Below are 131107 nucleotides of genomic sequence, written 5' to 3' on the forward strand. Positions count from 1 at the left end.
CATCTACTTTGTGCATGACACAAGTAACTTTTCCAACAATTGTTTACAGACAGATTATTTCACTGTATCACAATTCCAGTGGGTCAGAAGTTTACACACACTAAGTTGACTGTGCCTTTAAACAGCTTGTCATGGCTGTTTGAAATAATGTCATGGCTTTATAAGCTTCTGATAGGCTAATTGACATCATTTGAGTCAATTGGAGGTGTACCTGTGGATGTATTTCAAGGCCTACCTTCAAACTCAGTGCCTCTTTGCTTGACATCATGGGAAAATCAAAAGAAATCAGCCAAGACCTCAGAAAGAAATTGTAGACCTCCACAAGTCTGGTTCATCCTTAGGAGCAATTTCCAAACGCCTGAAGGTACCATGTTCCTCTGTACAAACAATAGTACGCAAGTATAAACACCATGGGACCACGCAGCCGTCATACAGCTCAGGAAGGAGACGCATTCTGTCTCCTAGAGATGAACATACTTTGGTGCGAAAAGTGCAAATCAATCCCGGAACAACAGCAAAGGACCTTGTGAAGATGCTGGAGGAATCAGGTACAAAAGTATCTATATCCACAGTAAAACGAGTCCTATATCGACATAACCTGACAGGCCGCTCAGCAAGGAAGAAGCCACTGCTCCAAAACTGGCAACAAAAAGCCAGACTACAGTTTGCAACTGCGCATGGGGACAAAGAATGTACTTTTTGGAGAAATGTCCTCTGGTCTGATGAAACAAAAATATAACTGTTTGACCATAATGCCCATTGTTATGTTTTGAGGAAAAAGGGGGAGGCTTGCAAGCCGAAGAACACCATCCCAACCGTGAAGCACAGGGGTGGCAGCATCATGTTGTGGGGGTGCTTTGCTGCAGGAGGGACTGGTGCATTTCACAAAATAGATGGCATCATGAGGTAGGAAAATTTGGTGGATATATTGAAGCAACATCTCATTACTTCAGTCAAGAAGTTAAAGCTTGGTTGCAAATGGGTCTTCCAAATGGACAATGACCCCAAGCATACTTCCAAAGTTGTGGCAAAATGGCTTAAGAACAACAAAGTCAAGGTATCGGAGTGGCCATCACAAAGCCCTGACCTCAATCCCGGAGGAAATCTGTGGGCAGAACTGAAAAAGCGTGTGCGAGCAAGGAGGCCTACAAACCTGACTCAGTTACACCAGCTCTGTCAGGGGGCATGGGCCAAAATACACCCAACTTATTGTGGGAAGCTTGTGGAAGGCTACCCGGAACGTTTGACCCAAGTTAAACAATTTAAAGGCAATGCTACCAAATACTAATTGAGTGTATGTAAACTTCTGACCCACTGGGAATGTGATGAAAGAAACAAAAGCTGAAATAAATTATTCTATCTACTATTATTCTGACATTTCACATTCTTAATATAAAGTGGTGATCCTAACTGACCTAAGACAGGGAATTTTTACTAGGATTAAATGTCAGGAATTGTGAAAAACTGAGTTTAAATGTATTTGGCTAAGGTGTATGTAAATTCCCGACTTCAACTGTAGTATTTTTCCACACTCAGTGATATCACCATTCCTCCAGTATTCAGTATAGACCAGCATTAGTAACACTCTGTGCACTGGAGGTGCTCCTATGAAATTACACTTCCCAGGGTAAAACTTTGAGGGACAAATGCATTAACGGTAATCTGTCATTGACAAAGAATATGAGAAGTGTATTTAACTGCACACATTGCTGTGGCAAAATTATTTTAGAACCCAGACCCCGTGTCCCAGAACCTATTCTAATCCAACTCTGGCGAACCCCATTCCCGAGCCTACCATTGTCACATCCCAAGTATTATCTCCATACCACGGCAGGTAGCCTAGTGGTTAGAGCATTTGGCCAGTAACCGAAAGGTTGCTTGATCGAATCCCCGAGCTGACAAGGTAAAAATGTGTCATTCTGCCCCTGAACAAGGCAGTTAACCCACTGTTCCTAGGCTGTCATTGTAAATAAGAATTTGTTCTTAACTGACTTGCCAAGTTAAATAAAGGTAAAATACCACAATTCAATTAATCCTATCTGGGAATGTCAACATGTTAATTAAAGTGTCTTCCCAATAGGATATAACTGGATAAAACAAACATGCATTCCTATTAAACTGAATGTAGGGTACACCACTATTCACAGAAACACACTCGCTCTCCACATCAATATGGCTCAGCCACGTTTACCAATCATTTATTGGATCTGTGGTGATAAGGCATATCTTTATTTACCAACAAATTGGACTGGGTGCTGTGTTTTTGCTAAACTAAATATCTCAATTGTTGTAATGCATAATACCAACTCCTCCATTCTAAGCAGATTAAGACGGGTTAGAAGAAGCATTTCACAATTGAATGATGTTCCAGTTGAGTCAAGACGATCCTCGAAACTTGACCAGTTTTGGCGCGGGTTAATTCCTTGGTATGGGGCATCGGAAAATGCCCATGACTTAGATTGATTAGGATAGAATTTACGATTAGAATCCGTTTGGATGGGTTCAGTCATTGTTTGGTGTTATGGGAGCTACAATATTTCATTGGTTGATTTATGGCTAATTTATCTTGTTTGTAATAATGTTTATTATAACTTGTGTTAAGAAATTGTACAGCAAAACCATTGACACTATTCTCACCATGCCATTACTGACCCCTGAAGGAGATGACCCAGAACCCTATTTACACTATTTATTTCCTATGCCTGATTACATGTCTGATGAAGACGATAATAATCCATAACACCAAGGTAAAAACATTGAGTTAATGGTGCAGTATGTCCATAGGCCATGCCCACAAAGCGGGTCATGTAAATGGTGCTCCCATGGAAATGTAGACAGTGTCAACAAAGTGATTGCCATGTGTGTGGAGATGAAGCGTGTACAGATGTTTAATTCATATGTTCCTTTTCACCATTCTGAGAATGAATTGCACTATGTGACAACGGAGGTCAATGACAATGGAGGTTACTTACAATTGTAATGTTCTAAGTGTAAGAAAGTATTTCCTTTTCCCTCTTTCCAAATCATGTTAATGTTTGATAAAAATTCTTGTAAGTAATTTTCCAGTAGGTTGAGACTTAGTCTTAAAAGGGAGGAAATGTGGAGGGGAATTACAAAATGAGTCATGTTATCCCGTGTTTTACTACTGAGAGAATTGTCTCTTGTTAGATACTAGTGTTTTTTTCTAACTGCATACACACTTGTCTTTGTGTGACTTAGTCATAAAACTGGGCGTATAGCTAAGATCCGTTTGGGTGTGACCGCAGCATGTGACACATCCCGTGGTTTTACTATCTGTAGGAAGTCAGCTGTATGGAAACTTGCAGGAAGGAGCACATTAGAGTGTGAACTGTGGCAAATGCAGTTGGATGGTTGCGACCTTGTGCTATCAACCTCTGGTTTTCTTAATCTGCACAGACAAACCAATCACCTTTTATACACTATGTTCGCCCCTGTTTTCACCTATCTGCTAAAATTCAACGAAGACAAGGAGGTTGTAGTTCCTATAAAAGACGAGAGCCAACTCCATTCATTGGGCTTTTAACTCTGCACTGTTCAGTGGATTGTTGACTGCACCCTTTTTGCAAATCTTATAATAAAATTGCTGTTTGAGGAATCTACAGTCTCTCTCTCTTCCTTTTTGTTAGAATTTCCGCCATGAGTCAAAAATCTAAATTTTTGGATGACATGGGTCCCATTATACCTGGCGAAAACCAAACACTGCATTCCACACTAATAACCTCATACCAACGGTCAAGCATTGTAGTGGTAGTGTGATGGTTTGGGGAAGCTTTGCTGCCTCAGGACCTATACGACTTCCCTTAATAGAAGGAACCATGAATTCTGCTCTGTATCAGAATGTCAGGCCATCCATCTGTGAGCTGAAGCTTAGCTGGGTCATGCAGCAAGACAATGATCCAAAACACACAATCAAGGCTGCATGAAAACACTAAAAAGCAAAACATTTTAAGTTTTGGAATGGTCTAGTCAAAGTCCAGGCCTAATCCCAATTGAGATGTTGTGGCAGGACTTGAAACGAGCAGTTCATGCTTGAAAACCCACAAATGTCGCTGAGTTAAAGCAGTTCTGCATGGAAGAGTGGGCCAACATTCCTCCACAGCGACGTGAGAGACTTAACAACTACAGGAAGTGTTTGGTTGGAGTCATTGCAGCTAAAAGTGACACAACCAGTTATTTTATTATTTTTTTTCATTTATTTTATTTCACCTTTATTTAACCAGGTAGGCTAGTTGAGAACAAGTTCTCATTTACAACTGCGACCTGGCCAAGATAAAGCAAGCAGTGTGACACATACAACAACACAGAGTTACACATGGAGTAAACAATAAACAAGCCAATAACACAATAAACAAGTCAATGACACAGTAGAAAAAAAAAGAAAGTCTATATACAGTGTGTGCAAAAGGCATGAGGAGGTAGGCAATAAATAGGCCATAGGAGCGAATAATTACAATTTAGTAGATTAACACTGGAGTGATAAATGAGTATATGATGATGTGCAAGTAGAAATACTGGTGTGCAAAAGAGCAGAAAAGTAAATAAAATAAAAACAGTATGGGGATGAGGTAGGTAGATTGGGTGTTGTCATGGCTGTTGTCGGTGAATGAGGACCAAAACGCAGCAGGTACGTGAATGCTCATCTTGATTTTTAATTATCTTCAAAATGAACGTACAAAATAACAAAACACGAACGATCAACAAAAACAGTCTGGTAAGGCACAAGGCGAAACACAGAACAATCACCCACAAATCACACATACAAACACACCCTAATATATGGGACTCTCAATCAAAGGCAGATAGACAACACCTGCCTTCAACTGAGAGTCCCAACCCCAATCAACCAAACATAGAAACACACAACCTAGACTAACCATAGAATTAACTAAACATAAACCAAAACCCGGAAATACTAAATCAAACACCCTTTACACAAACACACCACCCCGAACCACATAAAACAAATACCCCCTGCCACGCCCTGACCAAACTACAAAACAATTAACCTTATATACTGGCCAGGACGTGACAGTACCCCCCCCTTAAAGGTGCTACCCCAGAAGCACCTTAACAAAAAATAACACCAAGCAACACCAACAAAAAGTCCCCTTTTCTAAAGGGAGGGAAGGGAGGGTGGCTGCCGTCAACGACGGCACTGTGCTACACCCCCGCTCCCCAACCCACCTATTTCTGGAGGTGGCTCTGGTTCCGGCCGTTCCAGGCTGTCGGGCCACTCTGGCATCGCCGAGGGGCAGTCGGGCCAGTCTGGCATCGCCGGGGGGCAGTCGGGGCAGTCTGGCAATTCGGGACAGTCTGGGCAGTCTGGCAATTCGGGAGAGTCTGGGCAGTCTGGCAATTCGGGAGAGTCTGGGCAGTCTGGCAATTCGGGACAGTCTGGGCAGTCTGGCAATTCGGGACAGTCTGGGCAGTCTGGCAATTCGGGACAGTCTGGGCAGTCTGGCAATTCGGGACAGTCTGGGCAGTCTGGCAATTCGGGACAGTCTGGGCAGTCTGACCACTCCGGCAGTTCAGCGCAGTCTGGCCACTCCGGCAGTTCAGCGCAGTCTGGCCACTCCGGCAGTTCAGCGCAGTCTGGCCACTCCGGCAGTTCAGCGCAGTCTGGCCACTCCGGCAGTTCAGCGCAGTCTGACCACTCCGGCAGTTCAGCGCAGTCTGACCACTCCGGCAGTTCAGCGCAGTCTGACCACTCCGGCAGTTCAGCGCAGTCTGACCTCTCTGGCGACTGTTGACTGGCGGGCAGCTCTGACGATGACTGTTGACTGGCGGGCAGCTCTGACGATGACTGTTGACTGGCGGGCAGCTCTGACGATGACTGTTGACTGGCGGGCAGCTCTGACGATGACTGTTGACTGGCGGGCAGCTCTGACGATGACTGTTGACTGGCGGGCAGCTCTGACGATGACTGTTGACTGGCGGGCAGCTCTGACGATGACTGTTGACTGGCGGGCAGCTCTGACGATGACTGTTGACTGGCGGGCAGATCTGATGAAGACTGTTGACTGGCGAGGCTGGGTTGACGCACTTGTAGCCTGGTGCGTGGTGCTGGTACTGGGCTTACCAGATTATGTACACGCACCTCCAGGCTAGTGCGGGGAGCGGGAACAGGACGAGTCGGACTGGGTTGACGCACTTCCGGGTCCGCACGAGAGACAGGAGCTGGAAACCCAGGGCTATGGAGGCGCACAGTCGGTCTCGATCTTACCTCCTGCACAACCCGTCTTGGCTGGATGGAACTAGTAGCCCTGTACAAGCGGGGTGCCCGTACAGGGCAGACTGGGCTGTGCAGGGGCCTGATGGTAGCCGTGCGTAGAGCGGGAGTTGGGTAGCCTGGTCCTCGGAGGCGTACCGGCGACCAGATGCGCTGCGCAGGCATCCTCCTACCAGGCTGGATGCCCGCTCTAGCACGGCACCTGCGAGGGGCTGGAATAACGCGCACCGGACTGTGCGTGCGTATGGGTGAGATAGTGCGCTCCTCAGCGAAACATAGCGCTCTCCACCCCATACGCTCCTCCATATAACCACGAGTAGCTGGCTTCCGGCTCTTCTTACGCCTAGCCAAACTACCCGTGTGCCCCCCCCAAAAATTTTCTTGGGGGTGCCTCTCGTGCTTCTCCTTCAGCGCGTACTTGGCCTCGTACCACCGCCTCTCTGCCTTGGCTGCCTCAATTTCCCACTGCGGGCGTCGATAATCCCCAGCCTGGTGCCAAGGTCCGGCCCCGTCCAGAACTTCATCCCAAGTCCACTTCTCCCGCCAGTCCAACTCGAACTCCGTCTGCTCCTTCCTCTGCTGCTTGGTCCTTTGGTGGTGGGTGATTCTGTCATGGCTGTTGTCGGTGAATGAGGACCAAAACGCAGCAGGTACGTGAATGCTCATCTTGATTTTTAATTATCTTCAAAATGAACGTACAAAATAACAAAACACGAACGATCAACAAAAACAGTCTGGTAAGGCACAAGGCGAAACACAGAACAATCACCCACAAATCACACATACAAACACACCCTAATATATGGGACTCTCAATCAAAGGCAGATAGACAACACCTGCCTTCAACTGAGAGTCCCAACCCCAATCAACCAAACATAGAAACACACAACCTAGACTAACCATAGAATTAACTAAACATAAACCAAAACCCGGAAATACTAAATCAAACACCCTTTACACAAACACACCACCCCGAACCACATAAAACAAATACCCCCTGCCACGCCCTGACCAAACTACAAAACAATTAACCTTATATACTGGTCAGGACGTGACAGGTGTGCAATTTACAGATGGACTATGTACAGCTGCAGCGATCGGTTAGCAGCTCAGGTAGCTGATGTTTAAAGTTGGTGAGGGAAATAAAAGTCTCCAACTTCAGCGATTTTTGCAATTCGTTCCAGTCACTGGCAGCAGAGAACTGGAAGGAAAGGTGGCCAAATGAGGTGTTGGATTTGGGGATGATCAGTGAGATATACCAGCTGGAACGTGTGCTACGGGTGGGTGTTGTTATCGTGACCAGTGAACTGAGATAAGGCGGAGCTTTACCTAGCATAGACTTATAGATGACCTGGAGCCAGTGTGTCTGGCGACGAATATGTAGGGCCAGCCGACTAGAGCATACAGGTTGCAGTGGTGGGTGGTATAAGATGATTTGGTAACAAAACGGATGGCACTGTGATAGACTGCATCCAGTTTGCTGAGTAGAGTAATGGAAGCTATTTTGTAGATGAAATCGCCGCAGTCGAGGATCGGTAGGATAGTCAGTTTTACTAGGGTAAGTTTGGCGGCGTGAGTGAAGGAGGCTTTGTTGCTAAATAGAAAGCCGATTCTAGATTTGATTTTGGATTGGAGATGTTTAATATTAGTCTGGAAGGAGAGTTTACAGTCTAACCATACACCTAGCTATTTTCTAGGTCAGAACCATCCAGGGTGGTGATGCTACCCGGGCGGGCAGGTGTGGGCAGCGAACGGTTGAAAAACATGCATTTGGTTTTACTAGCGTTTAAAGAGCAGTTGGAGGCCACGGAAGGAGTGTTGTATGGCCTTGAAGCTTGTTTGGAGGTTTGTTAGCACAGTGTCCAAGGAAGGGCCAGAAGTATACAGAATGGTGTCGTCTGCGTAGATGTGGATCAGGGAATCGCCCGCAGTAAGTGCGACATCATTGATATAAACAGAGAAAAGCGTCAGCCCGAGAATTGAACCCTGTGGTACCCCCATAGAGACTGCCAGAGGTCCGGACAAAATGCCCTCCGATTTGACACACTGAACTCTGTCTGCAAAGTAGTTGGTGAACGAGGCGAGGCAGTCATTAGAAAAACCAAGGCTATTGAGCCTGCCGATAAGAATACTGTGATTGACAGAGTCGATAGCCTTGGCCAGGTCAATGAAGACGGCTGCACAGTCTTTTATCGATGGCAGTTATGATATCGTTTAGAACCTTGAGCGTGGCTGAGGTGCACCCGTGACCGGCTCGGAAACCGGATTGCACAGCGGAGAAGGTACGGTGGGATTCGAAATGGTCAGTGATCTGTTTATTAACTTGGCTTTCGAAGACTTTAGATAGGCAGGGCAGGATGGAAATAGGTCTGTAACAGTTTGGGTCTAGGGTGTCACCCCCTTTGAAGAGGGGGATGACCGCGGCAGCTTTCCAATCTTTAGGGATCTCGGACGATACGAAAGAGAGGTTGAACAGGCTGGTAATAGGGGTTGCAATAATGGCGGTGGATAGTTTTAGAAAGAGAGGGTCCAGATTGTCTAGCCCAGCTGATTTGTACGGGTCCAGGATTTTCAGCTCTTTCAGAACATCTGTTATCTGGATTTGGGTGAAGGAGAAGCTGGGGAGGCTTGGGCGGGTAGCTGTGGGGGGGAGGGGTGGTGGAGCTGTTGGTCAGGGTTGGAGTAGCAGGAGGAAGGTATGGCCAGCCATTGAGAAATGCTTATTGAAATTTGATTATCATGGATTTATCGGTGGTGACCATGTTACCTAGCCTCAGTGCAGTGGGCAGCTGGGAGGAGGTGCTCTTGTTCTCCATGGACTTTACAGTGTCCCAAAACTTTTTGGAGTTAGAGCTACAGGATGCAAATTTCTGCTTGAAAAAGCTAGCCTTTGTTTTCCTGACTGACTGTGTGTATTGGTTCCTGACTTCCCTGAACAGTTGCATATCGCGGGGACTTTTCGATGCTATTGCAGTCCGCCACAGGATGTTTTTGCGCTGGTCAAGGGCAGTCAGGTCTGGAGTGAACCAAGGGCTATATCTGTTCTTAGTTCTGCATTTTTTTGAACGGGGCATGCTTATCTAAGATGGTGAGGAAATTACTTTTAAAGAATGACCACGCACCCTCGATTGACGGGATGAGGTCAATATCCTTCAAGGATACCTGGGCCAGGTCGATTAGAAAGGCCTGCTCGCAGAAGTGTTTTAGGGAGCGTTTGACAGTGATGAGGGGTGGTCGTTTGACCGCAGACCCATTGCGGATACAGGCAATGAGGCAGTGATCGCTGAGATACTGATTGAAAACAGCAGAGGTGTATTTGGAGGGCAAGTTGGTCAGGATAATGTCTATGAGGGTGCCCATGTTTATGGATTTAGGGTTGTACCTGGTGGGTTCCTTGATGATTTGTGTGAGATTGAGGGCATCTAGCTTAGATTGTAGGACTGCCGGGGTGTTAAGCATATCCCAGTTTAGGTCACCTAACAGAACGAACGGAGGCTAGATGGGGGGCGATCAATTCACAAATGGTGTCCAGGGCACAGCTGGGAGCGGAGGGGGGTCGATAGCAGGCGGCAACAGTGAGAGACTTATTTTTGGAGAGATTCATTTTTAAAATTAGAAGTTCGAACTGTTTGGGTATAGACCTGGAAAGTATGACAGAACTTTGCAGGCTATCTCTGCAGTAGATTGCAACTCCTCCCCCTTTGGCAGTTCTATCTTGATGGAAAAAGTTGTAGTTGGGGATGGAAATCTCAGAATTTTTGGTGGCCTTCCAAAGCCAGGATTCAGACACGGCAAGAACATCAGGGTTGGCCGAGTGTGCTAAAGCAGTGAGTAAAACAAGCTAAGGGAGGAGGCTTCTGATGTTGACATGCATGAAACCAAGGCTTTTTCGATCACAGAAGTCAACAAATGAGGGTGCCTGGGGACACGCAGGGCCTGGATTTACCTCCACATCACCAGAGGAACAGAGGAGGAGTAGGATGAGGGTACGGCTAAAGACTATCAAAACTGGTCGCCTAGAGCGTTGGGGACAAAGAATAAAAGGAGCAGATTCTGGGCGTGGTAGAATAGATTCAGGGCATAATGTGCAGACAGGGGTATGGTGGGGTGCAGGTACAGCGGAGGTAAGCCCAGGCACTGAGTGATGATAAGAGAGGTTGTATCTCTGGACATGCTGGTTATAATGGGTGAGGTCACCCATGTGTGGGAGGTGGGACAAAGGAGGTATCAGAGGTATGATGAGTGGAACTAGGGGCTCCATTGTAAACTAAAACAATGATAACTAACCTAAACAACAGTATACAAGGCATATTGACATTTGAGAGAGACATACAGCGAGGCATAAAGTAATCACAGGTGAAAATTGGGAGAGCTAGCTAGACAACAATGGGTGAGACAACAACAGCTGATCAGCTAAAACAACAACAACAGGTAAAATGGCGATGACAGGACAGAGAGGGTCGGTTAACTACACACAGAGCCTGAGTTCGCGGCTGGGGCCAACAGATAAACAAAAAATAAACAGAATGGAGTACCGTGATTAATGGACAGTCCAGCAGGCATCAGCTATGTAGCCAAGATATCATAGGGTACAGGGGGCAGCAATAGATGGAACAGGGAAGCCGCGGAGTAGTCGCTACTACGCTAGCACGCGTGCGACACAGTGTTTAAAGTTAGTAGCCCGAGGCTAGTAGAAGCGTCTGCTCCGACGTCTGACGGAGGCCGGTTGAAGGCACAGCGGATGGAGTATTCGTCGGCAGACCAGTCGTGGTGGCGCGGCAGGGCACCGTGTCGACAAAGGATTCAAGTCAGATGGCGAAAGAGGTATTGTAGTTGTAGTAATTTAGTTTGCTAGCCGGGAGATGCGCCTGGCTCACGGCTAACTGGTGCTAGCTTCGGGGTAGGGGCATTAGCCACTATAGCCACTCGGTAGCAGCGGTGATCCGGTGCCAAGGTCCAGAGCTTACGGCGAGGATCCGGTGGAGTAGTGGGTTCTAGCCGTGTTTGGGTGGAGTCCGGGTGAACAACTGAGTAGGCCGGGAGGTGGGCCTCAGGGATAGCTTTGGTACTAGGTAACTCGGTGGGTGCTAGCTAGCTGTGAAGATCAGGAGTAATGGTCCTGAGATTACGGCAGGAATCCGGCATTGTAGTGGAGAGTCTGATACTGGTAGGCTGGCGAGTATTATCCAGGCTAAAAAAAGGGCTGGTATCTGTGCAGAAGGTAAAAGGCCGGTAAAGGCCGCTAGCAGTGGCTAACAATGACTAAATAGCTTGTAGCTAATTAGCTGGTTAGCTTCTGATGGCTAGGTGGTTCTTGCTATAAGGTCTAAATATTAAAAATAATAGCGGTTCCGTATCACATTGGGTGAGGCAGGTTACCCGGAAGGAATAATTGAGTTAAAATGGAAAAGAGATATAAATAAAATTGAAATATATACAAAAAAATAAGAAAAATACAAAAGTACACGAGAGGACAAACAAAACACGTCTGCACTGCTATGCTATCTTGGGACATTGAGTGTAAGGGGGCAGTTACTTTTTCACACAGGGGCATTGGGTGTTGCATAACTTTGTTTATGAAATAAATGAAATAAGTATGTAATTATTGTGTTATTTATTCACTCAAGTTCCCTTTATCTAATATTTGGTTTTGGTTGAAGATCTGATAACATTCAGTATCAAAAATATGCAAAAGTGGAAAAAAATTGAAAAGGGGCAACTACTTTTTCACAGCACTGTATATCATCCAAGTACAGGAGGACAGGCTGTAGGCTCTGATCGCCAAAGATGCGCTCCATGAGGCGCTGAAACATTCCTGGGGCATAACACAGCCCAAATGGCATACGATTGAACTCAAAGAGCCCAAATGTGGTGCAGAAGGCGGTCTTTGCCTTGTCCTTTTCTGCCATAGGGACTTGGTGATAGCGAATAGCTAAGTCTATGGTGGAAAAACATTGTGCACCTGTGAGGGCATCAAGAAATTCCTCGATGTGGAGTAAGCAGTACACATTCTTCCTAGTTTTCGAGTTCAGGTGCAGGTAATTCTTTTTCTTTTTAACTATGATGATTGACGAGGCATAGGGCTTACTACTCTCCCGGATAACCTGGTTGTTTAACATAGTGAGAGGGGGGCGCCTATAGCTTTGTCTTACTGGGACTTCGTCAAATGAAGGGATCTCATGTGACAATACAGCAGTACAACCCAAATCCCCCACCCCTTGGGCAAAGACATGATTATACTTCAGTTGCAAAGTTTGTGCCGCTTGTTCTTTGATTGGTGTAAGGCCTGGCAAGGGTAGTTTCAACAGTTCATTAGCAATGGGGCTGGGGTCCGTTGTGTCCTATTTCCCCATCCTCTTCTCGGAACTCCTTCCTGTTCTCCCACTCAACTTCCTGTTCTCCCACTACTTCAACTGGATGAAATGTTCTCAAGACTTACATAGGCTGAAGAGGTGCTCTCTTGGTTCCCACATTGACTATAGGGACCTGTGCTTTCCCATCCTTAACCCTTACCAATGTTGAGGACATCCGGAGGCCTTGGGCGAGTGCATATGATCCTGGCTAGAGTAGTGCGTTCCTAGCCGCGGCACAAGCATCTTGAGGGCTACTGACAGTGACAAATGTCATACTACATGCAGGGATGTAGATGCTTGACTTCTGGTGCACCCTGACCTTCCTCTCTGTGATGCTGGTATGAGTTTCCATGCTGTTGCAGAATGGTATTGTAGGCTTCTCGCCTGAGTAGGATTCCTGTGTAGGAGTGAACAATAACTCCCCTTTCTGGTCAAACAGTTCGTGTTAACACTCACTGATCTGGTCTTGGCTGTGTGCTGGTGCGTGGAGGGTCTCAGATTACCAATACTACACGTCTGGGGGTGTTTTGTTTAAACACCTGAAAATCCAACTCGAGATAGCCAACATAGGGGATAACAAGACTGTTAGTCGCTTTGAGTGTTAACCACACACAATCATGAAGTGTGTGCAAACCCCAGGGCTTTAAATGTTGGTCAAAGAAGGATTCTGTTACTGTGCTAACCATAGAGCCAGTATCTATCAAACAAGGGACAAACACTACCCCCATCGAAATGTCCATGACCAGACACTTGCCACATATCTGTTTGACTATGTTAGGAAAGGCTGCATCAATGGTAGTATTGGCATTAATAGTAGTCTCAATAGAGTTACTGGCAGTGGTTAAAGGATTTGTGTCAGTACCTGCTCTCCTTGCACTTCTTTCCGATTGTAGGCTGTCCGATCTTGGGCGGTGGCCTTGGTAGCAATCTCAGATTATTTGGCCTTGTTTTCTTGCACTTCAGACAGATTGGGACACCATTCTCTGTGAGTTGAAGGTTAGCCATAGAGGAACGGGGAGCAGGCTCACGTTGGGGGCCCCCTCATCCAATCTTTTACATATCATGTCTATTTAGTTTTGTTTCCAAAAAATTATATCAATGCATTCAAATCAAAAGGTTTTGGGGTTGTGACAGCATTACAGTTGCCCAAAGCTCTTTGCCATACATGCCATAGCAGTTACGTTCTGAGAATACACTACTGTTCAAAAGTAAGGGGTCACTTAAAAATGTCCATGTTTTTGAAAGAAAAGCAAATTTTTTGTTCATTAAAATAACATAAAATTGATCAGAAATACAGTGTAGACATTGTTAATGTTGTAAATGACTATTGTAGCTGGAAACGGCAGATTTTTAAAGGAATATCTACATAGGCGTACAGACGCCCATTATCAGCAACTGTCACTCCTGTGTTCCAATGGCACGTTGTGTTAGCTAATCCAAGTTTATAATTTTAAAAGGCTAATTGATCATTAGGAAACCCTTTTGCAATTATGTTAGCACAGCTGAAAACTGTTGTTCTGATTAAAGAAGCAATAAAACTGGCCTTCTTTAGACTAGTTGAGTATCTGGAGCATCAGCATTTGTGGGTGCGATATCAGGTTCAAAATATGCCAGAAACAAAGACCTTTCTTCTGAAACTTGTAAGTCTATTCTTGTTCTGAGAAATGAAGGCTATTCCATGCGAGAAATTGCCAAGAAACTGAAGATCTTGTACAACGCTGTGTGCTACTCTCTTCACAGAACAACGCAAACTGGTTCTAACCAGAATAGAAAGAGGAGTGGGAGGCCCCGGTGCACAACTGAGCAAAACGACAAGTACATTAGAGTGTCTAGTTTGAAAAACAGACGCCTCACAAGTCCTCAACTGGCAGCTTCATTAAGTAGTACCCGCAAAACACCAGCCTCAAGGTCAACCGTGAAGAGGCTGGCCTTCTAGGCAGAGTTCCTCTGTCAAGTGTCTGTGTTCTTTTGCCCATCTTAATCTTTTCTTTTTATTGGCCAGTCTGAGATATGGCTTTTTCTTTGCAACTCTGCCTAGAAGGCCAGCATCTCAGAGTCGCCTCTTCACTGTTGACATGAAAGTGGTGTTTTGCGGGTACTAATGAAGCTGCCAGTTGAGGACTTCTGAGGCGCCTGTTTTTAATCCATACAAAGCTGTTCATTTCAGTCTATTCAAACAGACCCCATTTCAAAGGAAACAAGCACTCATTAAGATCAGGTATGGCCAATTAGTAGGCGAGGCTAACACACCTGAACACACTTAACAATATAGAGGATAGAGAGAGTTTTGTTGATGTTGAGAACGGAATGTATATGTTTTTATATGACATTCTTAGAATGTTCTCTGAACATTACAAACATTTTCTTGTGGTTTTTATGTCAAGTTTTCTTAACGTTCTCAGAAAAATTTGAGAACGTGACTTTAAATAGAACCATAAGGAAACCTGTAGGAAACTTTATGCAGAAGTACTGAAATTCCCACAGAAGAAAAATAAAAACATTTCCAATGTCAAACCAGTTGGAGAACGTTCCCAAAATTGAAATGAAATTGAAATGAAACGTTCGGTTAAATTAATGAAATACCAAGAAAATAATGTTTTTTTTTGTCAATTCCCTTAAATGTGCTGAGAATGTTCCAAAGCCAAGCAACTATCCTGCACAATTCCCAGAAAGTTGTGGGACGGTTGTATGCAAAATAACTCACCAAGCACTAAGAAACATATGGTTCTCAAAATGTTATGTGCTAGTTGCGATTCTACTACAGGTCACATTCTACTACAGTCACATTCTACTACAGTCACATTCTAGAATGTAGTCAGATAGAATAAGGGATGCAGAACAAGTCCCCATTCTCTCACCACAGGACCTCCATCTCTCTGAGCCAAGGCCAGAGACCCCTAAAGCCTTATCTGAGTGAGCCAGGCAGGGCATTCCTCTGGGCTGGGGGAGGGGGCAGCTGGGGGGGACAGGGCAGGGGTGCATATGGTCAGAAGGGCAGAGGGTGCGGGAGAGTGGTTGAAGGTGAGACCATGCCTGATGCTTGATGGTGGCACATAGCTGCCAAGTGTATTTGTCAAGGTTATTATAGATTTGTGTTTTTATATTAGATTTAATGGGGGTTTTTGTATTTGAAATTCTGTTAAATTTCAGTTCGTTTTCAGATCCACTTTCCTCGTTTTTATTAGGTTGAAGTTTTATAAAAACATTTCTATTTTGTTTTTATATTATTTAGTTTTAGTTTTTGTTTTAGTGTTAGGGACAGAAAGAAGCCTATGCGTGGGAGGCCAGGAGCCAGTTTTTGTGTTTTTTGGAATGTCACTTCTTGCCACTGTGGGGCAGTAATACATAAGGTGATGGGTCAGGTCATAGGTTAGGTTTAAAGGTAGACTCAGCGATATGACGTAGATGCACGAAACAAACAGTAGCAGTGGGTCAATTTCCGCAACAACCAGGAGTGTTGAATTGCGAGGCTTAACTTCTCCCCTGTTTTTATCCCGTGGCTACCATGTTGTAGCAGGATAAAGTGCACCTGTGCGCACATGCTCTGTGTGAGAGTAAAGTCTTGCATCTTGCTCATCTCAATGGGCGCGTTCAAGCGGATCACTTTTGTCAAGTCAGTGATCATCGTTGGTCACCACCTTTTAAAGTGTGTTGTATTCTGGGGAAAAAATTTAAGTAAACCTCAATGTAAACCGCCAGATTCAGAAACTTCAAAATCCCATTAGGAAAAAAAGCTTGAAAACCCCATTTGATTTTTGCCGGACAAAAAACAAAAACATTTTATTTTATTTTAGCTTGTTTTGGAGTCATAGATAATAGTTTCAGTATAGTTTTAGTTGTACAAATGGGTTTGTTAATAATTTTATTTCAGTTTACTAATTCGTTTTTTCATTATTAGTTTAAAAAAAATTATAATAACCTCTCGTGTGTGTGTGTGTGTGTGTGTGTGTGTGTGTGTGTGTGTGTGTGTGTGTGTGTGTGTGTGTGTGTGTGTGTGTGTGTGTGTGTGTGTGTGTGTGTGTGTGTTAAAGCCGCAATTCATGCCACACTGCCTCCAAACTCTCCGTCACCTAGACCAGTTGGCAACCTCTGCTAAGTGGGAAATATGGTTTGTATTTAGGGAGAGCTCACCCTTCTCCCTCGCCCAGACAAAGCTCTGGGGTTTACACAGAGAAAGGAACTCCGAGACAGTTTGCTACAGTATGAAACTAATCCTGCAGGAAATGAGGATTATAATTAAAACACATTTTTGTATGGGTTGATACATTTTCGTTAGGGCAAATCAAGTCTGAAATTTAAAAATGGAAATGACAAACTTTAGAAGCCTTTTAAATCTCAAATACACTACAAGTTTGCATTTCCTGCCTTGCAGGAGAATTCTCGGCAACAAAAGAGTGATAAAATGAAGACCCTAAATCTGTAGTTATTAGTCTATACGTCACACCCTGATCTGTTTCACCTGTCTTTGTGCTTGTCTCCACCCCCCTCCAGGTGTCGCCCATCTTCCTCATTATCCCCGGTGTATGTATACCTGTGTTCTCTGTTTGTCTGTAGCCAGTTCGTCTTGCCTTGTCAGGTCTTACCAGCGTGTTTTCCCGTCTCCCTGCTTTCTCAAGTTCTGTTTCCTAGTTTCCCCCAGTTCTGACTATTCTGCCTGCCCTGATCCTGAGTCTGCCTGCCGTTCTGTACCTTCCTAACTCTAACCCGTTTACGAACCTCTGCCAGTCCTGACCTCGAGCCTGCCTGCTGTTCTGTACCTTATTGACTTTCTCCTGGATTACAGACCTCTGCCTGCCTTTGACCTGTCTTTTGCCTGCTCCCTGTTTGGGTCAATAAACATCTGTGACTCTAGCTGTCTGCATCTGGGTCTTATCCTGAGTTCTGATACTATAATCTGTCTTTCAGTGTTCACCTCCTGCTCTCATGTGGGACATTTGATTTATGGTTCTGTGTCATTTGAAAATGGTGTCACATATGAGATAAGCCCCTGACATTCTCACCTAACAACGTCCAGCTGGAGGAAGGCTGTCACTCGCTTATGTAAAAATGGATGTGTGACCTCGCCAGTTGATTCATACACAAATGTGCGTGTGCACACACATTCGCACGCACACATACACACATTCCGCTACACTCACAATAACATCTGCTAACCATGTGTATGTAACCAATAAAATTTGATTTGACACATGTATACATACATACACACACACAAACACCAGGGATGGGTGAGGAGGATATCTCCCACAGTACTCAGCTTAGGGTCTCTGTGGTTAATGGCTCCTGTGGGAGAGAGAGGGAATGAGGGTGCAAGGGAGAGAAAGAGGGGGAGAACATAGAGAGAGAAACACATTAATGGTATGTTGCTCTTATCAAATACACAGCAATAATAAAGTCTACCTCAAAAGCAGCACTCCCCCAACTTACCTCTGGGGAATTACAGTGTGTGTGCGTGTGTGTTGATTTTAGCAAGGAGTAAAATGTTTGTTTAGGAACTGTTACTGCATTGCTGCTAGCTGTATGTACGTGTAGGCCACTCAGCAAACTCAGCCAGTCATACCCATACCCCAGAGACAGAGAGGGGAAGAGAGAGAGAGGGGGAGAGAGAGAGGGGAGAGAAAGAGGGAGAGAGAGAGTATAAGAGAGACTCTGTGAGAGAACCTTCCTTGCCTTCTTAAATACACCTGCAGTGCAGACTGACTGACTATGCAAGCTCAGTCAGAGATGGAAAAACACAACATTTCACTAAGCAAAGGAGATAATGTGTGTGTGTGTGTGTGCGTGTGTGTGACCCAGCTGCTGTGTCAAGCTGCCCCTGCACTCCCCATGGAAATCTGAGGAGAGACATAGTTCAATTCCATCCATTTCATTTCAAGTCTATTCAGAGAAATTAGGCTACTGAAATTCAATTAGTGAAGTAAATGCTTTTCATAGAAAATGTACTGTATTTCTATTCGTTCCATAAAGCAATAATATACATTTTAACATTACATTTTTGTCATTTAGCAGACGCTCTTATCCAGAGCGACTTACAGTAGTGAATGCATACATTTCATTTCATGCATTTTTTTGTACTGGCCCCCCGTGGGAATCGAACCCACAACCCTGGCGTTGCACACACCATGCTGGCGCTGCAAACACCATGCTCTACCAACTGTCACTGTTAAAACGAGAAACCCACGCAGACTATATTGAATGAGCTGCATGTCCTTTTTACTCCTTACTTGCCACTACTCATCAGTCTCTCCATTTATCCTATCATAGGCAGGTCTCACCATCTAGTGGTGAAACTGAACAGTAACGCAGTACACGAAGGTGTTATAATTGCAAAAGAATGCAATGCCAAAACAAGTCAATGGCGAATGGTAAGTAATCCTAATAAAACACTGCTTTAGCAATATGTCTGAAACTCAAAACAATTGACAGTACAGAGTAGAAAACACCATTTACCCAAAAATGTTATTAACGGCTACCAGCACATTGCCTACCGTCGTGCCTAAGAGCCAATTTAAGCTTGATCCTAAAATGTTGTTGGAGGTTCCGTATGGAGGGTGTGACCCATTTGCGAAGCCTCCTGAGCACTGGCGATTTTAGCATGGACATTTTGGTGGGGCAAAAAAAATAAAAGGTTGAATGCATGCCAGCAAAGCCAGTACACAACATGACACTATACAATACATGAATTGCACTATAACGGTGACAAATGGTACCCACAAACTGTTAGGGCCTACGTCAAGCTATCCCAACAGCAGTCCCAACATCTTACCACTTCTACACCTGGTTATCAGTGGAGCCTTGTCTGGCAGCGAAACAGTTCATTCAGCCTCATTTAATGCCTTTTAAAAAAACATAGCTGATATGGCTGAATTGCTTGACAATTGAGATGTACAAACTATGGCATAAGGGATTAGAGGCAATCCGTAATTTCGATTAAGACATTAATGAGCAAGCTACTATTTGTTTAGCACTTTTGAAATGTACAGCGACAGAATTCAGAACATGGGCCGTTCTTACAGTGTTCTCCCTGTACAGCAAGTCAGACCGTAGGATAAATAAAGAGGGCATATAAGCAGACGATGAAAGCCCTTACAATATTCAATGATTACATTTCTCTAAAACAGGTTATAGGCTACATGTGCACCACCAAGTCAGAAGATTAGGCAAAATTAAGAGGGGTAAATAGACCAAATTATTAGAGTAAGGCACATGTGCTACTAACAGCTTAATACACTACATACACTTAGTATTACTTTCTTAGTTACAGTATACTTATCTCCCTGGCATATAACATAATTTATGCAGCAGCATACAAGTCATTTTTGGACTCACTTTGTGCTGTGCTCACTTGAACAGGAAGGTGGCAAGGCGGTCCTTTGTGGGCAAATTTTGTCATCGAAGTCTGGCACTCTCTGGATTTATGGTGCTTTCAAAACAACTGGGAACTCGGAAAAAAACAAGGTCAAATCATGATGACGTCATTGATCTTCAGGTCGTAGCTCTAGAAAGAGGCCGGATTTACAATTCCGAGTTGGATGACCGTTCAAAACGTATTTTCCTAGTCGGAGTTTATTTATTCCCGACTTCCCAGTTGTCTTGAACTCAAGTTTTCGCAGTTCCGAGTTAACAGTTGTTTTGAGTGCGGCACAAATCATGCTTCATTGACAGCATGGCCAATGTTGAATTTTATCATTTTAAACTTGGAAAATAGACCCTTTATCCCAGATTTGGGACCACACAGCCACTGTCATTGATTCCTTCCAAACCACTCATTGTTGAATTTGCGATTTCTAACTTGTGTAATGTTAATGTCCAATGACCGATGAGCACCGATATGTTTTATCTATCATTTCTCTTCATCATTTCCCTTCATGTGGCAAGGATTGAAAAGGATTTGCCAGTAGATTGTTGACTTGATTCATGATGACTGCTAGCTAAGATTTTGAAAGTATGATGTTGACATGATCAGTCCAATCAAAGCTAATGTACATATAACGTGATTTGACGTCATTTTATCTGTGGCCAATGACCTTGAGCCTTCATGGATGGGCATTTCTAATGTAACTCTATGGCAGCATCCAAAGGGCTAGAATTTTCTAGGTCTACCCTTAGACGTGGCGGGGACGTAGTGTCCACATGAGTGACAGAACACTGAGCCAATCACGGCGCAACGCTCCGTATTTTCTGCTGGCTTGTCCCACCACCACATAAAGCACTGAGCTAGGCTGAAACACCTTCCTTTTGGAGCTGCCTTACTCAAGAAAACAAAAAAAAGAGACCATATTTGTATGCGGCTTTATTAACTCAATGTTATATATTTTTTTACATTGTTTGCAAACTAATATGTGACACATATTAATGCCAAAATAACATTTAACTTTCTCACTCATCATTAACCATGATTCATTCTTGATTTTTCTTAATCATGGCATTATACAGATTGATTTTGAAATTTTCAGAAGCATCTTGTCTATTCACTTAGAAATAAAATTACTCCAGTCATCATTCACCATTCAGTTCCTATTGGGCAAAATAACCCAAAATACATCCAAAACAAATTGCAAATACATCCAGTGAGTTTTTAAGAGTCACACGCTTGATGTAGTCATTGTGTGCTTGGAACCTGGGACCAAGTACTAAACTTTTGACTACTTCGGTACACTATAACTATAAATGAAATTTGTCCAAATACGTATTACATCTTCAAATGAGGGGACTATCTCTATGAAGTGCTTTAATTTCTAAATGGTAAATCAGATATGTATGAAAAAAATTATCCACAAGAATATGAGGTCCAAAAAAGCTGTGGAAAAAAAACACAAATTCACATCAGTGCTTTTGTTTGGAGTCTCCTATTTATCTTGCTATGGAAAAGCTGAAGCACACTTAAAACACACAAAAAAATAGGACAAATCAGACAAATGATTTCTTGCCTATAACAATCTATAACATAGTTTCTGTAAATAGCTCACTTAATGTTCACACTTCTATTATCAGCCATTATAAAGATGAATGTATTCATTTAATTTCCATCCTCAGCGTGCAGTGAACTGAATCCTGTAAATTCCATTCTATGCAGCATATTTCTATGTGCAACGTTCTATACGTTGCGCCCTACTGTCCCGCCTGAAGTTATAGTTGAACCAATGGGAATGACAATAAATCTTCAAGGTGACCAATTACATTGCAGATTTTCCACGATGGTCCTTCCTTGACATATGGCCTGCATTTTGCACAACCATGTAGCGTTTCAATGTCCCTGCTGAGGACTTAAATATATTAGTATTTGCACCAGCAAATTTGGTGCTCGTCATTTGATTAGATTTGGAAAGAAAATAAGAGCTGGTTACTTACTAGGTTCTACAGGACATTGCAGCACAGTGGTGGTCGCGAGGCTGAGACAGTACGGATACTAGGGAGAGGCCGTGAGGACGAAATTAAGGAAGGGAGTGGGAGGTCTTGTCCCTGGCTCATACTAAACAGCAACCAAGCAGTGTACTGTGGACAGCATTGGACTGAAACTCCAACCCGAGGTTCCTAAACACTATCTGGCTGCTAAAGTGCAGCTTGCCCGTGATAAGGCCAGGGACCAGCCGTGGTGGAAGTGGCAGACGCTGGCATTGGGCTTTTGCGACACCGGTATGCTTTATGATGTGGTGTGAGCGAGCCACATTCACATGCTCTCCAAAAATGGAGACAATACAAGTCATTATAATATTGTGCATCTTAACTAGCTAGCCACCAACTCAGTTAATGCACCGTTTTGGGGCAGATTACTGATAGAAGCAACAGCCCATATTCGTGTCAAGGTAACGTAGTTATGTTTACTGTCTGAAGGATTTGTCATAAGAAGGCTCCTTATCGAGAACGAGCATGGAGGGGCGTTGTGGATTTAGCCAACTTTGCTAGCTAGCTCAGTGCAATACTTCTCCATTTAACTAGATTTGAATTTGTTTTAACTAAACGCATACATGTTAACATTTTAACTGGGAGGTTGATTTGTGGGGGTTTACAGAGTTGTGTTTTCAAGGTTTACTTGATTAATGTTGTCACAGGCTGTAGCAATCCAGCTAGCTAACGTTAGCTAAGTAACCCGGGTCAAACTCGTGCACCCTAATGAAGGAGTACAAAGTGGTTGTGCTGGGAAGCGGCGGCGTCGGCAAGTCCGCGCTGACTGTCCAGTTTGTCACGGGCACATTCATCGAGAAATATGACCCAACAATTGAGGACTTCTATCGGAAAGAGATCGAAGTGGACTCTTCGCCTTCGGTGCTGGAGATCCTTGACACGGCAGGGACAGAACAGTTCGCCTCCATGAGGGACCTGTATATCAAGAACGGCCAGGGTTTCATACTTGTCTACAGTCTCGTCAATCAACAGTCATTTCAGGTAAAGGGCCTTTATCTGGTGTTACCTGCCAACATGTCAAGGAGCCTGAAACCTCTTGATAGAGTTGTAGCCATGTTTTAAATGGGCCTACTGAGCAATGCCTATTGTATTCATATTCTGAGTGCATCATTCCTAAAACCATTGTTGACAGCCTAATCTCTACAATATAAATCCATAAACCTCTCTTCTACCCCATTCCCATGAGTCGGTCCTCTACACAATGAAAGTTTGTTAAGCTCAACAGGTTAGAAGAATGGCCAAAGGGCTGCTACTTAACCCATTGATATACATGGAAGAGCTAGGCAGCAATAATTGTTGCGCAAACATTTCCTCACAATTCCTGAGAATATCCTTATATCCATCCCTAAATTCTTCCCCCCTTTACTCCCCAGGACATCAGACCGATGCGAGACCAGATAGTGCGGGTGAAGCGCTTTGAGAAGGTGCCACTGATCCTGGTGGGGAACAAGGTGGACCTGGAGTCTGAGAGAGAGGTGGCGGGTGCAGACGGTCGGGCCCTGGCCCAGGAGTGGGGCTGCCCCTTCATCGAGACCTCAGCCAAGAGCAAGACCATGGTGGACGAGCTGTTTGCTGAGATCGTCCGTCAGATGAACTATGCCACGCTGCCAGAGAAACAGGAGCAGTGCTGCACGGCCTGTGTGGTGCAGTGAGGGAGTAGGGGACACTGTCCCCTCTACACCTCTCCCCCAGGTAAGAGACTGAAGCACTACACTTCACCCTCCACACACACATAGTAGGACAAAGAAGTGTAAATGCACAATAGGCTTGTCACTGACAACGGGCAAGAATTCACAGGTTGTGAAAAGATGTATGGTCATGGATAGCAGGAGTGTAGAGTTCATAATGCGTGTCCAAACAAATTACATGCGGAGGAAGGGAGGTGAGAGGATCAGGGGTGGAACAAAATTACAGCTGTTAGAAAAAGCAGACAGGGAAGGGGGTTTTCTGCACAGATTGTTAAAACCATTGGTTTAGCCTGTTATCATTAGATCAGACGAAGAATGTGGCGTGAAGAACCCAACTGTCTGAGCAGTGAGCACAAGGGCAGAAGAGTAAGAGAATAGGCTGGCAGTGTAAAGGCAGAGAAACTAGACTTATGAACCACGGAGAGGGTAGGTCCCAGACAAAGGAAAACGCAGCATCCTGAATATAAATTGATGTTTCAAAACAGGAAGCAGATTTTCTGCACGTGTGAGAACTACCCCCTCTCCCCCCCCCCCGTCGTTTTAACTGTGTTTCACAGTTTACATATTGATGAAATGCTAATTTCCTTAACTGTGTAAAGGTCTTATTTACTCAAATATGAATATCTTCATACAGTTTCAACACCTAGTGGTGTCTTCAGTCTTTCCTTTACTCTGTCAGTAAGTAAAATAGTACTTTTTTTGTTCTCCATTGTCATTATTTGGCAGGATCTCTCCCAACTGGTTCCTGCTCTGATGACCCAGGAACCACTTCAGCTCGATCACACCTTTTGACCTCTCCAGTTGGCAGTGTTACCTACAGTACCAGAGAGCAGAATCTTGTCTGTCCATAATCCAATTCAAGGGAGTCTCGAGCCTGCCCAGCCTTTGATATCTTGACTGTGGAACACATTCACCTGCAGACTCACTGGCCTTCATGGTGTCCCGGCCCAGGGAAGACCCACTTTTCAATGTGTAGAGCATAACCTTATGGGAATGAGGATGAAGGATTGTCTATGGATTTCTATTTTCTCATTTGGGGTTGGGGAGTGCTGGGGCAATGAGCAGTGATCTGTTCAGGACCACAGCAACCCTTTCTGAAGCTGCTCCGTCATTAATTCCCCTGGTTTTACTTTTTACTTGTATCGTTTTATTAAATCTGGTGTCTAATTTTAAAGTGATAACAGACATGCAGGTTGAGGACTCGGGTCCGAATTGAATCAAACTGTGGTAAATGTATGATTGCTGTGGTTTATAGGGCCTAAAACCAACTGTATGGTGGTTATAAAGCAGACCAGCCTTCAACTTTCTATTTTTCGATGGGCATGGTTGAGCCAGGTCTCCAAGCATGAGACGTTCACGTTGAGCATAGAGCGCTATGCGTGTTTGTTTTCTGCTTACCGCTGTGTGGTTTGCTTTAAATACAGGAGATACAGGTTCCTCTTAGTCATGCAAGTGACTAATATGTTACAGCATGGTTTGATCAAATTCTGACCCTAAACAATCTAACACGCCCTAAACCACATGTCAAACACGATCTACGGAGGGCAGTGTCTGCGGGTTTTTATGCCACCCTTGTACTTGATTGATGAATTAAGGTCAATGATTATTAAGGAACTCCACTCAACTGGTTGTCTAGGTCTTAATTGAAAGGAAAAACCTGCAGACACTAAGCCCTCCATGGAATGAGTTTGACACCCCTGCCCTAAATGATCTAACTTACATTATTTACTTTTTTTAAATTAAGTTTGCTTTTCTCATAACCTATTTATTAAAATATCTAATTGCTTTGTTAGCCAATTATCAATGTTTTTTTTTTTTATATACTTGCTTTTGGTTTTGCTTTTGTGACTTTACAATGTGTTTTTGAAGATGAGAATTAACAGAGCCTTAAATGATTTCAGTCTTACATTGGTTTCTGTGTGGTTATTCAGTCTCTTCCAACTCTTCAATGTTATTACTGCCATCATGTAGTACAAATCTGATACCAAGATTGAAGAACACTGGCCAGAGGAGTATCCTAAGAAGCAAGCTAGATCTACTCAGGGTTTTCTAAAGCTAACCAGCTTCAGTAAGCCTCACACTCCAGCTTCGTCTGTACTCTCACATTCCAGCTTCATCTGTACTAAGACAGTGGATATAACTAGCAGGCTTGTAACTGCATGTCGCACGTGGTTAATCGAACGCCAAACTCTTCATTGAGGCAATGCTGAAACCTCAATGGATTGGGAAGTCTGACACATTTTCATTTGTGCTGAAATCAAAATGAAGAAAAAGTTATCTTGCAAATTCGGCAGGCATATATGGAGATGACGCGATCTTTGCGTCATCTCCTCTTAGTTCTGAAGGATTTGTTGCCGTAGAAATTTACCTGACTAAGGTACATTTGAATGACTGGTTACCACGCTGAAGGATACCTCTGATCATGTGGTCACACGTTTGGTGTCCTGAATCACCATTGGTAAGGAAATGCTCTTACATTTCTGGTTTAGACTGTTACATTATTACAGCTGATGTGATATACTGTACCAGTCAAAAGGTTGCACACTTACTCATTCAAGGGTTTTTCTTTATTTTTTACTATTTTATACATTGTAGAATAATAGTGAAGACATCAACTGTGAAATTACACATGGAATCATGTAGTAATCAAAAAAGTGTTAAACAAATCAAAAAAAGATTTGAGATATTCAACGTTGCCACCCTTTGCCTTGACAGCTTTGCACACGGTTGGCATTCTCTCAACCAGCTTCACCTGGAATGCTTTTCCAACATTCTTGAAGGACCACATACGCTGAGCACTTGTTGGCTGCTTTTCCTTCACTCTGCGGTCCAAATCATCCCAAACCATCTCAGTTGGGTTGAGGTCAGGTGATTGTGGAGGCCAGGTCATCTGATGCAGCATTCCATCACTCTCCTTCTTGGTCAAATAGCCCTTACACAGCCTGGAGGTGTGTTGGGTCATTGTTCTGTTGAAAAACAAATGATAGTCCCACTGAGCGCAAACCAGATGGTATGGCGTACCGCTGCGGTAGCAATTCTTGTTAATTGTGCCTTGAATTCTAAATAAATCACAGACAGTATCACCATCACACCGCCTCGTCTATGCTTCACGGCGGGAACCACATATGCGGAGATCATCCTTTCACCTACTCTGCATCTCAAAGACACGGCGGTTGGAACCGAAAATCTCAAATTTGCACTCAGACCTATTCGTGCCATAATATAGACTTGGTATTTTACCAAATTGGGTTATCTTCTGTATACCAGCCCTACATTGTCACAACACAAGTGATTGGCTCAAACGCATTAAAAAGGAAAGACATTTCACAAATTAACTTTTAACAAGGCACACCTGTTAATTGAAATGCATTCCAGGTGACTACTTCATGAAGCTGGTTGAGAGAATGCCAATAGTGTGCAAAGCTGTCATCAAGGCAAAGGGTGGCTACTTTGAAGAATCTCAAATATAAAATATATTTTGATTTGTTTAGCACTTTTTGGTTACAAGGTAATTCCATTGTGTTATTTCATAGTTTTGATGTCTTCACTATTATTCTACAATGTAGAAAATAGTACAAATAAAGAAACCCCCTTGAATGAGTAGGTGTGTCCAAACATTTGACTGGTACTGTACAGGGGTTTCAACTGGCACAAGGCTACCTTCAGAAGAGTCTTGTGAGGCTGGTGAGTGTCCTAGAGTAAGTAAGCCGAACTTTTCGGGCGCTACAGGCAATTTCGTAAGAAGACCGAATTTTAGGATGTCTCACTGTCTTAAAAACGCTGCTTAAACATACTAATTTTATTTGGGATTTCTGTATTATGCTAATTCGATTTTGGCGGGGGCGTGGACATCGACTCTAGGGGGATATTTACCATACCTCCATTATCCCTGCACATTGTAAATATGGCACTGGAACTGACTGAACCTTTATATAGTATTGTAATGAAGCAGGCCTCGAACCCTCGACATTCTAGCCCGAAGTCCAGCGCGCCATCGCCTATGTCCCAAAAGCATGCTCAAGCAGCAGAGTCGATATCCGCGCTTATAAACCAAGGGTCGTTACGGTATGTTATGCTTGCTTACAGTACTTTCTCATGTTCTCCTTATTTGTATTTATTGTGTTTTTGTTATACGTTATGCTATTTTTAGTATTACATTGTTATTGATTACTACTACATCGTTGGGTTTAGAGCTTTCAAGAAAGGCATTTCACTGTACTTGTGCACGTGACATTAAAATGTGAAACTTTGTTTAATATTCAGATTAACCAACTCAAGTGGCCTTAAGGTTGGGCCATTTTGGCTGAGACAAGGCTACTTACTTTTACTTTGCTCAATATTCGGATAGAATATGGTGTAGGACAGTTATGATTTTCTATCATGTAGAAAGAATAGTCAGCTCTCAATAATATACTGTATTTCTATCTGCAACGTTATGTGTGTTACACACAGTAAGGCCAAGTACTGTCACACAATCAGCCACGAGGGGGCAGCATTATCTTATTTGAAAACAGATGTTCATCATAGTAGGTTCTTCAGCATTTGAGGTGTCTAACCGATTTAAGTATTTTCACATCAGTTGTGTAGTTTTCTAAATTGTCAGAGGGATACTACCACTGTTTCTACAGTATTTCAATAATACCACACTTCTTATTCGGCGGAGAAAATGTCGAGTCTGCAGGTAAATCTCCAAATCTCCTTTAGGTGGCAGTGTGAGGTATTATTTTGTGTCAATTAAAAATACGAACGTGACGTCAGGCTACTGACAGACGTAAACAAACAAACAATCGATATATTTTGGTACAAGTACTGTAACATTTTATGACATTAGTTACATGCGTAACCATGAAGAGCGTATTTGTTACTGTAGGAACAACGAGCTTTGATGACCTAATTGAACGTGTTACTTCCCCTGAAGCTGTTCAAGTGAGTATGATCTGTGAAAATGGCTACATAAGAAAGCCGGTTCAAATAGACGGTAAATGTTATTTAAGCAATAAGGCCCGAGGTGGTGTGGTATATGGCCGATATACTCCAGCTAAGTGCTTCTCTATTACGACGCAACGTGGAGTGCCAGGATACAGCCCTTAACCGTGTTATATATGGACCATATATCACAAACCCCTGAGGCGCCTTATTGCTATTATAAACTGGTTACAAAAGTAATTAGAGCAGTAAAAATACATGTTTTGTCATACCCGTGCTATATGGTTTGATATACCACGGCCAAGTTACCCAATTGTCATAAATGAGTAAAAGTAAAGATACCTTTATAGCAAAGGCGGCGTGTGAAAACAGCCAGATGCAAGTAAGTGTATCTTTTGTATTTTAAAAATCATTTCATGCTTATATGAAAGTTAAGTTCCAAAGGTTTGCAAAACTGTATCGCAAATTAGGAGTATTTCTGTTTAGACAGAGCTTTGGGATTAAACATAGCATCGGGTTTGTAGTTCACTTGGGAGCCAGCTGTGATCAGTAACATCAGCTGAGAACCCAAGGGAGGGCCGGCTGTAAACTAGGTATACCCAACTTGGGTTCATGAGCTCTAGCTAGCCAGCTGGCCTCAAAAACTAGACAAGGATAAATTGTGTAGATGTGCCATACCCTTTCATTGTTCTATTTATAGTCATGTTTCCTTATCTTTCTTGAAGGTGTTGAAAGGCCGCGGCTATCAACATTTGGTCCTGCAGGTCAGACGAAGCTTCATTTTCCCAGATTCAGACGGCTGTCATAATCTCACGTTAGAGGCCTTTAAATTCAAGGATTCCACCGCTGAAGATGTCAAACGTGCCGACCTGGTTATCACCCATGCTAGTGTGTACAATGTCCGAAGAAATAAAAAAGCTAAACTACCAAACCATTTTGCTGGTCTTTAATGTTGATAATTTATAATAATGAAATGCCTCTTCTTGTATTCTCAGGGGCAGGTAGTTGTCTGGAGACCCTTGGTGCAGGCAAGCCACTGTTAGTGGTGTTCAATGACAAACTTATGGACATTCACCAGCTAGAGCTGGCCAAACAGCTACACCAAGACTCATACCTACTGTACTTCACTGCCAGGTCAGTGTAAATCCTCATGTGCAACTTAATCATGAGGACTCACACTTTGTCAATCTAACATATTGTACATTTCTGCTAATGAAGTCCCAGAGTTGTCAAACTGATTGAAATTCATTGGGCCAACTTATAAATCTCATTTTGTCTCAAATTTCACAGCAATCTCACTGAGACCTTGAGGACGATGGACCTTTCGGTTCTCTCACCCTTCTTACCTAGACAACCAAATAATATTGCCAATTTCCTGGACAAGGCCCTTGGTGTTCAATGATTCCAGCGCAGGGCAATATCTGAGGTCGACTCTTGTGTTCTTTTATGGTCTCTGGAGATGTTTGCACTCTGAAACTCTCCTCATCTTTGAGATGAACTGGTGGTGGGGTTGGACAGAGGGAAGTCTGGGCCCCATGTGCCCGGCTTCTAGGTTCTCCTATCAGCATGCAGAGAAAACGCCAGAATGCGACGTCAGGCTAGGCAAGACTTTAAGATTAAGAGTCTGTTGAAAGGTCTGGCCATGTTCTATTTCATCTAGTTGAAGACAGGCTGATTAGGCATTAGATGCTGACTTTTTAATGGTGGAAGGGGTATGTTTTCAACTTGAAATGATAGGAAAGACACTCACGGATGTCGATACAGTATATTGTAACTCTCATTCCTATGATTTGTTATGAACAGAACAACTTAAAAATATGTATAATTTGATGTGTTTGTTTGGTGTGCTGTTCATATATGCTGTTGTCTCGATTGTACTGTTGTTGTTTTCTGGAAGTGTAATTAAGGTTCTTCACTCCTCGTGATACTGGTCAGCACACTGTAATCAGGCTGGCATAGACAGCAGTGGGGTTGCACTCCTATGAAATCACAATTCATATTATGACTTCATAACCATGTATCCAATGATTCCAATCCATGGAATGTTTCTCAAAAAGCTTTCATGACTTTAGGCTTCTCATTATCGCAAGGGACTTCAGTTCCTCAGCTTCCTGAGTGATGTTCATCTGTGTTAAACATGGAGGTAAGACCAAAGTCATAAAATGCATTCCACTAGTGTCACATTTGATGTTTGCAATGTTTGGAACTGTATTTCACACAATTTCTTTATTCTCATCCTATCTCCTCGCAGACAATGAGCAGTTTCTGGCCAACACCAACTGCCCTGTGGTTCTCCTGCTGCAGTACATGAGAGCTAAGATGGGCCTGCCGGAGACAGGTGGGAGTTCGGGGGGGGGGGGGGGGGTCTTAATGATGATGACAGCTTCCTGATTGAAATGCTGCTGTGCCGATCGTCTCTTACAGACTAGGGGGGGTCTTGAGTCTATCATAAGTTTAGTGTCACTGCTGTAACTAAAAGCAGGGAATGTGGATGGAGAGCGCTGATGTGAGAGTCAGGGATTTGGTTGGGGGGGGGGGGGGGGGCAGAGGCATGTGAGTGGGGGTTCACCGGTTGTTGTTAAATATTTCACACTGCTCAACTCGAAGGGTGTCTGCTTACACCTGCTGTGTCCTGCCACACTTACCACTGTGTTGCCGCTAAGCCCAGAGCAAGCCTCCTGCACTAATGAAGCTATCTATCATTACCACTCTCATTAGCACTGAGATTAATGGGGCTTGCTGATGAGTGGGTTTGACTACCGCAAGGCTATCAGTAGTAAATCCTGCACTCTGGCCCTGCCCCTCATCAGCCATCTTTATGTTATGATATATATTCAATCAGTTTTGGCTCTTTACATACGGATAGATTTGTCTTAAGTGTGTGTGTGTGTGTGTGTGTGTGTGTGTGTGTGTGTGTGGTGTTTCAGAGCTGGTGGATCTGTGTGATGACCGTGGGGCTCTGAAGCTTCTCTTTCTGTCCCAGCAGCCTCAGGAGTGTGCCAGCCGACTACTTCCTCCCCGCTGCTCCCTCACATTCTGCATTGTTAATCGTGAGTTCTATACGTAATAGAAGTAGAGCCAATGGAGTGGACAAGGCCTCTATGAAACTATTCCTATTTACCAAAAAGGAGTTTCTATACATGGCTCTTCTTTGTTTTGAAGTTTATGTTTATCTTATCAGGAAACCTAAAGGATGGTGCCTATATTTCCATCACCCCCTTAGTGGCCAACCCAGACCCTGTACTTCTGGGTAACAATAAACTCTGCTTGTTAATTATGTGTGTGCATTCACATAAAGTATTTCATGTGTGTCTTCTGGAGAATTGATTTGTTTACCCATTGTCTACCCATATGTTGTTCCTGTTTGTATGTGTATCAGAGACCCTGCAGACTCAGACTGACAGCCTGGAGAGGGCTCGTCTCAGACAGCTCCGCTCTCAGGAGGACCGCAGAGCCACGGAGGCGCCCTCTCAGACCCAACCCACACAAACCGTGAGTGTGTGTGTGTGTGTGTGTGTGTGTGTGTGTGTGTGTGTGTGTGTGTGTGTGTGTGTGTGTGTGTGTGCACTCCACCAGTTATTTGGACAAATAGAAGTATTAGAAGATTGCCAACTTTTGTACTGTGTCCCACAGGCTAAGGGCCGGGGCCGTGCGGTACATATGGACACCCCTGATGATGAACCCTCCAATCGCCGGACTGGAGGCAGGAGGAGCAGGAACTGAAAGAACCTATCAATTTTACAATAATTGATGTGCATATAAATGTTGAAATGTAAGAAAGTGGACACTGAGTCTATCTAAGTCTACGCTTGCCAATGGTCATTAGTGTTGAATAATACGGTAGATCAAATTAGAAATATGACTAGAAATCTAAATAGAAATCTGTTATACAATTGTTATGCTCCAATGTCTAGTACGCTTTATGTTCTGAAAGGAAGAGAGTTTTAACATGGTCCCTTGAAGTTAAGCGATAGATGATGTCACCTGCTTCTGTGATTGGTGGGTATGAATACCTGTTCGTTACCAAGCTTTACCAGTTGGAAAAATTGGATGGAAATGACTGAATTGGGATAAATATATTTAGAAAGGGTGTGAAATCGTGACTGAAGCTCTAACATCAGTGTTTATTTTCCAAGAGTAAGAGTTATGTTATGTGTCTTTTAATCTTGCTTTGCTCAACAGGTGTTGAGGTGTTGTTGCAATAATTATGTGTCTTGCAATATGTTCAACATGCACAATTTACTTTTGAAGGCTTTATCAGAATTTCATTTATCTTGAAATTCATTTCCCTTGACCAGTGAGTGATCTTAAATTAGGGGTGGTATGTTGGGGCTATCTGCCTGAGGGAATGAATGAGGACTGTGACAGTGTGCCATTCTCTTTTCTGAAGGTTTATTTAGCCACCTCTGGGGGGTGGCCTGGCACTTTGAAACAGGAAGTTGTGGGTTAAATGCCAGCAGGTGGTTCCTCCCAGTGTTTGTGGTGTACCATCTTCTAAATTATGTACAGGCCTGGGTCAGATGGTTTTAATAACAGATAACTTCCCTTCCTAGAATCACTGGATTCTTTTCTTAATGTATGTCTGTGGAAGGCCTAATAACGTTTGAGGAACAAAGGCCTTCGGGATTTTGTGATGAAGTTCCATTTAAAGTTTAGTTTTCATTTCATTCAACTGGTTGTTACCCAAACTGAAACAAGTACTGTACTTCTTTGGTCCTTTCCAAAGTAATTACCTCAAGAAAAGGAAGAAGGAGGCATGTTATAAGTATTTGAATAGGGCCACTGTGTCAGGCCATACAGCTGTGTCTTGCAGATGGCCTAACCACTTGCTAAATACTGTGAAAAATAGGGAAGAAAGAGAAACAGCTGAGCTGTTCTTGTAAAAGGTTACATTGAGAATCTAGACATCATTTAGAAAGAGAATCTAGACATCATTTAGAAAGTGGAATGCAACATAAAAAAACAATTGTCCATGCCATTATCTGATTTGGAATGCTTGCTGTGTGATTCTTCTCTTTGAGAATTGATTTACCCAATCTCTAGAATATCTACACTGTATATAAAAGAACGAGCAGTATACACTGAGTGTAAAAAAAACATTGGTAACACCTTCCTAATATTGAGCACCCCCTTCTGCCCTCAGAACAGCCTCAATTCATCGCGGCATGGACTCTACAAGATGTTGAAAGTGTTCCACAGGGATGGTGGCCCATGTTGACTCCAATGCTTCCCACAGTTGTGTCAAGTTAGCATGCTGTCCTTTTGGTGGTGGACCATTCTTGATACACACTGGAAACTGTTGACTGTGAAAAACCCAGCCTCTTTGCAGTTCTTGACACACTCAAACCGGTGCGCCTGGCACCTACTACCATATCCCATTCAAAGGCACTATATATTTTGTCTTGCCCATTCACCATCTGAATAGCACACATACACAATCCATATCTCAAGGCTTAAACATCCTTATTTAACCTGTCTTCTCCCCTTCATCTACACAGATTTTAAGTGGATTTAATAAGTGACATCAATAAGGGATCATAGGTTTCACCTGGATTCACCTGGTCAGTCTGTCATGGAAGAGCAGGTGTTCTTAATGTTTTGTACACTCAGTGTATACGCTATTTCACTTTTTATCCAGCAAATATCCATTCAATATTTCCATTAGGCTACTTTCTTGCTATAGTAAATCAGAACATTGTGTATGAAATCATGATTTAGCATGCCATGTAATAGTTACATCACTTCATGAATTTAGGAAATGAGATAATGGGGTTATTAACTATTCCAAGTTTTATAAGTCTTTGCCCTTTGCTGCAAAACAGCTTGATCAGGTTCCTATCAGATTTGTTGAGACCACATGACAACTTTATGCAGCCCTTTCACATCACAATAATTTAATATTTAGACTTGACCAATCATGGAATGTTCTAACATGAAAAAAAAAAAAATGAAATTGCCCCTCCAGTTCAATTGTGGAAAGGTTGTGCTTTATTCTGATTATTTAGATTAGCGTTATCTGGATCAGACTGGTCTTGCATGTCTGCCAAAATGGCTATCACATTATGTTTTTATGGACATAACTGTGTGTTGATCTAATATGTATTCAGGAGTTAGATTCTAGCAGCTCAGCTTTTCTCCGCTCTAGTTTCTCCAACAATTACAACTATTACATCTAGCACATTCAAAGGGTATTCAAACTTTTAAAAGTAAAGTCATATAAAATATGTCATGGTATTTACATGTGCGAGGTGAAATAAATATTTCAGGCTGGTGCAATTTCAGTAACCAGCAGACCATAGCTCTAAGGGGTGTGCTGACAAGGCTGACTTGTCATTGCTCTGAGCTTGTTTTGTGTGCCTGGATGTGTTTTTACCAGCTGTAGAATGAGAATGCTTGTATACCAGTCCCCTCTCCCAGTGGAACTGGGGCCACAATGACTGTAAGCTGTCATCATTAATGGGGGTGAATATTGGGTACCATCTCCCTCGCCATTCACTGGCAGTTGATTGACTCCCTGAACAGATGACTCAGTCCATGGCAATAACTCCTAATACTATATAAGGCCCAAGATCTTAATCAACTCCTTGTTCTAGAAAAACAGGCGGACGCTGATGGTATTGATATCGGTTCCCTTATGGGAGAATTAATATAGGCCTTAATGTAACAGCTAATGAACAAATTACAGTTAAACAGAGGTCCAGTGAAATGCGGTAGCCTCACCCTTCCAGAACATAAACCAAACAAAGGGCTAACTACCATTTCTAATGACTGTTTGTTGCAGTGACATACCTGGAAAATATTCAGACCTTGGATGTTCCCTTGGAAGTAAACAGTTGCCTTTCACACTCACACTCCCTGTAGGTCTCTCACCTCACCTCTCTACCTCAGCCTTGTTGCTTATGACTTATTGCTCCTGAGGGAGGCCAAGAGTGTGAGAAGCTACTTTTGGCAATAAAACAAACCACATATAAAATCTTTAGATGGAATTACATTTACCTAAATCAGAGTTTATTCCTTTTATGCACAGGATACAGCGGGTGTAAAAGGCACAATAAAATGCTACAATGACATCCTTGCAAGCTCTCCTTTCAACATTGCAGTAACAGAAAACAAAAACTCAATTGTAGTCTTTTTTGTGTCTCAAAGGCCTACCTTTTTCTTTAAGACTGTGGAAATCTAATAGGAAGAGTATTTTATCAACAGCAAATGTTACAGAAGGTAGTGCATTAGGAGGGCATGTACATTTTAGCAGGACATTGTACATTCAGGACATGAATGTACAATGTTTAGCAAAAACATTGTACATTTTAGCAGGACATAATTGAATGATGGCCAGATTACTGTTTTAGGACAAAAGCACTATTCATTCAAGACCTGTGTGTGAACTGAGTTAGTCCAAGCAGAAAGCAACAAGGGGGCAGAAGGTCAATAAAATAATAATTAAATCAGAACACAATAGTCATTAGTTGATATCACATGTTTAGGGAGAAAGCAATGATACTTGTTTATTTCCAGACATCAACAGCAGGGAACCATGGAATGGCTGTGATTTAACCTGGCATTTACAGATGGGCCTCTCCCACTTCTTGGCCAAGTTGAAGAGGCAGGGGAAAAGTGTTCTAAGTCTGTGTTAGCTATGTGGCTCTGATGACATATGCCAGAATCTTGGTCCACTCTCTCTCAAATGTGTTAACTTGAACAGGAAATATACATAGATTTTTTTACACAACAACCACTTTATACTAGGCCTCACATTCAGTTAAATGGATTGAGGACCTTGCTGCTGTAGAATCTTGATCTAGTTTGACAAAGATTGGCTCTTTTTAAGGGACTGATATAATTTATTGTCCAACCAAAATAGTATAATCCCAGTGGTGCTCTGAGATATTGGTTTTCTCCAGGTTGGAGAGCCCGTCAGGCTCTGAGACAAACTTATTAAATACAGACAGGAAAGAGCACTCCTTGGCTTGAGTCCCCCCTGGGGCCCTGCTGACAGTGCTATGAAATGGCGAGATTTTATGTAATAATTTCATATCAAGAAATAAATTGATTACCCTGTCTATTGTTTTCTCAGCCTGTTTTGCTTCTCCAGGCCTCTCCTGGGGGTTTGAATTATGCCAGTCATTATGGAGTTCTGGGCAAGAGTGAACCATTTCATGTTTCAGCTTCTGTACATTGTATACTGTATATGTTTCCTCAGATGAAGGCTTTCTACTGTCAGTTAGATGGTTTGTTATTTTTCTACATCGCAAATATATGAAATTATGTAGGAGGATAAATGATGATCTTCTTGGCGAGCATTTGTATTGAGTCAGTGTGTATGAGGCAACTTCTACAGACAATATTAGTCTATGAGATTTCCAGCCAAGCAAAAGGGGTTTGGTATCAGATTCCTCACAAGAGTAACATTGTTCCCTGGTCCTTTGCCCAAATAAAATATCACCAATTAACTTATTAGAAGTTGAAGCATCAGAATCTTGTAGTTTTCAAGTTACTGTATATCATATTGTCACAAGTGCAATCTCAGATGTGTTTCATTACTGCTTTTTAACAGTACCTACACAAATAGCTAGCTAGAACAAAGTGTTAATAAGATAAAAATTCATTAAAATGATTTAAAAGCAATACAGATAAGTTGTCCAGTCTGTTTTTGTGATGTTAAGCATTATCTGTATATGATGAATTAGTTACCTCTCTAGATGGCTGGGCAGTCAAACATATATAGCTCAGTGGGTCAAACATGCCTGGACATGCCCTTAAAGACTTGACTTGTGTAGCACACTTGTTTTACCAAAGTGAAACAAGTCCCAAGCCAAACATGTGAGGATAAAGATGTGAATAACCATACAGGTGAAATATATATATATATTGCTTACACTTCTCTAAGCCCATTCAATTTGAATTGAGTAATAATAGCACAAACTGGTTGAATCAACGTTGTTTCAACATAATTTGTCAATGTATTGTGACGTGGATTCTACGTGGAAAATAGTTTTGATTTGAAAAAAGTAAACTGTTGTTTTAAGGGTGATATTTCAACCACGGGATTATGTCAGCATGGTAACCACATTTCAGACAAACCTTGTATAAAATATAAAAAATGTGTACCTTTGAAACAATGTCAGATCTTCACAGTTATATACATCGGGGTAAAAATAGTCTAGGCAGCACCTCCTACTGGAGAGTTTATTTATCTACAGCTACCCTTTGGTCTCCCTTCAGGGTTTTAACCAAGCCCAGCTTTGATATTTGTCACTGACTATTACCAATGTGCTATCGTGAGAATGATTGTTGAGAGCTCTCCACTTAAAAACCAAATATACACTGTTGCTATCAAAGTCATTTCAAAAGGGTAGGTTTAACAGAGCAAATGAAATGTGACCATACTTTTTTTTATTTAACATATCATTAATGCTAGTCAGGCCTATATAGCATTTGCAACTTAAGATAGGCAATACTATAGGCCTACGGTTTCAAGCTCTGGATGTATCACGTTTCAAGTATGACCCAGATGCAGACAGAGTCGAAGAAACAAACGTTTATTTCTAAAACAGGGGCAGGCAAACAACAGGTCAAAGGCAAGCAGGGATCAATAATCCAGAGAAGGTGTAAAGGGCCCAGAACGGCAGGCAGTCGGGTCAATAATCCAGTTAGGTGGGGGTAAGGTACAAAAACAGTAGGCAGGCAGAAGGTTCAAACCCACAAAGGATTAGAAACAGGAACAAGAACCATGCAGGGGAACAACATGCTGGTAGGTTTCAAAAACAAAACAAACTGGCAACAGACAAACAGAGAACTCGGGTATAAATACACAGGGGATAATAGGAAAGATGGGTGACACATGGCGGGGGGTGGATACAAGCACAAAGACAGGTGAAACAGATCAGGGTGTGACAGGATGATTTCAAATGTAGTGATATTGAATTGTGTTTGATTGTCAACACAACCAAATATCAACATTTGAAGGAGATGTATCTTATGCTTGAATAGTTCCATATTAATTTGTAGAAAAACTGGAATTAAAACCAGACTTAGGCAAGTTAACATGTTACAGATGCAGTGGAGAGCTTGTGTTTATAACTTGGTGATTATAACTTGTTTGCTTTCCTTTTCCTCAGAAGAGACAGGGAATCGTTCCTTATGACATTATCTGATGCATGCATATGTTCCTTTTTTAGTACAATCTTCTGTTCCTCTATTTCGTTTCCTACAGACAGTTTTTTCTGATGAATTACTAGTAATCAAGTATCAGGATGGACATTTTTCAATTAAGGTATCTTTACTTTTACTCAAGTATGACCATTGGGTACTTTTTTACCACTGCACCCACCGACAAACACACCTGCTGATGTCAAGCTTGGGTAAGAATATACATCACTTGCGTTTCTTTTTTTTTAGGGCCCTATTTGAGAAAAATGTATTTTGGACCCAGTAGGTACTGGAGTAAGCCCTGTGAGGTAATTTTGTTGTATGGCTTTCCTCTCTGTGGACTGTGGAAAAATAAAGAAAAGCACACTGCAAATTCATCTCAACGTTGAATGGATCAAATGTTGTTGTTTTTCTCCACCAGACCGTAGCTAGCAGTAATTGACTTTCATATCTGCCTTTCAGTGAAAGAGTTGAAGCCTTAAATGCCATCTCTGTAAGTTGATTGGTCTTTAGCATTTGCACGGACCCTATTCTTTACTCCGCCCCTTTGTGCTTTGATTGGGCGCACTGTTACTGGAGCTGTCAGTGCACTGCGAGTTTTTTCACCTCTGGCTAAATGCCCAGACTTGTAGTGGCTCCGCTTTGTCAGCTGGGTAGGTGGACATCAGGAGAGACAGAGCCGTATCCATGCACTAATTAGTTGGAAAATGATCATCTTTATGAAAGAAATGGATTACCCTCTCAGAAACCAATGTCAGCGCGTCCAGAACCAGGTATTTGTCTTGACTTAACTACTAAAAAGCCAGTCAACATTCCAATTTATGATTAACGTTAGCTGGCTACTAATAAAGTTCCATCGACTGTGTCGTTCATTCATTTTGTCCTGAAAAACTTGTGGCAGGTTTTGTCTCTCACGAAATTGTTAGCCAATGTTAGCTCCAGAACTAACGTTAACTACTTATACTTACATCCCTTGATAATGGTGGATTTTTTTTTTTTGGTCTCGAGATTTGCTTTTGCTTTAGCTAGCTAACTAATTTAATGTCCGAGCTAGTTTGTCGACATAAAATGGCTAGGTAGCTAACTGCCTTGGTAACTCACTCAGACTTGATAACTAGCTAGCTAACGTTAGATGACAGTTGACAAGGGGCAGGTGAGCAGCTACATTATCTACGTTAACTAACAGGTGGCTATTAAGTTAGCTAACAAGTTAGCTAGTTTACTAGCCAAGGCAAGTACGTTAGCTAGCTAACTAACGGTTCTTCTGAGCCAACTGGCCAAAGAAATGGCCAGCTGGCTAACTTGTTTGTCACCTCTGAAATAGCTAGGTAAATCACGTTAACTAGCCAAAGTACCAACAATGCAATGCCAATGGTCATCATCGATTGTCATTTAATTTATATAGCTATGGGGCTTATTGAAGGACCGGTAACAAGCTGTCAAGAATTTTGATTTGTCAGTCAGTCAGTCAATGAATGAACATTTGCTGTTGAAAAATGGTTGAGACATCTATTCAACTAAACTAACGGTGTTGAATGGGAACCTAGTCCTAGAATGTTGCCATAATGGATTGACAACTAGCTAACGTTAACTGGATAGTAAAAACGAATATGTTAATCTGCAAACTAGGCTATACTTTTCTTCGTGATGTATTTGCATTATGATTGGAGCTATATTTACAGCCTGGGTTTGATGGCCATCAGCCGCCTACTCTTTTCTCTTTTTGTGGGAGAAGGCAATAATGACATCATCTCTAGAGATTTGCTCGTACAGAAAAAGTGTCTGCTAACGCTATGTCATTCCATCATTTTGGCAGTCTGTTAGTATGTTCTGACCAGCTGCAAAGAATCTAGTTGGCTTGCTAACGAACAAAGACCGTCGTTGACAGAGTTCAAGGAGCAGTTTTTCTGTTCTGTTTCAATCGGCCTAATGCATTGGCCTCTGTCATAATGTCAAACGTTTGTTAAAGATATTTGTTTTGTGTGTATTTTTTCACTAATATTTAGACCTTGTGTGCAGTGATGCTGGGTGCACTGCCAATCAAAGTTGTTTTTCTCATTTCTGTGCTGTTTTTCCATGTACAGCCGAGAGGGGGCAGTGCGGATAGGATAACTTGTTTACTGCGATTCAACATTCAGAAGTAGCTAGAACAATAGAGGAATGTGCTCCGTGACATGCATTCCTTAATATTTGATGTAAAATGATATTTGACCTGCACTTGCATATAGCCTAGGTCTAAACCCCTATCTTCAATGCTATGTATATGTCAGATGTGTCACATTTATCTCCTGCACCAAACCTGTCATACATAAAAATGTGATGAATAGCCATACTTATGAGATTTGCACCAGGCGTTTGCCGATTTGACTAGGCAGAAGCATGGGATGTATATTTTTAATTTGAATAAACAAGATCCTTTCTGAGGTTTAGAGTTTTGGACATTTGTTGCAGCTCTGGTTAGAAAACAACAGACATATTGTTGCATCATGCTTTTGGGTGTTCTTTGTGCAGAACCCAAAGTAGGGCCCCTCCTAGACTATTGCTCCCTTACCACTGTATATCTTGTCAATAAAAGTCCCACAGATATAAATGTCAGGTGTTTAAAAACTGTATTATCTGCTGGCATTGATATGAATTGGCGTGGTGTGTGTGAGCGTTGCAAAATAAATGTACACACGTGTTTCAATAATTTCACCAGCACCGCTCGATCGCGTCTGCGTAGGAAAGCGCTAAAATAGAACTTGGTTCTATTTGATACACGCGACGCACTGCAAGTCCCCTCCTGTTGTATTCGGCGCATGTGACAAATAAAGTTTGATTTGATTATTGGATATCAGGAAGATACAAACCCTGGATGCTTGAAAGACAGAGGAGGAGAGATTAAAGACATAAAATTAAAGCTAGTTAGATTTTAGATCTGTGGATTAATTGTCAGAGTAGAGAAACATACGATTTTGTATGACTGTGTCAAAATTCTGCGAAGAACCAACTAACAAGAGGACCGGGTGCATGATGGGTAAAATAACAACCCAATGTTTATCTCCCAAGACCAGCTAGCTATCTGAATGTCCATGAATGTTTCATTTGTGTTTCGACCTGCCCCCAAATTATTAAAGTTGGTTCACAGTTGGTTTTGATATTTTAACCTGCGTGTCATGGTCGGGACTGGTGTGGGTGGACAAAATCAACATGTGTGCAATCACCGCGATGGCGCATGTCTGTGGCTGGTGTAGTCAGCATATTAGGCGTACTTCTAGTTTGAAAAAGAGGCAGAGAGAAGGTTGAAAAGGGGGTATTATGAATGTAACTAACCAGGTTACAAAAGATGACTAGATCAAGCAAATAAAGTAACCTGAATTCTGACACATTTTGTGTGCATTAGCACTTGTTTCTTGTCTATGCTCAGCTGTCTGATATAATCTGGTTCTACCTGCTTGTCATGTTTTTTTGTTTGTGCATGTTTGCATGTCTCTCCATATGTAGCATGGTGTGTTTGTGTGGGTCGTCTATGGCTGCTGTCCTGCCCAGCTCCCCCCACCCCCCCACCCCTCCTGTGGCCTGCAGCTGGTTGTTTAGCACACCTCCCTTGCAGGGCCAAAAACAGAGCTCGCTGTTTGTGTTTCCGGTGAAGACGAGTGTGTTAAAGGCACGCAGCCGGTACTCGACACTAGCAGAGCAGCTAATGACAAGGACAGACCCCTTCAGGCTCACTTGGAATGCAGATAGAATATCCCTCCATCTCCTCCTTCATCTGCAGCTAACCCCCTGCACTACTTTATCCTCTCGCTTCCCTCCCTGTCACATTTACCCTTTGAACCACTACTTGCATCATTTTTCTAGTCTTTCTTCTCCTTTGCTTGGTCATCTCTGCATACTTCCCATTTCTTATTTCATACTCCACAATTTATAGGCCATTGTCTATTTAAGCAATAAGGCACCTCAGAGGTTTGTGGTGTATTGCCAATATACCACAGCTAAGGGCTGTTCTTACACACGATGTAACGCAGTGTGCCTGGATACAGCCCTTAGCAGTGGAATATTGGCCATATACCACAAACCCCCGAGGTGCCTTACTGCTATTATAAACTGGTTACCAATGTAATTGGAGCAGTAAAAATACATTTGTTTGTCATACCCGTGGTACATGGTCTGATATACCATGGCTGTCAGCCAATCAGCATTCAGGGCTCGAACCACCCAGTTTATAATCGCCTGTTTCCCATCCCCTTTTCCCATCTGTTTGTTTCTTCTACCCCTCAACACAGCCACTATCCTTTGCATCTCGTTTTTACCTTGTGATGTTCTCGGATCAATAAACAAATGAGTTTCCCTGTGCAGCAGAGAGGCAGGGACCAGGGTCAGGGTGGATGATGTGGTAAATCAATGGTGCTTTTGCATTTCAAATCATGTTAACCTCTGCAGAGACCCAGGGAGTTACAGGCCTTAGTCAGGATAATACTTTATTGAAAGGCTTTCAGCTGATTTACAGCCTCTCAACCTTCCTCACTTAATACAATACAGCAGTCTGCTCTTGGAAACACTCAGTAATCACTGTGCATGTTATTAGTCTCAGCCTTTACACTTTGATATTATATTCTGTTGTAATCAGTATGGCATGTCTCTATATAGGCCTACAGTTGAAGTCGGAAGTTTACATACACCTTAGCCAAATACATTTAAACTCAGTTTTTCACAATTCCTGACATTTAATCCTAGTAAAAATGTCCTGTCTTCGGTCAGTTAGGATCACCACTTTATTTTAAGAATGTGAAATGTCAGAATAGTAGTAGAGAATTATTTATTTCAGCTTTTATTTCTTTCATCACATTCCCAGTGGGTCAGAAGTTTACATGCACTCAATTAGTATTTGGGAGCATTGCCTTTAAATTGTTTAACTTGGGTCCAACGTTTCAGGTAGCCTTCCACAAGCTTCCCACAATAAGTTGGGTGAATTTGGCCCATTCCTCTCGACAGAGCTGGTGTAACTGAGTCAGGTTTGTAGGCCTCCTTGCTCGCACACGCTTTTTGAGTTCTGCCCACAGATTTTCAATAGGTTTGAGGTCAGGGCTTTGTGTGTGCCACTCCTTAAGCCATTTTGCCACAACTTTGGAAGTATGCTTGGGGTCATTGTCCATTTGGAAGACCCATTTGCGACCAAGCTTCAACTTCCTGACTGATGTCTTGATGTTTCAATCTATCCACATACTTTTCCTCCCTCATGATGCCATCTATTTTGTGAAGTGCACCAGTCCCTCCTGCAGCAAAGCACTCCCACAACATGATACTGCCACCCCTGTGCTTCACGGTTGGGATGGTGTTCTTTGGCTTGCAAGCTTCCCCCTTTTTCCTCAAAACATAACAATGGTCATTATGGTCAAACAGTTATATTTTTGTTTCATCAGACCAGAGGACATTTCTCCAAAAAGTACGATATTTGTCCCCATGTGCAGTTGCAAACCGAAGTCTGGCTTTATTATGGCAGTTTTGGAGCAGTGGCTTCTTCCTTGCCCTTTCAGGTTATGTCGATATAGGACTTGTTTTACTGTGGATATAGATACTTTTGTACCTGTTTGCTCCAGCATCTTCACAAGGTCCTTTGCTCTTGTTCTGGGATGGATTTGCACTTTTCGCAGCAAAGTACGTTCATCTGTAGGAGACTTCCTGAGCGGTATGACGGCTACGTGGTCCCATGGTGTTTATACTTGCGTACTATTGTTTTTACAGATAAACGTGGTACCTTTAGGCGTTTGGAAATTGCTCCCAAGGATGAACCAGACTTGTGGAGGTCTACAATTTTTTTTCTGAGGTCTTGGCTGATTTTCTTTTGATTTTCCCATGATGTCAAGCAAAGAGGCACTGAGTTTGAAGGTATGGCCTTGAAATGCATCCATAGGTACACCTCCAATTGACTCAAATGATGTCAATTAGGCTATCAGAAGCTTCTAACACTATGACATAATTTTCTTGAATTTTCCAAACTGTTTAGAGGCACAGTCAACTTAGTGTATGCAAACTTCGGACCCACTGGAATTGTGATACAGTGAAATAATCTGTCTGTAAACAATTGTTGGAAAAATGACTTGTCATGCACAAAGTAGATGTCCTAACCGACTTGCCAAAACTATAGTTTGTTAACAAGAAATTTGTGGTGTGGTTGAAACACTCAGGTTAGAGTCATTAAAACTTGTTTATGTAAACTTCCGACTTCAACTGTATGTGTTAATTCCCTTGATTAGCCTATAGCAGTTGACTTGTGCCTAGAGGCCCTTTCAGTTGATTTCATTAGTTGTTACTCATTTATACTGAACAAAAATATAACCGCAACATGCAACAATTTCAAAGATTTTGCAGAGTTACAGTTCATATAAGGAAATCAGTTGATTGGAATAAATTGATTAGGCTATTCTATGGATTTCACATGACTGGGCAGGGTGGGTCTGGGAGGGAATAGGTCCACTCACTTGGGAGCCAGGCCCACACACTGGGAAGCCAGGCCCAGCTAATCAGAATGAGTTTTTCCCAACAAAAAGGCTTTATTACAGACATTTTTTCCACCACCCCAATCTGACGATCCCGCAGGTAAAGAAGCTAGATGTAGAGCTCCTGGGCTGCTGTGGTTACACGTGGTCTGCGGTTGTGAGGCCGGTTGGACGTACTGCCAAATTCTCTAAAACGACGTTGGAGGCGGCTTATGGTAGATTCATTAACATTCAATTCTCTGGCAACTGCTCTGGTGGACATTTCTGCAGTCAGCATGCCAATTGCACTCTTCCTCAACTCGAGACATCTGTGGCATTGTGGTGTGTGTGACAAAACGGCACATTTTAGAGTGACCTTTTATTGTTCTCCAGCACAAGGTGCACCTGTGTAATGAGCATTCCGTTTTAATCAACTTCTTAGCATGCCACACCCCTCTGGTGGCTGGATTATCTTGACAAAAGATAAAATGCTCACTAACAGGGATGTAAACAAATTTGTGCACAAAATGAGAGAGATAAGCTTTGTGCGTATGGAACATTTCTGGGATTTTTTATTTAAACTCATGAAATACGGGACCAGCACTTTACATGTTGCGTTTATGTTCTTTTTCTATTGTAGTTTGTATGTTAGCTACGTATTTTTATTTTGTGCCACTTGTTAGTTGGGCTATACGTATACAAATGTGTTAAGAGTCAGCAGAATTGATGTGCGACTGTGTCATTTCCTGCCTGAGACTGATGAAAGGATGTTGTTTCCTGTTTTAGTTTGACTAGACTACTTCTTATAATGCAACATGTTGGAGATTAACTTCCCTATTTGAGCATGTCAAGATGTCTGGGGAGACTAATTGTACCGTATAGAAAATGTATGCCGTTGTGATAGTTTAAAGTGTCTGACTTTTTCTTGTCTGGTTTGAATTATTAGTGAACAATTGCAAAATTCCAACAACGGTGAACAGAATGACTAGTTCCATGTCTTCTGAAGCAGGTCACTCACCCTACCTGTACGCGTGCCAGTGATGCCTTCCATACAGGTTCTCTCATACTGTAACTTAAAGGGATACTTATGGATTTTGGCAACGAGGCCCTTTATCTTCTTCCCCAGAGTCAGATTAAGTTGTGGATACCATGTTTGTCTCTGTCTAGTATGAAGGAAGTTAAAGGTAGTTTTGCAAGCCAATGTTAACTAGCGTTAGCACAATGACTGGAGGTCTATGGTATCTGCTAGCATGCTTGATTCTGTTGCCCTACAGCGCTATCAGGTAAATGGTGACTGGCCTGTTGAGAGGTGCTGAACACATTTGTCTTTTACTGCCATTGTGAGCCTGTTTCTTATCGGGCCCTGATGAACTGTGATATATTTACAGGGTGAGTGGGACATGGCCTCTGAGGCTCGTAGCATCCTGGTTGGGAATAGGGTTCCATCTGGCTGACTGGTCTGGAGCGTTGGCATTCCAGCTTTAACGCATCGGTCTGACACGTTAATAACACACACTAATGATGTGGTGTCATGGCCACAGCAGGATGTTTATGATACAGCCTTTAAAGCCTGACCGAGCCCTGACTGAAATTTAAACTCGTGTTTAATTCGCTTGTATGGAACTTGATTGGCAGAAAGTACCTCAGAATACCCATGGAGACTTGGTTAGACCGAGTTCCTGGAGAGTGGGACTTTGATTGCTCTGAGGCTTGTTTGTTGGAGCCTGTTGAAGCCAGACGGAACACCAACATGGAAAATGTGGGGCCACAAATCAGCAGGCACAGAGTTGTGGGGGCATACGTGTAGGGTTGTGTGAGTGACGTACGCCAGTGTCAAAGACCCTGATGCTAGGCCAGCGAGGCCCGTGTCGTAGAGTTGAGCTCCCGTGTTCCTTGAAAGTAGGCAAGTGGGTCAGGATCCAAGTCTGCATGTAAAGAGCTTTCTCTCCTGTTTGCTGCGGTCTCTATCACTGAACCACTTACATTTTTTTTTCTCTCTTCAAAGGCCACACACCTGACCATGCATTCTCTATATAGGACTACCATGAGATTGACACATTGCAGTCAATAGCTGTTGCATGGGGATTTAATGAGGACTCGTGTATTGGAAGGCCATAGAAATAAAATGTCGCATTTAATCATTGAGGCAATGAATGCCATGGGCTGTCAGCTGAGTGGTTATACCCCCTAGGCCTATCCTTTTCCACTTCTTGACATCCACCAAAATGTTGGAGATGTGTTCATTTTAATATTGGAAAGTCTTTGTACCTAATGTTGGAGGAAGGACAGTGCCACCTGCTGGGTAAGGTGTGAAGTGAAGCGTTTTTATGAGCCACAGAGAAGCCAGTGAGGTATGCTAACATGGGGCTAAATGCCACGGAGCTATTACGTGAGGTGTTAGAGCTACATAACGACCATCGCAAATCACCATCGCTGCCACAGACCCGCTGATATACCTTTGATATGAGGGGAGCCTTAACTAGTGGCTGTGGCGGTCATGAAATTGTCAGCCGGTGATTGTCAAACAAATAACTGTCGGTCTCACGGTAATTGACCAAAATACATGCAGGATCTCCTGGCTTCCACATATAGCCTACAAGCCATATTTATTTTAGACAGGTCTAAAGAAGCATGATATGAAGAAAATGTAGTCTGTTTCAGAAGAAAAGAATAGCGTACTCTTGAGTTGTCCCTATGCCAAATGGCTGTGGTCTACACTAGTTCATTTAGCAGACAAGATTTGCTTATAATTCTGTGGCATTATTTTATAGTATGAAGAATACAATTTGAACAAGGCTGAATAAAATATAAATATTGTCTCCAAACGATTTGAGGGAGTGTGCACATGCGGCTATTCTGTTTTGAGCGGTTAACAAAGAAATGGGTACTCCTATATGCTTAATTAAGAGTTAATGTAACTTTAATTGTTATGCAAAAGTTGGTCTATGTGTATATTTTTTTATACATTGTAAGGCTGCATGATTAGATTATGAAGTCATGAGCTCTGCTTTTGTACACACTCCAATAGTCTCTCATTCACAATTTGACAAGCACTTGATAATGCCTCGAATTTCACCCTTTGTGGCCATAATGCACCCTAAAAGAAATCCATGCCTTTTGCGGCCTGGAGTGCTGCGTTGTGCCCTTCTCCCAGAGTGTGCTGTGCAATTGGAAGCCCTCTCACTCACACGGCTCTCCGTCCTTATCCAATTCCGAGGTGCATGTTGGAAGAAACGTTCACATTTACTTTTCGTCAGCCAACAAGATGAGTAGGCCTAACGAACAGCAAAAACACTAGCCTATGTCAATCTACTATCCCCCATAGTACATTAGTCGACCTATTCTGTGCGAGAAATAAATATTCCAAAAATAGTCTAGAACAGTTGTGGGATGTGATAGATCCCAGATTAATACAACAACTAGCATCAAAACATATTCTTTATGCAATGTGGCTGATGCAACAAATCAGAATGTTTAGCTTAAAATGGCTATTTCTTCACATTATAAGCGCAGCAATGCGTACATGGTAGTAGACTATAAGCGCAAATGTTAAATTAGTGGAAAACACCATTATCTAAAGTGACCGCAAATGCGATTACGCATGTAATGCTTTTATTATAAAGGGGCATTTTTTTTATGGTGAAAATGATCTTCCCCGAACTCGAAAGTCACGCACTGCTTATATATGCCAGTTAGGCGGATTAATGGAATTCATTTTAAGAAGTTATTTGGCCACTTTAGTTGTAATACAAACCTTATCAAAACATTTAGGCCTATGTGCCACATTTAGGCCAAAAAGTCGCATCGTTTCTTATGCTGGGCATTATTCACAAGTGATGATGTATAATTCACAAGTGATAAGCTAATATGGTCACCCATCACACTTTTCTTGATTTAATCTTGTATTTACATATACTAAATAATGTGTGACATTTTTTTTGTTTTAGAATGGACCATTATCATGCACCTGTATCAAAAACGGGGGAAGGGGAAAAAATACATGTCATCTATGTACTTAAATAGCGAATGGAGGACGCTTTTCCCTGTGGTTTATTTTCATGCCAGCCAGGTAGGCTATACCCCTGTTGTAAATATAAGCAATGTGCTTAATATTAGGAAAGTTGAGAAATAAATATAGTAGGCCGAGCCTATAGAAAGCTGATGGGATCCTTATATTTTTAATAGAGGCCATCAATCTGTTTTCTCTCCCTGCATTTGCATAGCCTATAGAAATGTTGCGCAACATGGGCTCTCGTGAAGTGTTTGATTAGATTTTCGAATAAATCTGCATTGATATCAGAATGATTAGAGGGACAATAGAGTGCTGAGTACCAGGCAGTTAGCAAGTTTAGTAGGCTACTAATGACCACCAGCAGCATCAGAGCTTGGAGAAGCCTAATTACCTCGACTTAAATGGTCATGTGGAATTTGACTGCCTTCATCACTCGTGACCGCCGGTGTGGCGGTAATAAGTTCACTGCAACAGCCCTTGCCATAACTGAGAACACCAGGCTCTGCCAGCAGAGACTGCTTAGCCACTTGGACCCTAGGTAAGCTGCCCAGGCCTCTCACATTTCACACACTGGGGAACCGAGTCAAGACCAGCTCTCTCCTGCCTGGTGCCAACACCTTTTCCTAGAAGCTGTTGTATGAGAGTGAGAGAGGTAATAAATCCCTTTAGCCTTTAAGACCAGTCTCTCTCTGAGTCCATGTTTCTCTTGGCCTGTGACTCTCCTCCCCAGCCAGCCTCTCCCTGTTGGTTTGGACTTTCCTCCTTCTTTACTGTGGTTCTTCCCTCCAATGAGGCCTCATTCAGTTCCAGCCTCACAATCCCCCATACACCCAAGTTCCTCTACATGTATCTGCTCTACTCATTATATCATAGTAAAGTGGAGGACTTTGAGCAGTTAATTCAGGGTAGTCTCGTTGCATCCTCCTATGACTATTGATCTGTTTTTGTCTTCTGGTTGATCCTCTCTGGGACTGTGAATTGTGTGGGATGCTGAGCTCTTTTCTCTACCAGCAAGTCTCTCTGCCTGAAAAGTGTGCAGAGCGGCCTTGTTTGTGTTTTGCAGGGGAATATTGTGAGGAATGTGTAGTGGTACAATATCTCTGCTGCGGCTATAAGAAGGCTCCTGTCGACGGTTGGTTCAAAACCCACAGTCCTGACCTGCCTGCAATTCACATACTGATCTCACTGTAGGCTGACACCACAGGGACCATCAGAACGATCGGTCAGCATGCCAGCCACCATAAGCAATCCTCATTAAATAAGGCTTGTGGAAAAACTGCCATTTCATTTATTCCCCATTCTGTTATAAAACACAGATTTTCACCTGGGATGAATCATTGCATAGACCTAGTTGGCAGTTGCTGTGTGCATTGTCAGTGACATACTGTCTCTGCCACCTGTCTCACCCTCCTCTTCCTCTGGTCCTGTCCAGGTGACGAAGGTGAACGCTGAGAAGGAGCGGGTGTCGCTGCGGTGCATGAAGGCTCTGGCCAGCAGGGGGGGTGTGGACGCCGTGTCCCAGCAGATGGCCTCTCACCCCCAGTACCTGGAGAGCTTCCTCCGCACCCAGCACTACATCCTCCACATGGACGGCCCCCTGCCCCTGGAGTACCGCCACTACATCGCCATTATGGTGAGGCCACTGGACACACGCTGCACATTCGCACTGCATGATGCACAGAAACGAGTCTTGTATTTGCGCACAGCACAGTTGCATACACTTGCACCGACCCCACTTTCATGTACGGAAACATTTACACGGACACAAACTCGCCACAACCCACCCACGCACATTGACACAAACGTGGTCAACATCCTGGAGTCAAGCCTACTTGTATTGAAGTGTGTGTCTGTCCCTCCCTCCATCTCTCCCAGGCTGCAGCGCAGCATCACTGTGGCTACCTGGTGTCTCTGCACTCGGCCCAGTTCCTCAGGGTGGGGGGGGACCCGCTGTGGCTACAGGGGCTGGAGGCCGTCCCCCCTCGCCTGCAACACCTTGACCAACTCAACAAGGTTCTGGCCCACCAACCCTGGCTCACCGCCCGCTCACACATACAGGTACCACAAGAACCAGCTCCTTGAAAAAGCTATGGGCTCTTATAAAAATATCTAATGTGCCAAAAAATAATGTTTTGACGTCTAAATTTGGATTTTGATTGATTCTTATCGTTGCGGTTTAGAACAGTGGTTCCCCCTTTTTGTAAGGAACTCAGTCCGGATTTCAGCTGACTCTTGAAAGTTGAAATGGTAGAATTGCACAAGGTGCAATTTTGAAATTGGGTAGTGCATCATCAGTTTTCCTCTTGTCATTTCAGACCTTAGAGAGCTATTTATAATTTGCTGACGTTGCAGATCAACTAGCCCATGTCAGCTAACGTTTTTCAGCCCATAGATGTTGAAGTAACATGAATACACATTAGATATGGCCAAACGTATAGAATTGCAAGAAAATGAGCTTTAAAACGGCAACATTGTCTCTGCACCCCATGACAAAATGTGTATAATTGCAGGAAATGTACTTTAAACCTGCAAAATGTTCTCTCCACCAACAAAAGGGGGTGTTAACAGTTTGTTTGATGAACCGTGCTTGTGCCCATAGAAATAGACGTGGGGGGGGGGGGGGGGGCAGGCAATGTTGGGAGGGGGACCTGAGTGAAAAAAGTTTGGGAACCGCTGGTTTAGAGGGTCATATCCCTGATCAGTAGAGTTCTCCACCCCTGTCTAATCTCCACCATGAGGCCTACTCTCTGCTGTGTCCTTCCCCCACCAGGCGTTGCTGAAGACGGGGGAGCAGTGCTGGTCTCTGGCTGAGCTGGTTCAGGCTGTGGTGCTGCTGGCCCACTGCCACTCCCTCTCTAGCTTTGTGTTTGGCTCTGGCACCGACGCTGACCCCGTCCCCCCCCACATAGCCCCCAACGGCACCCCCCCGGGCTACTGCCTCTGTGACGCTGCCAACGGCAATGTCAGCGCGCCTCCGCCTCTCGCCACACCCTCAGAGCACACCACACGACGACGGGTAAGGGCTGTGTGCTGTGTCACACTGAATAGGACATCTGTGCTATTCCACAACCGAATGGTTCATGTTGTTCAACTTCACGTCTTCTATCATTTCATCTGTCTTGGCAGTCTCTGGACTCCAGTTGTGAGATGGTGTGTCTGAAAGAGAGGATCCAGAAATCCCAGGAGGAGAAAGAGAGAAGAGGGGAGTGCGTCCTACACAACCAGACACTCCAGCACACAGGTACACACACACACACACACACACACACACACACACACACACACACAGCTGTCCCCGCTCACTTTCACATTCACACCTGACATTGTGAAGCGGCGAGGGCTAAACTTATCCTCATGTGTGAACCAGTGGAGGCTGGTGGGAGGAGCTATAGGAGGACAGGCCCTTTGTAAAGGCTGGAATGAAATCAATGGAACGGTATCAAACATATGTAAACCCCATGTTTGACTCCGTTCCGTTGATTCCATTCCAGCCTTTACAATGAGCCCGTCCTCCTATAGCTGCTCCCACCAGCCTCCACTGGCGTGAACGTTGAGTGACGGATCGACTATATTAATTTATCCTCTCTCGCTGTTTCCTCTCAGATGTGGAAGATGAGGAGGAGATGATCTACTCGGCAGACCCCTCTCGTTTCATAACAGACCCCGCGTTCGGCTACCAGGAGTTTGCCCGGAGGGAGGAAGACCACTTCCAAGTATTCCGGGTGCAGGTAAGGACATGGTTTCCATTCATGTTGGAATAAGAGGCGACCGGCGTCCATGTCAGTAAAGTAATAAATCAGCGTTTGTAGAATGTTCGCAGCAGATGCTGCATCGTATGTCTGTGGGCATATAGTTAGCTGTTACAGCTGTTACAGGAACCATGCGAGTATTTCAGGTTTGTTTGTGCGGTCTGTCTGGGCAGGACTACTCCTGGGAGGACCACGGCTTCTCCCTGGTGAACCGGCTGTACTCGGACATCGGGCACCTGCTGGACGACCGTTTCCGCAGCGTCACGGCGCTCCCCTCATCCCACGGGCCTGACCTGAAGAGAGCCATCTGGAACTACATCCACTGCATGTTGGGAATTAGGTGAGGTCCTTCTATTGGTCTGCACACAAACACACACACACACGTATACAAACACAGGAACCAGCGCAAGTCGTATGAACACTGGGTACATAATTTGAGTTCTTGTAAAGTGAGATGCTATCGTGATCACATGCATTGCAGCCAGGTTAGTCCTATGATTCAACGCTTGGGATTTGCTGCAAAGGCCCCCCGCTTGGATAGCGTTCATGTTTGCATGACATGTGACACTTGTGGTGTGGGTCTGCAGGTACGACGATTATGACTACGGGGAGGTAAACCAGTTGCTGGAGAGGGAGATTAAGCTTTATATCAAGTCTGTGGCCTGCTACCCTGACGCCACCAAGACCCCGCTGTGTCCCCTGCCCTGGGCACCACTCAAACCTTCTGAGAGGGTACGCACCCCACCTCATACCAATACACACTGCATCCATATAAAGCTGAACTATATACTGGAACTAAATCTACTGGAGAATAATAGTTTTGTACCAAGTAATGTGGTGAAATGGGATGCAAAGTGGTCATTTGTGTTCCGTTTCCCCCCTCAACCCCATTCCATCTCTTGCTCCCTCTTATGATATCCTCTTTTTTCTCGCTCTTCTCTTAGATCCATGTGAACTTGCTTATAATGGAGGCTCGGTTACAGGCTGAGCTTCTGTATGCTCTGAGAGCCATCACCCAGTACATGATAGCTTAGGTCGGTTGGCGCGAGGGAGAGGCACAACGTTCATCACCAACGCTACAGAAAGACCAAGCTAGAAGGCTGCAGGGTGGGAACCCCCTTACAGCAGGCAGGGATATGGGGAAGAGACCGGCAATTATGAGGAAGAAGCGTTGTGCAACTATCTGTCCTATTTCTCAGTTAAAAAATGGGACAAAAAATATAATGCAATCATTTAAGATCTAGTGGAATGTTGTTTTCCAAAGTCAAAACGCGCAACGCAATTCCTCTCTTCCCCTCGCTCTGCCTGCTCATTTTCCACTGTGCAAGGGTGGTCTGTCCACTTCTCATTTAATGTATTTTCCTCTTACAAAATGTCTCTGCTCTTGATGGTTAATGTGCAATTATATTACTATTATTACAATAGATATTAATTATTTTCATTTTTATTCATGTTTGTCTCAATTCTGTGATGAAAGCAGACGGTTGGTTCTGCAGTGTAGCAAAGAGATGCGTACCCATGGCCAACACAATAACCCGTTTCTTGGTTTGTGATTAGTCTTTTCAACTTAAAATCTGTTCTATACCAATTGTTTATCCTTAGTGGATGTTTTGGAGATATTGCCATAATTTGTCTTGTTACAGTCCCTGCCAGTGTAGGTAGTTGGTGAGGGTGATGGACAGTTGTTCATTGTAGCTCTAACATTTTGCGTTAGTACTGAAAGGTCAAGAACAAAACCAAGACACTGCAAGACGATATCACACAACTGTAGTTTATTTTAAAAGCATATATAGTGAAATAAAACAAGGTAGCTCAGTGGCAGAGATGGAGGCCAAAGTTGGTCTGAGTCTTTCCTTTCCGCTGTATGGCGTCTGATAGAAAGGATCCTTCTTGGGTCCCTCTGTAGTTAGATCAGCTGCTCTCCATTCCTACAGTCACTACATAGCCCCAGAGCGTTCTTGTGTAGGTGGAGTAATGCAGGGCTACACAGGGTCCTAACAGAGGCCATGGCCACAGACCTGAAGGAGATCACAACTCACTTCAGTATCTTAGATAAATCTGAAATCGCTATGACTATTTAAAACCACATTTTAACTTTAATACACACAGGGGTGGACAAAGTAATGTTTTGTAGAGTGACGCTCAGCCGTATGACTGTCAGTTGTTATATTGATGTGCTCTGGCATAGATCAAATGAAGGAATCTCCATTTCAAGGAATCCTCAACCATCCCTAAAACTGCATTGGTCAGCAGCACTCTGAACTGGAATATTGCAACAAAGAAGACCCCAAAAGTGACCTGCACTGGGTTTTGAATTGCTGTTAAACATACTCTACTATGCTATAGAAGATGTAGACTACGGATCAAATGTCATCAGTGGTCTGTGTATGATCTTGTGCATGTGAAAAGTAGGTTTGTTTTTCAATTATTTATTTGGTGAGCTTTATGACCTAAAATAAAGATGCCGATGCATGGTACAATTTGCAGAGCAGAACAATGTGGGTACTGCAAACTACATTTTTACCTTATTGAATTATCTTCTTTTTTTTTTTTTACACTTTTTGTAAACTTTGCATCACAGTACTATGATTGTTGAGCCCTTTGTTCAGTTGCTGGGTTCGCTGCTATATCCTGCCTGTTGTGCTGCAATATTTCAGCGGCAGTGAGGTTGACGACTCTGTTAATGGGCTCGACCGTTTTAAATGACAGGAGAGGGTAATTAAGAAAGAAGGAAGTGCATATCAATAGATGCAAAAGAAGCGCTTTTTAGTGCAGGTGCCTTTAGGCCAAACTGGACTGGTGCTTGAGTGAACAGGCTAGTCTACTCTGGGTTGAGTGTGGGCCTCATTCGAGCAGACTGCCACGCTGGCTCCTCTGGAACAGTGTTCTGTGGCCCATATAGAACTCCCTGTGCCATCACCGCTGGACACATGGACACGGTTACTCTACTTTGAGTACTACAGTTCTCATTGGTTCCTTGTCAACACCTCCATGACATCGTTATGGCTCCAAATGCAGCAGCGAAAGCGTTTTGTGTTCCTGTCTGTCTGAAGCTTCTGACCACCTGGCCAAGGAACTAAACGATAGAGCCACTGACACAAAGTTGGATGTTAGTTGTTCAATATTTACCACGTAAATGAATGGACAATATAATAAATACAAAAAAATGTCAAACATAAGTGAAAAAAGCAAAAAAAAATGTTTTTTGAAAATGTGAAGACTTATTTTTTCTATAAAGATGTTCTATCAAGTGCGTGTTTCCACTGTTTTATTTACTGTGGTTGCCTAATAGTGCTTTCACATTTGCCATATGTTCTAGTCAATTCCAAACCAATTTGTCAGTGCGTACAACTGAGGGACTCAACAACTACGTCGGTATCTCAAGCAAACCAGTTTAGTTGAACCATTCACAGTACTATTGGAGTAAGTGCAATTCAGAAACATACTATACACTGAGTATACACCTTTCTAATATTGAGTCCCCCCCCTCCCTCCCTCCCTCCCTCCCCCTGGCCTTCAGAACAGCCTCAATTCGTCAGGGCATGGACTCTACATGGTGTCAAATGTTCCACAGGAATTCTGGCCCAAGATGTTGTTTTGGGTGGTGGACCATTCTTGATACACAGGAAACTGTTGACTGTGAAAAATCCAACAGTGCTGCAGTTCTTGACACAAACCGGCGAGCCGGGCACCTACTACCATATCCAGTTCAAAGGAACTTAAATATTTTGTTTTGCTCATTCACCCTCTGAATAGCACACAGTCCATGTCTCAAGGCTTAAAAATCCTTGAACCTTTCTCCTCCCATTCATCTACTGATTTGAAGTGGATTCAACAAGTGACGTCAATAAGGGTTCATAGCTTTCACCTGGTCAGTCTACGTCATGGAAATAGCAGATGTTCTTAATGTTTTGTATACTCACTGTATATCATTGAAGCATATTAACAAAAATATGAAATAAAAGGGGGGAGAAGGTTAAAAAGATTGTTGTCTTACGTCATTGAGGCAGAGTAAGAGTGAGGCTAGCCTGGATCCATAACAGCATCTGAGACCGAAGACAGATGGCATGGGGATTTGAGCATGTCTGCAATCAACTCATCGCGGATCCCTGACCGTAGGCCAAGTTCCCTTATCCCTCACACCCGTGATCACTTTACTGAGAAATCCACATTTAACCTATCATGTTGTTGTGCAATATGAAACAAACAAGTAGTTGTGCTCATGCATATTGCTAATAGTTGGCACAGAAGTGTTAGTGAGATCATTTAGGAATACTTAAATTTCATTTAAATAGTTTGGCACTAAAATAGAGCACAGTCAGTATGATTTCTTTTAAGGGGTTAACTGATTCCAGCTATGATAAATGACAGCATGAAAGATGAAGGAATTGGGTTGAGCTTTTTTCTTATTCTCCATTCCAGTCCCACCAGTCCTCACTTGCTCCCATTCTCTGATTCTTAGAAACATAGGCCAACGGGTTGCAACAGAGGCCTGAATTAATTCATAAGGTAATGTCCTACATACATCTGTAATTACTTTGAAAGGCCTCCCTCCCTCGTGACATGATTAAAACATGGTAGCTGCTATTGAACAACATATGTTAATCCATTAGTCTCACAGAAATGTAGGACTTGCATCTGAGAATCTTTTTTTCTATACACGTACCCCCTCTAGTGGCAGATATTAAGCATTGTGAATCAATGTTAAAACGTTAAATACATCCCAATGTTATATTCTTTGATACCATTAAGTTCACGAACAATATACATGTGAATATTAGTGAACCAATGACATGTTGAAATAAAATAATTACTTGGCTAAATGAGTTAAAGAGTTTAAAGTTTATTTCCACTTTCCCGAACCGCGTGTTCAACGTTATCGCTGGCTGACTTTACAACATGTAAAGTAAGATTGGGAGAGAAATATATGGATGTCCAGAGAGCAGACATATCAATAATTAAACATTTTCCCCTCGTTGAGATCACAACATATTTATCTCATGATCATGACATAACAAAAGTTGTTATGTCGAGATCACGAGACACTATAAATAGGAGTGAACGTATTAATGATTGACAGTATGGTTGAAGCGGCAGAGCCCACGGTGGATCAGCGCATATGTTTTAAAGGAAAACTACACCCAAAAATGTTTTGCTTGTCAGCAATGAAGTTTTCAAGATGTAACTTTCAAAATACAGAAATCTACCTGTATGATGCAAAATGTAATGATTTCTCTATTTTGAAAGTTACATATCTTAAACGATTGCTGACAAGCAAAACATTTTGGACTATGTCCACAATGGACTAATGAAACAAATACCAAAATAAGGTTTTTAAGTGGAATTTTCCTTTAAGCTCTCGTAGGGCATTTAAGCCCTGAACGATGCCTGACAAGCAGTGCCTTCTCCCATCGCAACAACGCAGCTAACTTTGCTAGTACTGTGAGCGAGCCAGCTAGCTCGTAAAAAAAAGAAAATAATCTATGCTAGTTGTTAGCTTGCATAACTGATATGTATAATTGTAAAGGGACACTTCATGTTTTATGGATAATAAACATTTACAGGGGGTGAGCTCCATTCCTGACAGGCTGATCAGATTCAATTTCAGCCTCAGAGCTTGATCAGATTCAGTAGCAGTCTCAGAGGCTGATAAATCAGGATTCTGCCTTGTAGGCTGCTTCATTGGCAAAGCTCCATGCAAGCAGATTAGCAGTCAGTGCATTATGTATATGAACAAGAGTGGGTGCAATCTGTTCCTGGCAGGCTGATCAGATGCAATAGCAGCCTCAGATAGTGATAAGTCAGGATGCTGCCTTGTAGGCTGTCTGCAAGGAGCCTTCCTTTGAAACAGCCTACAAGGCAACATCCTGTTTTATCAGCCTCTAAGGCTGCTATTGAATCTGATCAGCCTGCCAGGAATAGAGCTCAGCCCCTGGATCAGATATTAATTTGCCTATAAAGCACCTTGACAGCTAATCTGCCTGCAAAGAGCTTTACCTATGAAACAGCATACCCGGCAGCATCCTGACTTATCAGCCTCTGAGGCTGAAATTGCATCTGATCAGCCTGTTAGGAATGGAGCTCACCCACTGCAAATGTTAACGTGTCCCTTAAAATGATACACATCAGTTATGCATGCTAACAACCTGCATAGATAACAAGCTAGCTAGCTAATAAGACTACTTAGCTAGGTCAAAAGACTGGCGAAGTTAGCCGTGTTGTTCCTTGCATGCGATTGGCTGTGGTCCTGGGGGTGGCGTGCAGCCCGAGAGACAGTGCTGCCTGTCAGATATCGTTCAGGGCTTAAATGCAGCCACAGGGCTCCTTAATGGTGGTTATCGTGCATCTGAACAAAGGAATGGATGATGTGTGGTACTTTTGATTATCTCGTGATCTCGACAAAACAACTTTTGTTATGTAGTGATCATGAGATAAATAATTTGTGATCGACATATGGGATTTTTTTTTATTTTATTCAAATGTCCTCCTGTAGTAATAAGACCAAAACTATCAAAACTAATCAAAGTAAATCAACCCATATTGGCTATGCACAACTTATCAACCCCTGACCCCCTTCCCCCCTTAAAAAAACTAAACAAACTTACTCAACCCTGTCCACATACTAAAAGGCTGTAATATCAAAAAGTGGGGCCATTTTTTTTATTTATTTTTTTTAAATAAGAAAATTACTAACTGCTACTTTTATAAGAAAATTAGTATTAAAGAAATGTAAGAAAAATATTGAGAGGAAATATTACAGGGACTAGGGGATACAAAGTAAAAAGCCCATAAATTGTAGGTGACAGTGGCTGAAACTCCAGCAGATTACTCAAGGCATGACCGAGCAAATAAAGTCTACGAGAAGGATGTCCTCTATACCCTGTGCTTTTACAAACAGCCACCAACACACAAGTTACACCACTGTCCAACACTGACACATTCACTTTCATACAGTCCTATCAAACACTCACACCCATCCTAAGATGCATAAGCAGAAGACATGTCTCACAGACCTGGCCGATAATGGTAACAATAGTATGACCCTGTGGAATCCATCACAGCAACCAAGTTGATTTGTTGTACATCAATGGGACCAGTAAATTAATTGCCCTTTTCTTACATTTCATACATCATTACTAAAATACCTCAAACTACACGGTATTCACTTTAATTTCAAAACTATTTTTAAGTGACAACGTTTGGGGATCACAATACAGAAAAATAAAAGGTTTGTTTCTTGAAAGATGCACTATGCTGAAATCGCACCGCCATTTTCTGGTTGCTAAAATTCTAATAGCTTGCCTAATTTCTGTTTATGTGACAAAACAATCACGCATAGTGTAGAGAATTATTGTACCATCTAAACCACTGCGAAATATCATTTTCCATAACCAAAAATAATATTTTCAGATGGTGTACAAAATCGAAAGTAAAAGACAAAAACGAAACTTAAAATCGGGAAGCATAGAAATAGTGCACATAGAACAGATCTACCGCTTCTTAGACTTGCTTACAATGACGACAATTTTGTCAGGTCGCCCAAAAAGTTACATATTTCAGCTTTAACTAATCACTACCTCACTCAAAATATCCTTGTGCTGCATACAAATGATTCAAGGCCCTGAAATAATCTAAATATGCACCCATTGCATTATGGCCCTCTTAGGGTATGTCATAAATGACAACTAGCACCAGTCAATAGAAAAATCTGTGAGAAAAAGAGTGCTTTATACAAATGAAAAGCTAAAGTATTCACATGGTTACAGTGAAATTATTAATAATGGATGTCAAAACTCCATCTAGGATGCATTTCAGATGAAAAACTGGTCAACACAAAAAAACATTTACAATAAATGAAACCTTTTCTTCTGTCGTGATCAAGTATTTAAATACAAACTTCCTCCTAACACAAAACTCATCATCAAAAGGAAAAAAAAACATGAAAAATGACATGGTGCATCTTGCTATTGAATAACATGCTATAGTGTTCAATATTGGCAGTTTTAACAACCTCGAACAAGCCTATTGTTATGATATACATGACTAAAGATCTCTTGTTTATTTCCATCTTAGAAAGTAAAATTATAATTTATATTTTTAAGTGTTAAATTGAAAGTGGTATGAATCAAAGACCCTTGTGTCAAGGATGCCTCACGATCAAGAAAATGGCAAAACACGAGGGGCTGTTGGTTTCCAGTCTTGTATTTTAACATAGAAATTCACCTAAAATAAATGTAATTCTGATGATTATCTGATTACTCCCTTAAGGAAGATGTTTCCATTATTATTTTTGAATGACCCTGAGATTTAATCGCTGTATCATTTGAGATGTGAATTCAGCACCACTGCTGTAAGCAAAATGTCCTCCATTGTGTAAATAACATGTGCAGGTTTTTACTTGATTATTGTGAAATTTAAATCCAAGTCAAATTAACTAAGTGGCAAATCAATTTGGAAAATCAAGTTATACTGGTATATCCACGCATGCACGTCACCTCAACTCACCTGCCGTGTCATTTGTTAAAAAGCCAGATTTATTTGATTTCTTTTTTGCTTTGGCTCCACTTGCGAAGCTTATCTACACTAAAATATTTTTTGTCCCAGGCACCCCCTATCTGCCATGTAATTCTTAGTGTTCTTTTGGTTATGTATAAAATCTACATGCATCTCATCTTTTACAAAAATAAAATATATAGAAAATGACCGTTCAAAATTATCTGAAATAGTTTTTCTCCATAACATCTGATTAGTAATAGAAATATATTCATATATAACCACCATCTAAATTGTATATTAAACTAGTCAAATATTTTACTTCTCACATGTTGTATTAATTTCATTAAAAAAAGATGGTTAGTAATGTATAACAAAGTTATCAGTGAGAAAATATTCCCACATGAAACCCCAGTTTCCCTTACTTTAAGGGATAGAACATTGCAGGAAAACATTAAATGCAAAACCCTTCAAGAGGAGATCTTAACAATTTCCTTCAAGATTTCTTTTGAATTCTCCTGATTGATCTGCATAGCATGACATGTCTATTTACATAGCATGTATACAACCTTGCCTCTTTTCTTTGATGAAATGATTCAACCGAACTTGGTTTAGTCTCTTATTTTGCCATTAGAGTACAGGAGCCACATGACAGGAATACTCCCAAGTGCCTTGAAACACAACCCAGATCCGCAAAACCTTCAAAGGGCCCTTAAAGCAGTGGAGGAAAACTGCTTTCAATGATATAACACTTGGTCAACCAAATAATTTGTTGGCAAATACAATTACCTTTGAATGCCCCCTGTAAAAAGCTCACAAATCACTTTTCTTCACATTGTTAGTGTAACTGCACATCAGGAAAATAAAAAACTCCAAAGTGTTTTCTACCCTGCTCTTTAGCACACACTGAGCAGTCATGAATGCCAAGCGGTAAATGCATATCACATACCCTGTACTGTTAAATTACTGAATTACCACTGACATAACTCGTAGTTACTTTGCAGCTCCGGTCTCGTCAATGAAAAAGAAGCACGTTTCGTACCACCAAGCAGCCAAATGTTAGACTACGTTTGGTCAACATGCGGAGTCCAATGTCAAATCATATATCCTCAACTTGGTCTCATCCAATGACTTAACGTCATCAGCCTTTGCTCGTGTCATCTTGAGGAAAGTACAGAGGAGTGTGTTGGAACTTCATTCCCTCCATAGATAAAGATGGAGCAGCTTCATTTCATGTCCAAGTTGGCGGTAATAGTTCACCACCTACAATTTATATGAAAACTGGCAATTTCTTCCTGTGTGCACTGTCCATTTCACCTTCAATATCAAAGACATCAAAGAAGTGTACCATATCAATCCTAAAACTACTTTGGTATAGTAATAATATTAATTGTGATATTAACTTAGAGTTGTTAGTTGTGCTTCATCTTTTCACTCCAAATAAATTCTGTCATACCAAATAAATTCTGTCATACCAAATAAATTCTGTCATACTTTTCTCAAACACTCAAAAAAATACGGCAAAGTCCCCAAAGGTTGCAACCTGTTACTAGGGGGAGGGGCATGGATGGCCCGTGACATGGATGTCTGAGGTCTGGTTTCGTCAAAAGTACAAGCACAAAGGTTTAAAAAAATTGCTTCGGAATTGGATCTTCAGCCAATAGGGAGATGGGGATTAGGAATGAATGCACCAGGTGTGATCTTTGTTGTAGGTGTCGTTGAGTTTGTGTGTGATTGGGGATCCTTACCTGCAACAACAAGTAAAAGACAAAATGTTCAAATTGTAGTTCATGATGTTCTTGATTAATCTCCAGAACAAAGCAGGGGATACAGAAAGTGAGTGAGTGTGAGAGGGAAACAAGGGTAATCATGAAGAGGATAAAGAAAGTAATGGGTAAAGAAAAGGGTGGTTTAGTTGTAGAGTGCAAAACTACTGAGAGGTTAGAACATGAAAGTAAAATTTCAGCATACCTGGCTAACACTGCAAGGTTGCTGAAAAGTTAGCTGGGTACCCAGTTGTGTGCGGAGCTCTGCGTAGTTGCAGGGCCAGAGTAGCTTTGCCCACCCGGCATTATGGGGTCAAAGTTGAAATCAATGCCCTCTCCATCCATGAGGTCACTGTTGATGATGTAGTCCACGTCACAGTCCAAGTTCTCTGTGAACATCTCAATGTCCAAGTCGGTGGGCAAGCGGTCTTGACTTGGTAGGAAGGAGCTCGGCGTTCCGAACTGGCCCATCCCTGGCAGACCTCCTCCTATATTGGAGAGGCCCCCTCCGTGGTGAGGCCCCATACCTGGCAGCTGTGCATGCTGAGCTTTGAGGGCTGAGAGCTGTGGAGAGTCTTGGGCCATGCCTGACAGGATCATGCCCAGGCCCAGCTGAGAGTGCTGCTGTTGGAGCTGGGACTGCATCCTCATGGATGCCACAGTGTTTGTCTCAAGCCCCTTTCCCAGCAACAGCTGGTTTGGCTTGGACCGCCCTCCCACCATGGGCCCCCCCATGCCCATCATCCCCACTCCACCTGGACTGGGCATAATGGGGTCCACCTGGGTCATCATGAAATCACTGGGAGGCGGGGAGTCCGAGGTGAGCAACGCCTCCAAGCTGGAGGGAACATGGGTGCCATAGAGACCAGTCCCACGGGAGCCAGGGCTGGGCATGGGGTTAAAGAGAGAGTTACCATAGTTTAAGGGTTTGGAGTTGTTATTGTTGCCACATTGTGTGCCTGAGGACTGTCCCCCAGTCTGGTTGGGGGCCTGGGAGAGGTTGGATGGCTGTAGCTGACGGAAGGAGGGGAACCCGGAGCCCCGGGGAAGCAGTGTTGAGGCAGACGGCAGAGGGGTGGGGGGAGCCGGTGGGGCTGTGCTGGGACTAGCCCCTCCCTGCTGCTCGGTCATCAGTGTCAGGCCATCGATCAGGTCCAGCTCCTCCATTAGTGTCTCAGTAAGGGTGGGGGGCAGGTTGCCCGTGGAGTAGCCCAGTAGACCTTCCTCAGGCAGGTCATCCTCATCCTCCTGGCCGGGGCCGATGGGGGACAGCCGGCCACTCAGGGTGCTGGCATTGGAGCTGGTGCGTGGACGGAAGCTGGTCCACATGTCAGGGTCGTCTAGGCTACCACGGGATGAGGGGCTGCCGCTGTTTACCCCCCATTTGGGGAACTGCTGGGAGGAGTTGGGACTGTCTGCGCCCCCGTCGCCTTCTCCCCCAGTGATCCCGCCCAGGCCTGCTGCTGCCTTCTTGGTCTGCTTGGCTCGCATCCGGCTTTTCAGCAGTTTGCTGCTGTTGTCCATGGAGGCAGCACGGCGACGGGGGGCTTTCCCAGTCTTGCCCCCCTCTGGGTTGAGCATCCACCAAGAACTCTTGCCTGTGGACTCATTGTGAACTCTCAGGAACTTGTTGTGGAGTGATAAGTTGTGGCGAATTGAATTCTGAGTTAGAGGAAAAGGGGGACAAGAAAAGAGTTTTAAGATTGGTGCCTTGTTAAATTTTCGGAAAACATTCAACTTGGTTTGACGATAGATTTCAAGCAATTACTTCCATTATTCACAAATTAATGCAGTGTAATAATGTATCATGTGTTCACAGCAAATGGGCTGTATAACATGGTTCTAACAATGTGAATAACAATAATGATGAGCATGTTTTTTTTACCTTCCACCCTGCTGAGCTGTTGCTATCTCCTTTATCTTTGAAGTAAGGCACAGTTTTCACCATCCAGTCATATATCTGTGCCAAGGTTAGACGCTTCTCTGGAGAGTTCTCAATAGCCTGACTAATCAGGTCCGCGTAAGACTGGTTCCCCCATGCATTGCGCCGGGATGATCCCTTTCGGGGTGTGGCTCCACCTACTCCGGCTACGACTCCTCCCTCTGTGACCACAACTTTCTCAGGCTCGGATATGATTTGCTGTTGCTCCTGCTTATCGTCGTCGGCGGGCGGGGTTCCAGCAGAAGATTCAGGGCCGTCCGCCCCCTCCGGTTTGACAGCTGAGATGTCGGGTCTGGGGAGCGGCCATGTGCACGACCTAGGTCTGCTTTGCGGCTCAAAATCTGGGTCAATCGTGGGTACCGTCGAACCCTCCATTGTAAGGTTTTGTTTGCTACAACTATCCTAAATGTAGACAACTAAGAGATAATACTTAAAATAAAATCGTCAAGATAAATAATAGTGAGACTGAAATATTGAAACAAAATGTTTTAAAAAAAAAATCAAAATAACAATATTGTACTTTTGTAGAGTCGCAGGCAGCCTAGTGGTGAAGAGCGTTGGGCAAGTAACTGAAGGCTTGAATCCCTGAGACGACTATGTGAATCTGTTGATGTGCCCTTGAGCAAGGCACTTAACCCTAGTTGCTCCTCTAAACCGCTCTGGATAAGTGCTTCTGCTAAATGACTAATGTAAAATGTAATCTGGGGACACGTATTTGTAATAGGCACACCAATGTAGGCCTATTCTTATCTAAGAAGGGGTCTATGTTCAAAATTAGACTATATCGTCTAATGTAATTATTGTATAACCAAAAGTTCTATATAAACTTCAACTATCTACACAAAAACGCTATGTTCCATTCTCTATTAAGAGGACTAGTAGAAGAGAGAAACAATAATCTGGATACACCAGTATAGCGTTGTTAATCCTGAGATTGGAGATTAGGGGACCCAAATAATCCCTTTAATAGTAACTATCATAAACCTTCCGATTTACATAAAGCAGAGGAGGGCTGGGATGACGGTTCCTTTGTTTGTATAAAAGAACAAAGAGAACTCTGGGAGGAATGCACACCAAAACATCTGGATTGCAATCAGAGACCAATGCAATTTATGGCCCACATAACGTGTTACTCTGGGGTATATACTTAAAATATATATATAAACGTTTGTCTCGGTTTAGTTTTGGTAGTTTGTTGTGGAAAATGTAAATATATTCGATGTTTATGAAGGTAAAAGTAAAGTAACGTTAGCTATAAAATTATTGCTCTCACAACACTATAAATTGAACTGACTTATTTCGCGTCTTGCTTTTAGCTTTAACATAAAAGTCGCCCTCAAACACATATACTTTGCAAATAACCCACAAATGAGGATTACCACAGTGGGTCACTGTTACAAAAGAGCCGACTAGGTTTACGGTGCCTCCGTCTGCACTTGTAAACAACGTGCTGTCTCGCTCCTTCGCACGTAGAAATAACCTCCCGCTTCAATAGAATACTGGAGTTGATATAATATTCGTTTGAACATTGATATCCAAATTCAAAGCAATTTAGTAAACAACAACTTTTTGATTTCAACACACATCTAACTGTCACTGCTCCCCGTGAAACAATATTACTTAGAGTGAACACAAAAATCTGGATTCATGGAGCTTGCGATAAAATAGTCAATGTTTCAAGTAAAAAATCTGCCATATTTGATTATCTAAGCAATGACACGTTTACTTCTGATGTCAAAACAGTAATGTTATTCTGGCTGTCTTTGGCTACAGTATTATCTAAGTAATTTTAGTCGACTGACAAAAATAAAATGTTGAGCGCAAAACCTTACTGAACAGTTTGAGCATGGTGGTCTGTAAAACAAAATTAGAAGAAACAAATGGATCAATGGACCGTGGTTTTCTGATTCAAGTTTTCACGCTCCTCCACATTGCGGGCAAGCGCGTGTCACCATCTGCCATGTTTCTTGACACGCAGCAGCACACGATGCTCGCGCGAGCACAAACCTTAAGAATGTGCCTAAAATTGGATCAGTCCGCGTCTTGTGGCCAATTTAAAGCACGGTTCGTAATCCACGGTTTCTTGGAGTTTAGGTTCTCCCACCTCGGCTCGACTCAACACAGCAAACGTAGTTTTTAAAATAGCGTGATAGCCACTTAACGTTAGCTGCTGGCTAACTCCAGTTATTTCGGAGTTTAAAATCCTTTCAAAAGTCGGAAAAAAGGCTTCAGTACCTTCCTTTTGAATTCTCCCCCTTTCAATTGTTAGTTTTGCTTGACTTGTGGCTATTCTGGATGTCCAAACACTCATTCATCGTATATCTTTTTTTGTTTAGTTTTGACTCGAGGCGAAGACTCCCTTCTGACGTCTGTTTACCACTGCCAGAAAACCTGTACTGCGCTTGCGTCGTGAGGACTGATGGGAAATGCAGTCAGTCATGTGACTTCTAAAAGCACGAATGTAAACAACGAACGGCTGTCGAGCTAAAAGAGCTAAATCAGGATTGTGTAACATTTCCTAAAGTGTACACACACCACCTACACACCTAAACCAAAGCTGGAAGGTTACCCGACAGTGGTCAATCAGATTTCAATTGCCCAAGTAGCTCAGACTTCTAGGCTACAGATCTATTCAGCTCCAATCTAGTTTTGAGGCACATGCATCCCTCTTTCATTTGACACTCAAACTTTCACCAATAGTCCCAGTCTGTCGGTATACTGTCATAAAAAAAGTAGGTCGTAGTCAGGTTACTTTAAAATTGCCATTGTTGTACAGTGACATTCAAAAATCATGATTTATGTCCAGAAAGATCTGTGAAGAAGATTCATTTCAGTATGATATATATTTTTTTCAAGAATATCGGTACCAACCTAGAAAAGCATAGGAATGCTCGATGTGTTCTATGCAACACGTTTCATTTGAATTTTTAAGATCGGCCTAAATCAGCATGGTACGGTGTGTTTATTTAAACAATAATCTGACGGTGTGAACAAGAACTACAATTCCCAGTGTATTTTAGAGTATAACTTTGTTTGGGGAGTGTTTGGCGAATGCAGTGCGTGATGTAAGCATAATAATAATAATATACAGTAGAGCTAGACCTATGTACAGCAAAATATACATCTGGTCTGATTTAAACTCCTATAAGTCTTTATTTTGGAAACAATTATGTATTTATTTTACAATAGAATAGGCCGTCCTGTAAATTTGTAAGACTTTAAAATGATAAACAGTTGTTCTCTTCATTGATAATATTTGAATCACATTTTGTCAGTATGATTATTGTTTTACACTCGTTTAATTTTGGCACAATTGTTTCACTCTCTTCTGCAATTGGTCAAAGTAAACGCCGGTAAATACTTGGGGAAAGAGGAATGCGTTTCCTCTGTTTCGATTGGCTGCGGGACAAGAACCTTCGCAATTGTATCTTCTCGAGATCAGCCGCAGCTGAAGCCGAACATGTCGGATCCCACTGTTGCAGATACTCGCCGATTAAACTCTAAACCACAGGATCTCACAGATGCGTATGGCCCCCCAAGCAATTTTCTTGAAATCGACGTTTATGACCCACAAACAATTGGAGTTGGCCGGAACAGATTCACCACCTATGAAGTGCGAATGCGGGTGAGTGTTCTAGGTTTGTACTAGCTTGCAGTATTGAAATCGGGGCCGGTGATTTTGGCAGGGCCTAGTTTAGGACGCTAGTATGATGAGGGAACATGGGTGGGACGGTTTTTCAAGAGACTGGACTTTTTGCTGTTCAAACGCTTAGTCTTTCACTTCTTTGTCATTTGATATAATCGTTATATACAAATTCCTGATGCAGTCGTTGCTAAGATGGCTACCACCAACATCAAATAGCCAGTATGTGAAAGAACTGTGTTAGTTTGGTAGCAGTGTTTCTGCCAGATAACATAATGACTAGCATGGGCTATAGCTCTTTTATTAAACTCTGTTGATTTCTGTAGGATGTATAGGCTTTTTCTCCAACCCAGAATAAAAGCCTGCACACCCTTGGAATCCCCAGGACCAAGATTGGAGAATACTGGGACAGCTAACACTGTAGTTATGAGAGAGGCAACCAGCCACTAGGGTGTTAAACCTTCATGGTATTAGAAAGATCTGTTTGTACATAGGCTAGTCTCTTAAATCCCAGATCTAGGGCATGCTGAACAGAGACTACATGTGCTGAGGGATAGACACAAATTGCACAGTGTGTACTGGGCTCCCGAGTGGCACAGCGGCACTGCATCTCAGTGCTTGAGGCGTCACTACAGACACCCTGGTTCGAATCCAGGCTGTATCACAGCCGGCCGTGATTGGGAGTCCCATAGGGCGGCGCGCAATTGGCCCAGCGTCGTCCGGGTTTGGCCGGTGTAGGTCAATGGCACATGTGACTTATAATAGTCATTGTAAATAAGAATTTGTTCATAACTGACTTGCCTAGTCAAATAAAACACTTACTTACTACTACAAATCTCAACATATTAATGCAACAATCTCTCTGCGTTTCCCTACTCTAAAGATGTGGTTGCATTATAAACCATACATTATCACTAGACACAGTGTCACAAAACTGAACAGTGGTTTTCACAGATTCAGAGACAAGATGCTGATCAAATGATTCATCAGTGAAGGGTTCTGGTGTAAGCACTGATGTCTGACCATGTCACTGGACATGTGAATGCTGTACTGGAAATGCCACTCCTGGATTTCTGTCATTTAATGTAGTGATTTAATATACATTTTTTTTTTTACATGCAGACAAATCTTCCCATCTTCAAACTTAAGGACTCTGTTGTGCGGAGAAGGTACAGTGATTTTGAGTGGCTGAAGAATGAGCTGGAGAGAGACAGTAAGGTAATTACACACTGCATAACGAATTGCTTCTATGTCGGACCAGTACAATACTAATCTAAACAGAAATGTTTAATACATTAAAGTTTGTATGTGACTAAGTTATTGATAAGTTGTGTGCTTTCTAAAGATTGTGGTGCCCCCTCTCCCTGGGAAAGCTTTAAAAAGGCAGCTGCCCTTCCGAGGAGATGAGGGTATCTTTGAGGAGTCCTTCATTGAGGAGCGGAGGGTAGGCTTGGAGCAGTTCATCAACAGGTGTGTATCGTTTCTGTCTGTAGTATTTCTCTCTCTATGGCTGTCTCCATTTCAGTTCATTATCAAATTAACTCCCAGCCATCTGCCTTTGACTCCACTAATAATCAATTATGATTGCTATTTAACTGAAACCTGCTACTCTCTCCTCTATCACCAGACTTGCAGGTCATCCCCTGGCCCAGAATGAGCGCTGTCTCCACATGTTCCTTCAGGATGAGTCCATTGACCGGAACTATGTTCCTGGAAAAGTACGCAAGTAGGATGGGCATGGTTGGGGTTCCGACTGGGTGTGGTGAAGAGGCTGGTGGGATGGGCTGGCTGATCCTTAGCAGTTTCTATCTGTCTCTCCCGGCAAGGGAATAGCATTTTATTTTTACATTAAATAATATAAATACTGTGTGTATATCTATGTACAGTGCATTCGGAAAGTATTCAGACCCCTTGACTTTTCCCCAAATGTTGTTACGTTACAGCCTTATTCTAAAATGGATTACATTTTTTAAAAACATCATTGATCTACACACAATAGCCCATGATGACAAAGCGAAAACAGGTTTTTAGACATTTTTGCAAATGTATAAAAAAATACATATACCTTATTCACATAGGTGTTCAGACTCTTTGCTTTGAGATTTGAAATTGAGCTCCGGTGCATCCTCTTTCCATTGATCATCCTTGAGATGTTTCTACAACTTCATTGGTGTCCACCTGTGTTAAATTCATTGATTGGACATGATTTGGAAAGGCACACACCTGTCTATATAAGGTCCCACAGTTGGCAGTGCATGTCAGAGCAAAAAACAAGCCATGAGGTCAAAGGAATTGTCCGTAGAGCTCTGAGACAGGATTGTGTCAAGGCACAGATCTGGGGAAGGGTACCAAAAAATGTCTGCAGCATTAAAGGTCCCCAAGAACAGTGCCCTGCATCATTTTTAAATGGAAGAAGTTTGGAACCACCAAGACTCTTTGTAGAGCTGGCCGCCCAGCCAAACTGAGAAATCGGGGGAGATGGGCCTTGGTCAGGGAGGTTACCAAGAACCCGATGGTCACTGACAGAGCTCCAGATTTCCTCTGGAGAAGATCCTTCCAGAAGGACAACCATCTCTTCAGCTTTGGGACAAGTCTCAATGTCCTTGAGTGGCCCCGCCAGAGCCTGGACTTGAACCCGATCAAACCTCTGGAGAGGCCTGAAAATAGCTGTGCAGCGACGCTCCCCATCCAACCTGACAGATTTTGAGAGGATCTGCAGAGAAGAATGGAAGAAACTCCCCAAATACAAGTGTGCCAAGCTTGTAGTGTCATACCCAAGAAGACTTGAGGCTGTAATCGCTGCCAAAGGTGCATCAACAAAGTACTGAGTAAAGGGTCTGAATACTTATGTAAATGAGATTTGTTTATTTATAATAAATTAGCCAACATTTCCAAAAAACTCTTTTTGCTTTGTCATTATGGGGTATTGTGTGTAGATTGATGAGGGAAAAAACTATTTAATCAATTTTAGAATAAGGCTATAACGTAACAAAATGTGGAAAAAGTCAAGGGGTCTGAATACTTTCCAAATGCACTGTATATGTATTTACACTACAGTTCAAAAGTTTTGGGTCACTTAGAAATGTCCTTGTTTTTGAAAGAAAAGCAAAAAAAAATTGTCCCTTGAAATAACATCAAATTGGTCAGAAATATTGTGTAGACATTGTTAATGTTGTAAATGTCTATTGTTGCTGGAAACGGCAGATTTTTAATGCAACATCTACATAGACGTACAGAGGCCCATTATCAGCAACCATCATTCCTGTGTTCAAATGGCATGTTATGTTAGCTAATACAAGTTTATAATTTTAAAAGTCTAATTGATCATTAGAAAACCCTTTTGCAATTGTGTTAGGACAGCTGAAAACTGTTCTGATTTAAAGAAGAAATAAAACTGTCCTTCTTTAGACTAGTTGAGTATCTGGAGCATCAGCATTTAGTTCGATTACAGGCTCAAAATGGGCGGAAACAAGACCTTTCTTCTGAAACTCGTCAGTCTATTCTTGTTCTGAGAAATGAAGGCTGTTCCATGTGAGAAATTGCCAAGAAACTGAAGATCTCATACAACGCTGTGTACTACTCCCTTCACAGAACAGTGCAAACTGGCTCTAACCAGAATAGAAAGAGGAGTGGGGGGCCCCGGTGCACAACTGAGCAAGAGGACAAGTACATTAGTGTCTAGTTTGAGAAACAGACGCCTCACAAGTCCTCAACTGGCAGCTTCGTTAAATAGTACCCACAAAACAGCAGTCACAACGTCAACCGTGAACTGCATTGTTGGTTATGGGCTCGTAAGTAAGCATTTTACTGTAAGGTCTACACCTGTTGCATTCGGTACATGTGACTTATAATATTTCATTTAAAAAGGCGACTCCTGGATGCTGGCCTTCTAGGCGGGGTTGCAAAGAAAAAGCCATATCTCAGACTGGCCAATAAAAAGAAAAGATTAAGATGGACAAAAGAACATAGACACTGGACAGAGGAAGATTGGAAAAAAGTGTTATGGACAGACAAATCTAAGTTTCAGGTGTTCGGATCACAAATAAGAACATTTGTGAGACGCAGAAAAAATTAAAAGATGCTGAAGGAGTGCTTGACGTCATCTGTCAAGCATGGTGGAGGCAATGTGATGGTCTGGGGGTGCTTCGGTAGTGGTAAATTGGGAGATTTGTACATGGTAAAAGGGATCTATTTTGCAATGCCATGCCATACCCTGTGGACGGCGCTTAATTGGAGCCAATTTCCTCCTACAACAGCACAATGACCCAAAGCACAGCTCCAAACTATGCAATAACTTTTTCGGGAAGAAGCAGTCAGCTGGTATTCTGTCTATCATGGAGTGGTCAGCACAGTCACCAGATCTCAACCTTATTGAGCAGTTGTGGGAGCAGCTTGACCGTATGGTACATAAGAAGTGCCCATCAAGCCAATCCAACTTGTGGGAGGTGCTTCAGGAAGCATGGGGTGAAATCTCTTCAGATTACCTCCACAAATTGACAACTAGAATTCCAAAGGTATGCAAGGCTGTAATTGTGGCAAATTGAGAATTCTTTGACGAAAGCAAAGTTGGAAGGACACAATTATTATTTCAATTAAAAGTAATTATTTATAACCATGTCAACATCTTGACTATATTTCCTGTTCATTTTGCAACTCATTTCATGTATGTTTTCATGGAGAACAAGGACATTTCTAAGTGACCACAGACTTCTGAACGGTAGTATGTTTGTATATATATCTATACAAAAGTCTGTGGACACCTGCTTGTCGAACATCTCATTCCAAAATCATGGGCATTAATATGGAGTCGGTCCCCCCTTTGCTGCTATAACAGCCTCCACTCTTCAGGGAAGGCTTTCCACTAGATGTTGGAACATTGCTGCGGGGACTTGCTTCCATTCAGCCTCGAGCATTAGTGAGGTCGGGCACTGATGTTGGGCGATTAGGCCTGGCTCGCAGTTGGCCTTCTAATTCATCGCAAAGTTGTTCGATGGGGTTGAGGTTAGGGCTCTGTGCAGGCTAGTCAAATTCTTCCACACCGATCTTGACAAAACATTTCTGTATGGACCTCAGTTTGTGCACGGGGGCATTGTCATGCTGATTTTATACAGCAACGGGTGTGGCTGAAATAGCCGAATCCACTAATTTGAAGGGATGTCCACATACTTTTGTGTGTGAAATAAATAAATAAATATATATATATATATATATAAATAAAATGTGTGTGTAAACGCAAGTATGACCTCGGCTTTCAAGTCTTGACTTATATCAATATTTTATACATTTTGTGCTTACTTGAAGCATAATCGTGTGGAATGATAATTATGCATAACATGCATGCACGATATTTCTTGTGAAATGTGTGTGATTTGTTTCATCAATTTTAAATGTAAAAATTAAGCAATAATGTATTAGCAGTGGGATGAAGGGTTGTTCTGAAATGTCAGAGATTACATTTTGCAGTGAACGGTAGTACCTGAAATCACTGTTCTGTGTCACACGTTTTTGTGTCTTACAATGTCTTTCCCCTTTTCTTAGGTGTGAATAAGGTAAGGTTGCTTTTTATTCGTACTAATACCATTGTGATAATCCCCCCCGTCCCCGTCCCATAAAACAACAAAAAAACTCAGTTTTGGTGTAGCGGGTTACCAATGATGCATTCATGCATTTACACACAAGCGTCTGTCTTCGCTTCGCCTCTACTTTCTCAATCAGCACCTGTCCAACGTTCTCCTTTGTTCATTTTCTCCGAGTAAATGAAAGTGTAACTGTTGGCATGTTCTGGTTGCATGCATGGGGTAATCTTCACTATTCATCTTTAGTAGAGATAACTTAGTTACTTCCCCTTTTGACTCAAACCAGTCATGCAGGCTTTCAAGGGGGCACTAAGTGAGACCTGTAGGGCAATATCTAACATACTGTATATCATGCAGACTTTTTCATTGTTATGCTAACCATTGTTGGGATCTCACCCATATTGTTTTTTTAATGATAAATTACATGTAATTACATTGAAGTAGCAGTGTACATCAACTGCTCTCATCTCCAGCACCCTAAAGTCTGTGTCTGATTCAGTACACTGATACCGGTAACACAATTGCTCTATTTGTATTTTATCTTTAATTAGGCAAGTCGGTTAAGAACAAATTCTTATTCACAATGACAACCTACCCCAGCCAAACCCGGACGACGCTGGGACAATTGTGCACCGCACTATGGGACTCCCAATCACGGCCAGTTACAGCCTATGAATCACTGACTAGTTTTTCAATCGTGATAAAAAAAAAAAAATAAGTATTGATTTCAAACGGCCAATGCTTCGTCATTAATGGGTCAAATGGAGCATACCCCTAAAATCAGATCACTTTTTATTTTTCTATGATAGATTGTTAACCCAGCCATAGCATTGTAGCCTAAAACTAACCTACACACACCGACCCTACTCATTTCCCCCCTCCCCCCCTCCAGTAGTTACTATGTTATAGAACATTACTGTTCAACAAGTAAAGCCTATGTCTACGTGCCTTTTTTTGTTTCGACTTTTTAAAGACTTGGTCTACATAAAGTTTAGCAAGGCTATAAAGGTGACTGTAGAAATGGCAACTAATGTTCAGATGCTAATGAGGCCATGAATTACCTGTGAATTGTTTTCCTTTCTATAGCAGCCCGGGGATGAAAAATGATGGTCTACTCAGCCCAGCCCCCCCCCCCATCTCTACAACCCCTGGCTGTTTGGCTTCATCACTAGAGTTCACGTTGCCTCTTCCACAGGGGGCCTCCCCTCACATCCTCCTTAACAACTGCATCTGTGTTGGAACGCTCTGTAAATACAATGTACATATGTACATATCTTATTTGTAATCTATGTCTGGGGAAGCTGTCAGGATACTTACATGCAGAGCATTTAACTTGTAGCAGATGTTTGTGGGTGGAGAAGGCGAATTCATGAAACGAGTGAGTTGGTAAGCTACCTTGTGTAAACCTTTTTGAAACAAGAACATTTTCTATTTGACTTTAAGCTTAGTCAGCAAGACTAATGATTTAGTAATAGTTAACGACAAATTAGAAAATACTGCATTGTTTCAGTAACAGAAGTTTGCTTCCTAACTCATGAATTCTGCTTGGTGAAGTATAATTTGGTGTAAATTTCTCATGTGAAAATGACAACGGCTCTGAATACTTATTCCAGAGACCACGGTTTTTCTTAGTTATAGAGATTGATCTCTAGATTTTCAAAGGGAAACCTGGCCCACCTGACTCGCCAAACGCAAAGAAAACAATTATATTACGTTCCATTGAGATACTTTTTTTATTAATGTATATGTACTTGACAACTCATTAGTAAATCTTGATAGAGGAATGATTCCACACTAGAATTTTTATTTTTGCGAAGAATTATGATTGAGTATCTGGGGACAAATATTCATACAATCTCAATTGTCATCAAAGATTTCCATGGCACTTGCTGCAAAAGCAGGGATGCTAACCCCCATCTTCTTGGGAAAACTCCCAACCTAGCTTCTCACCACCATTGCCACATAAGCGTTCTAAACATCTCTTCTCTACTGCAACACTACTGTAGGTTGTTTTTGTTTTAACGTGTGAAATAAAGGTTGATCGATGGCAAAAAGAATGTCCAGCAGGATACATATTTTTACACTTGCTGATCCAGGGTTGTGTCTCAGACGGAAATGTATGCAGTGTTTAGGTGCAACTGTTCACTCTGATCTGTTGAATGTGTTGGGTGAGGCTGATTGTACAAAGATCGGCCCTCTCAATCTGATTGCCCTGCGGCCCTGACAATCACCCTTCACACCGCTGTTTATCCAACCAATCAGCGCTTGGATGCGAGAAGAAGCAAGTATTGTCTAATGTCTATACAGAATGATAGGGGCCTCTAGTGGCCAAAAGGATGTATTAACATGGGCAGCGCCATTGAGGGCTTCCATCATTTTAATGTAGTCAATTGGGTGGGGCTTCCAACTTCATTTGCTGATCCCTCTTGGTAACCTTGCTGGAGTCATGTCCTACCGGGTCCTCAGGAGTGATCAGCCAATCGTGAAGAAGAACATTGACAACTTCAAAATGGAGATAGGCTCAATGGAACTGCCCATGCTGTGACAGAAGACACTAACAAAGATGAGTCCATCTATCTATGGTAATGATGGACTCCCACATGATGTTTTCCTATCTTAAGGTGTTGTTCATTCATTGAACCTAACCACACAACCATAAAGAACTATCTCTAATGGAAACAGCTGTGTCTGCGTGTGTGTGTGTGTGTTGGTGACAAGACAAGTGTTCAGTATGGGCCTGAACATTACCCGGACAGCACTATAGTGGGCAAACCAAAACCAATCAGCATTAAATGTACATGCACAGCCAACCGCTCAGACAAGCTCCAGCCAAACTTTTTTTTCATGGTCCTAGTTCTTGCTGGATTTAGCGAGCAGCAATTTTTTTTCACTGATGCAGCCGGACATTTTTGGTAATCAAGCAACAAAGACAGTCCCTGCTGCCCTGTAATTGTACTGTGCCTTCCTCGGACATCCTCGGCCTCACCTCAACAAAACTAATGGCTACTCGCCAAACATTTAATTGGGATTTTATATGTTCATGTGTATTTGCCCACCATTCAAATACATAAAGGCTGATTGCTGCTTAATGTTGTTTTTTATAAAAACGTTATTGGCCACAGTGTAACGTTAGTTTATTAAACCATTGTGAAAATCTATCAACACTGGTTTTCTCATTTAACAAATTCTGTTATTATGGCTAATCTCAATTACCAATTTAGTGGAAATGACTTTCCCCATTTAGTAGTCTTTCAATTATCAAGACCTACCATTGGTCAAAAAGAGAAAAGGCAAGGAAGCGACCAGACTGGAGGGAAAGAGCCTAGCCCAATATGGCAGAGTTAAGATCTGATGTGATTGGTCAAAATACCAATTAGTGAAAAAAATATCAGAATTGGGTTTCCTGTGTAAATGCAACCTCTGACTAATTATTAAATTAATGAGACAAAGTCTAGACGTCTGCATACATAGGTTCGGTTTGCTCCTGGCGGAACTCAGCTAGGCGAATGTCTGTGCTTATACTCCCTAAAAACCTTAATTTGAAAAACAAGAAAAAAGCGGCAATATTATTGTTGTTTGTTCTTCTTGAGACACCGTAGCAACAAAATAGCCAGAAACACTTCCTCGAAATAGTCTGAATTAATCTAAAGTAAATCAAGAAATCTGTCATTCATTTTTACATTTTTGCTGAGGTCTTAGTCGAGAAATTTTACATCTACCTAAGATCTTTGGTGCAGTATTTCTTAAGTGAAATATGCATGAAAACTAGTCTCTCATTGAAGGACAACAAACACTTTATGTCCCAGTCTTATTGGGAGTAGAATTTATGACCAATCACCAATGAAGGGGTGTAGACTTCCACTACCGAACTCAACTTGCCTCAAGAAAAAATATGTGCACCAACAACGAAGACTAACATGAACAAAAATGTTGCCAAATTTTAACCGAATATATGCCAGAACTGTTTAGACTGGGACGCATATGGTAAGCTTAATGCTGCGTTCACGTGCTAGTCAGAACGAGGAAACTTATACACACGTGCCACGTTCAACAAATCAGCAAGTTAGACATGTCTGAGTTACGAATAGCATGTGAATGTGACATGGTCCAATAACAACCTGCTAACAGCATGTGTACCGGGTCCCAAGCTACATTCATAATCGGTAGACTGTTCTGATTGGAGAATCACTGTTTGTGTCGCTGAGCAGTGACCAAGAAACTATTAGCTGTGTTCAAGAGCATCAAAATGATGTATCATGGGAAAATTGTGACTGACTGATCTATAAATAATATTGAGTAGTTATTTATGATGCAGGGTGATTTGTAGATCAGTCAGTTTTGACTCGTTTTTAAAGTCGGCTGCAATGTTGAACGCGCCCATTAAATCCAGTTTTTAGATGCTACCTCCCCCAATCAAACATGGGTTCCATGTTGTATTCTCACTTTGCACAGACACCTGTTTATCTAGGTAATCAGCCTTGCAATGAGGGCACCATGCTGCCCCGGATGGGAAGTAGAAGAAATATGTGCGCAAATGCTAGAACAAAACATTGCCATCCATATTAGATTTTTATTTGGGGAGGGGGTAGCATCTAAAAACTGGATTTAATAGTTGCTTGTTTTCTGCTCAGCGACACAAACTGCGATTATCCAATTGAAACAGTGTACTGATTATAAATGTAGCTTCAGATGTGGTGGGACACATGCTGCAAGCAGGTACAGGCATTGTACAATGACTTATCTTGCATGCTGTCACTATGGAATGTCCTTATTCATTAAAAAATGTATCTAATATTGGGCTAGAAAAGAGACATACCTGGTGTAATAGCCTTCAAGATTAATACAATATTTGGAATATTACTATCTACTACTACTACAATGTAGTAGATAAAAAAGACAGATATCCCTTTTGTTAGAGATACATTCAAGTAATGTTCACCATGTTTTTTTACGGAATTGAGAGAATCTACTGCACATTATTTTCATTTATACAACGGGTGGGTCTAATCCTGAATTCTGATTGGTTAAAATCGCATTCCAGCCAGTGTCTATTCCACAAGTTACCACCGGCTAAATCTATGACATTAAAATGCCTATTTACTCTGTTACATCTGACTGCGCCAATCCACTGTCTCATCAGCCCAGCCAGGCAATTTATAAACTTTATCTCCACTATAAAAAAGCATCTAGACATTATCTCACATTTCTTTTAAACTAACAATTTGTTTTCAACAGCGGCGATTTGTATAAACCTTGCTGTCAGTCTCTGACATTTGCAACATTGTTTCAATATTCAAATTCAATCTCCAGCTGTCCCATAGTAATGAAGACAGGTAGGCAGCGTTTCTCTGCCAGTCGCAATCATGAATCATCATCATTTTATGGATATATACAAAAAACTATCAATAGAAAACAGGTCAAATGAAACAAAGTGCAGCTAGTTAGCAGTCTTTTCAGCTTCAGTTTGAAGTGATTGTGTTAGCTGTGTTGTTGGCTAGCTCCTCTGAACAACACAACAGTGTCCGGACGATACCAGTACCAGTGAAAAGTTTGGATACACCTACTCATTCAAGGGTTTTTCTTTCTTTTTACTATTTTCTTCATTGTAGAATAATAGTGAATACATCAAAACAATGAAATAACACACATGGAATCATGTAATAACCAAAAAAGCAGCCACCCTTTGCCTTGATGACAGCTTTGCACACTCTTGTATTCTCATCCAGCTTCATGAGGTAGTCACCTGGAATGCATTTCAATTAGCAGGTGTGCCTTGTTAAGTTAATTTGTAGAATTTCTTTCCTTCTTAATGTGTTTGAGCCAGTCAGTAGTATTGTGACAATGTAGGGGTGGTATACAAAAGATGGTCTTTTACAAAATAGGGCTAAGTCCATATTATGGCAAGAACAGCTCAAATAAGCAAAGAGAAATGACAGTCCATCATTACTTCAAGACATGAAGGTCAGTCAATCTGGAATATTTCAAGAACTTTGAAGGTTTCTTCAAGTGCAGTCGCAAAAACCATCAAGCGCTATGATGAAACTGGCTCTCATGAGGACCGTCACAGGAAAGGAAGACCCAGAGTTACCTCTGCTGCAGAGGATAAGTGCATTAGAGTTGCCAGCCTTAGAAATTGCAGCCCAAATAAATGCTTCACAGAGTTAAAGTAAGACACATCTCGACATCAACTGTTCAGAGACTGCGCGAATCCTGCAAAGAAACCACTACGAAAGGACACCAATAAGAAGACTTGCTTGGGCCAAGAAACACAAGAATGGACATTAGACTGGTGGAAATCTGTCCTTTGGTCTGTTGAGTCCAAATTTGAGATTTTTGGTTCCAATTGCCATGTCTTTGTGAGACGCAGAGTAGGTGAACGGATGATCTCCGCATGTGTGGTTCCCACCGTGAAGCATGGAGGAGGTGTGATTGTGCTTTGATGGTGGCACTGTCTGTGATTTTATTTAGAATTCAAGGCACACTTAACCAGCATGGCTACCATAGCATTCTGTAGCGATACGCCAACCCATCTGGTTTGCGCTTAGTGGGACTATCATTTGTTTTTCAACAGGACTATGACCCAAAACACACCTCCAGGCTGTGTAAGGGCTATTTGACCAAGAAGGAGAGTGATTGAGTGCTGCATCAGATGACCTGGCCTCCACAATCACCTGACCTCAACCCAATTGAGATGTTTTTAGATGAGTTGGACTGCAGAGTGGAGGAAAATAACAAGTGCTCAGCATATGTGGGAACTCCTTCAAGAATGTTGGAAAAGCATTCCAGGTGAAGCTGGTTGAGAGAATGCCAAGAGTGTGCAAATCTGTCAAAGGTAAAGGGTGGCTACTTTGAAGAATCAAAAATTATATTTTGATTTGTTTAAAGCTTTTTTTGGTTCCGTGATTCCATATGTGTTATTTCATAGTGTTGATGTCTTCACTATTATTCTACAACGTAGAAAATAGTAAAAATAAAGAAAATATTGAATCAGTAGGTGTGTCCAAACTTTTGACTGGTACGGTACATTAGCGTGTGTTGTATCAAGTTTTTAGACAGACAAGTCACACCTTTTTTCAGACTGTAAAGTTCGATCGGAAGACGGATAGTTTTCATCTTGCTGATCGCAATTTATTTTGGGGCCGATCAATTCCTCAGGTATGTAGCTAACTAATGTTTGTTATACCAAAGACATCGAATGAATATTGTATTTGCTAGCGATGTGTTCCAAGAAAGAGTCTGAACCAAAGCGAGTGCTCATCGATAGGAATGAATGAATTAACTCAACGTCATTCAAGGTATGGAAATTTATAGTGAATAACAACACCTGAATCGAATGTGGCAGTACTAGTTGGTCAACTGGACAACATTTTCGCGATGCCCAGCATGAATTAACGAGACTCTTTGTAGCTATCTAGCGTAGTCTGGCAGACATGCTGGAGTGTTTGGATCTAGTTAGCTTTTCAGACAATTCAGCAGTCGGTTCTTTGGTTTTAGGAAGTCTCCCTCAACCATATTCTGCTAACGTTAGGTATTTTGGCTGGCGCGTGATTGGACCGTCTAATTAGTCTTGCTGTAAATCAGGTAGCTAGTTTATCAACCTCGCCAAACCAAACGTAAACGAGTTTAGTAATAATGTAAACATTGAGCGTGTTATGTAGCTAACATTAGATTGATAACTAAATTCGTGTCTAACATTCCTTCTCTATTTGATCTAACGTTATCAATGTACTCTTGTAATCCGGTTGGTGTTTATTTTTCTTCTTTGTCGAACATTGTGTGCAAGCCTGCAGCTCTCCCTTTTAAATGTATTAATAATCTTAGCTGGCTAGTTAAAAAATACAACCTGGTCTCAGAGCATATCGTATTATTCTGTATGTAAATGTGGTACACATTTAATATAGTATGTATTGATTTGTGCATGTCAATCATCCATTTTGTATAATATGTTACAAATTGGTCATTTGTGTATTTTTCAAATTCGTATCATATGTTATGCACTTGCTAAATCTATCATATGTTAAGAATTACATTTTGTTGTGGAAAACATTAACTTTAGCCACCTACAGCAAGCTAGCTAATGTTAGCTAGGCTAGGGGTTATGTTGGGTTAAATGGTTAAGTATGCCGAACAAAAATACAAGTGCAACATGTAAAGTGTTTGTCCCATGTTTCATGAGCTGGGAAATTTTTTTAAAAATCCCTGAAATTTTCCCTAAGCACGGAAAGCTTATTTCTCTCATTTTGTGCACAAATTTGTTTGCATCCCTGTATGTAAGCATTTCTCCTTTTCCAAGAAAATCCATCCACCTGACAGGTATGGCATATCAAGAAGCTCATTAAACAGCATGGTTTTGAGGGCGCGTGCAATTTGCATGCTTACTGCAGGAATGTCCACCAGAGCTGTTGCCAGTGAATTGAATGTTAATTTCTCTATCATAAGCCCCCAGCATCATTTTAGAGAATCTGGCTGTGTGTCCAACTGGCCTCACAACCGCAGACCACATGTAACTACGCCAGCCCAGGATCACATCCAGCTTCTTCACCTGAGGGATCGTCTGGGGGGGAATTCTGTATGTAATAAAGCCCTTTGGTGCAGAAAAAAAAATTTCTGATTGGCTAGGCCTGGCTCCCCAGTCAGTGCACCTGTGCCCAGTCATGTGAAATCCATATATTAGGGCCTAAATAATATATTTAAATTGACTTATTTCCTTATATGAAATATAACTCAGCAAAAACTTAAATTGTTGCGTTTTATATTTTTGTTCAATATAGTTGCAAAGTAGCTAAAATGCCTAAGTGGTCCGTGATGAGATTCAAACACACAACCTTTTGGGTTGCTAGACGTTCGCAGAGATAGATATACATCTCCACCCCGACCAACCACCCTCCTTTTCCTTTTTGCCTTAAGTAACCTGTCTTATGTAACATACCAATTATGTCGCCATAGCATATCATACTAATTTGTTTCCCGGATTTACATTTACTATGTTACATCTAGTCTATGAGACCAGTCTGAATGTCACTAACTGATATATTCAATAAAAGATAGCTGATTAAGCAGCAATGGAATATGCACTGACACTTTCTATTGTGGAAGGCTTGGGTCTATGTATGTTTGTGGTGTTGCGTAACTTTATTCAAGTACCTGCTGAGGCTTGTCTTTCCAGGTGTTACACATTTCTGTGGCTTTTTTTATTTTCTTCAGACAAATAAACACCAATCAAACTACCACACCTACCTTTTTTCAGGGTTCCAAGGAACGTTTGAGTGTTCAGTAATTTATGGTAACTGGAAAGACGAGTGTGAAATAACCTCACCTGAAGGACTGTCACCCAAGGAGACATTCACAGGCTGTGCAAGTGCATTATGTGCTTGAGACCTGTGAGTGCCCCCGGGCTGAGAGTATGGTGGGTGATGAGGTAAACAGCTCTCTTGGAGGACATGCTGTGTAATCAAATATGTCATATACTGTGAGATATAACCTCCAAGTATAGCATGGCACTCCAGTACTTCTTTCAGCCTTTTGGTGAAATTGCATTATTGTGTGGAGACACAGGTGCGGTAGTAGATAGAGGGCTTTACGTAGCAAGAGATGACTGATGCTCTGTCATCTAGGCCCATAATTAGAATGCCCTTTGAAGACAGGGATCTGATGAATAGCAAATGCTGTGTGTGCATCAACAGGCATCATTTCAGAGAAGCCAAAGTAACCATGGAAACAGCCACAAATTGATCATTATGCCCTGTGTCTCATTCCTTAGCAAAAGTTGCCAATGATTCATTCCATTGTCAAATGATATGACGGGTCTTCTGAATGCGGCCTGTTTCCTTGAATTGTTGGAACTGAATCATGAACCTTTTTAATTTAGCTGTACATGCTAAACCTGAGCACTCACTTGTTTGATGGAGGCCACATTGTTTCCCATTTTGTTGTTTTTCCAAACAATAACAATGAGTGGGAGTAGAACCGTTGTTTTTCTTGATATTTAAAACCTCTGAGCATGGAACAGCTTGTTGTGGTCATGTTTGGCAAGACAACAGTATTGCGTTGTTGAATTCAGAAATGTCCTGGCACCTAGGTCATATTTCCTGTGTCATAAGTTCTGCTTTACAATGGTTCTTCTATGTTTACAGTCGGGGTTTAAATTTTGCAGGTTAGAGGTCTACTATTTCACCGGCCACATTGGTGAGTGGTCAGGGCTCCACAGTGCGAGCATTTCACTAGCATTTGTGAATACAAAGTATGATCACATTTAATAGCTAAATAAATTCTGCAGTAGCTGATTTCAAATTATTTCTGCCGTTTTGTTTCATAGCTGGTAAACGCACAAAGTCAAAGAACTACGAATTATATAGTATAGCCTATCCCACCTCGCGCTGCTGTGCGCACGTGAAGAGCTGAGTTTAGGATTATTTTTTTGAAGTGCTGAGCACAGGCATAATGGTCTAATTTAGTTGAAATGAAAGTCTACTGAAGGGAGACTTTGTCACTGTGTTTCTTGGCTATTTACATTGTTCACAAGCTATGTTTTTCAATGTTTGAGTTTCAAATGCTAGGGAAAAGAAGACAACATGGCTACTAATCAGACTCATTCTCACAAGCACAAACATGACTCGAGTTGCCTTACCACTGTAACAAAGATTTTTATTACTAAACCAAGATAGGCCACAGCCTGTTCTTTTTACATCGGAACAAATGAGTCATAGTGGGCGGGAACAAGCAAGGATGTGGGCAGAGCCAAGCACGAGCTAGCGAGATCCTATTGGCGCGCTCTAGCATACATTTGTATATTTCGGTTAGGAAATGCCTACTCTGAAGTGTGCGTGTGCAATAACTAAATTTGCACTACATCTAAATATTTAAAAAATAAATAAACTTTGCCAAAGGGTAAAGCCTACAAAACTTTGTCCACTCTGTTCGTAACATTTTAGTTTTGGGAACAGAACTATTGGGATCAAATGTTTAATTGATGAGAATTTGATTTTGGCCGACATTCTGCTATCTCGTTCAATCTTCTCCCACTGCCGGCCACTGGGCTTTCCACTCCTCACTACCAAATGCCAATCCGATGCTTCACATTTATACATCCAGTGAAAGAACAGTGAGACGGATATATCTGTGACTGTAACCTCCTGTCATTTGTTTGTTTAATTTAAAAAAATTGAACTTTTATTTAACTAGGCAAGTCAGTTAAGAACAAATTCTTATTTACAATGACGGCCTACACCGGCCAAACCCGGACGACACTGGGACTATTGTGCGCCGCCCTATGGGACTCCGAATCACGTCTGGTTGTGATACAGCCTGGATTCGAGCCAGGTTGTCTCTAGTGACGCCTCTAGCACTGAGATGTGGTGCCTTAGACCGCTGCGCCACTCGGGAGCCTGTATTAAAGGGGCAGGTGAAAATTTGTCCCCAAAAAAGGAAACGAAATGAAACAATATACCACATTTATTTCTTACTAGTAATGCATGTATTGTTTTAGGAACATTACAAAGCATGCTCATTTGTTTTATTATACAGTGGCTGGTGGACAAAATGTAACTTGAGGCCCTCTTTACAGTTAAAAATACAGCTGCGCCGCTCGGGAGCCCAAAACTGTTATATCCTTTTAATACTTCTTAGAAATGACCAGAACATGCAATTAATTTCCCACATCATATTGCAAAGACTTTGTGGTGAAGTTTAGCCCACACATTTCACCATGGTCATGCTAGGCTACACAAACATAATCATGACTAATTATTTGTTCACCTCTAAGAAGGTTAGCAGGCTTATGTAACACTCTTGATTATCCTCTTAATGGAGGAGAAAGGCCAACTGTGCTTGATATAGTTGTTATTCCAGAGGCTGGATTTTCCCAACTTAGCCTGGCTAGTATGTCAGTCTACTGCACCTAGTAGATGACAACATGTAGCCAGGCAGACCTTGCAATCCCATTTTGACTGTATCTCTATCAGCCTAAAGTCAGCAATATGTTACTGGTTAAATTGTTAGGGAATTGTAAGTGCTGTGAGTGTAGTAACTTGTGACTGATGCCTATTTGTTGAACTCATAGCCTATAGCAGGGCCATTCAATGTATTCTTACGGGGACAGATGTAAAAAGGTTAATTGCACGGGGGCCAGACATTTTGCACATGCGATTATTCTTCAGAAGAACTGTATTAACTGGTGCTCAACCAACACCAGTTAAGGTGCAACCAAAACAATTGATCATCATTGAAAGGAAAAGGCACAACGCTCGCTCACCATTATTTTTGTTTTATTTAAACGACTATTAAAAGCTTCTTAATTAAAAGTAATTAGGTCATTTTTCAAATCTTAATTAAGCATCTCAATAAATAAGACAAAGCTATGCCAAATTCCAGTCTGAAGGAAATGAATTCTTTGAATTCTTTTCTCAGTGATTAGATGTTTGTCACACCCTTCTAACGAGTCCTTGTGAGCATCAGAGAGGGAAATGGAAGGCACATGCGTGTTCCTGAGAGTCGTAGCTTTCAGGAATATGGGGTCATAGCTTAAACCGTTCAAACACTAGAGGTAAATTCATATGAAGAAAAATAATCAACATGGCACATAGGCGCTAGAAGCTACACTATAGACAACCACCATAGTGCTTGTCTTTTTGGCACTGAATGTCGGATTAGGGCAGGGATTTTTTTCTTCCAGATCTTTTGTTAATGTTCAGAATTGATCTAAGGGCCAGTATAAATTAATATACGGGCCAGATCTGGCCTGCTGGCCGCCTGTTGAATAGCCCTGGCCTTCAGTGTGTACACTATAGATGAAGAACAAGGGCCACAGGGGTATGAGATCTGGGTGTAGGAAATGCAGTCGCCTGTGTCCCCTGTAGACATTGTCTCCTGTCAGCCAAACAGAGTTGACATGGACGCTCTCTCCCTCCTGATGAGGTGTGTTGCCCAGACTGGGCCTGATTAAACTTGCATGGCCTCTCCGGTGTGTGTGTGCCAGGATCAACCCTTCGACCTGGACCCATTGCCAGACAGGAGAGCTTTATTATGTCCAACCATGGTGCCCCACACAGTGGGCTTGGATAGCAATTTTTTTCCTGTTGAATAGTTCCTTTTTTGGACACAGTTGGATAGGGCAATTCTAGATTTCTTACCCAGCTTTGTATTGGGATCATCTGTCTGCTTCTTAAAAATTTAATCGGTCTGGTGTGTCAAGTCAGAGGCCTTTCATCATGTTTTTCCATTCCCCTCTCTCTCCCAAGCTTTATTTGCAACTATGCTACCATTCCTGCTATTCCCCCCTTTCACCCTGTTCTCTTTTCATTTATTTTCTTCATTCTCCTATTTTAGTTTTTCTGGCTGCACATGAATGGGGTTCTTGACTCCCTCCTTTCACTCTTTCAGATTCAATATGGTCTCTGCCAAGGTCAGGGTACTGGTCAGCACTATGCACTACTGCAGGGCTTTCTTTCCTCAAGCTGCTACCAGCCAGTGGTCGGGGCCTAAATGGCTGCCTGGCATTATTCACTATTCAGCCAGACTGCATTTTAGAAGCAGGTAAATTCCATGTAAAAGGACCTACGAGCACCAACATCTGAAGTTCATAAGAGCATGTAAAATGAAAGCTAAGAGTCTATATTTTTGAGAAATTAAGGCATATATACATTTTTCAACCATTTTCCATCCTAAAAATGTGGAATAAGTAAACGCTATGATTTCTTGTCAAACAGATCATTTAGAAAACATCTACCAGAAAGTCTTAAAAGGTGTTAGAAATATACCAAAAAACAATGTTGAAGTAAAGACCCCTGCCAATTAATATCAACACTTTTTTTTATATTTAGTTTTATAAGAGGAAAAAGTCAGCATTCTGTAAGTTCAAGAAATCTTGCCTTGTGCCTTGAAATTCCATTACCAAAAACCCACATCATTAGACATGATCCAGGACTTTGGTGACTACTAAGTCTTTTTTAAACCTTCCGCTTTAGGCTGGATTTGTCTGTGTATTTCATACATGCATAATCTATGAGCAGAATTACCTAAATTGGCCACGAAGTCCCTAGTTTGAAATCAACTTGTTTTCTGGAAGCTGTAGTGCACCATTTTCCCCCACATGGGCCAGCCCCCTAGCAATTTGAGTTCTAGCCAATGAGTTTCAACCCCTCGCCATTTCAGTGAAGACAAGCAAGATGCACATGCAACGACGTGGTGTACATATCTGCACATATGTGACGTAGTAGCAATTTTCGGGGACCACTTTTGGCTTGTGAGCACAATTTTCAGAACTACTGGCAAAAAAAGTATACAAAACTGGAGAATCTCTTTTGAGATTTTCTAATTTCTCTCCCTCATGAGGAGGAAGGATAATGAATGTTCACAGAACAAGTAAAGGTAGACATCAATTAGTTGTAGTGTTTTACTGATATCAGTTTTGTTTATGAATTAAGTGAATCGGTAACAGAATTTCTGCAATTGAATTGGCTACAATGGGGAAATCATAGTTGTCACAAACCACAGTAGGGTCCCCTGCTACTGTCCTCCCTTCTGCTGGCATACTGTCATGTTGATCTGATGAGTTTTCTTTCTGTAGTCTGGTGTTCAAAGCAAGAGTGTGAAAAGTCTCTCCAATTAATGTCACCTCTCCCAGCTCTTATTGACACCTACCCATGAGCCCCCTCTCTTCCCATTTTACTGTAATCAGCATCTTTTCCCACTGAGCACCAACTGACACCGGACGTCCATGGATGATGAAAAGTAGTTGGAATTTGGTCCGGCCTGACCTTGATTTCAACATCCACAGACGTCTGGTACAGCCTTCATTTGGCCCAAACATAGACGTCCATGGGCTCCAAGTGGCACAGTGGTCTAAGGCACTGCATCGCAGTGCTTGAGGTGTCACTACAGACCCGGGTTCGATCCCAGGCTGTGTCACAGCCGACTGTGACCGGGAAACCCATTAAACGGGACACAGTTGGCCCAGCGTTGTCCGGGTTAGGGGAGGGTTTGACCGGCCGGGATTTCCTTGTAGCATCGTGCTCTAGCGACTCCATGTGGCGGGCCGGGCGCCTGCAAGCTGATGTCGGTCACCAGCTGGATGGTGTTTCCTCCGACACATTGGTGCGGCTGGCTTCCGGGTTAAGATAGCAGTGTGTCTGTCAAGAAGCAGTGCGGCTTGGCAGGGTCGTGTCTCGGAGGACGCTTGGCGGTCGACCTTTGCCTCTCCCGTGTCCGTAGGAGTTGCAGCAATGGGACAAGACTGTAACTACCAATTTGGATATCACGAAAAAGGGGTAAAAGTGCTATTTTTAATTTTTCATAGACGTGCATGATTGTTTCAGATTTGGACCTGACCAAATCTGAAACAATCATAGACGTCTATGTTTCACAAGTTTGGACAGCACAGTACAGTACCATATAGTAGAGTCCTGTACACGAGTTTAGTACGCTAATGTACTGAACTCTACTGTTCTGTGCTGTACTGTACTCTACTGTGCTGTACTTTAATAGCCAAAATTGTAAAACATAGACAAATACGATTGCTTCAGATTTGGTCCGGTCTGGACCAACCAAGTTTGGTGGTGGAGCTCGTTTAAAATAATAGCAAGTGTGTAGAATAATACCCAAATATGCAAATTAGGATATTTTTACCTTTTGGATACACAATGAAGAGAATGACATTCATATCCATAATTAGGCATTTTTGTGTAGTACAGATCAGGCACCCATGATGGAATTCCATTACCGCAATTCTTATACCGGGTGTAAATCCACTTCACTTACTGTAGTTACAAAATAGATTTTTTCAGAGTCAAGATGCGTTGTCACAGCTGACACACCATTCTGTTGGCAGACCTCTTTGAATCTTAATTCTTAGCAGATATTTAATAACTGAGTAATATTTTACCAAAATGTTACCAAACTTTGCATATGCACAGTTCTTCCAGTAAATGTTTCTGTAAACTGTTCTGTGTAAATTGTTAAAAGCAGTCATTGTGCATGGAGTTGCGGTTTGTTTAACTTTGAAATCAATGGTTTTTGTTTGGAATACATTTTAAGTGAAAAATCTGAGTCTCAGCGCAATTCTGTTGCTGTGTGATTGCCCAGCACTGTTAAACTAGTGTCAGTGTTAGATCAGCAGAGAGTTTGGGGATTGACGAAGGATGCATATCTCTGATGTTGCGCTTGGTGATGTTGTGTTTACCTACACTTCAGATTATGTAAAATAGGGTCTAACCTACAACATTTAAAAAAAGATTTTTCAATAAAAAAAATGTCACTCCCCATTTGATTATATGATATCTCGCTTGTGAGAAAGTAGTCAATTTACAAAATAATAATTGTTGTCTGGACTTTTCCCTCCAAACCACTCCCCGCTCTCATTTGACAGTAGATTATCCTCTTCCTCAGTTGGCTGTAAGAAGATCCTTCATCTCCTCCTCTTGATTTGGTGACCTGTCCTATCATGGCTGAGAAGCTAGCGTCCTTCGGTAAGATGCTGCTCCGGCGACGGGCACTGGACTGTAACAAGGAAGAGAGCCACTTCGCCCGCTGCCTGACCACGCTGGACCTTATTGCCCTGGGGGTGGGTGCCACTCTGGGGGCCGGCGTCTATGTGCTGGCTGGAGAGGTGGCCAGGGAGAAGGCCGGCCCAGCCATCGTGCTCTGCTTCCTCATCGCAGCGCTCTCCTCCGTCCTTGCTGGTCTGTGTTATGCTGAGTTTGGTGCTCGTGTGCCCAAGACTGGTTCAGCCTACATGTACAGCTATGTGACTGTGGGGGAAATCTGGGCCTTCATCACTGGCTGGAACCTCATCCTTTCCTATGTCATAGGTAAGTCAGAAGTGGGTTAGTAAAAATGAGGGATTTGAAATTAAGAACCAATGTGATAAAAAAAAATGGGCAGGAAATGTTTGATCTTTTTTTTTGTGTAAAGTTGCAAGAAACATGTTTTTAAAGGTAAAAGCAGGATATGAGGTGCAAGGATAACATAAATGTATGTGACTGCACACAACTCCAAGCTGCTTAAACTGCAGTGATATTACTGCTATACCCAGCCAGTCATTTGAGATAATCAGCAATTCTGAGTAGCTGAATAATTAGACTGAATGATTAAGATTCTGACAAGGACGTGAGCTGAAGAGGTTTTACAGGTAGAGCAAGTGCCTGGTCCTTCAGAAGGATTGCCTCATGACAGAAGGGCCCTTGAAAGTATGACTCCAACCTCTCATTGTAAGTCTCTGCCGCTTTCAGGCACAGCCAGTGTTGCTCGGGCCTGGAGCTCCACCTTTGACAACCTGGTTGAACAGAAGATCTCAGACTTCTTCAGAGCCTCCATGTCCATCAAGGTCCCTGGGAAGATTCTTGCTGAATATCCAGACCTCTTTGCCTTCATCCTGGTCTTGCTGCTCACTGGTGTGGCTCGCATCTCATTAACATAACTCAGAACACATTTGAAAGCATTATACACAACCTCAGCAAAACTACAGCTACTAAAGAGGTTTCTATGGCTGCCTCTTCATTGCTGCCCTAGAGCAAGGGCAGAGTGCAGCATTATGATTGGCCGTGCTTGGTCGCTGCCCACATCTGTGGCTCTGACACTTTGCTAACACCCACACAGGCCTGCTGGCGTTTGGCGTTAGCGAGTCGGCCCTGGTGAACAAGATCTTCACAGGGGTCAACCTGGTGGTGCTGGGCTTTGTCATCATCTCAGGCCTGGTGAAGGGAGACCGCACCAACTGGAACCTCACTGTGGAGGACTTTGTCAACACAACCAACATCACTGATCCAGAGTGAGTCACCAACAGACAAGACAGGCAGGGGAGCTCAGAAAGAGTACTTTATTAGGCAGGAATTGTGTTTTAATGTTTTAAAATAAGCCCTATGCAGTAATTGAGAGGGTACGAAAGTCTGTTTGCAAAAATAGATCAAAGCTTTTACAATCATCAGGGGTAGCAGTTCTCTTCTTGAAGACTATATATGAAATGATTACTCTTTCTCTTGGGCATTTTTCTGTATTTTCAAGGGTACTGAAATAATCAGTCCCCTGTTCTCTTTCTTTGTCCAGGATCATTAAAGAGAAGTTTGGCTCTGGGGGTTTTGCTCCATTTGGCTTCAGTGGAGTCCTGTCTGGGGCAGCAACCTGCTTCTATGCCTTTGTGGGGTTCGACTGCATCGCAACAACAAGTAGGCCATTTCTTCTTGTCTCTTAACACCAGAGTATTTTTTTTCTGTGGTTGACGACTGTCACATTTAAACCATCTCTATCTACACAGGCGAAGAGGCCAAGAACCCTATGCGTTCCATCCCCATTGGTATCGTGGCTTCTCTGGTCATCTGTTTCTTTGCTTACTTCGGGGTGTCTGCGGCTCTCACCCTTATGATGCCCTACTACCTGCTGAACAGAGAGAGCCCACTGCCAGAGGCCTTCAGTTATGTGCACTGGGACCCTGCCCGCTACATCGTGGCTGTGGGCTCCCTCTGTGCCCTCTCCACCAGGTGACCGGCACAGACAGTTTCCCATAGAGACTTCTCATGGCCTTGTGTGCACTTCTAGCAAAGGTAGAAAGGCACCCAGATGGCAGGCTATTTTTAGTTTATTTATTTTTGTGTCTGAACAGATGTTTCTTTTCATATACTGTGCTTTCAGTTCCTTTTTTTGTTGTTCGTTATTTGCCTGCAAATAACCAGTTATGATATAGAATATATGAACCAAACTTTTTTTGTTTCTTGTGTTAAATGTTGATGGCCAGTCAGTGTTTGTGGACTGTCCAGAGACATGGTTGACCTCTGTGTGATGGCGATGACTTTGCCTGTGTCTGAGTCCCTCTGTCTTTTCTCTGTCCAGTTTACTGGGCTCAATGTTCCCCATGCCCCGTGTCATCTATGCCATGGCTGAGGACGGCCTGCTCTTCCGCTTCCTCTCAAAGATGAACATAAAAACCAAGACACCCCTGTTAGCCACCATCGTGTCGGGTATTGTAGCAGGTAAGCTTAGCCCTTGCTTTACTGTGCACCAACACTTCGTTTTCTGTCAACTGTTTAGCAGCTACTCTGTTTCTTAGAATTGAAATGGATTCTTTCTCTCTGCAGCCCTGATGGCGTTCCTGTTTGATCTGGCAGCCCTGGTAGACCTGATGTCGATAGGAACTCTCCTGGCATACACACTAGTGGCAGTGTGTGTGCTTATCCTCAGGTTAGTGCAGAGGATTTTGGATAAAAAAGAGTTCAGTCAACATAGGGTTGACTCTTTATGTGTATTTGTTCTCAGGTACCAGCCGGGTACCCTGGGCCTCAGCGGTGCCAGTGAGAAGCTGGTGGAGCTGGTGGGTCTGCGGAGGGCAACCATGGCGGAGGGGGACAGTGGGGATGAGTTTGACCAGGAGGGTGAGGGGGAGACCAGGCCCCTCAGGGAGAGGTTCACCCTCAAGATGCTGCTGGTTCCCAGCTGTGACGTCCCCACCAAGACCTCTGGACTTATCGTGTACATCACTACCGCTGTCATCTGTGAGTCTCACCCTTTAGTCAGGGTGAAGTGTTGATGACGTTTAAAGCTGTTTTGGGTGTACTAGAATAGCTCCACATATTTAAGTGAGACTTTCTTTTGATAAGTTTGGCATACTGTTTACAAATGGAAGCAGCTGTCTGATCATTTCAATCCATTCTCTCATTTGCATTATGTATGACCAAGAACTGTAAAGTACAGTTAAGATTCCACTATACATGCTGAAGTTCACAGTCTCTTTTTCTCTGTAGCTGTGTTATTCACCCTGCTGTGCGTAGTGCTGGCTGTGTGGGGGGCAGAGGTGGTGAGTTGCCACCCCCTGTGGGTCACCATATGTGTGATACTGGCCTTCCTCTCCTTCCTGTGTGTGGCCATCATCTGGAGACAGCCCCCGAGCAGACAGGCACTCACCTTTAAGGTATGATAGGAGTTGTCAATCACATGACTCAGTTCACGTTTGTTGTTTCATTCATCCTGAGAAACCGTTTCAGCGTTCTTCTAGAAATCACTGTCTGTCTGTACTTGTTTCATTGAATCATCAGCGCTTAGCTTAAAAAAAAAAGAAAATGAACATGTTGTATTTGTTAGTCTTGATTATGTCCAGTGTGTGCTACTTGTGGTTAATGTAGAAACTAAACAAAACAATGTGAATCCCCTCAGGTACCCCTACTCCCAGTGCTGCCATTGGTCAGTATCTTTGTCAACATTTACCTCATGATGCAGCTGGATGGGCCAACGTGGTGTCGCTTTGCAGTGTGGATGGCTATTGGTTAGTGAGATCCCCATCTCTTATTATTGCTTTGCCTCTTGCGCCGATCTGTATTATTACTCAACGTTGTGTTACTCAAGGAAAGGAAAGGGGGATACATAGTCAGTTGTACAATTTGAATGAAAGCATTCAACGGAAATGTGCCTTCCGCATTTAACCCAACCCCTCTGAATCAGAGAGGTGCAGGGGTCATAAGTACAGCGTGTCAGTGAGGTTCACCTTTGACATGCTGCGGTTTATCACTGTTTTAAATCAGTTTTTCTTCCTTCTCTTTCTCCTAGGTTTTCTCATCTACTTTGGTTATGGCATTAGGAACAGCTCAGAGGCCACACCCAACCGTAGTAAATTTGAGACAGTCCTCCGATCAAAGAGTCCCATCTACCTGGCAGAGGATGACAGTGAGGTGGAAGGGATGACACCTTAGAGGAGAATAGTGGTGGAGTAGATGGTGTACGCCCCAACAACATGCCACGCAAGACGAACAGGTGCACAGTCTCATCGCGTTAATGTTCAACTGTCTGGGCCTTGTGCTACAACTAACTGTCTTCTCCTTTGTTGATATTTGGTCATTCCTATAATGTAGAGAGAACCTCACATGCTAAATAGATTTTGGATGTACAGTATCAGTCAAAAGTTTAGACATCTACTCATTCAAAGTTTTTTTTTATTATTATTTTCTACATTGTAGAATAATAGTGAATACATCAAACCTATGAAAAACACACATGGAATCATGTAGTAAGCAAAAAAGTGTTAAACAAGTCAAAATATATTGGAGATTCATCAAAGTAACCACCCTTTGCCTTGACAGCTTTACACACCTATTTACATTTACGTCATTTAGCAGACGCTCTTATCCAGAGCGACTTACAAATTGGTGCATTCACCTTATGATATCCAGTGGAACAACCACTTTACAATAGTACATCTATATCTTTTTTTTGGGGGGGGGTGCCCTTGTTTGGGTGTAGGGACTGATCAGAGCCTGAATGTACGGAGGTGTCGTTTCCCTCAGCTCCGTAGGCAAGCACCATGGTCTTGTAGCATTCTCTCAACTAGCTTCATGAGGTATTCACCTGGAATTCATTTCAATTAACAGGTGTGCCTTGTTAAAAGTTAATTTGTGGAATTTCTTTCCTTCTTAATCTGTTTAAGACAATCTTTTGTGTTGTGACAAGGTAGGGGTGGTATACAGAATATAGCCCTATTTAGTTAAAGACCAAGTCCATATTATGTCAAGAACAGCTCAAATAAGCAAAATGAAACGACGGTCCATCATTACTTTAAGACATGAAGGTCAGTCAATCCGGAAAATGTCAAGAACTTTCAGTTTCTTTTAAGTGCAGTCGCAAAAAACATCAAACACAATGATGAAACTGACTCTCATGAGGACCGCCACAGGAAAGGAAGACCCAGAGTTACCTCCGGTGCAGAGGACAAGTTTATTAGAGTTATCAGCCTCAGAAATTGCAGCCCAAATAAATGCTTCACAGAGTTCAGGTAACAGACACATCTCAACATCAATTGTTCAGAGGAGACTGCATGAATCATGCCTTCATGGTAGAATTACTGCAACAACAAAAAACACTACTGAAGGACACCAATAACAAGAAGAGACTTGCTTGGGCTAAGAAAAAAGAGTAGTAGACATTAGACCGGTGGAAATCTGTCCTTTGGTCTGATGAATCAAAATGTGAGATTTTTGATTCCAACCCACGTGTCTTTGTGAGATGCAGAGTAGGTGAACGGATGATCTCCGCATGTGTGGTTCCCACCGTGAAGCATGAAGGTGTGGGGGTGCTTTGCTGTTCCACTGTCAGTGATTTATTTAGAATTCATGGCACACTTAACCAGAATGGCTACCACAGCATTCTGCAGCGATACGCCATCCCATCTGGTTTGCGCTTAGTGGGAGTATCATTTGTTTTTCAACAGGACTATGACCCAAAACACACCTCCAGGCTGTGTAAGGGCTATTTGACCAAGAAGGAGAGTGATGGAGTACTGCATCAGATGACCTGGCCTCCACAATCACCTGACCTCAACCCAATTGAGATGGTTTGGGATGAGTTAGACTGCAGTTGAAGGAAAAGCAACCAACAAGTGCTCAGCATATGTGGGAAATCCTTCATGACTGTTGGAAAAGCATTCCAGGTGAAGCTGGTTGAGAGTGTGCAAAGCTGTCCTCAAAGGCTGGCTACTTTAAAAAAAAATCTCAAATATAAAATATATTTTGATTTAACACTTTTTTTGGTTACTACATGATTCCATATGTGTTATTTCATAGTTTTGATACCTTCACTATTATTCTGCAATGTAAAAAATAAAGAACCTTGAATGAGTAGGTGTGTAACTTTTGACTGGTACTGTATGTGCACTGAGATATACACTGATTGTACAAAACAGTAAGAACACCTGCGATTTCCATGACAGTCTGACCTGGTGAACGCTACGGTCTATTGTTAATTCCACTTCAATCAGTGTAGATGAAGGGGAGGAGACAGGTTAAAGACAGATTCTTAAGCCTTGAGACAATTGAGACATTGCTTGTTTATGTGTGCCATTCAGAGTTAATGGATAAGATGAAAGATTTATGTGCCTTTTGAACAGGTTATGGTAGTAGGTGCAGGGTTTTTCACGCTCAACAGGTTTCTATGTGAAACAAAAATGGTCCACCACCCAAAGGACATCTATCCAACTTGGAAACAACTGTGGGAAGCATTGGAGTCAACATGGGCCAGGATCCCTGTGGAACTCTTTTGTCACCTTTTTGAGTCCATGCCCTGACTAATTGAGGCTCTTCTGATGGCAAAAGGGAGGGGTGGGTGCAACTCAATATTAGGAATGTGTTCTTAATGTTTTGTACACACAGTGAATACTCAATCAACATGAACTTGCCAAATTTCTGCATATCTAAACATTGAAAGGGTTTTTTGAATTAAATATGTCATTTGGGTGGTACAAATGGCATGAAACAGAGGTCCTCCATTTTTTTTTTATGTGTTATTCTCGTGCCTGGTTGTTTCTGCCTGAATTCAGCCATTTTCCCCAAAAATGGTGTCTGATCTCTACTGTCTTTGCCCTGTGAGTTACTGCTGGGTACAGTAAGCACATCAACAGGGTATGTAGTGTCGTGTGTCTTCCTGTCCATATAGGTAAATTACTATGGTATTATTTGTGTTCTTTGGGGACGGGCAATACCAAGGAGAGGGTCAAACCACCCCAGAACTCACTGTCTGCACTTTAGAGAGATGCTTGACAATGAAATTACATTTTGTAAAACTTGATGGTCCTTACCCAAAAGATGGTCATATTTCTAATTTTTTAAGAATTTATCATTTTGAATAGAGAATATTTTTTTAAACAATCATTAATTGAATTTTGTTTTCATATTTATACAGATACATAGATATGTATGTTATATTTGTTAATTATTGGAAGAGCTGCCCAAATAATTATTCAATTTAAAATTATGCTCTTAACTGTAGAGATTCTGTGACGAGAGAAATAACTTATTTTTGTACCATGATGATCGACAAACTCTACCAAATAGAGAGATGTCTATAGGAAGGTACACTGAAGAAAAATGCTGATATTCCTTGGAGCCCAAAACTGGCACTACTGAAAGGCAGAGAAAGGATAACAATACATTAGCCTAGTATGAAAAGGCTTACAGGTTTTAAGGTCTTAATCTCGTGGTACATGTTACTTACATGATTGATTGATTCCATGTATAATTTTGTACATAACTGTTTTGTATATAATTGTCATTGAAAGATGGGCTTGGGTTTTAATCTCTTAACTCTGAGTGTCTAACTGAATGTATTAATAACATGAACTGAAAACCCCACCAGCCTCAGTCAAATTTTGTTTCTAGTCACTTTGCTGTGGTGGTGTTCAAATCAACTTGTTACTGGTTTTTCTGTTTTAACTATGTGCCTCAAAATGAATTTGCTCACTTCAAGGGTATGTATGTAACTGTTATTTGTATTTTATGCCTATTTGCGAGATGGTCACATCACAGATAATCAATTCAAATTGGTATCCCTTCATATTATTGCGATTTAAATTACAATTTTAAGATCAAGACTGGCAAGTCTTGTGGAAAAATGGTCTAGAAAACACACTGCAAATGGATGTGAGTAAAAGTCTACAATGTGGGGATATTTTTGTATTTTTTTTTCTTCCAGGGGGCTCAAAGCTTGTTACAGAATCATGTTGCAAAGAAAAGTCTTGCACATTACGTCAGTGTCTCATACAAGGTTTTGTGGAGTGAGTTACAATACTAGGATATCTACAAACAACCTTGAGGTCATCAGAACAGTATTTGAGAAAAGTACAATTGTGTTGTACTAACTGTTTCATGTCCATTTGTACTCTTCACTGATTTTAAAGCATAGTACATGTACTGTTATAATGTCTGTAAATGTGTCAAGAGAAATTACTGTATATAATCAATGTTTTTTAAGTACATTTGAATCCTCCAATAAACTGATTTCTGTCTGCTGTGACTTACTGAATGTTATTTTTTTTCCCAGGCTTTCTTTACAAGGTGGCTTGAAACAAATGTCAAATTATTCATTTTATCTTGGTTTCCGACTTTCATCACTTGTTCAATCAAAATGGAATCTTATGGCAAGACTGCAACTCCCAGAAATACTTTCGTTTCCTATGTTGACAAACAGCTGATTTCCGGTGTCTTTAAATGTCCTGCCATTATTCTTCGACAAGCAGCAGCTAGGTTCGATGTTATTTGACGGAAAGAGACACCCAAACGTGGGATACGTTTAACCATTGGGATGCTTAAATATTTAAGTATTTGTTTTATACCGTTACAGTCTTTAGAGATGTGAGGTTTTTTTTGTAAGATTAACGGTAGTGATATCGCGGGTTGTCTTTTCTGCCGCAGTCAGATATTTTCACCTTAGTTACATTTTCGCAACGTAGCTACATACCTACATAAATTAGTTACCTTCCTTGTAAATTAACACAGTTACCTAACGTTTCTTCGGGTGTCATCTCTTTGCTAGCCAACCATGCTACTAGTTACAAGCCAGCGTTAGGATATCTTGTCAGGCAGTACGGATGATTTTGAGTTAATCTGTCGAGGTTAAAGCAACGAGTTTATAGCCATCTGTTAACTAAGTAACGTTATTAGTGTAGGCAAGCTACTGAAGCTAGCTAGCTAACTAGCTAATGTGTAGCCAAATGCTATGTAAGTAAATAGCTTCCGTCTGACAGTGTATGATTGCTAGGCAGTGGTTGACTGGATACATACGCTTGCCACCTAGCCACCATCGTTCGCCGATATCACATCAACAGGCGAATCTTGTAACCAATTTTATGTTTCACGTTGGTCAGAGCGCTTGAGTTGGTGCCAGGCTGTGGAAAGCAGAGAAAGGAGGGGGGGTGAGAGAGTAGTGAAACGCACACAGTGTTCTTTGTGCCAGGGGTTTGGCCCAGTCTCCACCAGCAAAGCGCAACACTAACTGCCCAGTCGGCTCTGTTCAGAGCAGCTTCAGAGCCATGACAACTCAAAGGGATGTCGATATTGTGAGTATTAATTGCAACCCAACACAATCAATCCTTAGTTACTGCATAAGATCCAATGCTGTGCATGTCTAATATTGACGTGGTTACAGTGCTTGTGATGTTTTCCATGTCTGAATGTATTTGGAGGCTAGTTTAGGATCAGGGATTAACTCAAACAGAATAGTTGCTGTTTCTGTAATCATCTGTCAAACTACATTTTGAGATTGCCCCACATTTTTTTTGTAGAGGTGAGCCTTAAAGGCCCAGTGCAGTCAAACGTGATTTTTTTTTTTTTTTTTTTTTTCCCCCCTGTGTTTTATAAACATTTCCACACTGAGGTTGGAATAATGCTGTGAAAATTATAATGCACTTTTAGTGTAAGAGCTGTTTTTCAGACTGCCTGGAATGTCAGCCAGTTTTGGTGGGAATTTTGGCCTTCCATGGTGACGTCACCATGTGGTAAATTGGTTAATAGACCAATTGAGTTCCAAACCTCTCTGCCTATAACGGCTCATTTAAACTTTTCCCTTCCCCACTCAAAACATTCCCAGACAGTCTTAGATACATTTTTGCTTGTGAAATTGTCCTTTGCTAAGAAGCTATTTAAAAAACTTTTTTATTTTTTTCTTTGTTTTGAATTTTTTTTTAAATACAATCTCGCTAAGCTACTTAATTGTTACCCTGAAATGATTTGTTACCCTGAAATGATTGAGATATAAACGGCTGCATTGGACCTTTAACTGATTTGTTTCCTATCCCCAAATCACAGCTCTACCCTCTTGGATATTGTTCATTTCCGAACAAACCTGTATGACCAGTGTAAAAACCATGTCCGTGGCACTTTTGTGTTAAGGCATGGATGGAGAGGAGATTGTTTATGATTTCAATTTGACTGGTTAGCCTCAGTTCTGAAAAAACGATCTAAAATCAATGCAGAAGCTTGTAGGCTACTCTGGACTGCCTGTACTATTGTACTGATGCCAACTTGTGGTGGTCTGGATTCGTCTACTTTAGCTTATTTGGTAGAATCCCTCATTGTCACATTTCTGTTCTCAATGGATGCATGTTGCAGACCTTTTCTCTTAATTCAAATCTGAGTTTTTAAAGTGCATTTTTGTTTCTCTTGATTGGATAATCTTAACAGTATATCCTTGATGGATAAAAAAAAAGGGCAGCTGGGCAGATTCTAGTTAGTTTTTTTGTTTGTTTGGTTGTGGATAAAGGGGGGTTAAAGCTTGTTAATGATGACATGGGTATGTAACCCCACACGGAGGGGTTATGCAGTTCATGGGGGGGGGGGGGGGGACTTCCTCTGCTTAGAGGGAGGGGGGGGGGGGGGGGGGTTGTAAACGGATCATTGTAGGACTGTCCTGACGTCACACTTGGTGGCAGGCTCTTTGTTCTGGCTTCCCTGATTACCAACAGAGAAAGTTTAGGATCAAATGAACCCATTGAAATATGTGGGGAAATTACCCATCTGTTAATGTAACTTTGATATTGGTCTCCAAACTATAATAGTATTGGTAGGCCTAATGGTTGGAATGTCATGATTTCCCAGGCATTTGGTGGATTCTGGTGGAATACCAATATCTACTTTGGTGAATGATTTATTTTTTAAATGTGAGGCAGTGGTTGTGTGTGTGTGTGTGTGTGTGTGTGTGCAGCGTGTTACGATCTGTCAACTGATGGAGAGATGCAGAGGAGGGCTGGAGACAGTGTGCCTTCCATCCATAATGATGCTTCAGAGCATTTTTCCCTATCAGAGGTTCTGACCTGGGGCTGCTGCCACCACAGGAGGGAAGGCTTTGAGCCTGGGTCTCCTTGGGCAGGCACTGCTGTGTATGCTTAAGGCTACTTACCCTAGCGGATGTTTTATGAGTTTAGGATTGATGAGTTGATAATAGATCCCATTTACATGGAGTGTCTGACAGGAAACCTCAGGGTTGCACTACCTCATTCTACTTCATGTGAAATTATTGTTCCCTATTGCCCAATAGGATTTCAATTTCATGACTTGTATGTACTATGATTTCTCAGAAATAATCAGTTGGTTTTATTCATCATTTGATTCATTATTCTGTAGCATTTGGGATTTGACTCAATGCACTGGACCAACTGCCTTACCTTGTTTATTTGTCCTCCTCTTTCGCCGTCTGGTTTTCAATGAGAGCGTTTATTCCCAGCAGAACTCTGCAAACAGCATGTGGATGATGTAACCGTTAAACCAAAGAACTATTTTAAATTGAAGAATACATAATTATTATTATTTTTTTAATGCCATTACCCAAGTCTCCTAAAAAGTAAACCAGGACCATCCTTTTGGACTCTGTAAATGATTAATAAATATGAAATGGTCTGTTTGTTTTTAGGAGCCTTTTTAAGGCTTTAGGGAAACATGTCATGAGGTGCTATTACGATTAGGGCAACATATCAACACACATTTTTATGTATTTTTTTTTTTTCTTCGATGCTTTCATTTAGTGGACTGGGTGGGTATGCGTAACCCTGGGGGATATCCCTTGGCAATATCAATGTAATAATGTGGCCCAGGGCTGTCTGGGACACCTGGGGTTATCACATTAGGCCGACAGCCCGGAGAGAGGAGCTGCTCCCTGCCTCAAGCCACTGAAGGGCCACTGTTCTCCCCCTCCACCCCATCACCCCCCCAGCTACACCCTTATCTATGCCCTGTCCTACTATAGGGGCTCACTACACAACAAGCTCAGTCCTCTCTGAAGGAAGCAGCCCAGTCAAAGGGGCTGAGAGCTGCACCAGAGAAATCTAATTAGACAGGAATGCCAATTTCGGTGCGGGCTTCCGAAGGTCATCTCGTGTCATTTGAGGTGAGAGAAAACGGAAGGATTCCATGTGATTAGGCGAAGCTACGTGCCTCGCATTGCTCGATGGGGTGGAAATGTGGACTTTTGTTATACTGTAATTTTGTGTGATTTCTGTGGAGCATGTGTAGGATTATTAAGAGGTTTTGTTTGGGCCATTCCAGGTGAACCTGCGTCTTATCCTGGTCAGTGGGAAGACACAAGACTTCATCTTCTCCCCCAACGACTCGGCCATGGACATCGCCAAGCACGTCTTTGATAACTGGCCCTTGGGTGAGTTTTTGCGTGTTGGGAGGTGGACCAGGAAACTACCACTTCACGGTCTTGTTTTTTTTTTATTGAGTTGTATTGCGGAATTAATCCTGTCACTTCTACTGTCTGATTTAGTGTACTGGGAATACTCCTGTTTCTTGTTGTGAAAGACCACTTTGAAGTCCTTTACTGTTGTAGGAACAGCTGTTGGACCATGCCTTGTGTCGTAACACTTTATTCCTCTTCGACAGCGCTGATGATGGTAGTAATGTTTGTGTGGGTTCAACCACTGCAGGAAGTGTCTGTCTGAGTGTTTCTTTTTTTTTCCTTTCCCCCTGAGCTTCTGTGTGTTGCTCTAATGTTGTCTCATCGCTCCATCAGGATGGGAGGAGGAGCAGGTGAGCAGCGCCAGCATCCTACGCCTCATCTTCCAGGGACGCTTCCTGCATGGCAACGTCACCCTGGGAGGTATTTAATGGACCCTCCTACACACACACACACATCCTACATGTCTGAAATTCACTAGTGAATACTGTGATTGAATGACCTGTGTCCTTTGAAATTGTTTGACCCTAGAGTCGATGGCCGCTCCCCCGCAAACATCTAATTAGCATAATAAAAACAACTGTTTGAGTAAGAGTTTTTTTTTTTTTTGCATGGGCCGTGTCTCAATCCACCGCATCCGCCAATGGCGGCCTTAGACTCTAGAGGGTTACCCGTGCTACAGTTAAGGACGTTCACTGGAATGAATGAATCTTCAAAGATTCCGAATGACCATTCTCCATATGTTTAGTAATACCATAATTAAAGAGGATTTACATATTCTGCATATTAATTGTTCATTGTGTCTTTGTCCTTTTTTTGTTTTCTAAGCTTTAAAGCTGCCCCCTGGCCGAACAACTGTCATGCATTTGGTTGCCAGAGAGACCCTGCCAGAGCCTAACTCCCATGGTGAGAACCCCTCCATCTCGTTCTGTCTCCTCATCTCAAGGAGGTCAACCCAACCCATCACATAGCTGTCAGGGACCATGTTGAGCTGTAATTGCTACAGCTTTAGGCCTTATGGTCCCTTTTTAAACCGGAAAGTCTGGTGATATTTGTTCTCTAGCTGTCGTGTTTGCAGTTGTCTCACCAAGTTTCTATCGTCCTCGTCTTTGTAGGTCAGCGTAACCGGGAGAAGACAGCGGAGAGCAACTGCTGTCTGCTCTTGTAAAGACGACAAACAACAATCCTCCCCTTAACCCTCCCCCACATTCACCCCTGCTCGGCTTCTGTCTGCCCGTCAACCATGGATTTGGAGAGATCACAGGGAGATGGGTCACAGAGCTGTCAGCGTGCTGTTTGTCACATGTTTGTGGCACTCTGGCCCAATCGGTGGCTTTGGAATTGTTTTTATTTTTTCCGTACCCATTTATTCAGATCAATTTTATTTTTTCACCCTTTTGCCAGATTCTGCCTTTTTTCTTCTGTGTTGTAAAACCATGTTAAGAATTTGTACATATAATCTCCGTGGTTACCCAGGATGAGCTAGCTGGGTGGCCATACAGGTTTTGAAGACCTCCCACAGAAACACTGTCAAACTATGACTTTGGAACTTTGACCCATACTGTGGCGTTGGTCGTTTGCATTGACTCCAAGTATCTTTCTGCTAATGAAATGGAAGTTCCCACGGCTCTTGTAGAACGGCGTTAAAACCTCTCATTGCACTTAACTGGGTTGTTTATTTGAAAGTGTTTCTTGTAGGTTTTCTTTTTGTAGTGTCTTAATCTTCCCATCTTACAGAGGAAGAGGGAATAATGTCCTACTGTTAGACAAAGTGCCATCATCCTCACCCGATGTAGACCGTGCACAGTACGGTAGTTGACTCCTGCTAGCAGGGTATGTGTAGTCTGCCATAGCACCAGTAGAGTGGTGTGTATCTCTGTGACATGGGCCACACTCGTGTTTGTTCCTGGACTTGGACCAACACAGGAAGAGTTCAAAGTTGTAAAGGGACAGCTCTGTCAACACGTGTGTGTGTGGCATTGTCACGTGTTTGATCCTCTCTGATGATGAACTGGTCTAGCTAGAAGAATCTAAACTAACTCCTATACGGTCTCACCCTGGTTGTGAAGACTTGCTTTTTTTTTTAACTAAGTGAAAAGTATTGAAGGATTGCTTCTGAGTGACCATTGTCATTCTGTATGGCTTCCACCTCTGATCAACATGACCATTTAGACTTCATCCTGTCCCGCGGGACAGCCCCCTCGCCACTCCCCGTCCGACCTGAGTGAGGAATAAGGGAATGGACACCAGGAGCCAGTCAACAGAGAGGTGTTGCTAGTTGGAGGGCTTGATGGCCAGCTACAGGACATTAGGGCTAGAGGCATGGGAGGGAGCAAGTCCTTGGAGAGGAGTTGATGATGATCATGGTATTTGACCTCCTTTTGGATGCTGTCAGTTTTTGTTTGCCTTTTTGATTGTGGAATTATTCAGTAATATGATTAATATTGGAAAATGTCCATTTTTATCTTGTATTGATATTGTTTGTCCAGTTGCTGATGTCTGACTCCTGTTAATTGAATGCTTTTTGTCCCAGGGGTTAGTGTATTCATTTTACATGACTGTTGTATGTGTGAGTGGATGGGTTGGGGAAATGACTGAGTGTATGGAGACAGTATGTGTATTTGAGTAATGGGTGTGTGTTTGTGAAAACCTAAAAGCTGTGTGTTTGTGTGTGAGCACTGGAGGTTAGTGATGCAGGTGGTGGAGTAGGAGGACAGATTGGTCTTGGGTGGCTGTGGTTTCCATGGAAACTGTGTGAATCCTTCCTTTTGAGTGTCCTTTGGTTAGTGTCCGTCAACCAATGTCACTGCTATGAAATGTAGCTCAATATGAATAAATGTTAAAAAAAAAAAGAATACTAATGAAATGTGGTTTGCTTAAAGCTTGTATTATAAATTAATAAAACATCTTTAAAGAAATGTTCTGTAAATTTTAAAGTGTGAAACACTTTGCTTGGACAATATGCATTATTCATTGTTCATTGTAGAGGTTGTGACTTGTGACATAGGGGACAGATCTATGTTCATTGTCAGTAGCAGAGCAGATGGATGGCCGCTGGGTGGCAGTGTTGTGTAGCTGCGCCATTCTTATCCTAGTACCTCGGCTATCACTGTTCAACACCTGGTTGAGTCCTGTACTTGTATTTTTTTTATTAACTAGGCAAGTCAGTTAAGAAAACCATGACGGCCTTCCCCAGTCAAACCCGGACGACGGTGGGCCAATTTTGCGCCGCCCTATGGAACTGCCAATCACGGCCGGATGTGATATAGCGTGGATTCGAACCAGGGACTGTAGTGATGCCTCTTGCAGTGACTAAGACTGCTTTGCCACTCGGGATCCCCTGTACCGATAAGAATTCCATGTGTGTGATACTCCAAGGTCAAAATGTACTATTTGATGTTGGCTGTTACATAACGTCAGCCAACCATTAGTCAGAGGAAAAGGTTATCTATTATTCAGAGGTTCTTTGCAATGAATTTAGTTTAGTAGACTAATCAATATTACTCTCCAATATCACAAATTACCTTAACAATGGATAAGAATCAGTGTAATTTTGATGGATTACCATATGTGGACTTGAATAACTAAAACATAGTAATGAGTCACTAGATTAAACAAATTTAAAAAAAAATTCTATTTTAATACATTCTGATACCAATAATTTATATAGCTTATAGCTGGAAATAAGTTTGGGCATCTTGGATTCTGTCTGAGACTTAGACCCCATATAAAATGCTATGCATGTTGTAGTGATTCAGCCTTAACAGTTGGTCGAGCTCCTTTTAGTCAATATTATTCTCTCCAAAAACCTGGTTATGACGTATAGTTGAGAGAGCTCCAGGTTTCCAGTTGACGTTGGCAATAAAAGTTAGGAAAAGTGCTGTCAAGCTCCCAGATTTATTCTAAAACCTACTGCTGTTCTTAATCTTTTAAATCAAACTACTTGTTCTTCCATGCATCTGCTCATGTCTCTCCATCTGGCAGTTTTTAGCTCTGTCTGGCAGTGGATGAAGTAACAACACAGAGAGAGAGATGGTCATAACAAAGGGGTCTCAACTGTGAGGTGATAACCAGCAACTCTGACCTGGAAGCAGCATCTGTTGAAAGCATCACTGCTCTAAACACAGATACCACTGTGTCAGGATGAATAACTTTGCGGTCTTGCATGAGTTGGCACGTGCGGTCAGTCTGTCCAGTGTGTTACGGTGGGCCCGAGTCCAGGGTTGGCGACCAAGGGAAACAGAACCACACATGGTTCAGCTGGGCCGTCTCTGGGTACAGTGTGCTATGCTGCTGTGGTGATCGGGAGGGGTGGGGTGGAGTCCGGCTGCCGTACCCAGCTTCCTCTGGCCTTGGTTGGGGACTCTCCTCTGCAGGGAAGCCGTGGTCTGGGAGAGGGGCTGCATGTGACGTGGCGGAGCGGAGGCCTGTCTTTGTAGTGATTTCTGAGGCCCTGGGAGACCCGTCACTCTTTTTCCCTCTGTTCATCTTGGGCTCTGTTTCTCACACTCCCTCCTCTTGCATCCCCCCCCTTTTTCTGAGGCCCTCTGCAGGCACTCTGGGTAATAGGTGTGTGAACATCATCAAAGTATTAGATGTCTGAGGCTCTGCACTTGCAGTGGGTTGTGACTGAGGTTGCAACGCTACCGGTAATTGACCAAAGTTACTGGAATCTTCTCTTTTAATATATAGTACTAATTGGTTATATCTGTGTCCATATTGTCCATGAGTTTCTAGTAGATAGACCACATGGTTCAAGAGAAAATGGCCTAATTAATGAAAAGGGCATTTAGTCAACAATGGCATTATTTTCAGTGGTGGAAAAAAGTACTTAATTGTCATACTTCAGTAAAAGTAAAGATACATTAATAGAAAATGACTCAAGTGAAAGTCACCCAGTCAAATACTACTTGAGTAAAAGTATTTGGTTTTAAATGTACTTAAGTATCAAAAGTAAATGGAACTGCTCCAATGTACTTAAGTATCAAAAGTAGAAGTATAAACCATCTCAAATTCCGTAAAATAAGCAAACCAGACTGCACAATTTTCTTTTCTTTTTTCTATTGACGGATAGCCAGGGGCACACTCCAACACTCAGACATAATTTATACAAACAAAGCATGTGTTTAGTGAGTCCGCCAGATCTGAGGCAGTAGGGATGACCAGGGATATTTTCTTGATAAGTGTGTGAAATGGACCATTTTCCTGTCAAAATGTAACGAGTACTTTTAGGTGCCAGGGAAAGTGTATGGAGTAAAAACTACATCATTTTCTTTAGGAATGTAGTAAAGTAAAAGTTGGAAAAAATATAAATAGAAAAGTGAAGTACAGATATCCCCAAAAATTACTTAAGTTGTACTTTAAAGTATTTTTACTTAAGTATTTTACACCACTAATTATTTTCAATGAACTCTGCAACTCTTCCTACAATTGACTTTTTCCACAACTGCCACCAGTTTGACGTCAAAACATTGACAACAAATACATATTGAACTACTAAAATAAGGGGGGGAATATATATATATATAAAGGATATTTCGTGCTGAAATCCTCATATTAAACACCAATGGTATTCACTAAGCTGATGGTTTATATTTAGGATCATGTTTTACAGGTTTGTCATTCAATAAAAAAATTGATTTAATTATTTTATATATTTTACCTGTGATAAGGCCAGATAGAGGGTCAGAGATAATTAGATGCTATCAATAATCTGAAGTACCCAAAAGGGCCACTAGATGTCTTGTGATAGATTACATAAAATCCTTGAAAGATACCAAATTTCAGTACTTTACTGGTAAATTTTGAATGTTTCCAGTAATATACCCTCCCTTTGCAAACCTAGTTGTGACTTACAGTTTTTTTTTTTTTAATTCCTCTGTTTTTTAAGCCTACCAGAATCCATTTCCCCCTTCCTGCTTCTGGCTGGTGCAGATACATCTTGCCTTGTCAGTCCCACTTATATTAAAACCAGCTGTGAGTGCACACAAGCACACACGCACACACGCACACACAGTTGAGCACATAGACTGAGGACAAGCTTCTGATACCACAGAGTCTGAGCTTGTCATTCTAAGTCAGTCAGCCTTTCTGTACAGCCCGGTTAGACAGTAGTGTGGGAGAAAGCCAGACGGGATGCGTGAGAATGTTGTTTCGGTGTGTGTCGCTGTCTGTCTGTGTGAAAGTGTGTACGTACACTTGTGCCTATTTTTTTTACAGCGTGTGCATTCCTCGGTCTGTTTTTTTTTTATGCACCAGAACCACACTCATGGTGGAGTTATAAGAGTTCAGTAGGCCAGTATGAAAACACACACACACATCCACCACACACATCCTCACATGGCTTGAACTCACACAGCTGGGTGTGAATGAGTGTTCACACACTGACTGAAGCAGTCTTTTCCTTCTCTTCACTCCCTTCTCCAGTCATCCCCTCTCCTCCTAATTGGAAAAATGACACCAGTTCATGTGACTCCATTCGTTCCACATGAAAGGACCCACACTAGACAGAAGTCAAGGACACGACGTGGACTTTGCCTTGGCATGTGGAGAGGGAGGGGGTTTCAATCAACATAGTCCTACTGTTTCTCACAGCCAAGAAGTAGCGGCACCAATGTAGAACTGTGGAGGGAGCCGCTCAGTCAACCACCGGGCATCGTTTCGCTACGTCCATTTTTTATTTGGCAGTGGATTTTACCAGATGGTCCCTTGTCCCTTCATAACATTCCACTGTAAAAGGGGGCAGGCCAGGGTGGGGGGGCTTGGCAACAATATACAGTTGAAGTCAGAAGTTTACATACACCTTTGCCAAATACATTTAAACTCAGTTTGTCACAATTCCTGACATTTAATCCTAGTAAAAATTCCCTGTCTTCGGTCAGTTAGGATCACCACTTTATTTTAAGAATGTGAAATGTCAGAATAGTAGTAGAGAGAATTATTTATTTCAGCTTTTATTTCTTTTATCACACCACTATCCCAGTGGGTCAGAAGTTTACATACACTCAATTAGTATTTGGTAGCATTGCCTTTAAATTGTTTAACTTGGGTCAAAAGTTTCAGGTAGCCTTCCACAAGCTTCCCACAATAAGTTGGGTGAATTTTGGCCCATTCCTCCCGACAGAGCTGGTGTAGCTGAGTCAGGTTTGTAGGCCTCCTTGCTCGCACACGCTTTTTCAGTTCTGCCCACAAATTTTCGATAGGATTGAGGTCAGGGCTTTGTCAATAGCTTGACTTTGTTGTCCTTAAGCCATTTTGCCACAACTCTGGAAGTATGCTTGGGGTCATTGTCCATTTGGAAGATCCATTTGCAACCAAGCTTTAACTTCCTGACTGATGTTGCTTCAATATATCCACATAATTTTCCTCACACATGATGCCATCTATTTTGTGAAGTGCACCAGTCCTTCCTGCAGCAAAGCTCCCCCACAACATGATGCTGCCACACCCATGCTTCACGGTTGGGATGGTGTTCTTCGGCTTGCAAGCCTCCCCCTTTTTCCTCCAAACATAACGATGGTCTTTATGGCCAAACAATTCTATTTTTGTTTCATCAGACCAGAGGACATTTCTCCAAAAAGTACGATCTTTGTCCCAATATGCAGTTAGTAGTCTGGCTTTTTTATGGTGGTTTTGGAGCAGTGGCTTCTTCCTTGCTGAGCGGCCTTTCAAGTTATGTCGATATAGGACTCATTTTACTGTGGATATAGATACTTTTGTACCTGTTTCCTCCAGCATCTTCACAAGGTACTTTGCTGTTGTTCTGGGATTCATTTGCACTTTTCGCACCAAAGTATGTTAATCTCTAGGAGACAGAACGTGTCTCTTTACTGAGTGGTATGACAGCTACATGGTCCCATGGTGTTTATACTTACGTACTATTGTTTGTACAGATGAACGTGATACCTTCAGGTGTTTGGAAATTGCTCCCAAGGATGAACCAGACTTGTGGAGGTCTACAATTTTTTTTCTGAGGTCTTGGCTGATTTCTTTTGATGTTCCCATGATGTCAAGCAAAGAGGCAGTGAGTTTGAAGGTATGGCCTTGAAATACATCCACAGGTACACCTCCAATTGACTCAAATGATGTCAATTAGCCTATCAGAAGCTTCCAAAGCCATGACATCATTTTCTGGAATTTTCCAAGCTGTTTAAAGGCACAGTCAACTTAGTGTATGTAAACCTCTGACCCACTGGAATGGTAATACAGTGAATTATAAGTGAAATAAACAGTTTGTAAACAATTGTTGGAAAAATTACTTGTGTCATGCACAAAGTAGATGTCCTAACCGACTTGTCAAAACTATAGTTTGTTAACAAGAAATTTGTGGAGTGGTTGAAAAAGGAGTTTTAATGACTACAACCTAAGTGTATATAATCTTCCAACTTCAACTGTAAATTCTGTACCTCACAGAGCAGGGGCGACCGGGTGGAAATGACAGAAGTGGAGAATAAAGGCGTAAGAAAGAGGGAGTAGTCAAAGGAGAACAGGACTGAGGATGGGAGCCCTGCCTGAGGCTTCCTGAGATTTAATCTGTTGTCCCACAGGTTGGTAGACCGATTTAATCAACCATAGTTATAAACTGGGTAGTTCGAGCCCTGAATGCTGATTTGCTGACAGCCGTGGTATATCAGACCGTATATGGCCAATATACCACGGCTGAGGGCTGTATCCGGGCACCCCGCATTGCGTTGTCCTTAAGAACAGCCTGTAGCCGTGATATATTGGCCATGTACCACCACCCCCCCCTCGGGTTTTATTGCTTAAATATAAACCATCATGTATAGCTGCCTCCTTGCGGTCTCTCCTGTCATAATCTCATGGTCGCTCATGCTCAGTCTATCCCCTCATTGGCCTCTTGTTTTTCTACCTCTTATTCTGTCCTGCTGCCTCAAACCCAACAACATACATTTAGATAATCTCAGATCACATCATTAGGTCCTGCTTATGTACTGCACTGGTAAACATGCTCTTAAATGAAATTCCTTTACTCTGCCTTTAGGGATTGTCTTCTTAGTCTGGTACCCCAACCAGCTTAATAAGAATAGTCTAACATCCATCCCATTGAGAATAAGCCCCCCCCCCCCCCCCCCCCCCCCCCCCCCCCACACACACACACACACACACACACACACACAAAATACACACTGCATAGGAAAGTATAAATGAAGAGAAGGAGAGGAGCCAATTCAAGCCTCTTTGGATGAGTTGATCTGCTGAGGATAATCAGTTAGCCCTGGTGTTAACTTTTAGCAGTGGTATTAGTGATCATATTAGATGGAATAGTAATCTCTGACAAGGCAGAGTCCTCTAGGGGCTGCAGATCATAATACAAATAGCTCAAAGATGATGTATGAATATAGGGCCAGTTGATGTTTTTCTACAGTAACATTTTGCCATAGATTTGTTTGGATTATTTGGCTTGGCTCTGTGTGTGCTCATTGTTAGAGCAGGGCGAGTGGTCACTTTATGGGACTGGTTTCTATCCAAACTCTTAGTGTGGCTTCCCTTGAAATAAAATGAGAAAAAAGAAGCTAGGAAGAAAAACGTATTAAAGAAATTATACAAAGAAAAGATGGGCCAAAACTTGGTAACTACATGCCCTTCAGAATGGTTCAGAATCAGCTACTTCTCAGCCATCAAACAGGTCATGTAAAGTGATTAAATGTTGTTATTTTTGTGTTTGATTACACTTTAGTCATGCACATTGAGTTATTTTGGTTTATCAAAACAGTTTATCAGTTTTAATAAACCACATATTGTAAATCTATCTGATTTGTCTGCTCTGTGCCACCAAACAGACATGATCTTTAAATATAGTGACAAGGATACAGATTCAGTATAGATATCCTGACAGCTGTTTACATAAATATTATCCTGACCGCTGTTGTCATTGGTTTACATAAATATTACCACAAAAAGAACATTGTTTACATCTGACAAATGATGAATCATATTTCTCTCAGGCTTTGATCAGATGACATGCGTTACATCTCTGGTCTGCGGTCATGACTATGTATCTTTAATGACTTCCATTTGGTTCATGTTTGCATTTTCTCATCTCTCTGTTTTACTTCCATGATGGTGATTATGATGGGGATGATGATGATGATTTATGAATGGGTGGCTCTGGTTTCTGCATCTCCTCAGTGGCTCAGAAAATCGACTCCCGAGGCACCAGAAAGATGAGTATTAGTAAGGAGTTGTTTGTTTGAAGTTTAGTGTCTGTGTCTATTTGTGTTTCGGATCACTGGACCAGAAGGGGAGGAGAGGTGACCTAATCTGGACGTGTGCCCATTCCTTTAACACAACTCGTCATCCACTGACCTTCACAGTGGTGCCGTGAGATTCAACTGGACCATATGAAACTGGAATCAAACCGCCTGGCTAAAGTGCTCTGTGACATCATTCCAACCAACTAATCCCAGTTTGCATGAGTATTTCAGACCGTTTCCAATTGAAAATGTGAGCCTGTGCTGTGTGTGTGAGAAAGTACGTAATTAAATGCTTGTCTTTATATGTTTATACGTGTTTCCACAGTATCTGCAAACATTTGTGCTGTATTTCATTGATTGCCTTTATTGGGCTTCTTGTTGCTGTATACCCACATGAAAAATACTACAGTTTACTATATAATACGAGAGTACTTACTATAGAATTCTATAGTGAAATGTAGTATACTAAACTACACACTGTTGTATCCATTGATCACGTGTAGTACTTACTATATAATGTTGTTGTATACTGTAGAATACAATAGTAAATACTACAGTAAATAGAACAGTATTCACTGTAGTGTTGCCGAATGCCGAATAAAGTCTGCAAAAACACTACAGTGAATACTACAGTAAAGACTGCAAAAACACTACAGTGAATACTATAGTATTTATACCATACTATACTATAGTATTTTTTCATGTGGGTGTGGCTCATTAAGGCATCTAGCAGCACATTGCAGTGCGTTACAGTAGGTGGTGAGAGATCATAAGAAGTTCACTGTCAGCTGGGGGTATGATCCGGAGGTCTGCCCATTGCCCAACCCTGCCATTCTACACTAAATTACTGCTCTTATCCCCACTAATGGGCTCTCTTGGTAGGATTCCCAATGGTGATGGGGATTTAAATACCTGGCCCCTCGCCCACCACAGCTCTGCATGGATACAGCTGGGCTGCATGGTCTGCTGTAGGCATTATGATACTATTGATTATGTTGTATCACCGAACTCCAAACTACGATGAGAGTACCGGTGAGCCAAACTCCACCTGTTTGTTTTATATGGGATTCCCATCCAACATACAGTGTATGGGGATCGACTTGAGTCTAGTGATGAACCCTTATGGATCCACAATGGATTGGTCTGAACCGGATCAGTCTGGTTCCATGAGACCAGCACTGCCAGCAGGTTGTGTGTGATCTGACTTTGCAGTGACTGACCGTATTGATTGCATAGGGTTAACACAGAGTGAAGACGTAGGCCAGCCTAACCTTGGCCTAGCTGAATCTGACACCTCAGCACCTCCATCAGAGGGTATCAGATGAGGGAGTGTAGGAAGCCAGAGGGTTAAAAGACAAGGTTAGACGTTACTTAAATCCACCCGCATTCACTAAAGTCCTGTGTTGCATTGTTGGATGTCCTCTGTGGTTCCCTTGTGTTACAGCCAAAGAAAAGGGGGGGAAAAACACCACTTGGAGGAAAAATAAAGAAAGTGAAAGGGTAGAGGATGGAAAGCGTCCCAAAAGAGAACAGAATGAGAAAAAGAGAGAGTTGGCGAGGTGAGGATCAGGGGAGGGAAAGTGATAGAGAGAGAACAGTGCTGAGAGCATGCTGCATCTCATTGCCGAGTAAAGGATGAAGACAGTGTACAGGATCCCTGAGGGTTTGGTCTCTATTCTTCATCTGTGTGCTATGCTGATTCCCTCTGCCTGGGTCTGGGTTGAAGAAGGATGATTCAGGGACTTGGGTTTCCATGGCTCAGCATGAGGCCCATATGTCTGTCACATGAAGTCTGGGTGACTCATGAATAGAAACAGAAACAACAAAGAATTCAGCCATCCCTCCTTCCAGCACCACAACTTGCTTGTCCCATGTACTGTTTACTCCAGAGCTATTTGATTTCCGTTTGGTGCTCTCTCTCCCCAACTAGTCTCTTTGTTTACATCCTTCTACTTTGTTTTATTTACGACATCAACAGATGGATTTGATGAAGCATTTTTGTTAGAGTACTTCGATTTGAACTATATTATATTCTGCGAAGCCGTAGCTATTCACCTCCATGTGAACTAGCAGTGAGTGTTCATGCCTCTGGTGTCTGTCAGTCTGTCTGAGGGTTCTGTCCAGCTGGGCCTCAGAGACTGGGAAGCCAGCGGTGGCAGCGGGTGCAGGGAATCAGGTGGTGCTGAGAGCAGCAACAAATAAAGGTCACGTTGACTCTATTGTTCTGCAGAGCTGTAGAGTCTATTATTTATTGTCAGCGGTTTTATATAGTGTTTTAATTTTCTTCCCAGGTCTCAGTTTATGGAGTGAGGGAGAGAGGGAGAGGAGAGAGAGAGAGAGAGAGAGAGAGAGAGAGAGAGAGAGAGAGAGGAGAGAGAGAGAGAGAGAGAGAGAGAGAGAGAGAGAGAGAGAGAGAGAGAGAGAGAGAGAGAGAGAGAGAGAGAGAGAGAGAGAGAGGAGAGAGAGAGAGAGAGAGGAGAGAGAGAGAGAGAGAGAGAGAGAGAGAGAGAGAGGAGAGAGAGAGAGAGAGAGAGAGAGAGAGAGAGAGAGAGAGAGAGAGAGAGAGAGAGAGAGGAAGGACTCGGATCCATGACCGTTTTGTGTGCTCTCCGAGTGTTTGTTGTGTATGAGAGGACATCTGTGAATCCCTGGGGAGTAAAATTCTGAGTTAAATGCTGTCTGAGACAAGGTGGAGCTGGTGAACCAACGCTCTTTAAAGCAGACAGTCACTCTACGTGCTACCAAGACTCAGGCACATACACCACATGAAAAAAGTCTATGGACACCTGCTCGTCGAACATCTCATTCCAAAATCATGGCCATTAATATGGAGTTGGTTCCCCCTGTGCTGCTTTAACAGCCTCCTCTCTTCTGGGAAGGCTTTCCACCAGATGTTGCAATATTGCTGCGGGGACTTGCTTCCATTCAGCCACAAGAGCATTAGTGAGGTCAGGCACTGATGTTGGGATTAGGCCTGGCTCGCAGTTGGCGTTCCAATTCATCCCAAAGGTGTTCGATGGGGTTAAGGTCAAGGATTTGTATAGGCCAGTCAAGTTCTTCCACACTGATCTCGACAAACCATTTTTGTATGGACCTCGCTTTGTGCATGGGGGCATTGTTGCCTTCCCCAAACTGTTGCCACAAAGTTAGAAGCACAGAATCGTCTAGAATGTCATTGTATGCTGTAGCGTTAAGATTACCCTTCACTGAAACTAAGGGACCTAGCCCTAGCTATAAAGACACTATGCATTGGGACAGGTAGTATACGCCTGGCATCCACCAAATCAAGATTAGTCTGTCGGACTGCCAGATGGTGAAGCGTGATTCATCACTCCAGAGAACGCGTTTCCACTGCTCCAGAGTCCAACGGCGGCGAGCTTTACACCACTCCAGCCGATGCTTAGCATTGCGTATGGTGATTTTAGGCTTATGTGCGGCTGCTTGGTCAATGAAACCCATTTCATGAAGCTCCTGACAAACAGTTCTTGTGCTGACGTTGATTCCAGAGGCAGTTTGGAACTTAGTAGTGAGTGTTGCAACCGAGGACTGACGTGCTATGCGCTTCAGCACTCAACGGTCCCGTTCAGTGAGCTTGTGTGGCCTACCACTTCGCGGCTGAGCCGTTGTTGCTCCTAGACGTTTTCACTTCACAATAACAGCACTTACAGCTGACCGGGGCAGCTCTAGCAGGGCAGAAATTTGACGAACTGACTTGTTGGAAAGGTGGCATCCTATAACGGTGCCACTTTGAAAATCACTGAGCTCTTCAGTAAGGTCATTCTACTGCCAATATTTGTCTATGGAGATTGCATGGATGCGTGCTCGATTTTATACACCTGTCAGCGACGGTTGTGGCTGACATAGCCAAATCCACTAATTTGAAGAAGTGTCCACATACTTTTCTATATACAGTGCTTTCGGAAAGTATTCAGAGCTCTTGACTTTTTCAACATTTTGTTACGTTACAGCCTTATTCTAAAATGGATGAAATAATCCTCATCAATCTACACACAATATCGCATAATGACAAAGCGAAAACAGGTTTTTAGAAATTGTTGCGAATGTATAAAAAAAAGAACAAAAATTCAGTTTTCAGACCTTTTGCTATGAGACTCAAAATTGAGCTCAGGTGCATCCTGTTTCCATCGATCATCCGTGAGATGTTTCTACAACTTGATTAGAGTTCACCTGTGATAAATTCAATTGATTGAACATGATTTGGAAAGGCACACACCTGTCTATATAAGGTCCCACAGTTGGCAGTGCATGTCAGAGCAAAAACCAAGCCATGAGGTCGAAGCAATTGTCCGTAGAGCTCCGAGACAGGATTGTGTCGAGGCACAGATCTGGGGAAGGATACCAGAACATTTCTGCAGCATTGAAGGTCTTAAATGTAATATGTTTGGAACCACCAAGACTCCCCGTAGAGCTGACCACCCGGCCAAACTGAGCAATCGGGGGAGAAGGGCCTTGGTCAGGGAAGGGACCAAGAACCCGATGGTCACCCTGACAGAGCTCAAGAGCTCCTCTGTGGAGATGGGAGAACCTTTCAGAAGGGCAACCATCTCTGCAGCCCTCCACCAATCAGGCCTTTATGGTAGACTGGCCAGATGGAAGCCACTCCTCAGTAAAAGGCACATAACAGCCCGCTTGGAGTTTGCCAAGAGGCATCTAAAGGCCATGAGAAACAAGATTCTCTGGTCTGATGAAACCAAGATTGAGCTCTTTGGCCTGAATGTCAAGCGTCACGTTTGGAGGAAACCTGACACCATCCCTATGGTGAAGCATGGTGGTGGCAGCATCATGCTGTGGGGATGTTTTTCAGCGGTAGGGACTGGGAGACTAGCCAGGCTCGAGGGAAAGATGTACAGAGCAAAGTACAGAGATGAAAACCTGCTCCAGAGCGCTCAGGGCCTCAGGCTAGGGTGAAGGTTCACCTTCCAACAGGACAACAACCCTAAGCACACAGCCAAGACAACGCAGGAGGACAAGTCTCTGAATGTCCTTGATTGACCCAGCCAGAGCCCTGACATCTCTGGAGAGACATGAAAATAGCTGTGCAGCAACGCTTCCCCTCCAACCTGACAGAGCTTGAGAGAATCTGCAGAGAAGAATGGGAGAAACTCCCCAAATACACGTGTGCCAAGCTTGTAGCGTCATACCCAAGAAGACTCGAGGCTGTAATCGCTGCCAAAGGTACTTCAGCAAAGTACTGAGTAAAGGGTCTGAATATGTATGTAAATATGATATTTCCATTTTTTTAAGTCAACTAACTCACTCACACCTCATACCTACATGTGCATAGGAAAATAGCATAGGAAAATAGAAATGATGCACATCTGCATGGGAGCTGGGTTCTCAAGGAAAGTTAAAGAAGTGATTCAGGTCAGCCTGAAACTGACTTGATTGTTGTGGGTCACTTATAGGAACTGTTGCATGTTATATGGGGCGGCAGGGTAGCCTAGTGGTTAGAGCGTTGGGCTAGTAACCGAAAGGTTGCAAGTTTGAATCCCCCGAGCTGACAAGTTGCAAATCTGTCGTTCTGCCCCTGAACAAGGCAGTTAACCCACTGTTCCTAGGCTGTCATTGAAAATAAGAATTTGGTCTTAACTGACTTGCCTAGTTAAATTAAATAAAAATATGGCAGCTGGTTTGGATTTGGCCTCCGGCTGCCGACTGAGTCCTGGAGGATGTCTGTGGCTGCAGTCTACAGACCTCTGTCATGCTGCCTGGGACCCTGCAGGCCAATGTGATTCAATGCCCTCTTATACTCATGATTTATCCTCTCCATCTGTCCCTAAGGTGCCGGACAGACCCACTCTGTTTCGCAAATGCTATTAAAACTCACAAATGTCTCGCTATTAACATTGCGTGAGAGAGAGAGATCAAGAGCGAGCAATAAAGACAGAGAGTGTACGCTTAAATTGGCGCGTTTGTTAGTGTGGATAATCCAAGTGAGTTCCCATCCAAGTGTCAGTGAGCCCAGATCTCTGTTGAATAAGAGCATATTTGATGTGGAAGAGCCAAGCGAATGGAGGGCTGAATGGAGGTTGAACTTCAACACAGAGACACACAGCTGCAGTCCAGCCCGCCTGTCTTGGTCCTTGGCCTGGCCTTGGGCCTGCAGCAATGTTCGCCAGTCCCTCTCATAGTAATAATCACAGACGAGTGTTACCGCTCGGATCTTCTGCTCGCCGTCTGCAGCCCTGCCAGCAGTCTGCGCAGCTTCACATAGCCTACACTAAAGCAGGAAGAGTGTGTAGATGGGAGACATGTATTTTGAACACTGTGCTTGTTTTACTGCTTTGGAGACAACATTTCCCAGATCTAAGTTTTGAAAGATGAAAGTATTACTTCACAGGACCCCTGTTTTCAAAATGTAATGGTTTGTTGGTCAGTCATGGTTGATAGATTTCTTGCCAGGTAAAGCACTCAGACTTGAAGTGACCGAAAAGCAGAGGTGGACGTGGTTGTCTGTAAAGTTGACGATGACAGATACAGTGCTTTCAGAAAATATTCATACCTCTTGACTCAATCCACAGCCTGAATTCAAAATGGATTTAATAAAAATATTCTCACCCATTTACACACAATACCCCGTAATGACAGTGAAAACATGTTTGGATTGTACAATATCTGCCCATTATTCTTTAAAAAATTCTTCAAGCTCTGTCAAGTTGGTTGTTGATCATTGCTAGACAGACATTTTCAAGTCTTGTCATGGATTTCCAAGCCGATTTCAGTCAAACTGTAACTAAGCCACTCAGGAACATTCAATGTCGTCTTGGTAAGCAACTCCAGTGTATAGTTGGACTTGTATTTAGGTTATTGCCCTGCTGAAAGGTGAATTTGTCTCACAGTGTCTGTTGGAAAGCTAGGAAAACCTGGTTCAACTGGTTTAGCTCTATTCTGTTTATTTTTATCCCCCGAAAACTCCCTACTCCTTGCCGATGACAGGCATACCCAGAACATGATGCAGCCACCACAATGCTTGAAAATATGAAGAGTGCCCCAAACATAACACGCTGTATTCAGAATATTAAGTTAATTTTTTAGCCAATTTGTTTGCTGTTTTACTTTAGTGCCTTATTGCAAACAGGATGCATGTTTTGGAATATTTTTATTCAGTACAGATTTCCTTCTTTTCACTCTGTCATTTAGGTTAGTATTGTGGAGTAACTACAATGTTGTTGATCCATCCTCAGTTTTCTCTTATCACAGCCATTAAACTCTGTAACTGTTTTAAAGTCACCATTGGCCTCTCCGGCAATTGAGTTAGGAAAGATGCTTGTATCTTTGTAGTGACTTGTTGTAATGACGCAACATCTAAAGTGTAATTATTAACTTCACCGTGCTCAATGGGATATTTTTCATCTACCAATACATGCCCTTCTTTGTGAGGCATTGGAAAACCTCCTTGGTCTTTGTGGTTGAATCTCTGTTCGAAATTCACTGCTCGACTGAGGGACCTCACAGATAATTGAATGTGTAGGGTACAGAGATGAGGTAGTTATTCAAAAATCATGTTAAACATTATTATTGCACACAGAGTGAGTCCATGCAACTTAATGTGAGTTGTTAAGCAAATTTTAGGCTTGCCATAACAAAGGGGTTGAATATTTATTGACTCAAGACATTTCAGCTTTACATTTTTTATTACATTTGTACAAATTTCTAAAAACATAATTCCACTTTGACATTATGGGGTATTGTGTGTAGGCCAGTGACACACAATCTCAATTTAATCCATTTTCAATTCAGGATGTAACACAACAAAATGTGGAAAAAGTCAAGTGTGTGAATACTTCCTGAAGGTGCTGATGGCTCTGAATGTAGCTGTGTGGTGGTCACATCCAGAACACTATCTAACTCCTCTCCCATTTTTTTTTCTCTCTCTCATCCACTCCCTCTCTACTTTCTTCTTCTCCCCCTGTTGGGACTATTTGAAAGGCAGCAGCCTCCGGATGTGAGGGGAAATGGGACAGCTGAATTTGGAGAATAAGCTGTCTTTAAATCCATCACTTTTAAGTGTATAGAAACCCGAAAACACAACCCCACACACACACTGCAATTGTTTCATAGTTGCACAGATTGAGACATGTATGTGGTGTGTTGCTTTTGTTGCTGGTACAGAATCGCTATCACTAACCCCAACAGCCTTTTGAAAATGATTGCCTTTAGATTTTTTAAGCTTCTCCCAAATAGATTCCTGCTGTCGGAGATGAGGCTGATGTTTTTCTACGTTTTCATAGGCACTGTATGTGGTGTTTTTCATCTTATTATAAACAGACAGGCATTAGCAACGCTTTTTCGTGATCAGCCCATTCTTGCCGGCGCTGTTCCTCTTGGGAGGTCTGTCAGTTGGCTATTGATGCCACCAGGTAAGTTTGCAATTAAGCAGTTGTCGTTGCAGTGTTTTGTCACAGGGATGATGTGTGGTTGATTGAGATATTTGGAACTGTAAATATTCAAGCCTCCTCCCATCGGTTGGATTTATAGACCTCAATCAGCGATGGATTCAAATCTGGTCACAACAATAGCTTCAATAAAGTAATGGATCAGAGGTGAGGCCTGCTGGAATCCCATTAGGCCTGATGTTGCCTCATCTCCCTCCAGGGAACAAAAACACAGGTCAGGCCCATGGCGGAGCAGCAGTGAAAGTATTATGCTCCGCTGAAATGAGTTCCATGGCTTTCTCTGCCACACGGTAAGTGGCTTAGATCGGAGGCCCGTTTCTGACACTGGGAGTGAGGGAGTGCTTTGTTTCCATCCGATACGTGGTGTTTAAAGGATTAAGCGGGGGCTTCGGAGAGGCTCGCCTTTCTTTGAGGTCTCTGATTGCTTTAAAGCCCCATCCGTCTACACATCCACTGTTTTAGGGCCCGGGGACCAGAACAGGCTGCCTAGTCCTTCCCAAGTCAAGAGGAAAGAAGCTTAATAAAAAAGTCTGCCTGCCAAAACCTCAGTGAATTCCTGATGAGGGAAAGAATGCTGCAGGAAAAGAAGCCACATTCCCATTCTTTCTATTTTTTTTCTCTCACTCCTTCCCTTTTTTGATAAACATGAATACTTCCCTGTGCCATCCCTCCCTCCTCTTTACTAAGCTCCTCATTCACTTGCACAGTTCTGTCAGAGACTAGGAGAACCATGAAATCCCTCAAGTCCAGATCTCTGGCAGAGAGAGATGTTGAAAAAGAAATAATTCCACTTGCATTTGAGATCTCAGTAATTGTTAAACACAAGCGTTCATCCTCTGATAGTTTGTTTATCCGTCGTTGGAAAGTTGAATCTGTCTTACTGACGTCAGAAGAGAAATGTAACAGGGTAAGTAGGATAGGGTGTGTCGAGGGCTTGTGCAGAGTGATTGACTGAAACTGGGTCTGTTATATTTATTTTTATTCCCCAGTCTAGTGTTTTAGAGTGTTCATGAGGAAATGTCTTGTTACGGAGCTTCAGAGATGTTAACCTGACTGCTGGTTGTTTTCCCCTTGTGTGATTAATGGCAGTTGATTATCTCTGGTTGGGGGCTGCGCAGCAGAGCTGATTAGATCTACAGCTGCAGTTAGGACCCAATGGTCTGGCAGCAATTGTCTTATCTCTGTTTGCCAGATTTGGGTCTGGAGTGTCTCCATTGAACACACAGAGAGAGAGAGAGAGAGAGAGAGAGAGAGAGAGAGTGTGTGTAATATTGTGAGTGTAGTATTTCTGTGAGTGTCACCTTTTATTGTTTATTTCACTTTTGTTTATCCATTTCACTTGCTTTGGCAACATATGTTTTCCATGCCAATAAAGCCCCTTGAGTTGAATTGAGATAGAGGGGGTTTCTGCATGACTTGTATTTCTTCCTAAAGTCTTCCCTCTCTGTATTGTGGAACTAATTGGGAGTGAAAGGTGAGTTGAAGTACACACACATATTTCCCCTCTCACCCCACATGAGTTCCAGTGTGTGGTCACCAGATGATCTGCCTGTCATCGAGACTGTTCGGTTACCCGGCAACCTCCATTGTTCCAGTGGGGGGCTGATAACATTCCAGGACATTCCATTGAGGACTCAGGTGCCACCCTCTGCCAGGCTCATAGCTCTGTAGTGTGTATGTGCTGAAAGACAGGTGTGCTGGTACGTTGTGCTCTCCGAGCCTTGGAGGGAAAAACTACACCACATCCATTGAGGCATGTCTGCCTGAACTCCTTACTCATAGGGACATGTGCAGGTTTGAGGATGAAGACAAGGGAGCTAAGCTTCTAAATAACACTCTCTGCAATATACAGTGCCTTCGGAAAGTATTCACACCTCTTGACTTTTTCCACATTTTGTTGTGTTACATCCTGAATTTAAAGCCTACTTGTGACTTCCTAGGTGAAGCCATGTGGTAACTAGCATCTTAATTAGCATTGGGGGGGGGGGGGGGTCATATTGATGTTGGGGTTGCTTGTCACAATCTGACAACCATCCCCATTGTAACAATATACCCAGTAAGCTAAATGACATCGAAAAGAAGTTTGGATAGCACAGTACAGTCCAGTACAGTTTAATTTAGTAGAGCAAAGCAGAGTACAGTACAGTTGCGTTTAATTCAGTAGAGTAGAATACAGTATATTAGACTGCAGTACAGTGCAGCACAGTACCGTTGAATTCAGTATAGTACAGTAGAGCAAAGTAGAGAACAGGACAGTAAAGTTTAATTCAATAGAGTACAGTACAATTTAGTTTAATTCAGTAGAGTGCAGTACATTAGAGTACAGTATAGTACAGTTGAGTTTAATTCAGTAGAGTACAGTAGGATATAATACAGTACATTTTTGGTGCATTTCAATACAGGATTTACCCCAGTGTTTTATCCAAAACAATTTACATAACAATGACTGACTGTAAACCTTAACACCTTCACACAAAGCACTGTCAGCCGTAGCTATGGAAACCCTAGTATAACATAAGGGTGTACTGTACACACTAATGTAACGTTGGTGTTATAGTTGAAAAGCAGCCTATGTAGGCTTACTCTACCCTACTGTGCTGTATCCTACTGTACTGTACTGTACTGTACTGTACTGTACTCTACTTTACCGTTCTGTACTCTACTGTACTCTGCTGTACCGTTCTGTACTCTACTGTACTGTTCTGTACTCTAATGTACTCTGCTGTCCTCTACTGTGCTGTACTGTGTTGTCCAAACTTGTAAAACATAAACATCTATGATTGGTTCGGACCTGCTTGTCAAAACGGTGAATCATGCGACTCAGACTGAGAGTCAACAACATTCACACACACTCACCTATTCCTGTTTGGGAAAGCATTCCTTCTTCTTCAACCTATCAATATAGAAAATGTTCATCCAAATATCAGATGGTTACTGTTGTTGGTTTTTATTAAGCATTGATATGATGATTTGATTTGTTAAATAGCCATCATTAGCCGGCTTCCGCCCAATTACGCAACCCTGCACCTTAGAGCCTGGTGCCCTATTTACATAGGCTTGGAATCACTGGCCACTTTAATAATGGAACACTAGTCACTTTAATAATGTTTACATACTGCTTTACTCATCTCATATGTATATACTGTATTCTATTCTGCTGTATTTTAGTCAATGCCACTCCGACATTGCTCAATCTATTCTTTATATATTTCTTAATTAAATTATTTTACTTTTACATTTCTGTGTATTGTTGTGAATCCTTTTTAGATACTACTGCAATGTTAGATACAACTGCACTGTTGGCGCTAGGAACACAAGCATTTCGCTACACCCGCAATAACATCTGCTGAATATGTGTACGTGACCAATGCGATTTCATTTGATTTGATTTGAGTGGCGGAAGAACTACAATGTCAAAGCAAATATTCAACTACGTTGAATTTATTATTTTATTTTTGTATTTATGTCAGATAGAAATGCTTTATTATTATGTTAGATAGAAACATTGTTCAATAAATAAAGGTTTTATTTTTTCTAAAACATTGTAAATTGTTTAAATTGTTGCTGAAAAACAAATTGTGTGACAACCAACACCGGGATGTGTTTAATAGATGTGTTTAATGGCGTATAACTCCATGTTGGAATAAGATATCAGGTTAAAACTACCCCCATTTCAACCCAATATTTCTCCTAATATTGAAAATGTCCATGTACAATATACTGTACTGGTGCTGAGAAATACACTAATTAGTAAAAAGTGTGACAGCCAACCCTGGTCTCCTCTACATGTTGTGATTTAATGACAACTTGTTTGATGATTTTTCAATATGCAGCATGACACATTAGGCAAAGGGAAGAGGAGATAGGATAGAACGGTTAGCACAGGAAATAAAACTGTCTACCTAGTCATGATACAGAGGTTTCAAGCACCTGCAGATGGCCAACATATCTGAAACTACATCTCCATGGCTCAAAAAGCTCTTGAGCTACAGTAGCAGGTTCATGTCTGAAAGGGGCTTCTGGATTATCTTTGGTATCACTCAGCACTTGCTAAACTCACATTGAAATAGCACTCCACCATGTACAAGCTGGTATAGGCTTATTGTCCTCCATGGTGAGATTCTAGACATGCCAACTGTGCTTGAATCTCTGTTTGCTGAATGCTTTGGCAGGATTCCTTGAAGACATACCCCAGAATGATGTCTGTCATTATGAATTCAGATCATTGAAACAAAGGAGGACTTGTACTATTCAAAATCGGATGGCATGGCTTTCTAGGGAGGGACAGTTGCTTTCCAGAAAGATTCAAAGACCAGTTGATGTTTTTATAAATATTCCATCTGTAACTGCAGCTCATGCCTAAAGAAAAACGTATGTCGCTGAGCAATGGTATAGTTGTAGTTATTTTTTTTATCATGACGCCACTGTGACAGGAAAAATACATATTTATATTGGGGAAAGTGCTGTGTTATGTACACAGTTGCTTGCACTGTGGAACGAGGTACATTTTATTGCCAAGCCATGAAAGATGTTGTCATAGTTTGGCTTAGCTTCATTTAGTTTAATAGGCGTCAGTGCTGCAGATTTTAACATAATGGAATAGAAGTTGCATCAAAATAACCGCACAAAGTAATTAAGCATCATAGCCCTCCCCTCATCTTTTGAAATGCTGAATGGGAGACCCATAAACAAAAGATCTTTGTACTTTCCTCCTAATACAAATTCAGGATCTCATCTAGTGACCCTGTGAGGTAAATTGATAACAAACTTCCATCTGGCTTTGTAATAAAAACAGTGGAAAACTAGATTGATTCTGTCCATTTAGACGTCCTGCTGGTTATGGTTTGACCTGATCGGGTTAGCCTATAGACTTGGGGTTGACCTCACTGGATTAGACCACCAGATCACCCTCTAGTTTCCATGGCTGCACCCCAAACACAGAGATTAGGCTTGTTAGGGCTAGAGGTTGGTGTGGAGTGATAGGATACAGTTTTAGGACAGTTTCCAAGTCTAACAAACTCTCGCCTCCCACACCCTTCACCATGCCTGAGCTGCTTAAGGACTCATCTCCTATCCTTAAAATTGATTCTAGCTTGCATTCTCTATTGCTGTTTTGCTAACTGTGTTTTCCCATTACTTCCTGCTTGCTCTGCTTATGCTGCCAAACGGAGGATGACCTCATGCAGAGGGGGAAGTGGGGCTGGAGACGTACCATCTAGGTCCTGCAGGAGGACCGGGGACCAGCGGGAGGAGCTGGTACAGGGACCAGTGGAGGCTGATGAGGGGAGGACGGCTCATAATAATGGGTGGAACAGAGCGAATGGAATGGCATAATTCCGCTCCAGCCATTACCACGAGCCTGTCCTCCCCAATTAAGGTGCCACCAACCTCCTGTGAGGGAGAGACAAGGAGAAAGGCACAGAAAGAGAGTGGGGAGAAAGGGAGAAAGGGATCAAGTGATTTATTCGAGGCTGTACATTAAAGTGTCACATGAGAGGTTAATTGTATGATATGGAAAAAACATTGGCCAACATCACAACGAATGAGAATCCACATAAAAGTTTAGAAAACAAATTTCATTGTGGTCTTCATGATTATGGATGAAACGAAGACCGAGGTAGAATTTACAAAAGAAGGGAAACTGAGAAACGAAGAGAGAGTACAACTATGTAGACAGATGGGGAGGACTTTGACAAGGAAAGGATACATATGATGAATTACTGAATGATAAGAGTGCTGGAGTGAAGGCAGAAAGGGTACATTGTTTGTGTTCACAGCTCACCACTCTTAAAGAATTACACGTTGGAGGCTCTGAACTCCAAGGAGTACGTTGAGAATTGTGAGTGACAGCGGGCTCAGGCGGCCATTGTTATGAAAGGTTCATTCTACTGTTGTGAGGCCCAGATCACTGGCTTGAATCTGAAGCCAATTATTGGATTAAAGAGTACAGAGAAACCTCTGTGATCCTCTTAATAATCCCTGTTTGCTTGGAGAACTGTCGTGGGGTGATTACACAAGGCCTGATCCCCTGGGCCTACCGCGATGGCACAACATGGGCATGGAGAGTGTGTGTGTGTGTGTGTGTGTTTGTCCAGCTGAGCTCTGACCATGCCAGAGGTATCTAATAACCCACCTGTGACAGACATCATGCATAGATTTACAATGCTCTTTGTATGAGAGCTCCACCGTTACCATAAAAGGCTCTTATGACACTGTAATCTCTGTAAAATCCAATTGAACTCACCTCTGTTTGCCCATAGGGAAAAGCTTATAAGGTATGAGCAGGGTGTTTGTCCAGTATGGACGTGCAGGCTTTGTCTTGTGCCTACCACCGCAGACCATTTCCATGGAAATGTGATGTATGCCTACTCACATATACTCAACATGAACTCACTCATCTGGAATCTTTACTGTTTCCTCCCGGCTGAATCCGCTTTGCCTCAAACTCTGACTGCCATAAGTAATAAAACATATTAGCGAACCTAAAACACAAAACAGTCAAGCTAGGCAAACATTAACGTAATCGCTTGTCAGCGCTGACTTACAACATAATAGTCAACGCTTTCACAATCTGTGTTTCTAAAATATAATTCACATTTCCCCTCTATCCTGGTTAGAGTTGACAGACTAAACATTCACCCTGAAGAGTGGAAGAGTGGTCATACGATAAAGACAGCCATGTCCCGGGGGGGGGGGGGGGGGCCTGCTTTGTTGGTTTAACTGAATCATCTAGAAAAGAGTAACTGGTTCAGGGAGAGAGGGGAAGAGAGAGGAGCCCCAAGGCCCCTGACCCCCAGGACCTGTGTGTGGAGACAGGGTTCTTTAAAGGGAGATGTTTTCAACATTTTACAGGACCAAAATGTTTTTACAAAGCGCCCTCCTTCGCGTGAGTCTCTCTCTCCTGGGTGAGGCGTGAATCCCAGGTCAGGGCAGGAACAACCTCTCCACTGTACTCCTGGCGGGAGTCAGTACGGAGACCGGATTCCTGCAGAAATCCTGACCAGGAGCCTGTTTTTACAACATCTTATTAGGTCCTCCTAATTACACACGCTGAAAGAGAGGTGGAACTGGAGGAAAGTGGGAAAATAGACAATGCTGAAAAAAATCCCAAATCTCATTGAAATATGATTAATGGTTCTAATTGGTCTGTTGATGCTCAATGTTGTATAAATGTATGATTGTAGAGACAATCCCTGAGAGGCATGAGTGTGTGAGAGGGAAAACTGACCTGAGGAACAAAAAAAAGGAGCAGAGGGGAACAGAGGAATCTTAGTCATTTTGATGCCAAACACACACAGAGGAAATCTCTCTCTCCTTGCGCTCTCTCCTGCTGTGACACAGTTCATGTTTGCCCAAAGCCAGAGTGATACCATCAGTGGAGACGGCGTGGCTGCAGCCTGACGCGTTTACACCTACAGGACTGTTTCTACCAACAAGATATAAGACCCCTTCATCATCATTCCCAGTTTAATGTGGCTTCTATTACCAGGCAAACTCCTGTAATTGACCATAACTTTGGCCTCAATTCCCTGTTCTCTCAACATATCCCTGGAGCACCTCGGGGGGAGAAGATGGATGCATCAGAAAACCCATTCATCACCAACACAGACTGCTGGTCGCTTGTTAATGTGAAAAACTCATGAATCTGTCATCTCATATTCTAGCTCCTGGAGGCGTAAGGCAAGGTGTGATGAGCCATGCCAAAATAGTTCAAGGATGGGTGATAAGAGGCCAAAGTGTAAACCTTTGCTAGGTATGTGTAACATTCACAGTGAGGACGCATACACACCCACTTGGGGACAACAGCAGACACATTGTTCTCGAGAGAGATCGAGTTCTGTCCCTGCTGGTAGATTCCACAGCTTTCCAGAAGGTGCTGTGTCTGTGAGTGGGACCTCTTTTTCAGCGCCAGTGGAGGGTCACTGGGAGAATGAGCTGGGACGTGCATTAGAAAAATCCACATGTCCACATAGGGCCTAAGGATACCCCCCCCCCCCCCCCCCAAAAAAAAAAATAGTAAATCTGATGTGAATCGGATGTGGGCAGGGAATGTATGAACACCGCCATCACTGCCACAACATGCCACAACATGTCAGGAATTCCTCAGCCTGCCTGTGGGCTACAATCACACCACTAATAAGGATAAATATGTCTCCGTTCAGGTGAGTTTCATCAAATCCTATATGATGGAAAACAGTCCAGATGGAGAAGTTGGATGGCATCCATTGCAACCCATACCTTAATTACTGTGGTTTTTTTGAGACTGGGATTATCCCTGTGGACTACTGGAAACTGCTTGCATTAGATATACAATAGCCTACAGTCGTGGCCAAAAGTTTTGAGAATGACACAAATATTAATTTCCACAAAGTTTGCTGCTTCAGTGTCTTCAGATATTTTTGTCAGATGTTACTATGGAATACTGAAGTATAATTACAAGCATTTCATAAGTGTCAAAGGCTTTTATTGACAATTACATGAAGTTGATGCAAAGAGTCAATATTTGCAGTGTTGACCCTTCTTTTTCAAGACCTCTGCAATCCGCCCTGGCATGCTGTCGATTAACTTCTGGGCCACATCCTGACTGATGGCAGCCCATTCTTGCATAATCAATGCTTGGAGTTTGTCAGAATTTGTGGGTTTTTGTTTGTCCACCCACCTCTTGAGGATTGACCACAAGTTCTCAATGGGATTAAGGTCTGGGGAGTTTCCTGGCCATGGACCCAAAATATCGATGTTTTGTTCCCCGAGCCACTTAGTTATCACTTTTGCCGTATGGCAAGGTGCTCCATCATGCTGGATAAGGCATTGTTCGTCACCAAACTGTTCCTGGATGGTTGGGAGAAGTTGCTCTCGGAGGATGTGTTGGTACCATTCTTTATTCATGGCTGTGTTCTTAGGCAAAATTGTGAGTGAGCACACTCCCTTGGCTGAGAAGCAACCCCACACATGAATGGCCTCAGGATGCCTTACTGTTGGCATGACACAGGACTGATGGTAGCACTCACCTTGTCTTCTCCGGACAAGCTTTTTTCTGGATGCCCCAAACAATCGGAAAGGGGATTCATCAGAGAGAATGACTTTACCCCAGTCCTCAGCAGTCCAATCCCTGTACCTTGTGCAGAATATCAGTCTGTCCCTGATGTTTTTCCTGGAGA

General features: G+C 42.4%; 8 protein-coding genes across 13 annotated transcripts; 7 read left to right on the forward strand and 1 right to left on the reverse strand.

Moving 5' to 3' along the window:
- Positions 1-21795: 21795 nt before the first annotated feature.
- rap2c (RAP2C, member of RAS oncogene family) lies at positions 21796-25602 on the forward strand. The gene is made up of 4 exons (XM_082975169.1): positions 21796-22239; positions 22656-22989; positions 23382-23700; positions 24423-25602. Exons 2-3 carry the CDS (start codon positions 22717-22719, stop codon positions 23658-23660), a joined length of 552 nt encoding a protein of 183 aa, XP_082831295.1. The 5' UTR covers positions 21796-22239; positions 22656-22716; the 3' UTR covers positions 23661-23700; positions 24423-25602.
- Positions 25603-27329: 1727 nt separating this feature from the next.
- Positions 27330-30047, forward strand: LOC145879507 (UDP-N-acetylglucosamine transferase subunit ALG13). The gene is made up of 4 exons (XM_082975170.1): positions 27330-28622; positions 29348-29510; positions 29618-29756; positions 29913-30047. Exons 1-4 carry the CDS (start codon positions 28518-28520, stop codon positions 30022-30024), a joined length of 519 nt encoding a protein of 172 aa, XP_082831296.1. The 5' UTR covers positions 27330-28517; the 3' UTR covers positions 30025-30047.
- A 471-nt stretch (positions 30048-30518) lies between these two features.
- Positions 30519-36919, forward strand: c05hxorf65 (chromosome 05 CXorf65 homolog). 3 transcript variants are annotated; one of them, XM_082975171.1, is made up of 7 exons: positions 30519-30765; positions 30874-30960; positions 31550-31672; positions 31804-31872; positions 32002-32114; positions 32256-32394; positions 33766-36919. In XM_082975171.1, exons 1-6 carry the CDS (start codon positions 30741-30743, stop codon positions 32343-32345), a joined length of 507 nt encoding a protein of 168 aa, XP_082831297.1. In that variant the 5' UTR covers positions 30519-30740; the 3' UTR covers positions 32346-32394; positions 33766-36919. The 3 variants fall into 3 exon arrangements, with proteins under 3 accessions (XP_082831297.1, XP_014055100.1, XP_082831298.1); XM_014199625.3 differs by having other exon boundaries at positions 32256-36919; XM_082975172.1 differs by lacking the exon at positions 31804-31872 and having other exon boundaries at positions 32256-36919.
- A 2436-nt stretch (positions 36920-39355) lies between these two features.
- LOC106604703 (sestrin-3) lies at positions 39356-56241 on the forward strand. Its single transcript, XM_014199628.3, has 9 exons — positions 39356-39544; positions 50674-50874; positions 51117-51299; positions 52012-52257; positions 52368-52482; positions 52845-52969; positions 53164-53330; positions 53578-53722; positions 53935-56241. The coding sequence occupies exons 1-9, from the start codon at positions 39479-39481 to the stop codon at positions 54022-54024; spliced, it is 1338 nt and encodes a 445-aa protein (XP_014055103.1). The 5' UTR covers positions 39356-39478; the 3' UTR covers positions 54025-56241.
- A 3901-nt stretch (positions 56242-60142) lies between these two features.
- foxo4 (forkhead box O4) lies at positions 60143-67596 on the reverse strand. The gene is made up of 3 exons (XM_014199631.3): positions 65135-67596; positions 63455-64911; positions 60143-63231 (listed from the first exon to the last, which is right to left on the reverse strand). Exons 1-2 carry the CDS (start codon positions 65564-65566, stop codon positions 63484-63486), a joined length of 1860 nt encoding a protein of 619 aa, XP_014055106.1. The 5' UTR covers positions 65567-67596; the 3' UTR covers positions 60143-63231; positions 63455-63483.
- Positions 67597-68517: 921 nt separating this feature from the next.
- LOC106604705 (sorting nexin-12) lies at positions 68518-77089 on the forward strand. Of its 2 annotated transcripts, none has more exons than XM_014199632.3 (5): positions 68518-68816; positions 69957-70052; positions 70180-70304; positions 70462-70552; positions 75497-77089. In XM_014199632.3, the coding sequence occupies exons 1-5, from the start codon at positions 68652-68654 to the stop codon at positions 75515-75517; spliced, it is 498 nt and encodes a 165-aa protein (XP_014055107.1). In that variant the 5' UTR covers positions 68518-68651; the 3' UTR covers positions 75518-77089. The 2 variants fall into 2 exon arrangements, with proteins under 2 accessions (XP_014055107.1, XP_082831299.1); XM_082975173.1 differs by lacking the exon at positions 75497-77089 and adding an exon at positions 74373-75481 and having other exon boundaries at positions 68547-68816.
- A 4339-nt stretch (positions 77090-81428) lies between these two features.
- LOC106604706 (cationic amino acid transporter 3) lies at positions 81429-99163 on the forward strand. Of its 2 annotated transcripts, none has more exons than XM_014199635.3 (12): positions 81429-81565; positions 90791-91212; positions 91633-91794; positions 92000-92171; positions 92447-92565; positions 92655-92877; positions 93227-93366; positions 93472-93574; positions 93650-93885; positions 94135-94301; positions 94544-94652; positions 94934-99163. In XM_014199635.3, the coding sequence occupies exons 2-12, from the start codon at positions 90846-90848 to the stop codon at positions 95074-95076; spliced, it is 1941 nt and encodes a 646-aa protein (XP_014055110.2). In that variant the 5' UTR covers positions 81429-81565; positions 90791-90845; the 3' UTR covers positions 95077-99163. The 2 variants fall into 2 exon arrangements, with proteins under 2 accessions (XP_014055110.2, XP_014055112.2); XM_014199637.3 differs by having other exon boundaries at positions 81437-81565; positions 90771-91212.
- Positions 99164-99346: 183 nt separating this feature from the next.
- ubl3b (ubiquitin-like 3b) lies at positions 99347-106247 on the forward strand. Of its 2 annotated transcripts, XM_014199399.3 has the most exons (6): positions 99347-99467; positions 100014-100205; positions 103186-103294; positions 103655-103741; positions 104147-104224; positions 104434-105226. In XM_014199399.3, the coding sequence occupies exons 2-6, from the start codon at positions 100179-100181 to the stop codon at positions 104484-104486; spliced, it is 354 nt and encodes a 117-aa protein (XP_014054874.1). In that variant the 5' UTR covers positions 99347-99467; positions 100014-100178; the 3' UTR covers positions 104487-105226.
- The last annotated feature ends 24860 nt before the right edge of the window (positions 106248-131107 follow it).

This window comes from Salmo salar, chromosome 05 (genome assembly GCF_965601325.2).
Source record: "Salmo salar chromosome 05, fSalSal1, whole genome shotgun sequence".
Lineage (NCBI taxonomy): Eukaryota > Metazoa > Chordata > Actinopteri > Salmoniformes > Salmonidae > Salmo > Salmo salar.

Excerpts from the sequence above, each read along its gene's own strand:
- rap2c (XM_082975169.1), top strand. The coding sequence starts at position 22,717 with ATGAAGGAGTACAAAGTGGTTGTGCTGGGAAGCGGCGGCGTCGGCAAG. Across the intron at positions 22,990-23,381 it reads TCAATCAACAGTCATTTCAG|GACATCAGACCGATGCGAGA; the intron begins GTAAAGGGCCTT and ends TTTACTCCCCAG.
- foxo4 (XM_014199631.3), bottom strand. The coding sequence starts at position 65,566 with ATGGAGGGTTCGACGGTACCCACGATTGACCCAGATTTTGAGCCGCAA. Across the intron at positions 64,912-65,134 it reads ACAGCTCAGCAGGGTGGAAG|AATTCAATTCGCCACAACTT; the intron begins GTAAAAAAAACA and ends CCTCTAACTCAG.
- ubl3b (XM_014199399.3), top strand. The coding sequence starts at position 100,179 with ATGACAACTCAAAGGGATGTCGATATT. Across the intron at positions 103,295-103,654 it reads CTTTGATAACTGGCCCTTGG|GATGGGAGGAGGAGCAGGTG; the intron begins GTGAGTTTTTGC and ends TCGCTCCATCAG. Across the intron at positions 104,225-104,433 it reads GCCAGAGCCTAACTCCCATG|GTCAGCGTAACCGGGAGAAG; the intron begins GTGAGAACCCCT and ends TCGTCTTTGTAG.
- LOC106604706 (XM_014199635.3), top strand. The coding sequence starts at position 90,846 with ATGGCTGAGAAGCTAGCGTCCTTCGGTAAGATGCTGCTCCGGCGACGG. Across the intron at positions 92,172-92,446 it reads ACCAACATCACTGATCCAGA|GATCATTAAAGAGAAGTTTG; the intron begins GTGAGTCACCAA and ends TTCTTTGTCCAG. Across the intron at positions 92,878-93,226 it reads CTCTGTGCCCTCTCCACCAG|TTTACTGGGCTCAATGTTCC; the intron begins GTGACCGGCACA and ends TTCTCTGTCCAG.
- LOC145879507 (XM_082975170.1), top strand. The coding sequence starts at position 28,518 with ATGACATTAGTTACATGCGTAACCATGAAGAGCGTATTTGTTACTGTA. Across the intron at positions 28,623-29,347 it reads CTTCCCCTGAAGCTGTTCAA|GTGTTGAAAGGCCGCGGCTA; the intron begins GTGAGTATGATC and ends TCTTTCTTGAAG. Across the intron at positions 29,757-29,912 it reads CTACTGTACTTCACTGCCAG|CAATCTCACTGAGACCTTGA; the intron begins GTCAGTGTAAAT and ends CAAATTTCACAG.
- c05hxorf65 (XM_014199625.3), top strand. The coding sequence starts at position 30,741 with ATGTTCATCTGTGTTAAACATGGAG. Across the intron at positions 31,873-32,001 it reads CCCAGACCCTGTACTTCTGG|AGACCCTGCAGACTCAGACT; the intron begins GTAACAATAAAC and ends TATGTGTATCAG. Across the intron at positions 32,115-32,255 it reads AGACCCAACCCACACAAACC|GCTAAGGGCCGGGGCCGTGC; the intron begins GTGAGTGTGTGT and ends TGTGTCCCACAG.
- LOC106604703 (XM_014199628.3), top strand. The coding sequence starts at position 39,479 with ATGATCATCTTTATGAAAGAAATGGATTACCCTCTCAGAAACCAATGT. Across the intron at positions 50,875-51,116 it reads GCCACTACATCGCCATTATG|GCTGCAGCGCAGCATCACTG; the intron begins GTGAGGCCACTG and ends CATCTCTCCCAG. Across the intron at positions 53,723-53,934 it reads CACTCAAACCTTCTGAGAGG|ATCCATGTGAACTTGCTTAT; the intron begins GTACGCACCCCA and ends CTCTTCTCTTAG.
- LOC106604705 (XM_014199632.3), top strand. The coding sequence starts at position 68,652 with ATGTCGGATCCCACTGTTGCAGATACTCGCCGATTAAACTCTAAACCA. Across the intron at positions 68,817-69,956 it reads CCTATGAAGTGCGAATGCGG|ACAAATCTTCCCATCTTCAA; the intron begins GTGAGTGTTCTA and ends TTTTACATGCAG. Across the intron at positions 70,053-70,179 it reads AGCTGGAGAGAGACAGTAAG|ATTGTGGTGCCCCCTCTCCC; the intron begins GTAATTACACAC and ends TGCTTTCTAAAG.